Source organism: Eretmochelys imbricata, chromosome 2 (genome assembly GCF_965152235.1).
Source record: "Eretmochelys imbricata isolate rEreImb1 chromosome 2, rEreImb1.hap1, whole genome shotgun sequence".
NCBI lineage: Eukaryota > Metazoa > Chordata > Testudines > Cheloniidae > Eretmochelys > Eretmochelys imbricata.
In genome coordinates, this window is record NC_135573.1 from 48,765,223 (window position 1) to 48,909,401 (window position 144,179).

Here is a 144,179-nt window from a genome sequence, read left to right on the forward strand (position 1 = left end):
TTGGAACATTACATGGTTTGAGAGAGGCCAAAGTTTCCAAACGTTGCTACAGATTTTCGATGTCTCCATTTTTCCGTGCCCCCTTTGAGGCACCTTAAGCTGGCCTGTTTTTATCTAGGAGTGAGGCACCCATAGCTCCCACTGAATACGCTGGGAGGAAGGGGGTCAAGCCCAAAGTGTCTCAGAGTGAACAATCTGAACATGAAGATACCCTGACTCAGTGGCCTATTTTGAAAAATTTGGCCTAGATAAATGTACTGTTCTGTGTCTAAAACTTGAGTCTTCCAGCTGGTAATACAGTAGGTGAATCATTGTTTTTTAATTAGTGGTCTTACCCAGGGAGATCACTGTGCCTTACTAAGTATTCTCTCAGTGATAGAGAAAAACTTCCCGGGAGGATGATAAGCATTGCCCTCGTGGCATTAAATAATCAGGCAAAATATTCCAGCGCTATCAACAAATCATTGTCTGGGAATTCTCACCTAGGCTGGGGAGAAGACACTTTAATCTAGAAAAGTTCATTTTAATGCAGTTGTGCATTTAGCTCTTGGCACTTGCACAGAGAAGAGTCATTCAATAAATCCTCCCATTTATCAACTGCTTCCTGAAAGAGATCTACACTGGAGCTCAAGTCCACTTGGCTTTACCTTAGTTTACTGCTTGATTCCCTAGATTTTATTCTGAGAAAAACATAGAGTTAAAAACTACTTTATAACACAATGAATCTAACTAAAAGCCAAACTTTAAATATCCAAGGGCAGCTGAATAATAAAGTGCCACAAATGTTTTAAAAATGCCTCTGGAGATGTACAAAGTGGGAACAAATACATCTTTTGTGGATCACAATATAGAAAAATTACATGAAGATGTTGTCATGCTGGCTGGAGTAGCTCAGAACTGTGAGTGCCAACCACAGGGCAGACTGTCAAGAAACAGGGCATGAACCCCAAACTGATTGTGTGATCTATACTTAGATTTCACCAACCCAGTAACAAGTGTGAGCTCCTAAAACACTATAACAGCCTTAATAGGGAGTCATAGACAGGCATTCCAGTCTACCTCACCACCCAGCAAGCTGGACTTTTTGATAGATGGTTGCTTTACACCAAAAATCCCTACAATATTCAGGTTACTCCCAGTCCCAAAGAACCAGTCACTTACCCCAGGTCAGTTGTACTTGGATCTCAAACCAAAGACACTGCTTGTAGCCAATCCTGTAACTAAAGGCTTATTAACTAGGAAAAATAAATGAGCTATTTACATGCTTAAAGCAGATGATCATAGGCACACAAATGAGGTACAATGTTAGCTTCAAAAGGTAATAGAAGTTCTATCATAAGCAAGCTTTTATGTGCTTTAGGGCTAACCCAAGACAAGCAGCTTGGGGATCTCTTGCTTATGTTTATCTTTGCCCCTCAGAGTCCAGACAGCACAGAGATACTAATTTGTCCTTAACAGGCATTTTTATTCCCTCCTTGTAGCATTCAAGCTATGATAGGACACAGGCTTGTGCATGTACCCTCTTCAGAGGCATGGGGGGAAGCAATCAACAAAGTCTTTAATCTACAATGGCTTGTCTGATATCTGTAGACCTTTTCTTGTTGGGGAAAAGATAACAACACCTCTTGTGGTAAACTAGCATTTCACACTTGGTAATGTTTCTCCCCTGATTGTAGGGAATTTACGAGACTTAACAAATATTTTTATAGTTGCAAGGCAAACATTACCTTATAATATGAGATACAGACATTAGGATTAATACATGCAGCATCCTACCAGCATTCCAGAAAGTCTAAACACAATCTTATGACTCTGATATCTAGTTTAATAGTACTAACACACAGGAAAGCCAGACAGATTTCCAGCTATGCATTTGTTAGTGTTCAGTGAGGTCTAGGGGCTTTGGCATGAGCTGGCATCTGGTCTGCCAGCGTCACAGATGATTGCAATGCAGTGTTATTCCCATGAGAAAATCATGGTTACTAATCCTATTTCAGGGAGTAATTTTATTTTATTTCTGATTTATTTAATTTTATTTCTAATCCTGGAGGGGGCTACTGTCCAATGATAGGGGCTTTGGCTGGCATGGCTGCACAAAGGAATAAGAAGGTATAAAGCACCCTCTTATTCCTTTGTGCTGACTATTCAGGTCACAGGTAGTACCTCGTGTAAGAAATCAGCCTCTGCAGGATTGCTATATCCCCTACCTGACCAGGAGGGTGGGGCAAGTTAGGAAGTGGAGCTCCAAAAATAGCCCCTCCAACACAGTTGTGAGCATAGTTTCTACACTTGGTCAGGTACTGACTTCCTCCTTGGAGCAGGGAAGGCTGAGGTAACATGGTTGGTGAAGCATGGGATACTGTAACCTCGGACCCAGTCTAAAAGTAGGGTGACCCCCCAGGTTCTGCCCTGAAAGGAGTGCAGCTCTAGATCTGTCACTGGGGAAAGGTGCCGATGGGAGAGACCGAGAGAGTGGCCAAAGGTGTGGTGCAGCCCTGAACCATAATGATCTAGATGGATGAATAAATCAATGTTTTTTAAAAAAACAGTAACTGAACTTTTCACTTGGAAAATGAATGCTAGCTTTGGTCTTAGAAATCTATAGTTACCACTTCTCTGCCCCTCCCCTCCTCCCCCCAACTGCTCTGTTGGGGTGCTTAGTGATTTCCAGGAACTGAAATTAGAAGGGGGGGGTGTTCGAATTTGGGGGGGAGAGGGGAAGAGGGATTGACAACACTGCATGTAACTAGTTGACCAGTGGATGGGGGAGGGGGATGTTCGGGGGGGGGTAGGGAGTTATTTCCTTCTCTCATAGCACTCTCTGAGCTTTCTTCAACAGTGCTCCTCCCTCCCCCAGCCATAACTGCTTTCTCTGAGATGACCCATAAAGTCACTACCCTCTCTTCCTTCACACTGCCTCCTCCATGCCCACTTCTTCCGTGACACCTGTATGAAACGTGCCAACTACTATGGGACAATTTGTGCTTATTCAGATGTGCTTATTTTGATGATACTAAAGACAAGACCTGCAATGTATATAAAAACAATACAGGTTTGGGCTATATCCACTCCCTCACCTGGCCTATGCTGCTTGCCCTCCTGGGCTTAGACTGTGACTAGCTCAAATGTAGCCATATGAGGGCGTGGCAAAAGAAGTAAGACTTTTCCCCATGTGTGGCTCTGTTAAAGCTATGCACAGTCTAGGTCTGAGTGCTGAGGGGAGTGCAGGGGCTGTGCCAGATGCTTCTCCTGGGGGGCAAGTGGACAGGGAGTGGCAGGGCCTAAAGATCCACGGGCCCATCCTCTCACCCATCACATGCACGCTGCAAATTAGGCCCCCAGTACAATACAGGAGCTCTGAGAGGAACTATACTTCTGTCAGGTGTCCCTGAGGCACAATAGCTCCCCTAGAGCAGTGTTCCAATCCATTGCCCGTTACTCAGGGCTGTGTGTAAGGGTACAGCCTAGCTCCTAGACCAGGGATCAGCAACCTTTGGCACGCGGCCCATCAGGGAATCCGCTGGCAGGCCGGGACAGTTTGTTTACCTGCAGCATCCACAGGTCTGGCCGATCACAGCTCCCACTGGCCACAGTTCGCCACTCCAGGCCAATGGGGGCTGCGGGAAGCAGCGGCCAGCACATCCCTGGGCCCACACCGCTTCCTGCAGCCCCCATTGGCCTGGAACAGCGAACCGCGGCCAGTGGCAGCTGTGATTGGCTGAATCTGTGGACGCTGAAGGTAAACAAACCAATCCGGCTGACCAGTGGATTTCCCTGATGGGTCACGTGCCAAAGGTTGCCGATCCCTGCTCTAAGCTCTTTGGTGGAGGGACCGTGCCAAAATGGAACCCTATTGTAGTATAAATAATATAATGTGCCCTCTTCATTTCCTTGTTCCTAGTATAGTCTGTTATATCTCAGTGAAATCGTTGTAAAACATCCCCAGATCAGAATGGTTGAGTTTTCTGTGTACGTTACAGTCACTCTGCAAAATCCAGCCCAGTACGCTTATTTTGGCCAATGCTGAAATTCATGTCAATAGTTGCAATCAGAGTGTATTATCTTAATGTATGTGGGTTCTAGTCTAGGTTACATTCCAGAGCAGACTTTCACTATCAAAAGAATTCTAATGGAATGTAGGTCAGCAAATACTATTAGGCCCTCCGTTAGTGTTCAGTGTATGGTGCCACCAGCCTTTTATCAGTGTGTTTCCCACATCCGGCTTTTCCTTTTTCCCAGAGCTTAATTTGCAGAAAGCAAGAGATTTGATCTTTGTGCAGTGCCTGCTTGCGTTTGTTCTGCCAGCCCTGCTTCTACAGCAGTGTCATCATTACACATCTCATTAGGTAGTCAAGGTCAGCCCTATACTAAGATCTGCAATATGTGTCACCCTGTGGGTGGCATAATGAAAAGATCTAAATAATGAAGATTTCTATTAATCTTTTATGTCCTCAAAGAGATGGGAAGAAGCTTTCTTTGTCTCTTATATAAGGTATTAGGCAATCACAGATTTTTAAGAAGACAGCACACAAACTAGATGAGTTGACATGCTACTGGCTTGAATTCTAATGCTGCTTGAGCATAATATCAATACTGTCTAGCATAATATCAATTTGCTCATTCATACAGTTCATGGCTTCTGATTCATAATGAAATTTTACTTTGGCAAGAGCTTTTGAATTCTATGGTAGAGGCTTCAGTCAAGATTTGGTCTCTGGATTTCCTGTTGGTTGGCTGTTCATCAGATCCCATTAAAGTTCATGACATAGTAGATGATAAACTTGCAAAGGGCTAAATTCTGCATTCCTTTCTCAGGTAAACCTCCCAGTAAAGTTAATGAGCCAAATCCTCAGTCCTATGCATTCCCTTTGTGTTGCTATGGTGGTCCAAAGGGACCAAAAAGCCACCCTAACCAGGCAGATGAGAGTTCCTTTGGCATGGGTAATCCCTGACTGGCGTTGAGCCAGCATATATCTATATGTCATCAGCATCTATATGCCATCCAATCCCAGCCTACTTCCACACACATTGGGTCATGCCCAGGGGAGGGAGCAAGGATGAAGCAGTGCTGTGCTCTCCTGGTCTTTGGCATAATGGTTCCTGAGGGAGAAATCAGCTGGTGGACATTAGAGCAGCTCTGAAGCTGCTCTAACTTATGCTGTGGATGAAACATGGAGTTAGGGGATACAAAGGTGGTAGGCAGCCAACCCGAACACTCCTAGCCCTTTTGGATCTGTGTCAAATATAGTTTGGACCATGGATAAGAACCAACGTCAGTGAGTTTTGCCTGCATAAGAATTTAGTAGTGAATGGAAAATTAGTCCAAGGTCAGGACTAGAAATTACTTTGGGTCATATTGTGTTATCAGTGTTGAAGCAGAACCACACTATGTATCCCCGATAATGTCACGGCAAACCTGGTGGCTGAACTTTGACTTTGTCCTCACCCATAACTATTTCACATTTGGGGACAATGTATACCTTCAAATCAGCGGCACTGCTATGGGTACCCGCATGGCACCACAGTATACCAACATTTTTATGGCTGACTTAGAACAACGCTTCCTCAGCTCTCATCCCCTAATGCCCCTACTCTACTTGCGCGACATTGATGACATCTTCATCATCTGGACCCATGGAAAAGAAGCCCTTGAGGAATTCCACCATGATTTCAACAATTTCCATCCCACCATCAACCTCAGCCTGGACAAGTCCGCACAAGAGATCCACTTCCTGGACACTACAGTGCTAATAAGCGATGGTCACATAAACACCACCAAGTACCGGAAACCTACTGACTGCTATACTTACCTACATGCCTCCAGCTTTCATCCAGACCACACCACACGATCCATTGTCTATAGCCAAGCTCTACGGTACGACCGCATTTACTCCAACCCCTCAGACAGAGACAAACACCTACAAGATCTCTATCAAGCATTCTTACAACTACAATACCCACCTGCTGAAGTGAAGAAACAGATTGACAGAGCCAGAAGAGTACCCAGAAGTCACCAATACAAGACAGGCCCAACAAAGAAAATAACAGAATGCCACTAGCCATCACCTTCAGCCCCCAACTAAAACCTGTCCAATGCATCATCAAGGATCTACAAACTATCCTGAAGGACGACCCATCACTCTCACAGATCTTGGGAGACAAGCCAGTCCTTGCTTACAGACAGCCCCCCAACCTGAAGCAAATACTCACCAGCAACCACACAACAGAACCACTAACCCAGGAACCTATCCTTGCAACAAAGCCTGTTGCCAACTGTGTTCATTCACCTGCACATCTACCAGTGTGATATATGCTATCATGTGCCAGCAATGCCCCTCTGCCATGTACGTTGGTCAAACTGGACAGTCTCTACGTAAAAGAATAAATGGATACAAATCAGACGTCAAGAATGATAACATTCAAAAACCAGGTTTCAGAGTAGCAGCTGTGTTAGTCTGTATTCACAAAAAGAAAAGGAGTACTTGCGGCACCTTAGAGACTAACAAATAAGTGAGCTGTAGCTCACGAAAGCTTATGCTCAAATAAATTGGTTAGTCTCTAAGGTGCCACAAGTCCTCCTTTTCTTTTTGCGAATACAGACTAACACGGCTGCTACTCTGAAACCTATGTCATTGTTTTGTGTATAGATTCATAGATTCATAGATATTTAGGTCAGAAGGGACCATTATGATCATCTCGTCTGACCTCCTGCACAACGCAGGCCACAGAATTTCACCCACCACTCCTACCAAAAAAACCTCACACCTATATCTGTGCTATTGAAGTCCTCAAATTGTAGTTTAAAGACCTCAAGGAGCAGAGAATCCTCCAGCAAGTGACCCGTGCCCCATGCTACAGAGGAAGGCGAAAAACCTCCAGGGCCTCTTCCAATCTGCCCTGGAGGAAAATTCCTTCCCGACCCCAAATATGGCGATCAGCTAAACCCTGAGCATATGGGCAAGATTCATCAGCCAGATACTACAGAAAATTCTTTCCCAGGTAACTTGGATCTTACCCCATCTAAAACCCATCACAGGCCATTGGGCCTATTTACCATGAATATTTAATTACCAAAACCATGTTATCCCATCATACCATCTCCTCCATAAACTTATCGAGTTTAATCTTAAAGCAAGATAGATCTTTTGCCCCCACTACTTCCCTCGGAAGGCTATTCCAAAACTTCACTCCTCTGATGGTTAGAAACCTTCGTCTAATTTCTAATCTAAATTTCCTAGTGGCCAGTTTATATCCATTTGTTCTTGTGTCCACATTGGTACTGAGTTTAAATAATTCCTCTCCCTCTCTGGTATTTATCCCTCTGATATATTTATAGAGAGCAATCATATCTCCCCTCAGCCTTCTTTTAGTTAGGCTAAACAAGCCAAGCTCCCTGAGTCTCCTTTCATAAGACAAGTTTTCCATTCCTCGGATCATCCTAGTAGCCCTTCTCTGTACCTGTTCCAGTTTGAATTCATCCTTCTTAAACATGGGAGACCAGAACTGCACACAGTACTCCAGGTGAGGTCTCACCAGTGCCTTATATAACGGTACTAAAACCTCCTTATCCCTACTGGAAATACCTCTCCTGATGCATCCCAAGACGACATTAGCTTTTTTCACAGCCATATCACATTGGCAGCTCATAGTCATCCTATGATCAACCAATACTCCAAGGTCCTTTTCCTCCTCCGTTACTTCTAGTTGATGCGTCCCTAGCTTATAACTAAAATTCTTGTTATTAATCCCTAAATGCATGACCTTACACTTCTCACTATTAAATTTCATCCTATTCCTATTACTCCAGTTTACAAGGTCATCCAGATCCTCCTGTAGGGTATCCCTGTCCTTCTCTAAATTAGCAATACCTCCCAGCTTTGTATCATCTGCAAACTTTATTAGCACACTCCCACTTTTTGTGCCCAGGTCAGTAATAAAAAGATTAAATAAGATTGGTCCCAAAACCGATCCCTGAGGAACTCCACTGGTAACCTCCCTCCAACTTGACAGTTCACCTTTCAGTAGGACCCGTTGTAGTCTCCCCTTTAACCAATTCCCTATCCACCTTTCAATATTCCTATTGATGCCCATCTTATCCAATTTAACTAATAATTCCCCATGTGGCACCGTATCAAACGCCTTACTAAAATCTAAGTAAATTAGATCCACTGCGTTTCCTTTATCTAAAAAATCTGTTACTTTCTCAAAGAAGGAGATCAGGTTGGTTTGGCACGATCTACCTTTTGTAAAACCATGTTGTATTTTGTCCCATTTACCATTGACTTCAATGTCCTTAACTACCTTCTCCTTCAAAATTTTTTCCAAGACCTTGCATACTACAGATGTCAAACTAACAGGCCTATAATTACTTGGATCACTTTTTTTCCCTTTCTTAAAAATAGGAACTATGTTAGCAATCCTCCAATCATACGGTACAACCCCTGAGTTTACAGATTCATTAAAAATTCTTGCTAATGGGCTTGCAATTTCTTGTGCCAATTCTTTTAATATTCTTGGATGAAGATTATCTGGGCCCCCCGATTTAGTCCCATTAAGCTGTTTGAGTTTCGCTTCTACCTCAGATATGGTGATGTCTACCTCCATATCCTCATTCCCATTTATCATGCTACCATTATCCCTAAGATCCTCTTTAGTCTTATTAAAGACTGAGGCAAAGTATTTGTTTAGATATTGGGCCATGCCTAGATTATCCTTGACCTCCACTCCATCCTCAGTTTTTAGCGGTCCCACTTCTTCTTTCTTTGTTTTCTTCCTATTTATATGACTATAGAACCTTTTACTATTGGTTTTAATTCCCTTTGCAAGGTCCAACTCTACTTGACTTTTAGCCTGTCTCACTTTATCCCTACATATTCTGACCTCAATAAGGTAGCTTGCCTTACTGATCCCTCCCTTCTTCCACTCCCTATATGCTTTCTGCTTTTTCTTAATTACCTCTCTAAGATGCTTGCTCATCCAGCTTGGTCTACAACTCCTGCCTATGAATTTTTTCCCCTTTCTTGGGATGCAGGCTTCCGATAGCTTCTGCAGCTTTAATTTAAAATAATCCCAGGCCTCCTCTACCTTTAAACCCATAAATTCTTCAGTCCAATCCACTTCCCTAACTAATTTCCTTAATTTTTGAAAGTCAGCCCTTTTGAAATCAAAAACCTTAGTTGCAGATTTATTTTTGTTAATCCTTCCATTCAGTTTGTATGTGGGGCATTCTGCTTTAAAATCCATGGCAGGATATGCCATGCCATAGTATGGACGTGGAAAGCTCAGGACAAGTCAGCTAAGAAGAACTCCTCCAGAATAAAAGGGTTTCTCTCCACCCTGACACTCCCACCTTCCAAAGAAAATGGATTTACAGCGTTTACAGTCTTCCAGGTGACATCATGTTAGAGTGATATAACTCTGTCTCTTGTGCATGATTGATCTAGATTTCAATATGTGAAAGATGTTAATTTGATTTAATGTGAAGATGACCTTTGTAAAGAAGTTGCTTAATTTTGAAAACACACTTCATAAACTGTGACAATCAACAAGTGTATTGAAGCTCCAGGGGTCTGAAAGTACAAGTCAAACTGTAAAGGGGACAGAAGACTATGTTTTAAAACATCTTGGGCCTATTTATGGGAATGCCAACATACTAGAAATTCCAGGGCAAAATAAAATGAACTACATTCTGCCACGGATTAGCCACTTGGCGAGCGGGATCTGTGCCCAGGGGTCCCGGACAATTGGGGAACCCTGTAAAAATGGGCATCCCCACACCCCGATCCACTCCGCCCACCCGGCACTCCTGCCGGGGAGCGGGGTCAGGGCATGGGGCTTGTCCCACTCCGCCTGCTCGGTGCTCCTGCCAGGAAGCAGGGCAAGCCCCCAGGCCCTGACCCCATTTCCCCAGCAGCAGCGTGGGGGAGGAAGAGGGGGAGACTGCAGGTGGAAGGGGTGGGGAGGGGCCCCCACTTGCACTGGCCCAGAGCCCCACAAAGCGGTAATCTGCCTCTGACTACATTATAAAGACTCGCAATCATTTCACCCACCCGTCATTTTTCAAAGCTGAAAGCTGCAGTGTACTTGCTTTCATTCCATGGTTATTCCATTTCTAGGAGTACATATTGCATGCTGATTTACTTAGTGTTGTAATTATATGTTAAGGTTCTAGGCAGCATGTGCATGAATAACTTTCTATTGTGTGCCAACTCACAGAAGAAGAATTGCATTGACAATATATATGAAGTAGACTTAAATAGTGGGGAAATGTAGCTGTCTAATAATTGTCAGTTTCGAAACTGATACGATTCTGTAGGCATGATTCTTCTTGAAATTACAAAAGCATCCCTATTTCATTTTAAACTCAGGTAAGAACGGTATCACTAAAAACAGGGCTCTTTTTTCTCTCTCTCCCTCTCTCTCTTCTAGCTGGCAGAAATTTGTTTGTTCTGATGCAGTTTTGAACAAATAATTCAGTGCCTAATCTCCAGACCCAACTCAGGCCTAGTGACTTCAGTGACAGTTTTGCCTGAGAACATGCTGCAGGCCCCGGCTCTTTCATGGGCAAGAAGAACAAAACATTAGCATTATCTGACCAGTAATCACTGCAAGAATAGTCTCATGCTTTACAAAATTCTCTCCATAGGCAAAATGCAGCTGTGGTATAAGAAGGTTAAACTCTCATTGAAATCACTGAGGGGCAAATTTGTTTATGCCACAAATTGGCTCCATATGTCCCAAATCACTTGTTTCTAGCTCTGTCGTAAGCATCTATATTGTACCCATGTCTAGGTGTCCTAATACATCTAACGGATATCTCACATTAAAGCAAAAGAGGCACAATGGGCAAATCTGGGGATGAAGCCCAGTCAAAACAGTGGGACTATTATTGTTCTTGTGACTGAGAAGAAATGCATCCACCTGTGCTAACCCCCAAGTTTATTTCTTTTGAAATCTGCTGGCTATAGATCAGTCAATATAGCAAGTAATCTAAAATAATTGCACTCACACCTGTGCTAGTGGTGGTGTGAGCTTAGCCTAATGGTAGAGTATTTTGTAAAAGGTAGGAGAACTGGTTCTCAGCATAATTACCTCATTAATGGCAAGTACAGAACTTAGGTCAAGTATACAACATTAACATAGAATCATAGAATATCAGGGTTGGAAGGGACCTCAGGAGGTCATCTAGTCCAACCCCCTGCTCAAAGCAGGACCAATCCCCAGTTTTTGCCCCAGACCCCTAAATGGTCCCCTCAAGGATTGAACTCACAACCCTGGGTTTAGCAGGCCAATGCTCAAACCACTGAGCTATCCCTGCCTATTTTCGTCCTTTTGCAACAAAGTATTGCAGTTAAACCAGTCTTTTCCTACACAATAGACACTTTTAATAACCTCTGCATCAATGGTGACAGGTTTCAGAGTGGTAGCCGTGTTAGTCTATATCCGCAAAAACAACGAGGAGGACTTGTGGCACCTTAGAGACTAACCAATTTTCTGGGGCATAAGCTTTCGTGGGCTAAAACCCACTTCATCAGATGCATGGAGTGGAAAATACAATAGGAATATATATATACACACACAGCCCATGAAAAAATGGGGGTTGCCTTGTCAATTCTAATGAGACAATTCAATTAAAGTGGGCTATCATCAGCAGGAGGAAAAATCACATTTGTAGTGGTAATCAGGGTGTCCCATTTCAAACAGTTGACAAGAAGGTGTAAGTAACAGTAGGGGGGAAAATTAGCATTGGGAAATTAGTTTTTAGCTTGTGTAATGACCCATCCACCCCCAGTCTTTATTCAGGCCTAAACTGATGGTGTCCAGTTTGCAAATTAATTTCCATTCTGCAGTTTCTCGTTGGAGTCTGTTTTTGAAGATTTTGTTGAAGAATTGCCACTTTTAGGTCTGTAATTGAATGTCCAGGGCAGTTGAAGTGTTCTCCTACTGGTTTTTGAATGTTATAATTCTTGACGTCTGATTTGTGTCCATTTATTCTTTTGCATAGAGACTGTCTGGTTTGGCCAATGTACATAGCAGAGGGGCATTGCAGGCACATGATGGCATATCAGTGTGATATGTCAGCAACGTGATATATGCCCTGCAGAATAGCCCTCTGATTCCCTCCTGTCATTGCGCCTCCCCTTGGGCTGCTGACCCTCTGGGGCTCTGGAAAGGGATCTGGATGTCATGCTGAGTGGGAGAGGTTGGGAGGTGCAGGAGAGGTACGACTCTGCCTCAGTGCCTACTCACCCTGTCAGATTGCGGCAGACCACTTGCTACATTATCTTGGCTGTCCTGTTCTATGAGCAGATGATGGTTCCTTGTAGCACTGGCTGGAGAAGTCAAAGTGACTGCTGTGGGGTTCCCTATGATGTCCATCACTGTGTCATCCAGTTGTTAGTCACGTAGTGCAAGACCATCCCTACAGGTGGGTGATATGGTCAGAGGGGTGCTGTGGTTAAGAGGCAAGAAGCAGAGTGGGTTCTGAGTGTGAGGTCATGGATGGGAGTTTGGGGCAATGGAGGGAAAGGCAGCAGGGGCTGGGATGACAGGGGTGGGGTGTGGAGCCTGAGATGGGTGCCAAAATACAAGTTTGCCCATGGTGTTTTCCCTAAAGCCAGCCCTGCTTGTCCAGTAGGATTAAGCTCACTACTTCATTTCACGTAGGTTCCCAAAGAACCATGAAGTGAAAAGAATTCTGGCCATTGTAGACAATTTGTATATAAATTACATTTTCCACCTGAGATGTATAGTCGGTTTTGCATAGACCTCAGCAAATAATTCAAAGGAAATAATTTATCTGATCAATGTATTCTCTTTTCTGATTTGTGAATTACTGGGGTATCTGCAAACCACTTGTGATTTTCACAAATATTTTCATATGTGTGTAAGCAGGCTCTGAACTAAGGCTTCCCTGACAGCTAGCTGGGAGGGGAAGAGACTATGGGTGTGTTTATGTAAATACAGTTTGCTCCTGCTCTGTTTACATATTCATAATTTACAGCTGTGTCAAAGGATCAGCTTTGGCTGCTGTTGGATACAAATGACCATAGTATTGAATGCAGGGGTAGTGAAATATGGTTACCAGTGTTGTAATTATTGTAGGATAACAGGAAAGCAGGACTGGGCTTAACCTATCCCAAATGTGGGGGCGGGGGGGGGGCACTCTCAGTTGAAAGAACCTCACTAAGCAGGGGCTCGAATGTCAGAGCCCTGTGAAAGTAAGAGGGGGTGAAGATGGATATTCCTAGCCAGGAGACTGCATTCTGTCTCTTTCTCTCGGGTCCTTCCCTAGACTGGTTTAACCTGTTCCTCCCCACTGTTCAAAGAATAGTGCTAAATAGGCTTTATTAGGAGCCTCTTTGTTATTTTAAAAGCCCAATCAGAGCTGAAATCGGTTGTGGTAAGACTGTGTTTCTGTCCTGCCTGATGAGAGCTGAAATCACTTGAGATGAAGTAGTGTTTCTGCACTGCCTGAAAAGAGCTGAAAATTACTAAGAGACTGATGTGCAGAAGTCACAGCAGAGAGGCAGGTAGCAACTGACAGTCAGCTGGTGAACAAGTGGCTGGTGCAGCAGAGAGGCATGATGAGCGCCCAGCAGGGCAGCTAGTGGAGAAGCGTGGTGAGCAGGCAGGCAGTGGCAGAGAGGTATAACGAGTGGCCATCAGGGCAGCTGGTGGAGTGGGGCAGTGAGTGAGTGCCCAAGCAGTGGAATGAGTAAGGTACTGGGGGCGGGGAGGTGAATTCTGCAGTGATCAAGGACAGCAACTGTGAGTGGGGGCATAGAAGGATCAGGCACGTGAAAGGACTTTTGGGTTGCTGGGCTTAATAACCTGAGGGGGAAAGGACACTGCCCAACTTACTTGGGGGGTGGGTCTTTTACTCATGGCTTATGTTTATGAACCTTGTTTGCTGTTTTTTCCCAAATTAACAAGAGTTACTTCCCTCTTTTAATTAAAAGTTTCTTTTCTACACTCAGACTCTGTGCTTGCGAGTGGGAAAGTATTACTTCTCAGAGGTGCCCAGGGGTGCTGTTAAAATTTTTCCTTGTTACTGGGTGGGGGCTCGAGCTGGTCCTGTGTTGTATCAATGGAAAGGAACCCCTAGATATTGAACCTGGCCCTGGTTGCTGCTGGCTCCACCTGGTGGAAGGGTTACATGTGAAATTATCTGCAGCACAATTTCTGTAAGTAATTCTCAAGCTGTGTATTCATCATGTAAAGATTCAGAATCTGCAATTCAAAGGTTGTGGGTTAATTCTGATAGGACACACAGGGCATCAGGTGGGGCCTGAAGAAATTCATCATAGAATTAAGAAACTAGCTGAAGCAAACTTAGAACTGTTTCAGAGTAACAGCCGTGTTAGTCTGTATTCGCAAAAAGAAAAGGAGTACTTGTGGCACCTTAGAGACCAACCAATTTATTTGAGCATGAGCTTTCGTGGGCTATTACCAGCAGGAGAGTGAGATTGTGTGTGTGTGTGGGGGGGGGGGGGCGGAGGGTGAGAAAACCTGGATTTGTGCTGGAAATGGCCCAACTTGATGATCACTTTAGATAAGTTATTACCAGGAGGACAGTGGGGTGGGAGGAGGTATTGTTTCATGGTCTCTGTGTGTATATAATGTCTTCTGCAGTTTCCACGGTATGCATCCGATGAAGTGAGCTGTAGCTCACGAAAGCTCATGCTCAAATAAATTGGTTGGTCTCTAAGGTGCCACAAGTACTCCTTTTCTTTTTGCGAAACTTAGAACTGTTTCCAATTATCTTTGAGAACTCATGGAGAATGAGTGAGGCCCCAGAGAACTGCAGAACGGCAAACATAGTACCTATCTTTAAAAAATGGAACAAAGAGGATCCAGGGACTTACAGATCACTTAGTGTTACTTCAATACCTGGAACAAGTTTTAAACAATCAGTTCGTAAGCAACTAGAGGATAACAGGGTGATACAGAATAGTCTGCATGGATTTGTTAAAAATAAATCCTGCCCAACCAACCTAATTTCCTTCTTCAGTGGGGTTACTGGCCTAGTGAATAGGGGGGAAACAGTAGATATGATGTGTATTGATTTTAGTAAGATTTTTGAGCTGGGGAATGTGATCTAGATGAAATTACTATAAGGTGGGTACACAACTGGTTGAAAGACTGTACTCAGAGTAGTTATCAATGGTTTGCTGTCAGACTGGAAAGGTGTATCTTGTGAGATCTGGCAGGTGTCAGTCCCAGGTCTAGCACTAATCAATAGTTTTATTAAAGATTTGAATAATGGTGTGGAGAGTATGCTTATAAAATTTTCAGATGACACCAAGCTAGGAGGGATTGCATGCACTTTGGAGGATAGTATTAGAATTCCAAATGACCTTGATCAATTCTCCAGTTTGTCTGAATTCAGCAAGATAAAGTTCAATAAAGATAAGTGCAAAGTACTACACTTAGGAAGGAAAAATCAAATGCACAACTACAAAATGAGGAATAACTGGCTAAGTGTTAGTACTGCTGAAAAGGATCAGTTATAGTAGATCACAAATTGAACATGTGTCAAAGTTTGACTCAGACTCACAATTTATCAGACCCCTCTGTTTTATTAGCAAAGCTGCTCTGCTAATACATTTAGAAGTGAGCCCCCCGCGTGGGGCTTGTGTCTCTTAATTTATACAGTTTTTGGAGAACAAGTTACAGAGAAGTTACAGACAAAAGAAGAAAAAAGATTTTAGTCACCACCCTTCGAGATCCCTGAGACCAGTCACGTATCTTCAATTACCTGCCACCCTTAACAATCTCCTTTAACAGCTTCCAGTTAACTTAACTAATTGCCCTTCACACCTACCATTCTGATGCCTGCTTCTTAGAGGTGCTGGCTCTATCTTAATTGCTTCTCCATTCAAAAGCTAACTGTTCCTACATGTGCTCCCTCAGATACTTTGTAACATGTTTTGGCATGCCCTCTCATATACAATGTATCCAGCATGTCCCCTTATACAACGCTATACTTATACAATGTTATACTTCCACACATGTCAACAATGTGATGCTGTTGCAAAAAAGGTTATCATAATTCTGGGGTGTATTAACAGCAGTGTTGTAAGACACTGGAGCTAGTTGTCCTGCTCTACTCCGCACTGGTGATGCTTCAGCTTGGATACTGTGTCCACTTCTGGGCACAACACTTTAGGAAAGATGTGAACAAACTGGAGAGACTCCAGAGGAGAGCAACAAACATGATAAAAGGTTTAGAAAACCTGACCTATGAGAAAAGGTTAAAAAGAAAACTAGACAGGCTTAGTCTTGAGAAAATAATATTTGGGGGGATCTGATAAGTCTTCAGATATGTCAAGGCCTGTTAAGAGAATGGTGATCAATTTTTCTACATGTCCATTGAAAGTAGGACAAGAAATAATGGGCTTAATGTACAGTAAAGAAGATTTAGGTTAGATATTAGGGTAAATTTTCCAATTGTAACTGCAGTTAATCCCTGGAATAGGCTTTCAGGGGAAGCTGTGGAATTCCCATCACTGGAGTTTTTTAAGAACCATGTGGACAAACACCTGTCAGAGATGGTCTAGGTTTACTTGGTCCTGCCTCAGCACAGGGGGCTGCACTTGATGACTTCTTGAGGTCCCTTCCAGCCTTACATTTCTATGATAGGTCCCATTGTGATGCCTTGTGGTGTGAACCAAAGTCAAACAGCAAGCTATGTGTAAATCCTCTATGACTACCAATGTGATGCTTTGGGGTTTTACCCAGACCAGTAAGGGGCTCTGTCACTGCCTGTTCTGTAACCTTGGGTGGTTAGGTGCTGTGCTGCTTTGGCTCAGACCCATGACACCAGCCACCTGCTCACAGCACAATGGTCTCACCCTGGATTTCACCAGCCTGGTTTACTCCTTGCAAGGCGACAGTCCTCTCCCCAAAACCATTTCACCTGTGATGTCCAGTCCCTCTCACTGAATACTCACAAGTTATTAAGTTCACTGCCTCCAAAGAGACAGAGCACACACCAGCCTCTTAGTTTATCTGAGGACTTCACCCTTCAGTTTAATACAATGAAGATGTTTAATACAATGTTTAATACAAGTTTAATACAATGAGATGGTTCTGTAATAAAACAAAAATAAGTTTATTAACAAAGAAAAGATATTTAAGTGATAAGAAGTAAGCATAAAAGACAGATATGGTGACATGCAAAACAAAACACATTTTCTAGTGACAAACTTAACTTCAGCAAATTACAATCTTTGTCTAAGCAGGTTATCCACCTACAGTCAGTTCCAGTCCCACTTGGTTTTGAGGCCAAGAGAATCCACTTTTCATGATCCCAAAGGGCACTGCTCCCTCTTTGTCCCCTAGGAGATGGATGCCAAAATGGTTTTCTGTTTCTGCTTATATTTCTCAAGGTCTATTGTCTGTTTCAAAAGCCAGGTAGTCTTCCTGGGGATGTACGCTCCATCCCCTGTGATGCTCATTAAACAGTCTTCCCTCATACATTTAGCTTGATAGCTTTGTTTACCTAATATGTAAATGTACTGTTGCTGTCATCACAGGTATTACCTGGCTCAATTTACATTGGAGATACAGGAAAACAGGCAAAATAACATTCCTTTGTTTAGGATAGGCTGACCTTATGCACTGCTTGCAAAACTCCTTTTTAAAAACAGATTTCCAGCACACCTCTCTAATTCTTTATACACCACCCATACATACCTTCCACAATAATCTTAATGACCAGCTAGTTACTGGTTTGCACATGATACCTTACGTGACACAGTTTAGATAGAGTATGACCATGTTGGGACAAGTCAGGCCTGATGTGAATTATGATATAATGTTCCCTCTGCCAGTTGGGACTCCTTGGGTCACACACATGCTATTGTTTTTGTTTAGACTGGAATTCTTAGAATCAGGTTTCTGGTGTAGTTATTGGTTCAACATAACTGAAAATATTCTCTATTTACTTTTTATTGATGAACCTGGCCACAGCCACAAGCAGAGACAAGTTAACGTGGTCTTACATTGCATGGCAAATCCTTTATTATAAGGTGATATTTATAACAGAAAGTGAAGTTTAAAATTAGGATACAAATACTTGACAATCTCCCCTAAAGTTTATAACATATTTTCCACCCTGTTGTCCAAACTGCTTAAAGGAACGTTTACAATATTTTTGCATAAGGCAGAACTAGTAGAACAAAAATTTTAAAAGAATCTCATTTGTTAAAACATATTCCTGCTAAATTCATAAACCAATGTGACAATTCAGTTAGTTAGGAGTTACAGCGTTGCTGAAAAAAATGAACACTTTACTGTAGCAGCCTGTACTTAACGTTCTCAACATACAGGGAACCATCTCTTATGTAACATACCAGTGCATGGCAATGTATAGCAACAATGTATGCACAGTGAAGAAATACTTGCCTGTCTGTGGCATAACATTTTTGTCCAGTCACCAGAGCAATGCGTATCTTTGCAAAAATGTGAATTGTTATCTAAGATAAATAAACCCCAATTTTATTTCAGCAACAAAGTCTACTTTACTTGTAACAAATGACGATAAAGTCTACTTTCTTGTTCCTTGAGCTGAAGGTCTAAGTGCCATACCATGGACCAAATTCTTTTTGCATTTACACCAGTGAGAGTAAATCTGTAGTAACGAGAATAACTAAGAGCAGAAGCCTGGATCATTCCACACACAATCATTCCATGATCTCTGCACAAAGAGGAGACTCTCTGTGAGTGGATTTCCTTGCCTCCCACTTGGGAAGAGAGGTTCAGATGTCTCTGCAGTATCACCCCAGCTCCTCCAGATGAAGAGGACTATGTTGGTCTGTGTGGGTCAGGCATCTACACTGGAAAGGGGTTGTAGACTGGGTGGGCTGAGTAGAGGAATGGAGAGGCAGGTCATATGGGGTGAATGCAGGGGAGGGATAGCTCAGTGGTTTGAGCATTGGCCTGCTAAACCCAGGGTTGTGAGTTCAATCCTTGAGGGGGCCATTTAGGGAACTGGGGCAAAAATTGGGGTTTGATCCTGCTTTGAGCAGGGGGTTGGACTAGATGACCTCCTGAGGTCCCTTCCAACCCTGATATTCTATGAATGGGACTGTGGGAGAAGCACTCACCGTTCCACCTCTGATTCTGTGGAGATGAGGTGGAATACAGAGTAGGGGCAGTCTTGGGACATTCATAGTTAGGAATCAGCCTTGACAGCACAACTTCTACTATGACTTAGAACTGCCACAGGGGCACAGGCCTCTTGTGGATCTCTGGGTATCTGCAAGATCGGGGGTGCCTCTGACAGCCTTTTCAAACCCTGCTCCACTGACAAGACAATATAGGGGGAATTGTTTGTCTATTACTTCCTCAAAGCCTCCTCCTATGGTTTTGTATCCTAAGAGGGCCACAAGAGGTTTTGTGAGATATTTATGATGAGGGCCAGAATTTGGCCCTGCGCAGGGAACCCTAATGGGGTGAGGTGCTGAATGCAGAAACATTGATTGTGTGTGTGCATATCGTTATATATGGTAGAGAGCAGTCTCTGTCCTGGGGTGCAGAGTGGGGTTTGATGGGGCAGGGCATTCAGAGGAGGGATGATGTGGGACTGATGGGTATGTATAGCAGCAAATCCACCTGCCAACTGTTTTCAGCAGATACACAGCAGAAACATCATTAAAAAAGGCATCTTTAAAGTACTGATGTGGGCCCTGATTCTACAAACATCCGTGAGTTACTTTCTGCACAGCAGTTGTCCCATTGTCACATGTGAGTAGGCGTTTGTGCTATGAAGGGCCTTAGGCTTTATTTGTTCTAAGCGCAATACTAGAAATCTCTTCTTTCATTCTTCTTTCTTTTAATATCTTTTTATTAAACTTTGAAATGAAAAAATCTCAAGGCATCGAAATCTTAGATATTTCACATTCTCAAGCTATGTCATATTTTCAGATTTGCTGAAAGGCAAAAGGAAGTAAATAAATAAAGAGAACTGCTAGCAGGCTGGGGTTTTATCTGCTTAGCTTCCCTTGGGACTAAGTATTTATGGAGCCGTTACAAACCCCTGGAATTAAGGATTGATAATGGAAACATTGGCAGACACTTAACCCTAACTCTCTGTGCTACGTCTGCATGCCCTTCTCCTGGCTGGGCTTGCTGTATCAGGTTTCACTTCCATCTTCAGCTACTCCAAGACCTTTTAAGGTGTCGAGGCTGCTGATATTTTCAGCCCCATAAGTCTGTGGAGACATTGACTCATATACTTGATGATGTATACGGTTGCATGCACACATGGTGAAAGACTCTACACTGTAAAACTGACTGCTTAGCCGTGAGGCTGGACAAGATGTGCCTGACTGGCTATAATCCTGACTCTCCTGACACTGTTTAAAAAGGCCAAGAGTCAGTGTTCTATCAGGAGTCTCTATTCCTCTTTCAATCAGTGGCTCATCCCTTTTGTCTGGAACTAAGGTTGGTTTTGTGGCTAACACATAGGACTTGTCCTCCAGAAATCTGGATTTTATTACTGGCTCTGCCACAGCAGTTCCTGTGTGACTTTGGGCAAGTCATTAATACGTCTCTACTTCAGTTTCCCTGTCTGCAAAATGGAGCTAATACTTACCTCCTACAAGAGTGTTGATTAGTTAAATTAATATTTATGAGGGGATCAGATACTACAGTAATACGAACTAGAGAAAAGTCTATGCATGCAATAAACAAGCAGCCGTTGTGTCTCCCCTAGGGACCACAGCTCAGCTGTCCAAAGGTAACTTTCTTTGGCTATTGGTGCTGCTTGTGTGAATTTTGCTTTGTGGGGACAGGCCAGGGTATTGAGAGACCAGGATGAAGTGGGTGGCAACTGTCCATCTCACCAAACCTCCGTTCCTCCACCAAGAATCTAGACATCAGTCAGCACTAACTATGCTGGTTCACTCACCAAATAGCAAGGAAGATACAGGAGGCTTCTTAAAGTTCAGGAATAACCCATGCGTTGGCAGCATTATTGTGGATTATGGGTTGTAGCTGTCAATGCAGCCTCTCAAATACTGGTTCTACTGCCCTGCAAACATTCAGGAGTAAATTTCAGTTGAAAAATCGTATATTAGTAAGCCGGTAGTCGGAATGAGGTTTCCTGCTTTCTACTGATGAGCTGAAGAAAAAGACCTCATGAGTAGACGTTATTTGTATATACTTTGCCAAAGTAATCAATTTTGTCTATTTTGGATTGAATTTTGCTTAAGGCTTGGATGCAGGGGTAATGAAATGTTATCTTTATTGTGGGACTAAAAGGCACTTAATATGTACTTAATATGCCCTCACTGTGGGTCACCATGACTTAAACCTCACTTGCTAAGTGGGAGGTTCTGATGCCAAACCCAAATGAAAATCAGAGGAGAGTAGACAACCTGGTGGTGAGCCCTAGATGCTGTTTGACCCATCCCCCTTGCACTGTTTAAAGCCAGAGCTAAATACTTTCAGTTGAGCGTGCTTGTCTCTTTTCAACAATCACGAGAGCTGAAATCACTGATAAGTTGGTCTAGGGGGGCCTGAGCTTTAGATCTGGTATGGTAACAGCGTTGCCTTGAAGGACAGTGCAGAGAGAGCAGCAACCGTGAGGTTCCCCACTACTCAGTGAAACCACTAGAGCTGAAATAATCTGAGCTAGATGGTGGGACCCAGAACATGGCATCATAGCCAAGGGCAGCATGCTGAGAGCTGCTAAGGTGCTCCATATCCAGCAAATCTTAGAGCTGAGATTACTGCTGGCTGGGTTAGGTGGTTGTGGTGCTGTGGACCAAACTAACACAGCGGAAGAGTGGTGAAAAGCAACTGAGGTGAGATGCCACAATGCGCTGGCAGAGATGGCAGCAGTAAGAGGTGGTGGAGGCATCACTACCCCTATCCACCGGGGCTTGAGGTGAACTCACCTGAACACATCCCTGGATTATGGAATTTCACTGACCTTGAAGTACAAACCACGAGTGGGCTGAAGCAGAGGGAAATAGCCAGTGGCATATGAAAGGGTCATTAGAATTTCACTCTGCAAGGGAAATTGAGGCAAAGGACACTGTCCAAGATATTGTGGGGTGGGTATTTTATTTATTGTTTGCATACCTTTGAGTCATTGTAGTGGAGTTTTCTCAAATTAATGTTACCCCTCCTGTTAATAAAACTTTTCTTTTGGTTATACCAGACTCAGTGTTTGTGAGTGGGGAAGTGTTGCCTGTCAGAGGCACTGGGTGGCTAGAGCTGGATATGTTTTGTAATGCTAAGAGGAACCCCCAGGTATTGAACCCTGCCCTTGTTGCTGCTGACATCACCTGCCAGAAAAGTTATCTATTTGAGCAACATCACACATTAAAAAGAAATTCTTACATTTCCTCATGGATGTTAGTAGTAACACCATGAATGACTAAAACTGAAAGAATTTTAAACATCTAATTAACTTTCCATTATTTGTGCTGGATTTTTATTTCATATTATTGGTGTATTACTTTTTATCCCACTTCATTCAGTTTGGACACTGTAAACAACTTAGGCCCCAATCCTGCAATGTGGTATATGTGGGCAGACCCCAGTGTCTCTCTGGAGACCCTTTGAAGTCAGCTGGACTCCGTGCAGGCCTAAAGGTCTGCCTGTGTACATCACATTGTAGCACTGGAGCCTGGGTGAGTTTCACTTTGTGTCTAATCAGTTCCTAGCTGTCTTCTCTTTTGTGATCTCACGCCTTAGAAAACCTTTGTTTTTATAAAATCCTAAATATATGTGCCATTTTCCACCTATGCACCGCTATCTTAAATTCAGACACAGACAGCCTGCCTCCTTCATAGACTTCAGCTGAGACTTGCTGTCTTACCTAATCAAATTTTCAGTCTGAATTTTCTGAGGGTCTCGTTTCATTAGATCGGCAATCATTGGTAATGCAGTGAGTAGGAGTGATGGCTGTCAACTACAGCACTACCTCTGGCTTATCCCACTGTCTTTCCTGTGCAAACAGCTTCAGTTGAGGCCTCAGAACAAGGTTTTTATACCACGGTAAGAAGCTATGTTTCCTGTAAAGAACCAGAGACAAGTGTATATTTTCTGAAATGCACAATATTTTGCTAGAGCACTCAGAATTGTGACTTACATTCATATTTTGTCTTTGTTATTAGAAATTAAAATTGTGGAGGGCACTTTTGGTCAAAGTGCAAAATGTCTACTACGAAGTTATAATAAGCACAACTACTGCATGATGAAAATATTACATATCTCTCGACTTCATATGGATTGTTTATGGTCTTAGAGGAAAAAGCCAATATACTTACAATATACTATACAATATACGTCTAGGCTAAATAACACAGTTACATGAAAAGAACATAAACACGTTTAACACACAATGATTGTATCGGAAAGCATAGCATGTAGAAGGACAGGGTTAAAAAACAGACAAGCTAATAAATCACATTTGAGTAAGTCAGACAAATAGGAAGTGGCAGAACAGGCCTGCTGGATCAAGGCTGACAGATATTAGTCTAGGCAGACAGGTGTGAGACAAAAATATAGTAAAACATTAATTTATTATATTTTAGTACATTAGGTGCTTTACAGGGCAGGGAGTTATTACATAGAGATGACAATTCTTAGTATAAAAATCACCCTTACATCCCACAGTCTTGGGATTTTTTCTCGCTATACTATTCCTCTTAAATGAAATATAAGGCAAAGAACTTTTCCTATACTACTTTCTTCCTGGATGTAATGTAGATAATTACTTGGTTCTAGGACAATCCCTAGTGAAATAGGAATGAATTTTTCAAGTGGGAATGAGTTGTCCTTCCAAGTTCTCTGGGGATTTTCCATGGACTGGGTAACTGTATGGAAATAAGGGTGAAATACATGGAAATTAAGGGCTGGATCCCTCAGATATTTAACAACCATGATTAACTTTATTCAGATATGTAGCTCCATCAGCTCAGATCATTCCCTCTATGATAAAAAGAAAAAGGAGTACTTGTGGTACCTTAGAGACTAACCAATTTATTTGAGCATAAGCTCACGAAAGCTTTTGCTCAAATAAATTGGTTAGTCTCTAAGGTGCCACGAGTACTCCTTTTTCTTTTTGCGAATACAGACTAACACAGCTGTTACTCTGATCCCTCTGTGATGACACCCGCAGGAGCAGACTCTGGAGAGGAAATTATCTGCAGAGAGCCCTTGATACAGTTTCTCCCTGATTGTTCTATAGGAGTTAGGGCTAACCTTAACCCCTATACCTCTGCATAGGCTGTGGGGCTGGACCCCAAACATGGAGGATCTTTGGGAGGTTGGGATCTTCCCCATGGTGGCTCTGTGCCTCTGCACTGGCTTCATGATAAAGATTGGCTGGGTGGGGCTGTGCTGGTTCAGGGAATCTGTCATAGGCAGGAGATGATCTGTCCTTCCTCTGCTTACTACCCCAGTACATCATTGTTCCTTCCCCCAGCTGAATCCGTAAACCTCTGCAGTTCCCTTAGGGATCTGTGTGTATTTAGGGGTGGTGGGGGCAGTGCTACAATGGTGATTATATCCCCATTCCACCCTGCATGGAAGTGGACAGATCCATGTGTAGATTAGAGGGAAGACCTAGGGGGTGGAAAATCCAGCCCATTTAAATTAATCAATGGGATTACTCATGTGAGGGATTACTCACAGCTATAAATGTTTGCAGGATCAGGCCCCAATTTTATATATTCCTTCCCCCACAACCCTGTCTCCAGAGACAGACATAAGGTTTGGTTAGATTAGGAAATACAGCAAGTAGAACATGATATTTAAGAAGAAGGCACAGCGGGGGCAGTTGTAGTCATTCTGGGATTATAGCATCAGTTAGTTACATCTGTTGGTTTTATAATTTGCTGAATGATTGTCTTATTTTACTGTGTTTTTTGAAAACCATTTGAAGTGCTTTGAATTCAAATATGTAGTTTGCAATGATTTCCATTCCCAGTTGTTCAGCACTTAATGCATTATAGTTCTAGAAAGAGTAGAAGGAAATGATGTGTTTCATGATCCTTAAGGTTGAACCTCAAGATGCTGTGCTTTCAAATCTGTTTCAGGATCACAAAAACCATATTTATATGTCTTCATTCCAGCCTCAATTTTCTGTTGTCTGCATAGTGCTACTCTGGTTTTCTTGTTTTCTTATTCCTCCTGTGGGCGTGGTTCTGACTGGCCATGGTAAAATGAGGCATTTGCATGAGGAAAAATTCAATATCTTCCACTGTTGTGTGCAGTTTTATAGCTGTGTTTGTTCCAGGATACTGGAGACCCAAGGAGGGTGAGGTAATATCTTTTATTGGGCCAACACAGTAGCTCAAACTTGTCTCTTTCACCAACAGAAGTTGGTACAATATTAACTCACTCACCTTGTCTCTCTGATTTTCAGGAGCAGGTACCCAGCTGTTCTAAGAGGAAATCACATGTATTGTTTAAAATGTTATTTTGATTGAATACTATTACCCGGGTGGTGACGAGAAGCGTCATCCAAATAACACTCACCAGAGCATTACCAAATGCAGGCAACATTTGATTATGATCCCATCGCATGCACCAAATCCTTCCCCATGCACCAAACCCATGTGGACTTACCCTCACAGTAGATTTTTACAGTCCCTGGCTACTGGTGATACCATCAGACTCATTAAAGCCCCATCTCAAATAAGCAAAGCATGGAATCAACATGACTTTTGCCAGCCATCTGTTCTGATCACTATGTTTGTGTATTGGAGCCCTTCCTTCCCTATTTAGTTGATAAGATGACTGTCTTACTATGTGTTTGTCGATGCTTAGTACAATGCGGGCGTTACTCTAGTCCCAGTTCAAGTTTCTAGGGTGGGATTCTCAAAAGTGCCTAATTGACTCAGAAACACAAATTTCTCTCAAAGCAAATAGACCTGGTTTTCACCTAAAATTTAGGTCAACATACTACAGCACTCGGTGGGGGAGGGGGTGTGGATTTTACATACCCCGCAGAGCCATAGCTATGCTGACCTAACTGTGATGTAGATGCCGCTTGGTCGATAGAGGAATACTTCCATTGAACTTGCTACTGTCGCTCGGGGAGGGAGTGTTGCTACAGCAATGAAAAAACACACCCTTCTGTTGGTTTAGGCCAGGGGTTGGCAACCTTTCAGAAGTGGTGTGCCAAGTCTTCATTTATTCACTCTAATTTAAAGTTTCGCGTGCCAGTAATACATTTTAACATTTTTAGAAGGTCTCTTTCTGTAAGTCTTTAATCTATAACGAAACTATTGGTGTATGTAAAGTAAGTGAGGTTTTTAAAATGTTTAAGAAGCTTCATTTAAAATTAAATTAAAATGCAGAGCCCCCCGGACCAGTGCCAGGTCCCAGGCAGTGTGAGTGCCACTGAAAATCAGCTTGCGTGCCACCTTTGGCACGTGTGCCATAGGTTACCTACCCCTCGTTGAGGCCGTGTCTGTATTATAGAGTTATGCTGGCATTGTTTTGGCACCATAGCTAAACTGCTCTACCGCAATGTGGAGCTGGCCTTAGTTACTTAGCCCCTCCCCTGGTTTTACTGTAATACAAATAAGTAATAGTGTAATCTGGAAAACCAGGCAAGAATTTATCACCATGGAGCTCCTGACTCCCATTATGCTGCCTTTGCCCCATTTTGGTGGAACAAAGGCGTCATAAAGCTTTGTTAAACTGGTATCTGGGGATTCTCCCAGCATGAGGGAGCCAGTATAACTGCACTCCCAGCCACCCTCCATGTGCTGAGGGAGGAAGGACACATGACTGGAGCATGCTGCCATCCAATTATTAAATTGCAGTACAATGGGCTAAAACTACATCAAACACTTTCCTAATGTTAGTTTTTCATTACAGCTGTTGCCAGGGAATGTTGTCTGGATGTCTGACTGGTTGTATTTTGGGAGAGAAAGTGGTCCATGCAATTGTGAGTAGATGGGACGATAGTCCATGAAAATATCTCTGAAGACGTTGGCCACATTTTTAGTCACCAACTAGTTGCTTCTCTGCCCCTAAATTTAAAACAGCTGCTGCTTGTGAGCTGCTTTTCTTTGAAGTGACAGAAAATCCTACTCCTCTCAATTTCATGAGGGTCAATCCCCTGCTACAAAGTCTCCCATCTCTGACTTCATGTGGGACACTAATACATAATCCAGTCCGATGAGGACTATCTCTGATCACATTCTACCCATTCATAGCATTTCAATACAAATCCTGTGTTTGGAAACTAAGAAGGAATCATGAAATGTTCTAATACCTGGGGCTGAAGGGCCAGTGTGAGACAGGATATCAAGCTGTGCAAAAAGGACAGATCACAGGTGAATATTTTTCTATCATCAACAGCTAATTCATTTCACTAGTACCGAAGTTGCATACTTTGCAGTAATGATGCACACATTTTACTCTGCATGAAATGTTATCTTTTGGTCAGCCAGATATCTTTAGTCTAATACAACAGTTCTTAAACTGTGGGTCGGGACCCCAAAGTGGACTGGTGTTAGACTTGTTGAGTCCTTGGTCCAAAGTCTGAGTCCTCTTGCGTGGGGCCAAAGCCGAAGGCTGAGGGCTTCAGCCCTGGGTAGTGGGGCTCGGGTTACAGACCCCCTGCTTGGGGCTGAATCCCTTAGGTTTTGCCCCCACCCCACCCAGAGTGGTGGGGCTCGGACAGGTTCAGGCTTTGGTCCCCCCTCCTGGGGTTGTGTAGTAATTTTTGTTGTCAGAAGGGTGTCACAGTGCAAAGAAGTTTGAGACTCCCGGTCTAATAGATACCAGAAACCAACTGTCCTGGTCATACTGAGTCATGTTCTGATACATGTAGGCATTGCTTTTCCCGCAGTGGGAGAGACTTGTGAAATATAATTATAACCTCTTCAAATAAATCAACAAGGAAGGAGAACATAGGTCATGAAGCAGAGCCCTACCGTTCCACTCACATTCATCGCCAACAAAATTACCATTGCAGATACAGCCCATGAATACCAGGAAAAACATTTACTGTATGTTTATCTTTTTCAGTTGGCCTCAGCATAAATATCTTCCTTGAAATGGCTGTGGTAGTGCAATAGTTAAGCTATATAGGACACACGTAGGGGAAACTGGCACCTTGGTTTATGCTGGGAATTCTTGTTTCTTTTTTAGTTTGTTCTCAGTTACGGGAAAGCAAGAAAGTCTGAAGAACTATGACTGTAAATAACCAACCAGTGGCAATGCTCCTAGGTGGGCTACAACAGTTCCATACTGAAAACAGTTGCCAGTCTGTTAATACCAACCATCACTGAATTCTCTCTCACTTCCAGGCTGCATAACCAATCCTCTGTATATTTGATGAGGGCACATATGTGGCATTGGCAATGTACATGCCCACACAAACAGAAATGTAAATATATGGGTGATGTTGGATTTAGAATCATAGAATCATAGAATATCAGGGTTGGAAGGGACCTCAGGAGGTCATCTAGTCCAACCCCCTGCTGAAAGCAGGACCGATCCCCAGCTAAATCATCGCAGCCAGGGCTTTGTCAAGCCTGACAATGGGACATGAGATAGGGAACAGAGGAGTAACTAGAAAATAGAAAAGGGGGAAGGGAAAGAGAAGGGGCTTGATTTGAAGCCAGAGATGTGCCAGTACTCATCAGTGCTGGCACAGAGGTCTCATTGAGAATAACAAGGCTTGGTTGGTTAACATCCATTGGGATTTTTAAATACATACTTTCATAGAATCATAGAATATCAGGGTTGGAAGGGACCTCAGGAGGTCATCTAGTCCAACCCCCTGCTCAAAAGCAGGACCCATCCCCAATTAAATCATCCCAGCCAGGGCTTTGTCAAGCCTGGCCTTAAAAACTTCTAAGGAAGGAGATTCCACCACCTCCCTAGGTAACACATTCCAGTGTTTCACCACCCTCCTAGTGAAAAAGTTTTTCCTAATATCCAACCTAAACCTCCCCCACTGCAACTTGAGACCATTACTGCTTGTCCTGTCCTCTTCCACCACTGAGAATAGTCTAGAACCATCCTCTCTGGAACTACCTCTCAGGTAGTTGAAAGCAGCTATCAAATCCCCCCTCATTCTTCTCTTCCGCAGACTAAACAATCCCAGTTCCCTCAGCCTCTCCTCATAAATCATGTGTTCCAGACCCCTAATCATTTTTGTTGCCCTTCGCTGGACTCTCTCCAATTTATCCACATCCTTCTTGTAGTGTGGGGCCCAAAACTGGACACAGTACTCCAGATGAGGCCTCACCAATGTCGAATAGAGGGGGATGATCACATCCCTCGATCTGCTGGCTATGCCCCTACTTATACATCCCAAAATGCCATTGGTCTTCTTGGCAACAAGGGCACACTGCTGACTCATATCCAGCTTCTCGTCCACTGTCACCCCTAGGTCCTTTTCCGCAGAACTGCTGCCTAGCCATTCGGTCCCTAGTCTGTAGCTGTGCATTGGGTTCTTCCGTCCTAAGTGCAGGACCCTGCACTTATCCTTATTGAACCTCATCAGATTTCTTTTGGCCCAATCCTCCAATTTGTCTAGGTCCCTCTGTATCCTATCCCTGCCCTCCAGCGTATCTACCACTCCTCCCAGTTTAGTATCATCCGCAAATTTGCTGAGAGTGCAATCCACACCATCCTCCAGATCATTTATGAAGATATTGAACAAAACCGGCCCCAGGACCAACCCCTGGGGCACTCCACTTGACACTGGCTGCCAACTAGACATGGAGCCATTGATCACTACCCGTTGAGCCCGACAATCTAGCCAACTTTCTACCCACCTTATAGTGCATTCATCCAGCCCATACTTCTTTAACTTGCTGACAAGAATACTGTGGGAGACCGTGTCAAAAGCTTTGCTAAAGTCAAGATACAATACATCCACTGCTTTCCCTTCATCCACAGAACCAGTAATCTCATCATAGAAGGCGATTAGATTAGTCAGGCATGATCTTCCCTTGGTGAATCCATGCTGACTGTTCCTGATCACTTTCCTCTCATGTAAGTGCTTCAGGATTGATTCTTTGAGGACCTGCTCCATGATTTTTCCGGGGACTGAAGTGAGGCTCACTGGCCTGTAGTTCCCAGGATCCTCCTTCTTCCCTTTTTTAAAGATTGGCACTACATTAGCCTTTTTCCAGTCATCTGGGACTTCCCCCGTTCGCCACGAGTTTTCAAAGATAATGGCCAATGGCTCTGCAATCACAGCCGCCAGTTCCTTTAGCACTCTTGGATGCAACTCGTCCGGCCCCATGGACTTGTGCACGTCCAGCTTTTCTAAATAGTCCCTAACCACCTCTTTCTCCACAGAGGGCTGGCCATCTATTCCCCATGTTGTGATGCCCAGCACAGCAGTCTGGGAGCTGATCTTGTTCGTGAAGACAGAGGCAAAAAAAGCATTGAGTACATTAGCTTTTTCCACATCCTCTGTCACTAGGTTGCCTCCCTCATTCATTAAGGGACCCACACTTTCTTTGGCTTTCTTCTTGTTGCCAACATACCTGAAGAAACCCTTCTTGTTACTCTTGACATTTCTCGCTAGCTGCAGCTCCAGGTGCGATTTGGCCCTCCTAATTTCATTCCTACATGCCCGAGCAATATTTTTATACTCTTCCCTGGTCATATGTCCAACCTTCCACTTCTTGTAAGCTTCTTTTTTATGCTTAAGATCCGCTAGGATTTCACCGTTAAGCCAAGCTGGTCGCCTGCCATATTTACTATTCTTTTGACACATCGGGATGGTTTGTCCCTGTAACCTCAACAGGGATTCCTTGAAATACAGCCAGCTCTCCTGGACTCCTTTCCCCTTCATGTTAGTCCCCCAGGGGATCCTACCCATCCTTTCCCTGAGGGAGTCGAAGTCTGCTTTCCTGAAGTCCAGGGTCCGTATCCTGCTGCTTACCTTTCTTCCCTATGTCAGGATCCTGAACTTTCTTTGCTAACTGGGGTTTATTATTTACTGAGCATCCAAAAATGCACTAGGTGTTCTATAGAGTAAATAGAAAGACATAGTCCCTACCCCAAGATGCTTACAATCTAATTTTAGACATGATGCAATGTGTGGGAGTAACAACCAATAGGGAAGGGTTAGGGTGAAGGTTCCAGCACTGAGGCCATGCAGTTAGTCTGTACAAACATGTGTACATCCTGATGGCTCAATGCAAATTTTTAAATGATTATTTATTATTAACATACTCTCAGAGAATGCGTCTCCACCTCAAACCTTAGTGCCTGCATTACAATCCTTAAAGCAGGCTTTGCCTCAGCTATTCCTCATGGCATCAGCCATACCCCATTCAGGCATGTAACCTGGCTACTTTACACCGGTGGCACATTTCAGTAAGTGTCTTGTTTTTCTGGCTGTTACAGCCTCTTATATTCCCCATCACTGCATCAGAGTTTCATATGGTGCACTCCAGCCACACATGTCCTGAATATGATTAATACAGTGTGCGCTTTGCTGGATAGTTTAATCCAGAAATTTAAGCTTCTGTCTATCTTAGGACTTTATACTGCCACCCATCACTGTAGTTTCTGAGCACCCCTTCCCCACATGCACTGTGCCCTTGCTCCTCTCCCCCAGTGCCTCCTGACACCGTGAAACATCAGATCCATGGCATGCGACGGGGAGGCACTGATCGGTGGGGCTTGCCAGAGGTGCTGGGGGGAAGAGGAGGTTCTGGTAGGGGGGGGCTCCTTCTCCCCCTCCCCCGCCCACCTGCCACTTGCCTCCCTGTTCACCTCCTCACCCCACTCACCTGCCCACCTCCCGCCTCATCTCCCCACCCATGGGGACCCCCAAAGCGTGGAATCCCGATTCGCCATACCCAAGGGACGTGTCTGTGTGAAAAACTGGTTGACAGACCATACTCAGAGTAGTTATCAATGGCTTTCTGTCAAACGGTGAGGGCATATCTAGTGAAATTTGGCAGGGGTCAGTCCTGGGTCCAGTACAAGTCAATATTTTCATTAATGACTTGGCTAATGGAGTGGAGAGTATGCTTTATAAAATTTACAGATGCCAACAGTCTAGGAGGGGTTGCAAGCCTTTTGGAGGATTGTTTTGAATTCTAATGCTATCTTGACAAATTAGAGAATTAGTTTGAATGTAACAAGATGAAATTTAATACAGATAACTGCAAAGTACTACACATAGGAAGGAATGATTTGGGAAGAAGAGATTGTGATTCATATGCTGGCAAGGCCTTTTTGAAAAGGAAGGTTTTGCAGGGTTTCCTAAAATGACCATATTCTGAATTCTCCTAATCTCCTCTGAAAGTCCCTTCCATAGCTGGATCCCCTTACCTGAGGGTGTTATCCACAGTTTGCACACACTTCACCCTGCAGTTTCAGCTTTGCATTGACCCATAGGACCACAACTGTCTCAGCGATTCAGTGATCAAAATTTGGTATGTAATATAGCTGGGACTTTAAAAATTAGAACCAGAGATTTAAGCTGGTATCAGAAGCTGACTGGGAGCCGGGAGAAGGACTTGAGCACAAGGCCTGAGAAGGCAGGCAGTCACCTTCTGTACCTGATGGAGCCTGTGTGTTGTCTTCACTTTCAGCTTCAGCCACAGATGCTGGAACTAGGAGTGCTGCTGCAACCCCTGGCTTGAAGTGGTTTCCATCATAGACAGGGTTTACAGTTTGGTTCAGTGACTTTCAGCACCCCCACTATGTACATTGTTACAGCACCCCCAGCTTCAGCATCATTGTCTTTGAATTTGTTCCACATGTTTTAATAAAAACACCAGGGGTCAGCTGATGTAGGCTCGGGGCGGTCAATGGAAGCTGCTGGGTGCTCAGCACTCACAGAATCATAGAATATCAGGGTTGGAAGAGACCTCAGGAGGTCATCTAGTCCAACCCCCTGCTCAAAGCAGGACCAATCCCCAACTAAATCATCCCAGCTAGGGCTTTGTCAAGCCTGATCTTGAAAACCTCCAAGGAAGGAGATTCCACCACCTCCCTAGGTAACCCATTCCAGTGCTTCACCACCCTCCTAGTGAAAAAGTTTTTTCTAACATCCAACCTAAACCTCCCCCACTGCAACTTGAGACCATTACTCCTTGTTCTGTCATCTGCTACCACGGAGAACAGTCTAGATCCATCCTCTTTGGAACCCTGTTTCAGGTAGTTAAAAGCAGCTATCAAATCCCCCCTCATTCTTCTCTTCTGTAGACTAAACAATCCCACTTCCCTCAGCTTCTCCTCGCAAGACATGTGCCCCAGCCCCCTGATCATTTTTGTTGCCCTCTGCTGGACTCTTTCCAATTTTTCCACATCCTTCTTGTAGTGTGGGGTCCCAAACTGGACACAGTACTCCAGATGAGGCCTCACCAGTGTCAAATAGAGGGGAATGATCACATCCCTCCATCTGCTGGCAATGCCCCAACTTCTACAGCCCAAAATGCCATTAGCCTGCTTGGCAACAAGGGCACACTGTTGACTCAAATCCAGCTTCTCGTCCACTGTAACCCCTAGGTTCTTTTCTGCAGAACTGCTGCCTAGCCATTCGGTCCCTAGTCTGTAGCAGTGCGCGGGATTCTTCCGTCCTAAGTGCAGGACTCCTGAAAATCAATCCATTTAAACAGAGGCCTACCTATGGCCTTCAGAACCTAACTTGGTCTTCAGTATGATTTTGTTCTCCTTTTTGTTAAGGAGCAGCTCCATTATGCAAGTAGTTTTGCTGATCCTCAAGGGCGGTTGCTTAAGGCTAATACTCTATGTTAAAGATAGTTGCCTTCCTTTTGCTACCAGGGACTCTGTAAGGCAATCACCCTGTTACCAAAACTGGTTCACATTTCAGCTTCTGTTTCCTTGAACTCTGCGACAAAACCTGTGAGACTGGTCCCTGTGTATTCTATGTTTCTAATTAATATTTATTATAGTACTATGTGTCTAATTATATAATATACACACATGAATGCAGAAAACTCCCTGTCCCATTTTCCTGGATTGAATAATAGTCTGGAAACAGAACTATAATTATAGAGGTTTTTTTATTAGAGAATTTATCTAAAATACATATTCATTTCTTCTTTAAATTATGACATATTATTTTAATGGAAAGTTACTCTGTATTATATCTATGGGAATTAGTTTTATAAATATTTAATTTAAGACATTTTGTAATTTAAAAAAACACACTAACATTAAGACATAATTGAGGTTGATGATACCATGGCTAAAAATGTAAAATTTAAAAAATATTTACACTTCAATTTCTTAAAATCTAAGACATTTAATAATTATTAATTTGCTTTTCACTGCCTATGTTGACACAACTTAATCTCTTAAATCACATTTAAAATGTCCAAATTATTCTGTATTCCTGTGCTTCCAAAAAGCTTCACATTACTGAGTACAGTTAGTTATATGTACCATCACCTGTAGATGAGATTACTTAAAATGGCTTATTTTGCGGTCATTATGCGCTTTGCCAAACAGTCAAAGTGTCAGTCACAGCAATTATCAAACACCACACAGATTTCCCCTCTCCCCACACCTTAAGACCTTTTTTTCTCTTGGTCTAGGGTCTTTCACATTTCATTAGCCAGAACTTCAGATGCTGAATGGAAGAAGCGAGAGATCTAGGAGAAGAAATGTTGCCAGTGCACAGCTAGCAAAGGTTTGATTTGTGCTTAGCAGAAAGGACTCCTCCCTCACAAACACAGCAATTTCTTATGAGCTCAGTGCTTAGCTCATTGGAATGATGCTCTAACTTCTCTGCCCTTCAGAGGCTGGCATGGACGCCAGTTGTCCATCATATGGTATGGGGGCTCATTCTCAGCACTGAAGCAAAGGCCACGGAGTTTGCACAGCTGGAGAAAAAAGAAAGGATCAACATTAACCTTCAGATGCATCCTCATGCCTCCGGCAACCTATTTACGGTATATACTGTGAGCCAGAGACAGTACAACTCTTAGGGTATTGGGAAAGGTGGCTTAAAGATATCTAAGTGATCACCCCCCTCTTTGTTTTGCTGGCCAAGGAACTCAGTGCAAGGTGTTTCACCCAAACCCTTTCCTGCCCCTGACACATTCTTTTTGGCCATCGACATGCCATCTGTGCTGGTAGAGCTGGGAAAGAGTGGTATAGGTTTTATGGAACTTTTGAATCACAGGAACTTCACAAAGGGGCCAGAGCTGGCTCTGTGTTTGTTCCAGGTCTATAGATTAATTGAACACTTGGCTATTTTGAAAGCTGAAACTCTTTTGACAGTTTGATTTTTTAAATAACATTTACTTGATCCCTTTCTCATACTGGTGTAATTCAGCAATTACTTCAACAGAAGTCAGTGAAGCTATCCTGGGGTTAAACTGGTATGAGAAGAGAATAGATCTCAATTTCCATGGGAATGTATAGTAAGAATGTGACGGTCTATCCTAAAGCATGATCTGCAATTTCATAGCCCTCTAAAATAGAACCATCTCTGTGTATAATTGAGCCATAATACTCTTCTGTTCCAAAGGTCCCTTGGGACAGCCAGGCCCTGAAATATCTGAAGTAAATGTGCGGTTTCCCAAGCAGTAGGACATTTACCCTACACAGTGTTTATTCATGTACTTCCATTAAAAACAAGTCTTGCTCTGCTACCTTTGAGGTACCTGCTAGAATAATCAACACACAGGAGACTCTTTAGATGTGGTCCATAGGGAGCTATCTGACTACGTGTGATTTTTACACATACTTCAGCTAATTCAGAACTAACTGCAAAACCCAGCCCTCCAGGACACCATGTGGATTTGTCACAGGTACTCAGCTATTCATGCTGCTTTCTCATGTGTGACAAAGGTCAGACAAATATAATTCAATGCAAGTGACCAGCAGATTAGAAATAGTCCTCATTTTAATTAACTGATTCGGGACACCATATCTGAAAACACACAGCAATAGAAATTGCTGACAGAAGGATGCGAGGGGGCTGCAGCATTTGTACAGAATGGTTCTGTAGACATAAAATCATGCTACGCTCTGATTGGCAAAGAGCTGCCTTACGAGAGGCTTTTAACTTCACTGAGAGACATGGTACATAGCTCAGAATGCTGCAACCCTACGTGTTCCAATAATCAGTAATTCAGTATAGCAATTCTTATGGATTTGCTATCCTAAACCTCCTCCTCCTGACAAATATTCAAAATCTGCCTATCTTTAGAAAAAAACAGTTGCCAATTGTGAATTGAAGTCCAGTGAAAACATTCCCAACAGATGCTAAATTTTAGGATTTCCTTTTTTCCCCAAGCTGTTTTATGGTTTCTTGATTTGTTCAGCATTTAGGAATGACAAAATACATGATATGTGCAGCTTTGGTCTTGAGTAGTTGGTTTTGAAAGGTGCAATGTGATAAATGGATTTGTGGATGGGAAGAGATGGAGGATGGCTTTCATAAGGGAAAAATACTCATTTATGTTGAGTATTTCCCCTCTCCTCTCTCCCATGTTGTAAAGCTACATTCATGTCCCCTTGATCATCAGTAATAGTTCCTGTGGCTTTAAACACAGATGTCAAGCTAAGACTCACTCCAAAGCCTCTTATTAGTAGTAATAGATACTGTAGTTTAATGAACATTTCCAATAGTTCATCCTCTTCCTTTCCCCTGCACTTTTATTAAATTATGCCCAGCACCAGATCACAGCTTCTTTTCATCTCAAGTCAATAAAGAAACACAATTATTTGATTTATTGTTAGAGCAATAGCCATTGGTAAAATTGATGTAAGCCTGTGAGGGTAAACTAAAGCCCTTCAAATATGGCTTATATTTATAGACTCAAGGGTCCTATTTTTATCTTCTTAGCTAAACCACTGCAGCCCTGAGGATGAAACTTGAATCTACACAATTTCATTAAGGAATGGTGCACAGAACTAATGCCCAGAGACACTCAACTTGTCAGTGCTCTACTCTGAGAGCATTTGCCAGTGTCATCAGGCTGCACGATAAAAGAGTTTCTTGAGATAAAATGCAAACTTCTGGAAGCTGCAAATTTTCTGCATTCCAAGCAATGGCATTTCTTCTTGACTCCTGTCCTGAGTAGCAGCAAAGTCCACTTCAACACACATATGAACACAGTTACCAGAGAGGGAGAAAAAAAACATTTCAGATATGCATATTGAACCAATGATTCATGATGCTATCTTCTCTTTCACAAAGCTTTGCAATCGGACTCTATTCTGTTCCAGTAATGTAAACTGCAGCTTCAGCAGAAGATCCCACTGAAGTCTAAACGAAGGCGAATGAGAGTATTTTCATATAGAAAAATGACCTTTAGCTACTGAAGATTTACCTGTTCTGGACTGACACTGATGGGTTCTCTCAGAACATGCCAGATAACGCATTCAAGTAGAGGGGGAGTGGTCAGCGAACCTTGGTAAGTCCAGTAATCCAGGGATGTGGGAAGCAGATTCTTGGGATCATAGTTTGTGAAGGAAGCTTGCTTGCCCTAAGAAGATAGAACGGCCTGTTAAAACTGTGGTGTAAGACTAGTTGGAAAATACACACCTTGCTTGCATTAGTGGAGCTAGTTAAGGGAGGTTTGATATTTCTTGCCAAGTGTGTCCCCTGCTTTAGAAAGAGAGAGAGAGAGAGAGATGGATGCTAATTCTGAACAGTACTGAGATCCTCCTACAATTTGCTGAAAACTGTTGGGGTTAAAGTTGCTTAGCACCTTCCAGGATCAAGCCCTCCATCCTTGTTTCAAATGTCTAAAGTTACTGCCTCTTCCTCTAAAAACATCCACAATCTATATCCCATGCATAGATGGCAAAAGAAACAGAGCAAATATAAAAATTTGTGGGTCTGGTTCATAATGGCCAAACTCATCGACTTCAGTCATTAGTGTAACTCATCTGATTTACACCAGGCATGAACCTAGTCCAGCATAACAACTATGGACTCCACTGCAACTGAAAGCCAGAAGTACACGATCATAATGGTATGAAAACATTATTTACATAAATCCTTTCCGATTGCTGATGACCTACAATGCTGTATATCTTTTATTAGCCTAATTTAAAAAAAAGCATTTGAGCTCTCGTCAGGGTAGGGATTACAAAGGTGTCAGTGCTGATGACATGGAGAGCTGTTCTACTGTAGTACTTGCATATAGCAAGCAGAAGTAAGGAACTTCAATTTTGCACTTTTCAAGAAGAAGACTATAGAAAACAGCTGTGCTTGTTGTCAGTTGGCATAGAGATCATATACTACCTTGGTTTGAATGGAGTCTAGTGCATCGATAACTTTCTGTATCTCAGGCCTGTCACTTCCCGCCTATAATGAAAACCACATGAAAAGAAAGTAAGTAGGTGCATATGTGCTTGCTTAGATTTACCACCATAGTTAACTGAAGACACCATTTTAAATTAGATCACCACAGCACCAATTAGTTTCATAGAGATTTCTCATAATGCTGAATGATGAAAGTGGCTGTGCCCTCACATTGTAAAGCATATGAAGTTTGCCAGTCAGCACAAGCCATTTGTGCTGACTAATCTGCAGAAGTCAAGGATTGTGGGACAGAATAAAATGATTTTCTTTTAAGGTATGTGGATTTATTATTGGACTTTAAATTTGACTTCTGAGAAATGAACAGTTAAACTCCCAACAAAACCAGCATGACCAGAATAGAGGGAGCATAGTAGAGACAAATCATCATCTTTAGCTGGTTGTGTATTTCTCAACCTTTATATTAAGCCAAGGTAATTAATGTGGCACAAAACATCCTGCCATTGAGGAGTGACAAATGAAAGGGAAAATAGAGGTTATTTATGCCTGGTTTACACAGTTTTTATACCGTGTGATTTTTTTTCATGGCATACTTATACCAATACCACCACCCCTAATGTGGACACAATTATATTGGTATAAAGGGCCATAGACCAATATATCTTACTGCTTTTCATACAGTAGGACTTAGTGAGTATAGGCACCTTTATACCAATATAACCCTGGGGGGAAGTACCTCTTTAACGCTACGGTATTTCTAAACCAGTACAACTTCTGGGTGTAGACAAGGCCTTAGACTGTAATCTTGTTGGGATGGGGGCATGTTTTAGTTCTGTGTTTGTATTGCAATAGTGCTAGGTGCTCCATCATGGTAGGTGCTGTACAAACAATACATTACTATAATAATAAGGTGATTGTTCAACTAACCTGCAGAAAAACGCCTACCACAGTCAAGCCATCAGGATGCTTCACAGCTTCATCAAATCTACCATATTTTGTGTTCCAGTGAACCAGGTGAAGCTAGAATCCAGTAGACAAGAGACATTTGTAAACAGCACCTTCCATCTAACAGAGCATCTCAACTAATAGATGACCATTTACCAAAAACATTAACACAGATTGTGTTTTACTGCTGAAACTTGAAGAGTTTTGCATACAGCTCTGAAATTGTTGCATCATTGATTTGCTTTTATGTCTCTTGTAGAAATTTGTGCAATAGATATTTATAATAAGAAGTGCTTCTCATACTTATTTTCAAAAACATTTTCTAAATGCCAAGTGTGGAACATATCTTGCAGTCCTTATTCTGGTAAAACTCCAGTTGACTTCAGTGGGAATTTTGCTGAAGCAAGGACTGCAGGATTTGGCCTAATTTTAAATCAAAGTATTCTGTCCTTTTTTTTTTTTTTAAAAAGGATATAGAGTTAAACATGCTCTAAATAAACTCCATTGACTTAGGGGAGTTATACTTGTTTACACTATGGCTGAGTTTGGCCTGCAAATTTTAAGGTAATGCCTTAAAAATGACAGCTCCTGGAAAACTTTGGAGGACATTCTGTTTGGAAATAAATGTACCTCTGCATCAATCTAGTTGGTTTGCTCTTCTTTTTTGTTTTTGTTTTCTTAGTTGTTTTTAGGGCTATTAAGATGAAGACAGGATTTTGATTCTTCAGAAGCTCATCTCCTCCTGCTGCTTATTCCTCATTTGAAATCATAACAATCTGTGCCATCATAACTATCTGCACAGGAAGTTCAGCAGCTAATTATGGTGCCACAAGCAGAATTTTATAATCTTTGTATAATCCTACAAGGTGCTCAGAGCCTTCAGAAAGTTGAAAGATGCTCGGTACCTCGTGAAAAAGAAGCAGAAGCAGGGCAGGTGAACTCTCAGACCAGATTGTCACTGGCCCTGCATGGGTGCACAAGGGATAGGAAAAGAAAGGGTGCAAGGAGCTACTTCTCTTATACTCCAGTGCAAGAGCCAGTCACAATTCCAATCCTTGTGCTACCTTAGTGCAAGAATTGGGAAATGCCACCTCCGCTGCCACTGCTAGACTTCCAAAGCGGACAGAGAGGGGTGAGATAGTTAATCTAGGGCTTTGTCCTCCTTCCGCTCCAGGAGCAGAGTAGAGGTGAGCCTGGGTCCAGGGGAGTGTAGCAAAGGGTAGTGCAGCAACTGCTCTAGCATGCAGTCCTATAGGGGTCCCTGGCTGGGTCAACCAAAATGTCTGCTTGAGGTCCCACTGCTGTATGTCCCCTCCACAGTTCCTCTTGCTCGGTCACTACCACAGATCATGACTTGAAAACTACAATAAAGCCTTTAAGAAACCAAAAGTCTTGTCGTGTCAGAGCAAACACTTTGGTTTTTAACACTAGAGACAAGAAAATGGGGAACCTATGATATACAGATGCACAGGGAATAGAATTTTTTCCAATGCTTCCCATGAGCCGTCTGTTTGTTTTGTTTCTGTCACATCTGTGAAATGAAGTGGCTGCAATGGAAATCTTTTACAGTGAATACCACATCTCGCTTGATACCATCCAGCACTTTTAGGCTGTATCTACACAAGATTTTGCTTAACATTTCCCACCATTCTATAGTATGGTGCTGCTTCTGTGTCGGGAGCACTAATGTAGACCAGCAGCCGACATCTGAACCACCATGTTGTCTTACCCTGCTAGAACTCACAGCACTGCTGCCACTGGGGGAGTAGCGCTGATGGGAAATTTTAAGGAAAAATGCCTAGTGTGAACAGTCCCCTATAAGAAAAAAATCCAGTCTTACCTCGGCTTCATATTGCACTCCATCCACAGTGTGCTCAGAACCTTGGCCTTCACAGGAGCCCCAGTGAATGTGAAACTGAATCAGTCTGTAGGTTCCCTCAAGCGCTCCGCCCCTCAGCACTGCAAACCAAACAGCCTCCATTAGTATTTGCCTCACCTCCTTTGTTATGGAGCCTTACTCTAAAACAGAACACTGAACTCCGGGCTTCTAAGGGCAGGTCTACACTACAAACTTGTATTGGCACAGCTGCACCTAGTCTACACCAGACATCTAAAAACTTAAATGGCTTTAATATGTGAGATTCATCAGCAATTTACCAGCCATGCTAATAATACAAGGTGACTGGATTTAGGAAAGGTTTGTGAGAAACTTTTCTGTCACAATATAATAAAAAATTCTAAAAAGATGAATAACCAGAATTCTAGGGCCATATAGAAAATGTTCCACCAAAGCACTCTTAAAGGCCTAAAAGTGTTTGCCTTACTCATGCAAATTGCCCTTTCATTTTATGCCATCTATTTAGGCCTTAATCCTGCAAACATCATGGTGCACAGCAGGGAGCCCAATGTTGCTGTGCTCTAGTGTAAGTATGAGTAAAGGCCAGCAACAGGCACGTATGAGGTTAAACACTAGGCATTGCCTTCCTCACTAAAGTGAGGTAAATCTCAAGCCTCTTGTGTTCCCTTCTCCATTAGTCCCTCCCAAAATATTGGTAAAATAAGGACTGGCACATGAGTCAGGTCTGAGGAGAGACGGGTTTGGAAATGAGGCCCCTATTTGGTATTACTCTTGCTACTACAGTAACTAAGTCCTAGTGTAACCAGAGCACTCAGTAGCACTCTCAATTATGCAGGATTGGGTTCCCTGAATTCCCTTTCCTGCTCATTAATTTTCACCTTGTGTTTAGACTCCGAACAGCCCACCCTTGTGAGATGCAGGATCAAGCCCTGAGCCTGGAAAATGCTCAGGGCAGGGAAACTGTCTTCATGTGCAGCACCAAGCCCGAACAGGTAATAAGTAATCCTATTGAAGTTAATGGAGCAAATCGTGTGGGTAAACAGAGAAACGTTTAGGCCAAATTGTTCTTCTGCGGAGCATTTAGGCCTCACAATCTAATTCTTTGTTTAAGCTGGTATTATCTGAAAAGCAAAGGTATTTTAGGAATAAAATTTAAGATGATATAGACCCTAAAACCCAATTTTGTACTTGCAAAGTGACAGAAACGTGCTATATGTTACCATAAAAGTGCCTGGATTATGCATCACAAACAAAATAGGTCAATGGAATAAAAATGCTTTTCTCTGTTTGCAAACAGTCCATACCCAGGACTGTGCCAGTGTGTGCATGTGTGAGAGTATGTAAATTGATTACAGTAGGCCACTATCTGTTCAGTTTTGGCTAACTTTGACTATATGCAAGCACAGACTAAAATAGCCATTGACAACTGGGGCAGGGGTAATTACAATGATGTGAAGGGAATGACTCAAGACTTTAGCCACAAGAAAATGCAATTTAAGATATACACAACAACCTTTGCATCCATTGTCAAGGCTACAGCTTTGTAGGTATAATATTAGATTTGAAAAACTTAGGTACAATGGGCAAAATATACCCTTTGGGCTAGAGTCACAAAAGGAATTAGGTACCCACAGTAGCAGTTAGGTGCCTACATCCCAAATCGGAACCCATTGGCAATCACAAAAGCTCCACTCCACTGCCACTGAACCTGTAGGTGTTTAAACATGGGTGCACAACACAAGCGCAAGTAAATGTGAGCAGGAGAAAATTGCTAGCTGGGTGTGGGGTGAAAAAGGGAACAGCCAATCTTTGTCACATGTTCCTGTCTCAAAGCAGCATGTTCTATACAGCAGTAACTCCTGTTCTGTGGCTAAGGCTCATGTGACTACATGATGATGGGCTACAAATGTGATTTTTTTTCTATTCAATGACAACATGAAAGATGTTAAGGTACAATACATTTTGGGGCACTTCATTTCAATTTAGAAGTGGGCACTGTATTTTTTCTGTATTGAGACAATGTTGAGCAGATTTGAGATTTATTATCAGTAATGATGATGATGATGATGAATAATACCCTGAGCAGTTACATAGATCCCAAAGCACTTTACAAAGGAGGTAAAAGTGCTTTGACTCGTAGGAAAGTTTAATGATCAAATCCTATTCACGTGGGTAAGGCGAGAAGTCCCATTGATGTCACTGGGATTCCTTGCATGAATACATTAAACTGGATTTGGCCCTAACACATTTCCTGGTGAGATCGTAGAGTGTGTAGAACTAAAAGGACATTTTGTTGATTAAGAGAAATCTACACAGTCAAAGGCATCTGGTTACATGGGCCAGGCTATTCTACTGTAAAAGAAGTTTTACTGAGCAGTTACCACTCCCATATTTACTTCAGAGCATTAGCAACTTTGGCCTAAACTGTGTGGGTAGCATTGATGTTATTTAGAGAAGAGTCAGGTCCTTTATGTGAAGCTTTGCAGGAATACTGTGGCTTTACTGCTGGGATTCCAAACACTGATGGGATGTATTCACTATAAAGAGCAAGCCCTAATTTATCTTATTCAGGGAAACGCTTTTCTTGGAAAGAATCCAAATGGCTAAACTGCAAGATTCCTTCAAAAAATAATTCAGACATTGAATGAAATCCTCCACTTACACAAATCAAATTGGTAGGAAATAAACTATTCTAAGGCTTGTTAATCTGAATAAATGCAGAAAAAGGGAATACTCCTCAAATGGAAATGAGTAAAAATGGAACATTTTCCTATAGCTGAAAAAATAGTCATCCAAGCAAGATGGAAGTCCACTGCTCAAAATCTATGGGATTTAGTGCTAATTCAGAGTCCTCTCAAATGAAAACCCTAGCAGTCACAGAACACCAATTTGGCAGAGGAGATATAATAAATGAAATATTACTAAAAACATGCTATGTTTGAACACACTGTACTGTTAATGGATGGGGAATACACTAAAGAGCATGCTCAGGGATTCTGAGTACTTATGTAGGGGGTGGGCTTCCCCAGCTGATATACTGAAGAGTTCAGCCAGGGTGAATCATACTTTCTGTAAGGCTGCAAATACACAGGACAGAATGTCACATTTGGGGAGATGTTCCCTTTTTATTTTATCTCTCCCAAGCATCCCTCCTAGGAGAATATATCACAATAAGCAGAGAGTAAAGCAGGACCAATGGTTCTGAATGGACGGGTTCACCTTGTGATGCAAGGCTGTTGTGGGAAACCTCTGCAATAAATTTCACCAAAAGAAAACCGTGTGACAATTACTGCTGATAAACAACCTCATCTGACTCTCATAGAAGCCATTTGGGAAGCCCCAGAGGGCAGAAGGTGTTTTGAGGAGATAACATAAAAGAAATTAAACACTCCCAATATGTGCCATATTTGCACAAACTGTATATTAGCAGTGTGACAGTGACGGTGACACACCCTAACTGAACTTTTAGATATGGCCTGAGTGTCAGCTAAGGATAGCTTGCCCTGTCCAGGATATAAGGCTACCCCCTGAGCATGCTGACCAGAGTACTCCTCATGCCATTAGTAGTTAATGCAATTAAGAGTGTGTGTGTGTGTGTAGACAGGCATACATACATACACCCATGTTTATACATGTACACACATACCTCCCTACAGATGCACAATGGACTCATGGCATAAGGAAAAATCTGAAGAACATTTTCACCTGATAATCTTGAGTCCTTAAGTAGGGGTGGGCTGTCCCTAGTTGACACACAGGCCATACTGAAAAGTTCAGCCCAGGTGAGTCATAGTCACTGTCAAGCTGCCTATATATATATATATATATAGTATGTGCAAATATGGCACATAATGAGAGGTGTTTCATTTCTTTTATCTTATCTCTCAAAAACACACCTTCTCTATCAGGCTCTCCAAATGGCTTCTAACTATGGTTGCCAACCCTCCAGGATTGCCCTGGAGTTGCCAGGAATTAAAATTTAAAATTTAATTAAAAATTATATCATGTGATGAAACCTCCAGGAATGTGTCCAACCAAAATTGGCAACCCTACTTCTAACAGAGTCAGAAAAGGTTGTTTTCAATGGGTACAGTTAAACAAATTTCCCTATAGTGAAACCATTTGCAGATATAACTTATGCATATTAAACATAATATATGTCAGAAATCCCTATGAATCATTAATAAAAAAGTGAGTAAAGTGCATTGCTGTTAACATCAGAGGGGAACAGATCAGGAACACCAAGCCTCTAAGGGTGAAATTCATCAGGGCACAAGGCTCAGTGCAGCACTTAAGTCCTACATTATCCCTTAGCAAGCGATTTATATGGGTTTTAAATGGTCAGACCCTGTGTGCACCCTCTGCAATGGGGTGAATTTCATCCTGTATGAGCTGTCCTTGAATTGATAATTGCTATATTATAAGCATGAAGATGATTTTCAACAATATTGTGGTAACAATATGTCGTCTTGTCTCCTGGCAGCTGGATGTATGGAACAGTCCTAGCAACTGTTACTAAAAAAGTGTATTGTGTATTGCAAAATATTACAATAGTACCAACAGGTGCTTATTTTCCTTGACATCTGATGGATGATGAACTGAGACATAGGAAGGCAGGGTACCTTGCCCCAAAGAGCTTACAAGTCTTTTACAACTTCCAGTAAATGAATAAATGAAAGAGGTTGAGGAAAGTGATATCAGACAAACAGAACAGACGGAGATGACTGTATGCAGTGTTGTTGTAGCCGCGTTGGTCCCAGGATATTAGAGAGACAAGGTGGGTGAGGTAATATCTTTTACTGGACCAACTTCTGCTGGTGAGAGAGACAAGCTTTCAAGCTTACACGAAGAAGAAGAAGAGCTCTGTGTAAGTTCAAAAGCTTGTCTCTCTCACCAACAGAATATGGGGATGATTGGCACACATCTCGTTAGCTGTATATTTTAAAAACAAGTGCTGCCCAACTTAGCTGTTATTAGTTGACTAACTTCTTCCGTTGACACAGTAGAAGCGACTCTTAAGGAGGGAGTTGAATGAAGTGAGGAGAGTTTCCTCGCACCCTATGTGCCCATTCCAAAACTGATTTCTGGCCAGATTTATAGTTTAAAACAGGGATCGGCAACCTTTGGCACGTGGCCCACCAGGGTAAGCCCCCGGCGGGCTGGGCCAGTTTGTTTACCTGCTGCATCCTCAGGTTCGGCCGATCGCAGCTCCCACTGGCTGCGGTTCGCCGCTCCAAGCCAATGGGGGCTGTGGGAAGCGGCAGCCAGCACATCCCTCGGCCTGCACCGCTTCCCGCAGCCTCCCAGTGGGAGCTGCCATCGGCTGAACCTGCGGATGCGGCAGGTAAGCAAACCGGCCTGGCCCACCAGGGGGCTTACCCTTGCAGGCCGCATGCCAAAAGTTACTGATCCCTGGTTTAAAACATAACTGAAAGAAATAACACAACAGCTGCCTTGGACTATAACAGTGAGAAAGTTCTGACTCGCACAGGTGTGTCCTGAAGCACAGAGGTTAGCCTCTCCATTTCTTTAGCCACAGGAGTTCTTTTCAGTCAGTTCCCCTTATGATTCAAAATATTGGTTTAGACGTACAGTAATGTAAATATTCAGTATTCTGGACATATAATGGTGACATGTAACATTGGGCAATAGCTAATGTTATACCGTCAGTGTTTGTGGGCCTAAAAATAGACCTCCTGTGCCAAAGGCTGTATTCAGAACATCTTATCTTGAAGACTGCAGACCTGCATGTTTCCTCCCTAAACTGATCCTTGCTGCAGTGGGAAATGGAAAAATCCAACAGCGACGCAGTTTGCAGTGTAACTCACTGCAAACCAAGGAGTGCCCACACACTCTCTCTTAGGATAACAAATATTCCTTGGTCTGTTTACACTGAGTCATAACTAAAGAAATGTATCTGAATGGTCCCCCAGGTACCTCCATTCTTTTCCATTATAGAAAGAATCACCTGAAAAAAATATACTTGCGTAAAATTATTGAGGAGAGTCTTCCATGCAGTACTAGTGTCAAAGTTGCCCCTATATGTTGACCTCCCAGGGATGGCAGAGTAACTTTAAGGTTTTAAGTTGATTGTATTTCCATAAAAATGTCAAATGTACATGAATTTGTAGCTTGACTTAGAATATTTTCTCTATCTTAAAAGCAATTATATAAAAAAGAAAAGAAACAACTAACAAAGCGTTAGCCATAAGGAGAAATTACCAGTCTATTTACTATTAGCTGTAGAACTTGAAATCAGATTTTCCAATTATATTGTATCATCTTTATAGCTAAAAAATAGATCAGTTTATATTATGATTATAAAACAAATTCATTACTGACAGGATTCTTTGCTTCATATAAGCTCAATAAGCATGAGAGGTGCTATAGAGCATTGTGCTCACTACTGTGAGCAGTGCCATTGAAATTAAGGCCCTATGCATATTGTGAAAACATTTCTGAGAAACGTTTATATAAATCAGGTTATAACCAGGTTACAGGTTTTCTTGACACTTTTAGCTGTCCTGAGGCAAGTCAGTTGTCAACTTTGGTTAGTCGCTGTTTCTTGCGGTCATTTAGCAATAGTGAAAGTGTAACTATTTCCTCACAACAGGATTTAAAGTGCCTGTAACTTTAACTAGGTGCAAATATCATCTTTGCTACAAATGCAGTAGGGACAAATCCCAAGAATAAGGTGCATTTATTATGATATTTTCGGGCCTGATCCTGCAAACACTAAATACTGCATGTAATGCTTACTACCTTGAGGTGTTCCATTGATGTAGTTGTATTTCTGAGATATCAGAATGGATACACTGTAGTCTTTGATTTAGTCCCTATGGCAGTGATTCCCAAACTTGTTCCGCCGCTTGCAGGGAAAGCCCCTGGCGGGCCGGGCCAGTTTGTTTACTTGCTGCGTTCGCAGGTTCGCCCGATCATGGCTCCCAGTGTCCGGGGTTCGCTGCTCCAGGCCAAGGGGAACTGCTGGAAGCGGTGTGAGCCGAGGGACATACTGGCCGCTGCTTCCAACAGCTCCCATTGGCCTGGAGCAGAGAACCGCGGCTACTGGGAGCCGCGATCGGCCGAACCTGCAGATGAGGCAGGTAAACAAACCGGCCCGGCCTGCTAGGGGCTTTCCCTGTACAAGCAGCGGAACAAGTGTGGGAACCACTGCCCTATGGTATTTGTAGCAAAGAGACTATTTGCCCTTATTTAAAGTGTCAGACATTTTAAATGCCACTGCTAGGAAATACTCACACTTTCACTATTACTAAAAGACCACAGAGTATGTCTATACAGGATTTTGGAGCAAGTGAGAGCAAGCCTCCCAGCCTGGGTCGACGTACTCGGGTTAGCAGGGCTCACATTAGCACTTTCTATATAGCTGTATGGACAGCGCTTTGAAGTTGCAGCCTGGGCTATGAAGCCTGAGGAGGGGTGGGGTGAACTTCAGAGCCTGAGCTCCTACCTCAAGCCGCAACTTCAAACAGTGTCTACAAACCTATTTTTAGAGTGCTAACATGAGCCCCCCTGGCAGAAGTCTGTTGACCCAGGCTGGGAAGCTCACTCCTGCTTCCTCCAAAATGATGTGTAGACATGGAGAAGCCAAATAAAATATTTAGCCACAAGAATTAAAGTGGATGAAGAGAAGATAAAAATAATTGGAGTAGTTTGTATCCTGCTTGGTACAAACGGTCTCAGAAAGCTTTCCGTAAAATTGCAAACAAAACAAAATACATAAAATGTCCATACTAAGGGAAAATCGTGGCCTTTCAAAATAGAAAAACGCTTGAGTAAAATAAATGTCACTATTGATTTGTGGGCATTTCACTACTTACAGCATTTCTAAGGCTGAACTAGTAACCGTAAAATATTAAGGACACACTTTAAAAAGCCCAGGGTCTAATCCTGCCCATCTAATTCTTACCAGTAGTTCCAAGAACTTCAGAAGAACTACACTTGTAAGCAAGAGCTGCAGGATTGGGCCGAGAGCTTTTATAAAACATTTTTTTTAAAAAGATTACTCTCAATACTTAGTGGTTTCTAAAAATTTAAATTTTCTGAAGCTATCACATACCTTTTTCTATCATGATTTAGTTTAGAAATCTTAAACCATTACTATACAAAGGAGTTTTTTAGAATACTGAACATGCTTGGGATACTGGAATAATGAAAATAGAAATTGAATCAAGAATTATGCACATACAAGCTTCTGTTATTACTAAAGAGCAAATTTTCTAAAAGAGCAGACTAAAGACTTTTTTTCCCCTATGACAATAGAGTATTCATAAAAGACACATGGAATTGTTTTTATTTTGAAGAGATTTAAACATTTATTTTGGACTTTTATTACACTGCACAATACCTTGGTGCCTCAGCAAGGGAGAAGGATGATTTTTAAATACATTTTTTTTGCATTAGTGTTTAGGCACTCGACAAGTTATGCAGGAGACACATGCAATGCATTATATAACAAATATATATGGAACCTTTTCTTTTCTAGGGGCTATGTTTTATATCAGGTATCTGGATATTCTGATCTCTAATTTCTGTGTATTTTAATGATTTTATTAATAATGACCACATGAAATATTGTCTGAATCAGAGAAATGCATAATGGTCACAATGATGCTATTCCAAAAGATTTTATCCAAAAACGTTTTTTGCTCTTGCACCTATTTTTACTAAGACATTAGAACCTCTGCCTGTAATTTCAGGGACATGCCCTGATTCTGTAAACAATAAGGCCCTGATCCTGCAAACACTTAAGTATATGCATAACCTTAGTCACAAGAGTAGTGCTGTTGACTTCAATGGGATTAGTCACACAAGCCAAACTATGCACATGTTTAAGTGCTTGTAGGATCTAGGCCAATGGGACTACTTCTTTGCATAAAATTACTTGTGCGTAAAATTAGTCACAAATCAGGACCTTACTTACTACTTCATGGTGTGCTTACTACATTAAGTAGTCCCACAGACATAAATGGGACTTCTCATCGGCGTGAGAACTACACCTTTTAATAAGTATTTGCAGGATTAGGTCCTTAAATTTTAATGTAAAAAGGGACATCACATAAAATAAATTCTTATAATTTCTCCTTGTGCTTGCTACATTATGTTTAACCAGGAACTTGGTAAAGAAATAATCAAGCTCAGCATCAGAATGTTGTATATAGGAAGTGCATGAAATGTAAGCAAGTCATAAGCAGCTTTTGTTGTGTTGTAAAATTAGGCTAACTAGTTAAATGCATACAAATTAATCAATTAAGTGTGCAGCCAGCTAGATTTTATGTACCGTGATTTTCAAAAGACTATCAGAGAGTACAGAATCTACCCTCAGGTGAATTTATACAGATATCTGTATAATGTTTTTTTTTTCCAGTCCAGTGTTTGATGAGTTGTAGAGCTACTGTATTTTCACTCTCATCCCCTCCTCCTCCCACTCTCTGCAAGCTGTAGCTGTGTGTGAATCATTCTCGCAGAACAGAGATATTCAATTTCTGTGCTATTTTTTTTTCTCATTAGGAGCTGTTCTTCCAAAGGATATTTATGAAAACTTTTATATACCCTGGCAGTTTTCTGTTTCTGAGTTACTGAATTTAAATTAAGTTTCACAACATCCTTCACACACACACACACACACACACGGAGAAGGATGCGGCCCTGAAAAGCAAATCTGCTTTTTGCAATTTCATCATGTTTCCCACTTCTCATGACATAGTTAAAATTCACTAAAGGTTTGAACCTGCATGGTGCTGAGCACTGTCAATTCCAACCAACTTCAACAGGACTTAAGAGTTCTCAGCACAGAATTGGGCACTACAAAACTGTGTGAGTCAGAGTACTCCTTTTCTTGAAGCAAAACAGATATTCATGCTACAATGGATGTTCTGACTGAATTGTATATCCTTGTCTATACATTTGTGAAACATTTAGCTATCCATTTAGTCCCATTTACTCTAAAGGCAGGTTGGAAAATATGTTTTTGGGTTTTCATTATAGTTTTGAACAACTACAATACTGCCTAGGTTCATACACACACAAAATATTGTAGGCACTGATAATTTGTTTTCAGCACCATCCCCTAAATGACATTGCCAAGGAACTGCTTAGGAAAAACAGGGCACTTGCTCAAGCAAGTTAAATAAGGCAGTGTCTAGAGAAGGCAGCTACTGTCTCTACAGAGGGATTGTTTTCCCCTTTCTAAATTAAATATAGAGGCACATTCATTGCAGAAGGGTGGTGATTTCTGCAAATCCCGCCAGCTGAGAAATTACAATTAGGGAGCAAGCCTGCAAAACCCTTGCTCATACAAGTAGCCCTGACTCATGCAAATACTCTCATCCACTTCAATGGGACTACTTCTGTGAGTAAGGACAGATCATGTGTATAGAGGTTTTCAGGATCAGGCCCTTGTCAGTACAGTACAATGAACAGGCTCCTGAAATACCGCAGAATAGCTAGCTCTCAGTGAACTGTGTGGGAACATGCTACATGTATTGCTATCTTTATCTAGAAAGCACAGAGTCAGGGAATGCCAGGGCTGATGCGGATTTAAATTAGAGAATATCAAACTCATTTCCTGGCTGTTCCACTACTGACCTGGAGAGATGCCCCCTTTTTCTGCACTGCAATTGTTGGCAGCAAAAATATAAAACTGAAGAGGCTATTTCCAAATCATTTCAAGTTGCTAATTTTAGTTGTTTTGCTATTCTGTTGTCCTTTTCTTCCTGCAGTGCATCCTGCCTTTTTACTGTAACCATTTAGCAGGTATTACTCAAAGCTAGTATTTTTCAGGTGGAGAAATACACTTTGTCATCCCTGATAAATTACCTCACTTCTGTCTATTGTGCATTTGAGGCATGATGCAAATCCTACTGAATTCACTGAAAAGATTCCCTTTGACTTCAGTGGCCTTTGGATCAGGCCAGGTCAAGACAGTACATAAAACATCAACTTTCTTGTAATTAAAGCAAAGGATGCCTAAATGAACTGAATGAATCTTTATGGGTTGAATCCTGACCCGATGAGGTAAAAACTCCCATTGACTTCAGCGGGAGCCGGATTTCACCACATCGTTTTAGTAGAAGATAAGGAGGAAAGTGTTAAAATCCTCTCCCCCCTTCCCAATCTGTCCAATTTCAATCCCTTACAGGAGCACCTGAAAGCGAGGACTCACCTGATTTGTCAGCAGAGTCGTCAAACTCCACATTGAAAGAGTGCCCATTGTTGACGATGTTTTTAGCTGTGGAGGGGTCATAATGGACATGCAAAGGCTTCAGAGAAGCGTCATACTGGGCGGACTGGGTGTTGATATTAATAGGGGACTGATGCTCTCCATTGGCAATGGGGAAATTCTCATGCCAATGAGCAGGTCCTACAAGAGAAAGCACACACAAATCCAACGTGAAAAAGATGCAGGCAAGACACAGAGGTGGAAATAATTTATAACAAATGCAATAGAGGAGTTGATGCTATAAGTGCATTTGCTGCTTTAACTCTTGCATCAATATTTAACGATGCACCCGTCTTCGCCACCTCCGGCCCTTGCCACATAAACCCGGAGATCCTGAGAACTGACCATTCACGTTAGGGAGGCGCTGGTCTCAAGCCCCTTAAATGAGAGAACTCACGAGACGCGGGTGCGGTGTGGACGCAGGAGGGCCCGATCCTGCGCTGATTGCCCGCCCAGCCCCTCACTGCATTTAGCAGGGGTTGGGATGTGCAGGGGACACAGGTCTGACCTCTCCCCCGCTCCCCATCTGATTTGAAGAGCTCCGCTACAATACTGCTGTCAGGAGAAACCAGAAGATGCTCCAGCCTCCCCCACGAGTCCAGATCTATGAGAGAAACTTCATCGCAAAGGACAGAGCCACCCTCGGCTGAACTGTCCAGCGGTTGGGGAAAGAGCTCGTGGGGCTGGAGGAAGGAGGAACGCCCTGGGACCGGGCACCTGCGTGGCAATGCCTCTGCCAGGAACCGCACGTCCAGGGGGGCAGTGACCGCACGTCACCAGACCCCCCCCCCCAACTAGAGCAATCGGGGCTCCTGGGGCCGGCTTCCGATCTCAGCTCAGTAAATCCGGAGGCGCTGCCATGGGCTTCAGTGGGGTAGATCGCGCTGGGGCCGGTCCCTCCACCTCCACAGCGCCCCAAGCCGGCTCCCCCCCCCCGGTGCCAGAGGCAATGCGGTCCCCGTGCCGGCCGCAGCACCGCCCGGCTCCGCGGCAGGGCATGCCCCGCACCGCCCCGCGCTCAGCGGAGCCGGCGCTGCCAAGGGGCAAAGAGCAGCGGCGCAGGCTGAGCCGCGCGGTGGCTGCGGCAGGTGCCGACGGAGCAGCCGGGAGCCGGCCGGGGAAGCCCAGCGGGGACCCCCGGGGGATGGAGCCCGGCGCGCCGGCTCGCTCACCGTTGTGGCTGGCGTAACCCCAGTGATGGGACATGGTCTCGTTCTCCTGGCCTGGCCGGCTCCTGCAGGACGGTGGCCCCGGCTCGCCGTCAGGGGCTTTTATAGGCTCCCGCCAACTCCATGCCCCAGTCTGAGGCCGGCGGGGGGAGGAGGGCGACTCCGGCTCCGGCTCAGCCCGCGCAGGGGGCGGGGAGAGGCAGCGAGCCCTTTATAACCTGCCGTCGCCATCCTCCCTCCGGCCGCCGCCGCCGGAGCGCAGCCCGGGACCGGCAGAGCGGCAGCCGGGCTGGCCCGCAGCCCATCCCCCGGCTGGCCGGGACCCCGGCAGGGCGCCCGGGATGCGCGAGCGAGCGCTGTCCTCCCGCGCCCTGGGGATGCGAACCGGAGCGACTCCCACCGTGCCCGCCCTCCCCGAGAGCGGCGGGCCGGCCCCACACCTGCAGCGCGGGTGCGCACGCGGCCCTGCCGGCGGCCCTCGCCTCAGCGCCGGGCAGCGCGGTGACCTTGGGACGTGAGCGCGGGGCTAGCTCCGCTGCGGCAGGGCGGGCGTGGAGCTGGAGCTGCTGCCTGGGCCGGGGGAGGGGGGGGGGGGATAGTTAAGTTGCTGCTGCTCCCTGTTGGGAACTGAAGGAAAAGGTGCTGCAATCAGGGCATTTATTTCTGGAGAGAAACATTTAATCCTCTCAGGCTCAGAGTTTTCCAGAGGTGCCAACATTTGAAAGCAATTACTGGGGATTTCGAGGGGGGATTTATAATAGTCTCAACCAATTTATTAGAAGGAAACAACTGTAACATTGAAGAAGGGAGGGGGGATGGGCCCTCCTGAGTAGGGACATTATTACTCCCTGTTATTTCATAGTGTGTTTCTATGATCACATCCCGAGAATGGTGGACTGTGTGGCTTCCCCTGAAGTGGGTCTACACTGCTTACATTTACAACGCCTCCTATGTCTAGGTACACGTTTGACAGTTAAAATTCGGTATATACTCGGGGTGAGTAAATTACCAGCCTAAAATAACAGCACAGGACTGGTAAACTAATCCAGTGAGCCTGTGAAAATAAACCTAAAGCAGTAGACAATAATACATGTCTTGGGTTTTTCTACATTGCCCAGCACCACAGTAGTTAATTGCTGGGCACGAAGGACCCAATCCTGCAAACCCTTACAGAAGTGAAGCAGTTTACTTCACATGAGCAGTCCCATTGTACCCGAAGGCGGTGAAACTACTTGTGTGTGTAAAGTAACTATTTTCATATGGGTTTGCAAAACAGGGCCCAAGAGGAACATTTTTAATGTCCTGTTGGTTTGGTCAGTTTTGCATCAGAAGGGCACTGCTATCCTATTTTCATCATCAAACAAGTTATAGACCAACATGCAATGAAGAGTGTTAGTTTTGTTCTTAGGCTGATTTAGCAGTATGGGGCCAAATTCATTAATAACTCTAGTGGTTCTCAGACTTTTGTATTGGTGACCCCTTTCACACAGCAAGCCTCTGAGTGCGACCCCCTTATAAATTAAAACACTTTTTTATATTTAGCCCTATCATAAATGCTGGAGGTGAAGCAGGGTTTGGGGTGGAGGCTGACAGCTTGCAACCTCCCTCCCCCCACGTAATAACCTTGCGACCCCCTGTGGGGTCGCAACACCCAGTTTGAGAACCCCAGAGTTACTCAGTTATAACAATATTACATTATTCCACCGTGGAATAACAACAACACAAGAATGAAATGATTTACAGTATATTGAACCTAATAAAATTTGTCCCATGAAGTCTTTCTGTGTAAAAGGGGATGAGTGTATGCATATTACTGTTACTAACAGCAAAATGAACCAGCTAGGAAATTGCTTGGAAGAAATAAAGACATTTCTTAGGCTTCTTGGAGGATTATCAGAAAATACTTGAAAGATTATTACTGATTAACAAAGTATGCATGTTCTTTCACACTTGTCTGATTCCATTTAAGTAGAAGTAGAGACCCCCAAAGCAGAAATGGGAAAGCAAAGCGGTAATTTGGAAGTGGCTGTAATGTATGTTATGTACACTACAAATGGAAATTTGGAGGGCAGAAATCCACTGGGAAATCCCACACTTCTTCATTATAGCCCTTTTAATTTTTTTAGAAATCACTTTTTGTGATCTAGTATTTTTTCTCTCCATTAATATTGACACTCTCTCAAACAAACATACATATTTAGACGTGGACACCAGATATACAGACACACACAAACAAACGTGCACCAACCATTCAAAAAAACCCAGAAAGGCATTCACTTTATGTTGTGGGCTTGCTGCACAAGCCAGGACTAGGATGTCTAGATATTTCATATGGCTGCTTTCATTACTCAGAGTTGAAAAAGATACTGGCTCCTGATCCTGCCATCTTTTCACATGAAAGCTTCCATTGATTTCAAAGGGAGTTCCACATCCAGAACAAGTACCAGCTCAGGCACTATAATGTTGGGCATGGCAGGCAGGCTTCCTCAAGGATCTGCTTGGCAGTCCTACCAGGGCAAATGAAATGAGTCAGTCAGTAGCAGTACCAGGGGACTAGGATTTATTATTTCCTTTATCATCTGGTTCTGCAATTTATCAGATGGTTATTGCTACCTTATATCATGTATGTGCACACACACACACACAGGATCCACATTCCTTACAAATTTCAGAGTAGCAGCCGTGTTAGTTTGTATCCGCAAAAAGAAAAGGAGTACTTGTGGCACCTTAGAGACTAACAAATTTATTTGAGCATAAGCTTTCGTGAGCTACAGCTCACTTCATCGGATGCATGTAGTGGAAAATACAGTGGGGAGATTTTATATACAGAGAGAACATGAATCAATGGGTGTTACCAAACACACTGTAACAAGAGTGATCAGGTAAGGTGAGCTATTACCAGCAGGAGAGTGGGGAATGGTGGGGGGGAACCTTTTGTAGTGATAATCAAGGTGGGCCATTTCCAGCAGTTGACAAGAAAGCGTGAGGAACAGTGGGGGGTTGGGGGAATAAACATGGGGAAATAGTTTTACTTTGTGTAATGACACATCCACTCCCAGTCTTTATTCAAGCCTAAGTTAATTGTATCCAGTTTGCAAATTAATTCCAATTCAGCAGTCTCTTTGGAGTCTGTTTTTGAAGTTTTTTTGTTGAAGAATTGCCACTTTTAGGTCTGTAATCAAGTGACCAAAGAGATTGAAGTGTTCTCCGACTGGTTTTTGAATGTTATAATTCTTGATGTGTGATTTGTGTCCCTTTATTTTTTTACGTAGAGACTGTCCAGTTTGGCCAATGTACATGGCAGAGGGGCATTGCTGGCACAAGATGGCATATATCACATTGGTAGAGGTGCAGGTGAACGAGCCTCTGATAGTGTGGCTGATGTGATTAGGCCCTATGATGGTGTCCTCTGAATAGATATGTGGACACAGTTGGCAACGGGCTTTGTTGCAAGGATAGGTTCCTGGGTTAGTGTTTTTGCTGTGTGGTGTGTGGTTGCTGGTGAGTATTTGCTTCAGGTTGGGGGGCTGTCTGTAAGCAAGGACTGGCCTGTCTCCCAAGATCTGTGAGAGTGATGGGTCGTCCTTCAGGATAGGTTGTAGATCCTTGATGATGCGTTGGACAGGTTTTAGTTGGGGGCTAAAGGTGATGGCTAGTGGCTTTCTGTTTTTTTCTTTGTTGGGCCTGTCCTGTAGTAGGTAACTTCTGGTTACTCTTCTGGCTTTGTCAATCTGTTTCTTCACTTCAGCAGGTGGGTATTGTAGTTGTAAGAATTCTTGATAGAGATCGTGTAGGTGTTTGTCTCTGTCTGAGGGGTTGGAGCAAATGCGGTTGTATCGTAGAGTTTGGCTGTAGACAATGGATCATGTGGTGTGGTTTGGATGAAAGCTGGAGGCATGTAGGTAAGCATAGCGGTCATTAGGTTTCCGGTATAGGATGGTGTTTATGTGACCATTGCTTATTAGCACTGTAGCGTCCAGGAAGTGGATCTCTAGTGTGGACTGGACCAGGCTAAAGTTGATGTTGGGATGGAAATTGTTGAAATCATGGTGGAATTCCTCAAGGGCTTCTTTTCCATGGGTCCAGATGATGAAGATGTCATCAATGTAGCGCAAGTAGAGTAGGGGCATTAGGGGACGAGAGCTGAGGAAGCATTGTTCTAAATCAGCCATAAAAATGTTGGCATACTGTGGGGCCATGCAAGTACCCATAGCAGTGCCGCTGATTTGAAGGTATACATTGTCCCCAAATGTGAAATAGTTATGGGCGAGGACAAAGTCACAAAGTTCAGCCACCAGGTTTGCAGTGACATTATCTGGGATACTGTTCCTGACGGCTTGTAGTCCATTTTTGTGTGGAATGTTGGTGTAGAGGGCTTCTACATCCATAGTGGCCAGGATGGTGTTTTCAGGAAGGTCACCGATGGATTGTAGTTTCCTCAGGAAGTCATTGGTGTCTCTAAGATAGCGGGGAGTGCTGGTAGCGTAGGGCCTGAGGAGGGAGTCTACATTGCCAGACAATCCTGCTGTCAGAGTGCCAATGGCTGAGATGATGGGGCGTCCAGGATTTTCAGGTTTATGGATCTTGGGTAGCCGATAGAGTACCCCTGGTAGGGATTCTAGGGGTGTGTCTGTCCGGATTTGTTCTTGTGCTTTTTCAGGGAGTTTCTTGAGAGTTTCTTGAGACCTTACAAAGTAAAGCATCAGAGTGCCTCTACATCATCTTGCACGATTGTGACCCCCCTCGTGTAGTGGCTACTCCAATCATGACTAGCCCACTGGCTCTGCTTTGAGGGGTCTGGGTGTGGGTTCTGTATCCCCAATTGACCTGTACTCCAGCTGCATAAAGCTTGAATTCTTAGGCTCTAGGTGGGTCCAGTGAATTTCACTCATCAGTAATTCTATTGACGTCAGTAGAGAGATGCACATGCATAAGGCCTACTTGCATCTGTAGAGTGTGCATTAGGTTCTCAGATACTATGCGGAATGGAGGCAATGTAAGTCAGTAGATTAGACAGGAAAGGAATGTAGCCATGTGATTACTCACAGCTCCTACCTTAATGTTTCCAGTAGAAATTGCAATAGGCTTTGGAATTAAAATAGCATCGGTGTGAGCAGATTTCTCCATTTTTGTCATTGCTGGCAAAAGTGTGCAAAAATTATAACATACATTTGTTCTTTTTAGTAGAACAGCCCCCAGCTATTGTAATGAAGGTTGTAGGTAAGTTATGTAACTAGATGTGTTTGTCTATGCATGTTTTTCCCTCCATTTCTTTGGATTATATTGGGCCTAAGGATTTTGTCAGTAAGTGTTGTTGAGTTTGATTGCATCAATACAAATACAAGCCTCATGAACCTCACATGGCTACAGTAGGAGCAAACTGTTCTCCCACAGCAGGTGAAATTCACTCCTGTGTCAAGAGCCAGCACAAGGCTTCTGCATCCCTTACTTCTCATTTAAGCCCTATTTTGAAGATGTATGGGCTGCATAGGCCTTGCTGCTGGTCCTCTGCACCGGGATGAATTTTACTTTGCATGTCTTTAGTTTCACAAGTGTCCAGTTCTTCAAAGCTTTATTTTTAAACTTCTGGATCCTTCTGTCACATCTGGGCATGAAATCTGAGGAAATACTCAGCTCCCTTTGGAGTTGGAGACAGACAGTGAGAAAATAGCTAGACTTTTTAAAAGGCCTGGGTTGTCAGCTTTCTGTCCAGTGGGGAATTTCCCTGACATAGGCTGTACGCCACTCCACCTTCTCCCCTACACCACATCATAAAGGAGAGGTTTGGGGCATTGCTAATGGCAGGAGTAATTATAGCCAGAATGGATCAATCCTGCTGGTATAATTTAGAGCAGCCATTAGGCAGCTCTAACTTGCTCCAGGGTTGGTCCCAGGATCAGAGGAGCAGTAAGGTGACACAGAGCACAGCTGGCCTGGACTATATTGCAAATCAGGCTTCTGCACTTGGGTCAGATCCACAAGTCTGCCTGGGGATCTGGTCCAGATTCAGAAGCTTGATCTGCACCATTATATTAATTATAGTGTCTTCATTTGTTGTACCTTTGTTCACCTGGGTTTGTGTTTGTCTCCTGTAAGGCACTGTTTGTACTCCCAGTGAAGTCAGTGGAAATTTTGAAATTGACTACAATGGGAGCTGGATGGGGGTCCTAGACTGAAAGTACTTCTGTAAACCACCAGGCATGATTATGGTACTACTGGAGTGTTCAACATTTATAATAAAGCAAAAGCAATTTGGGGAGTTCAGTTAGATATGCTTTCATTTATTGGGTGTATTTATAATGATTGCATCTGAGCCAGGCTGGTTCTGAGTGTATTTCCACCAATCCAATCTGATAACATCCAGTGTTTTTCCCTCTGCATTTAGTGTTTGCTCCTATCCCTATCAAAGTCAAGAGAATTTTTGCCATTGGTTTTAGTGCGAGCAGGCTTGAGACCTGGACTGTAAAAAGAACAACAAAAAACACGCAGTACTAGAGTACTTACAATCATTGACAAACTAAGTGAGGTGGGAAAGGAATAAGTATGGATCATTTCCATCCTGGCTGTGTTTTGGCTGTCTCTTGGATATTTTTAGGACAAAAATGAAGCAAAGTATTATTTAAGTAATCTATTATGTTAAAAATAAATTAATGACATCACCTGGACATTATGTACTGAACGCAATCAATAATAGTAACACTGTCTCTTTTCCTAGCTAAAATTGCAGGGGGAATTTAGGTAGGTAGAATATAATTATCTGAGCTGAAATTTGATTAGGAAAATAGGGTTAATGCCCATACTCTTATAAGAAACATTATAAGATCTTTAATGCCATAAATGATCTGGACCTAGGAGTTACATCCCAGCTGAAAACTGTCCCTTCCTAAGACATTGGTTCAGCCCTGGTTCAGAAGATAGAGAACCATTGTCTTCACCAACCAGTAACATTTCAAGAAGTGTCTAAATGTTCCTTTGAGGTTTGCAATCCAGCTATGAACCCCACCCATCCTTCTTAATTTAAGAGCTCTGAAATGATAACAGCACAGGTAAGAATAACAGCAAGACATACACAAAAATCCAAAGAAGGTTTGAATCTTATCCTTAAAAAATCACATGCTAGAATCAATTCATTCAACCAACATCATGCAAGAAACACAACAGCCAAAAAAGAGACCAATACATTTTTAAAAAGTGTTCAGAATAAAAAAAGTGGGGAAAATGGGGAGAGCTAATCTGAATGCTATGGTACAGAACAGCAGAATGGAAGTCTTAAAAAGACAACTTGACAAGTGAGAGCATATTCCTTATTATTAATCCTAATCAAGCAAATGGTTCTTCCACATGAGTAAATTTATGCAGGTGAATATTTCCATTGAGTTCAAAGAACAATTTATTCATGCCATCTGCTGTGCTTGGAGTAGATTAACTACATCACCTCCAGTTCAGTAAAACAAAGTTTATTCTTTTCCTTAGGGCCATTTACAACTAACAACACTTTGTTTTGCCACTAGCTAGCTATGATTGAGTTTCGCTAAAGAGACTGGAAGTACCAAAGTAGTAAGGTTGTTTATCCTTCCAGTTTATCAAAATGCACCTTGAGGTACATGTCCATGAATTACAAAATTCAATATGATCAGATATTGCTAATAAGAAGAATAGTGACAAACTCTGCTTTGTTTCCTGAATGCTTCAAATACAGGCATTGAGGGTGAAATTAAATATATAGGTTCAACATTATATGAGATATTAAATCCCAGAGGTGAGGCTTTAAGGGGAGGGAGTGCAGATAGAGAGGGTGCACAGGGGGGAGCTACACCCCTTATTTGTCATGTAGAGGCAATCTATAACAGCTTTGAATAGACTGGCATAGAAGAGACCACTGGGGTAGGTCAAGACCAGGAACATGAGTTCTAGAACGCAGAGCAGAGCCTCCAGGTTCAGAGGGGCTTGCAATGAGTACATGCTGACATAGTGCCATGGAGCCATTGCAGCTCCAGGACTTGCCCATAGGTCAGGAGTTGATTTCTATTCCCAACTACTCCTGTGGAGTTCCATGCATAAAACCTCATGCAGTGGAGGGGGTGAATTTCACTCTTAAGGAGCACTAATGATTGGGTGTGCAAACCTTGATGGTGTCACTTCATGAGACTATAAATCTTTAATTCACTGTTTGTTTCCCACCTAAGTTTCACTCTGAGTTGTGAGTTCAAAATCTCAAGGCAAAACTCAGTCCAAATGGCCAAGCTTCATTTGGCTTTGTATCAAGCCCATGGGAAACCAACCACACTTATCACATAATTTTCATTCAGACCACAATGCCTGATCTGAACCATAAACTTTGGGGAACCTTGGAGACAGATATGGGTCCAAGCTTTACAACTCGGTGCCACCAGACTTCAGCAGGCCACAGCCGAGGATGCCAAATTCAAGACAGACTGTGAGAAATAGGGAAGACTCATCCCAAACTGGTGATTATTCTATCATTAGATTATACCAAGCCAGTAACAAAAGTGAACTGTATCACCACACTGGTTAACAAGAAGTTAAGGCATTTCAGCCCTTGGTTCTCCACCCAGACACTGGGCTTTATGATGAGTGGTTACTGAAAACCAGTTTAATCAGTTATAGGGTCCTTCTAATCCCAAGGGACCAGCCACTTAACCAGGTCAATATATAAAACGGATCTTACCCAGTAATCATGCTGATACCAATCCTTTAGTAACCAAAAACTAAAGGTTTAATAATAAAAGAAAAGAAGAAGAGATTTATAAATGGTTAATAGATCATGGACATCCAAGTGATTGTAAAGTCCTTATATTAGGTTTGAAGCAGTGATGGAATAAACTACTAGCTTGCAAAAGTCTCTCTGGAATTACCCAAAGAGATTGGGGGCCATCAGTCCTTGTTCAGAGCTTCCTTGTTAGAAATCCAGCCCAGAGAAATGAAGCAGAAAATGAAGCAAAAACAGAAATGTCTCAAGTGCCTTTTTATATCCTCTGCCATGTGCATGGAATGTTACTGTCTAAGACAAAGCCCACAGCCCAGGTGCATGGAAAATTAGTGGCCCAAGGTGGAGTCTAGGGTCCCATGAGCATATCACATGTCCTTACATGGTTTGCTGACTCACAGAGGCAGTCTATGCCCATATTCTTTCTGAGGTGTCCACAGGAAAGGTTTATTGAGTGTGATGAATTTCTTCAATGCCCCATTGTGAGCTGAATGTCCTCAATAGGCCATCAGTACACAGCTCTCTGCCCCTAATGTAAATTCTATTGTGGGGGCGGGTGTTAGGACTAAAACACGTGTTAACACAATAGAATTTACATACCAGTACATAGCCAATATTCATAACTTCAGATACAAAGATGATACATGCATGTAAACAGACTAATCATACTTAGCAATTCATAACTTTTCTATTGATACCGTACATGATATGCTTTGTACAAGATTTGTTGCAATTATGTAACAGTGGTAATATCAATGATATAAATGGTCATATTCAATCATACAGCAGCACACTCAGGCTTATCTATAAATCAGTCCAGGTTCACATGAAAGGGTTGTGAACTTTTTACTAAACCTGGGCTGGGTTTTGAGTCTGTAAGGAGGCCCAAACTCAGGTGATTTTTAGCAACGTTGTATAAAGCTCTACTCACATCTCTACATAGATTGGCAAAAGAATTGCAGTCTCCACTCATGCAAACTGTTCTTCATTTCATGTCCCCCCAGGCAAGTAATCTAAGCTGCCTTCTCACAGAACCCCTATTGATTAGTCTGTTTAGCCTCCTGCCTAGTAGTATAATTATTATAGGAATTGTGAGGTCTATTTTCTCATATCTGCTGTTAGATTGCTACTGCGTGACAGCTTCCTCATTCCCAACAAATCCTTGAAGAGACTGAATTATTGGACTAGTCACCTCAGCTTTTCAAGAAAAATAATAGAGGCACAGGCCATAACAATAAAGTGATCGTCAGTCACTTTTTAGGGACTAATCTGCCACTGTCACTGTCTCTGTCTCTCTCCTATTTTTGCTGTTTGCTATCTCTCATTCCTAGGCAACATTGTATCTTTATTATTTGCCTAGTGTCAGCATTGTGTTTGGTGCATTATACACAGAACAGAAGACAAGGTGCCTGCCCCAAAGAGAATACAATCCATATAAGGGGATGGAAGGCAACAATAATCAGCGTGCTTGGATGGTGGAGTTAAGCATGTCAGGGTTACTTTCCTGTTTTTGTTTAGATTCCCCACCACCACCTTTGCCTCCTCCCCACCGGTCACTTTTTAATTTGCCAAGTGAATTTAATTTTCCATGTTACACTGTTGGTTTCCCTTTTTGTGCTGCATTCAGCCTGGACAGTGAAAATAGGCTCATCCGTGTCACTTTCTCAGTCTCCTGCTGAGCAGGATGTTTCAGTTTCAGTATTTGCACGGACGTGTTGGTTAAAAAATAAATTGAGTCGACCGACGTTTTTAAAAGGAAGCTTGTCTACTGATGTTTGATTTGGTTAACACTTTATATTTACATAGCCAAAGTTTTAAACCTAAATTTGTGATGCCTCTTTAAAGTAATTGCACAAAAGACTCAGAACACAAACACTTTCAAATAGTTTAGCTCCACAATTGCTATCCAGTCCACAAACTTTTTCCTCACTATCTGGATTCTAAGAAAACTATAGGACCAGATCTTTAGGTCTGGCCAAATACTTAGTGGAGACCCTGACAGATGGAGACAAAGATGATTTATGCCACTTTTGTGATTCCCTAACCTTGGGGGCAGCTGATTTCTTGTTCAACTCCTGACATAAATTAGAGCAGTCTCGGGGTTGCTCTAACCTATGCCATCTGCAATGGCTCCCTAGGGGCCATTCTGTCAGCCCAGGATTTCTGGAGCAAAAGTTGCTCCAGCAACTCCCATTTGTGCCTTAATATATCTCCAGAATGTCCTCTACACTGGGAGGCTGCTGGTGGGGTAGCAGGAGACAAGGTTTAGAGCTATCAGTGTCAGCTTTCTGCCTTGCCTATGCCAGTTTTTCCAATACTTTTGAAAGCTGAGTCCCCTTTGAGGAAAATTAAACCAATTAAATGCTGCCTCCTTTACAGTCTCATCAGGTGATATTAAAGGCCTACTGCTCCACTCCACTCCTCTCTACCCCAGTCCTTCACATCCTCTTCCACTGCAGAAAACTGCTGCAGATCTTCATAATATATGTTCTACTTGCTCAAATGGTTTGATGAACACTGAAACAACTAAACATCAACATTATTAAAATAGCATCATTGGTACCTAAGTCAATATCACACATTTAAATGAATGGGATAGTTCGCTATTGTTTCAGGCTCTCTGCAAACTCAGGCAGACATCACACAGCATTTGTTATACTTTTTCTATGTTTTCAAGGTTTTCTTTACAACAATAACAGATAAAGACTTACTTTTAAAAAATGAAAGCTTGAACTCTGAAGAACAAGTGAGAAATCTATCTGTGACCCTCCCACCATGGGGGTATTCCCCACTGTTTGGAAAACACAATCCTATGCAATATGACCAGAGTGGGGCTGAGGATTTGGCACTTCATAGATAGTGCTAGAGCTGGGTTGATCTGATTTGATCTAATTGAATCTAATCTAAATCTAAGTCTGAATCTAAAGATAACCTGATCTAATCTGTATACTTCTAATACATCCATCACTGTAGTATCTAGATACCAGATTTTGGCATTCCCCCAATATCACCCAGAGCTTTTTTGATCCAGATTTTTGGTTCAGACACATCTATTATTTTCATCTATTATGTGGTGTTCTATGACATTTCTCACATGTGGAGCTCAAAGAATGGCTATTTAGTAAGTATTAATAGCCCTCAATCCTCTTAAGGATTCTGAAAGGATTACTATTATCTCAGGATTTATAAATGTAACTGATCTGAGAACACAGATCATTGCAAGAAGTCCTGCAAAATGGAGAAATAGCTGTACATTATGCACCAAATTGTTTGCAATGCCAGATAACAAACGTAGCTAAATCATGTACAGCTGCCACCCATTCTGGATCAGAGCATTCAGAAAATTACTTTGTTCTTTAAGTTCTTAACTTTCTTCTATAATGGACAGTTCAGGATACAAGCTGCTTCCCACAGCAGATCTTGAGACCTGCACTGCTTATGTGAATGGAACTCATATTGAATTCAGAATGTCAGATAACTGCGGTCCTCTGTGGAGATTGAGTCACTATAATATTAGTACGCGACTTAAACAGGTGGGTTCACTACAGTCTTTTCACCTCAGCTTCCTTCTGTACCTCTCCCTGTTACTTTCTTTCCTCCTGCCCTGTCTCCCTTCTCTTTCCATTTAGCTTACCCCCACCTAAGTAGACCAACCAACCCAACAATAAATAAATAAACTATTACAGCAGTAACATTATGTTTGCCACCAGGACTTTGTTCATGCTGCTTATATGTTCTGCGCTTTCCCCCATCCTCAGTCTGTTTTGTCTATTAAGACTAAACTCTTCTGGGTAGGGACTGTCTGCTACCCTATGTTTTTACCATAACTAGCACACATTGTTAGTTGACCTTTAGGCACTACCATAATAAACATCATTATTGTTAGTAATTATTATTATTAATAATAACAAGAATAGCATCAACAAGGAAATGTAACTGACACTGTTCTTGGAAATAAGTTGTATGTCATCCAGGGCTCACTGTACAATTCCAAGACTTACTTCCGAACTACTTCTTTCTAGGTTACTACTGAAATCCCAAGCTGCTCTAGCTAGAGATTATATTCACTTTGGTTCAACAATGAACACATTACCAGTGTTTAACAAATAAAAATAAATAATAATTAATCTACAACATGTTGAGTTCATAAGTTTAATATTATGCAAGAGAAAAGATGCATTAAGATTGTCGCATTCCAAGACCTGAATAGTGCTGTATACATTTTAAATCAAGATCTAAAACTGTAAAGTTGTAGATCTAAATTTAAAATGAGATTCAAGACTAAAACTTTGAACTTTCTGTTAGATCACCATGTAACTTTAATTATTTCTCTGTGCTTTTTACTAACAAACTCTTTGAGAAATGGTCTTCTCTGCTTACCTTAGCAAAAGCTTCTCTTAAAGTATCATCTGTCTCCACTTTTAGGACAACATCAGGTAGCATCTTCTTTAATCCCCTTTATACCACAGGACTATAGCTGTGTCTTGGCAGGAGCTAAAGCAGTGAGATCAGTTAGCTCAGTAATGAGATATTTTCCCCAACCCCTCTAGGGCACTGGTTAAAAATCTAGCTCAGACGAGTAGAGACTGAAATATGTTATCATTTGATGAGTTGATCTTAGTCCTGTTCTTAGTGATCACATGTTCACCTAAGCACAACTGGCATCTTAGCTAGCAGGAGAGCCAATCACTGAACTGTGCATGGAGCCTAATTTACCACCTCAGCATTGTGCTTGGTCAAGACTGAGACAGCAGACTGCAGGGACACTTGCCTCATCACTGCCTAGGTGCTAGACCTGTTCTAAATACAGCATTTGACTGGTTCTGTGATAGCATTATGGCATCCAGGGTACAATCCAGACCAGTGAGTGGCTGTGTCACCCCTTGCCAAGCAATCTGGGGAGTCTCACAGTGCTTTGCTGCTGTAACGCCCAACCTGGGCTCCTCACAAGCAGCCAAACAGCATGCAGGTCACACCCGGAGTATCTGTGTATACTTACAGCCCTGGTCCTGCAGCTCTGACCCCAGCTGCCTGTCACCAAACACTTGCCACGTTCTGGCTTCCACCAGCCTCGGTTACTGGTGGTTACAGTTACACCAGTTACAGCCTCGCTGACCCCAACACACTCCGAGTCCTGGATTCTCCCCGCCCCCGAGAATGTGTGTTCTTCATTGTCCAGCCCTCTCCTGGGCAGCCCAGATAAATCAAGTCTGTTGCCCCTCTAAGGGGATCAATATACAACAGGCTGCTACTTTAAATGGAATTACCCAAAAAATTTACAACACTGGGTTAGTTTTAATTAAATAATAAAACAAGTTGATTTAACTACAAGGAGATATGTTTTAAGTGAGTACAAATATAAGACACTAAAGTCAGAAATGGTTACAAGAGAGATAAGGATAAAAAGCTTTCTAAATTTAACAAAGTGGACTTGGTTCAAGGTGAAGTCATTTACCACAGGTTCCCAGTATCATTGCTGACCAAGTTTTAGGACAGGATCTGTTCTCAAAGTCAATAGGCTTTCTTTTGTCTTCTTAGGTGGAAAAGAGAGAGATGGATAGGGGGAGATAACTTGGGATGTTTTTGCCCCTCACTTTTATAGTTCAGTTCCCCTTTGAAATGCATTTTACTAGGGTCACTATTAGCGAAAGTTCATTCAAAAAGTAAACAAGGTGACATGGTGTCTGGGGGTGAAAGAGGATGCACGTTTTCTTCTCACCTCTGTTTGCTGAAATGTAGGTTTTCCTTGTCACCTGTCCTCTCCATCTGAGAACTCTGTTTACAATTTATATGTAAATTGAAGTAAACACACATTGCTTTGTTTAGAACCTGTTTGACCAATCCTACCTAATCGGGCTCTTTGGGTTTGAACATGTGCTATCAGCATCATTGAGAAGGAACTCGTAACTTTATATAATGTTGCTACACACATTTCATCATATTACTAATCAGTGAGTTATTAGTTTCAAATGCTACCTCACAAGGCATATTTTCTACAAAGATTATTACAATGGTGTGTAGGGTGTGAATACAGGGGTGCATTATCTCACAAACATCAATCCTACATAAATACTAAATTGTCTTTTATCTAAGCTTCAGCATTATATGAAGAAGAGTTTATATTGCACAAGTAGAACATGATTTCACTAACCTAATTAAGGAGGGATCAACAGTCCTTAATGAAAGCAAACACAAGAAGACAAAGTATCTTTTACTGTTAATCCTTTTATAAATAAACTTTATTGGGTGTGTAGGATTTGGCTCTGTAACAAACGAAACATTGGTTATAATACTTCTAATAGCAGAGACAGATTTAACATCTGAGGTTGGAACATCACGGTGTTGACAGAGTATCTATCTGTCAACACTTTTTTTATATTACTATTTGTATAGAGGTGGTATTATTTCTATTCCGTTGGACTCAACTAGGTCAGTTAGATATAATCATTAACAAAATAGGTACAGATGATTAAGGTAGCAACATTCACACATTAGATTTTACATCTTATTTCTAGCTCCAAACTATAATCCTGTTCATTTCTGAGTGACCAGCACTTTCTAGGATTTATCCTACTAACCATAAACTAGCTTCAAATTCTCTCACAGTTCCTAATCACATGCTCTCCCAAATCATGTCTCTCTCTGTAGGTCTCCTGCTCCTATGCTTTGGATACCCGAAGTCAAGTCTTTCTGAAGCCCAGTTTCCTCAAAGTAACAAAGACTTTCCTGCAGCCTGTTGGTTTCTGTCTAGGTCTCATTGTCATTTCCAGGTCCATCAGTTTATCAGCCCAGGCTTTCTGGATTTCATGCCCTATGTTCTCTCTTCGCACTACAATCTAGCAGACATAGCTCTTCCTGCAAGGAATCAAGTCACTTCTCTGAATTCTCCCTGAAGGCAATTATTGTCTTCCTCCCTTAGGAAATACCCCCACCCCAAGGAGTGGATAATACCTACAGCCCCTTTGTCTCAATATTCAGAGGGGTAGCTGTGTTTATCTGGATCTGTAAAAGTGGCAAAGAGTCCTGTGGCACCTTACAGACTAACAGATGTATTGGAGCATGAGCTTTCGTGGGTGAATACCCACTTCATCAGATGCATCTGACAAAGTGGGTGTTCACCCACGAAAGCTTATGCTCCAATACATCTGTTAGTCTGTAAGGTGCCACAGGACTCTGCCACTTTGTCTCAATATTCTCCCTCTAATCACAAACTTTTTCTATTTAAGATTTCTCAGATGCCCTGTCCTAGGATCTGATAAACCCCTGATTAACATCAGCTTGTGCTTTTTTCTTTTAACACTCTTGGCTTTGCTTCTCATCATAACTTCCCAGCTGTTTTACATCGTCATTAACAGAAGCGTTTTTGAAGCTGGGAAGGGATTTTTAAAATGTAAAGGGAGAAATGAGGCACAAACACCTGCTGGCTTCTAAACTCCCTCCTTTAAAGTGAGATGCTCTTTCAATAAGGCAGGAAAAGCAAATAAATTCACTCTTCCCAAGAGCCAATCATGCTTTCAATTCCATTATGCCCAAGTTTAGACATCCCCAGTCAGGTAAACAAACCCTTTAAAATTATAGTTTTTAAAGACTGCACCTTATTCTTTTCTCCTTTATGTCAGTGTAAATCAGGAGTAACTGACAAAATCAGTGAACTTATACTGGTGTAAAACTAGTGTAAGGAAGATGGACTCAAACCCAATGGAAACACTCTGGTGTAAATCCAGTGTAAGTGAGAGCTGTGGTGGATTAAAACTAAATGGGCCTTGGATCTAATTCAGTCAGTTGTCTCCTCAGCAAACCAAAGAACTCCATCCCCCTTCTTAAAATGCTCCTGGCACTCCTGACTCATTGCTCTGACAATGCTACCGCCTGCTTCCCTCTCTGATGTACACTGACCCCACCATTTATCCTTGGACCTAATCATCATGGTCCATGTGCCTCTTCCCAGGTCAGGGCCTGAATCCACGGCTTAATCCACTACTAGGGAGAGCACAATCAAATCAATTGTGTTGCTCTAAATTAAACTGGGTCACCCTGGATTTACAATGTTCTGATCAGAATCTGGCCCAAAGAAGTGACTGGTATAAATCAGTGGAGGGTTTGGCTCCTGCTTAGACAAGGACAGGAAAAATCAACGTTAGAGGACGATCACCCCATCATAGTGAAGCAGAAAGAATGTATGCATGGTGGGGAGGGTAAAAGAGAGTGGGGCTGCAAAACTGATCAAATAAATCATCATATTATACAAAAATATACATTAAATACAATGAAGGAGAATATGTACACAGCCCCCACCCTGAAGTTTTACAGCCATGCAGCAGTATTTTTCTCATGACATGAAAACAACAGCCACTCAAACAACCTTAGGCTGCAATATAACCTTCTCTCAGATTCTTTCTGCCTGAGAGACACTATTGAGTGAAACAAGCAGTGGAACATTTTCCCACTGGCTGCACTGAGGTAACACGAGGACAAGCTCTCTGATTATTTTGAATATTAGTGAAGCGGTTCCCAGTGAGCAACTGTGGGGTGAATATACTTCTCACCTCGTTAGCAGGGACTTCCTTCAGTTTAGACCAAATTTAGGTTAATCCATTACGTGCAAATTGGGTGTTGATTCACTTTTATTACTGAGAGCTGATAAACTGAGTCAGGACACCAAGGTTATAGTAAATATTGTTTGTCTTAAAGAAGTGATTCCTACACCATTTCAGGCTTCATCTTGATTCCTTATGCCACATTTGGGCCTAAGCAGGTTCAGAGGAATGCAGGTTATTATGACACAGGTGGACCCAATTCCTTTGCATTTTTTAAAGCATCAAAATACAGCAAAATGTACTGTGTACCATATAGCCACCAAGCTGTGGAAGCTCAGCATAGCTCGGTGTGCAAAGCCCTTCTATAGACCACTGAATGGTTATTTTTATTTGGCTTTTCAGCCTTTGCAGCAGAAAATATACTGGCCTCGTACAGTTATGGGTTAACTCTTTCTGTTGACCAGGGTTGAGACATCAAAGTTAAATCTCCAGCTGCCCCACATCCCTCATCTCACAGAATTTCATTGTTCAGTTCTACCAATGCAATTTAGATTTTCGTTTCTCTAAACTATGGAGCTGATTCCAACTTCACTTACAGAAGTTTTATGGCTCCTGGGTGACATCCTGGCCCCACGTAATGAGGTTAGTGACAAAACTCCCATTAACTTCAGTGGGTCCAGGATTTCACCTTCTGATGTCAGTGGAATCATTCCTGATTTACACTGGGGTAACTGATATCAAACTCAGGAGCTATGAGTTTTGTTCAGCATTATGCACATCTGACAGGATGATACTGTTTGGGTAATATAATAAATAATAAAAACACCAAACAAACTGTAGAATATACAATATATTTCTACATGAAACTTCCACATTTCCTATTTGCAAGCATCATTGCTAAGAATAACAGTGTATCTTAAATTTAAATGCATTATAGTAACCAACATGTGCTACTATGCAGATTATGGAAGGAAAATACTATAGTCAATGTCAAATTAACTATTTGATTTTCTAAAGTCAGGTCCTCACCGCCCTTTTGTGGATTCCAATGCAATGTCTATCCTGCCTTTTTAAGATGGAAACCCAATGACAGGCTGAAATAAAATATCACTGCTGTTAAACAAGGAGTTCTGTCTGCCGCCAGGATAATGTAGTGACTGATCCTGCATCACTTACGTCAATGAGAGTTTGCCTATAGAGTTCAGTGAAGGCAGGTTCAGTGCATTAGCTCTTGTTCTTGTACTTTTGCTGCCATCTACAGGCCAATCTGGGAAAACATCACGGGTGGGGACACAGTTTTATAATTTCTCTCTCTCCCCCTGTGCAACCACTTTGGCACCAGCCATCAGACTTTGGGCTCTATCCTATTTGATTCTATTACATACGTGTTTTGCATATATATTAAACTGCACAGCTGAACAACACTGAAAAGGGTGCTCTTTTAAAACTTGTTCTAAGTCAAACAATTCTCACATGTACAGGTATAGAATCGAGTGTTGTTGTAGCTGCGGTGGTCTCAGGATATTAGAGAGACAAGGTTTGTGAGGTAATATCTTTTATTGGACCAACTTCTGCTGGTGAGAGAGACAAGCTTTCGAGCTTACACAGAGCTCGTCTTCAGGTCTGGGAAACGTACTGAGAGTGTCACAGCTAAATACAAGGTGGAACAGATTGTTTAATATCAGTAGTTAACACATATTTCAAGGGAAAGCCAAACAAGATTTGGTGAAAGGGCATTTGTAGATTTGAAGCCACACTTTTTGATGCATGGGGCAAGTTGCCAGTTTTGACTGGAGATAGGAGCCACCTTTTGAGGGAGATGGGGAAATGGGCTAAACTGAGGGGGTGGGGACAGGCTGAACTGAGGGGGGCTTGCTGCAATGGGATGAACTGATGGGGGTTCAGGGACAAGCTGAACTGGGTCGGGTGGGGGGGCTTTGAACTGGAAGGCAGCAAAATGACCTTACCCAAAAAATGTGGGAGTGAGCAACACAAATTGCCGCTGACACTCACCGGGGATGGGCAGGGGGAGTTCAAAAATCAAAAGACAAGCCAACCCTCACCCCCAATATAATCTTTTAAAACAATTCTTGTGATTTTGGGGGGTCTGACTCATAGTTTTTGAGTTGGCAGTACCACAAAACGCACAGAGAGACTTGATTTGTGATGGCAAATGATTCATGTTTGGGACCAGATCCATGACTACAACGGTATTGGAGGTCTCATCTCTGTTCTGCCATCATCTTGCAATTGAGGGGAGGATGGGAGGAACAGACACTGCACTCAACCTCACGGTAAAGAACAAGGAAGATTCCCTCTTTTACTGACTTTAATAAGGAAAGAAGTGATCTGGTCCTGGGACATTAAACTTGGAAACATGCATACTCTGTATGCATAGTACACATTTCATAACCTTCGTAAGCATTACTTCCTGAAAGAAAAGAATGATATGTATCACATTTAATAATACATTTAAAATATACTATTAAGGTGGTCGTACAAGCTACTAGGAAATTCAGAGTTAAAGAACTGGGCTTTTTCCCCCCCAATATCACGAATGAAGTAAGAACAGACTCATGTTATTCTTAAAATACTTTCTTGTGTCCCACCCAACATTGTTAAATGCTTGCTTTTATATTGAATCGTTCACATACACAGATGTATTCTGGGCTAATAATGTGACAAAATATCCTGCATTAATCTATTACCTCTCCAGATGTGTGTGTAAGGACAGAAAAATGAATTTTGCATTAGCACTGAAGAGGGAAGTTCCAGACCCATTGGCTCCTATTGGGGAATTATTTGGAACTGGCCCAGCTGGCTTTTCTCCAGGCTTACAGGAATCAATTATGTGACTTTACTTTTGCCTCCTTATAATTTATTACCTGATATTTTTTAGACCTCAACAGGACTCGTTGTGACTGACTGAATATCTATTCTATGTCTTCAGGGAAAAGAAGCTACTAATGCCATTCTTAAACAGTCAGGCTTGTGGGCTGTGACGTGTGGAGGTGAAGCAGAGGCTAAAAGTTAAATTCAGAGTGACCCAACAGCTCATCTAGTTCGATCATGCGTTTCGTTGTAGGAAACTAGAGTTCATGTGCAATTTAGAGTGAAATGTCATCATTAGACATGAGCCAGATCAGTTCAGAAAATTTCAAGCAGAATACTTCTGAATATATGGGTTTTGGCAGGATCAAGGATGGTATATGATCAAACGAGAAGTAAATGCTATTAGGAATGAGGATTTTCTTGAAGCAGAGACACACAAGTGACATCATAGTGGGGGAAAGTGCCAATTAGCAGTTGCTGTGATGAAATACCATATTTCACAGATGACAGGTTTCAGAGTAACAGCCGTGTTAGTCTGTATTTGCAAAAAGAAAAGGAGTACTTGTGGCACCTTAGAGACTAACCAATTTATTTGAGCATAAGCTTTCGTGAGGTACAGCTCACTTCATCAGATGCATATTGTGGAAAGTACAGAAGACGTTTTTATACACACAAACCATGAAAAAATGGGTGATTATCACTACAGAAGGTTTTCTCTCCCCCCACCCCACTCTCCTGCTGGTAATAGCTTATGTAAAGTGATCACTCTCCTTACAATGTGTATGATAATCAAGGTGGGCCTTACCAGCACAAATCCAGGTTTTCTCCTCCCCCCAACACTCCCCCCACCCCAAAAAAACACTCTCCTGTTGGTAATAATTTATCTAATTGACAGAGCCAGAAGAGTTCCCAGAAGTCACCTACTACAGGACAGGCCTAACAAAGAAAATAACAGAACGCCACTAGCCGTCACCTTCAGACCCCAACTAAAACCCCTTCAACGTATTATCAAGGATCTACAACCTATCCTGAAGGATGACCCAACACTCTCACAAATCTTGGGAGACAGGCCAGTCCTTGCCTACAGACAGCCCCCCAACCTGAAGCAAATACTCACCAACAACCACATACCACACAACAGAACCACTAACCCAGGAACCTATCCTTGAACAAAGCCCATTGCCAACTGTGCCCACATATCTATTCAGGGGACACCATCACAGGGCCTAATCACATCAGCCACACTATCAGAGGCTCATTCACCTGCACATCTACCAATGTGATATATGCCATCATGTGCCAGCAATGCCCCTCTGCCATGTACATTGGTCAAACTGGACAGTCTCTACGTAAAAGAATAAATGGACACAAATCAGATGTCAAGAATTATAACATTCATAAACCAGTCGGAGAACACTTCAATCTCTCTGGTCACGCGATTACAGACATGAAAGTTCCGATATTACAACAGAAAAACTTCAAATCCAGACTCCAGCGAGAGACTGCTGAATTGGAATTCATTTGCAAATTGGATAGAATTAACTTAGGCTTGAATAGAGACTGGGAGTGGCTAAGTCATTATGCAAGGTAACCTATTTCCCCTTGTTTTTTCCTACCCCTCCCCCTTCCTCAGACGTTCTTGTTAAACCCTGGATTTGTGCTGGAAATGGCCCACCTTGATTATCATACACATTGTAAGGAGAGTCATCACTTTAGATAAGCTATTACGAACAGGAGAGTGGGTTTGTGTGTGTGTTGGGGGGGTGGGGTGGGGTGGGGAGAAAACCTGCATTTGTGCTGGAAATGGCCCACCTTGATTATCATACACATTGTAAGGAGAGTGATCACTTTAGATAAGCTATTACCAACAGGAGAGTGTTTTTTTTGGGGAAAGGGTGTTGGGGGAGGGGGAGAAAACCTGGATTTGTGCTGGTCATGGCCCAGCTTGATTATCATACACATTGTAAGGAGAGTGATCACTTTACATAAGCCATTACCAGCAGGAGAGTGGGGTGAGGGGAGAGAAAACCTTTTGTAGTGATAATCACCCATTTTTTCATGGTTTGTGTGTATAAAAACGTCTTCTGTACTTTCCACAGTATGCATCCGATGAAGCGAGCTGTAGCTCACGAAAGCTTAGGTTCAAATAAATTGGTTAGTCTCTAAGGTGCCATAAGTACTCCTTTTCATTTTAGAGATGCTATTTCCTTGGAGTCACACACACACACAAAACATGCCAGTACCTTGCAGTACAAACAGCCAGGGTTAGGTACTACAATCTTATCCATCCCTAATGTATACAGAGATGTATTAGGAGGACATTGACAAGTATTTTTGTCTGTTGCGTTTTCCTGTCACCCAAAATTAGAAATAAAACCCCAAACACCATTTCTTACAAAAGAGCTTTCATTCGTGTTGGTTCGCGTAATGCAGAAATGCTATTACTTCAAGTGCAGTCATACAATACTCTTTTATTGCTTTTGCTACCACAAGTCCAACAGAGATACCTGCAAGCAAATCTCACCAACATCAGGCTCAATTGCATAGATATACGAGAGCAGAATTTGGCCTTCAGATATGTAAGGACAATGGTACAGTAGAAAAAATGGGGACTAAGTAACTCTTAGGATGCTAAAGGGTTTTCTACAGAATCTATTCACTTTCATCCACTGATAAGACCTACAAATGCAGGAAATTAAAGAAAATCCTGGGATTTCTTGAAATTCATTTCATTTCAGTTGCTTTAACATTAAAATGAATGTTGACATTCTAACAAGAATAAGTCCGTTGTTACAATAATTAAAGTAGGAACTCTCTCCTCCCCCACATTTAATAACCTGAATTTGACAACTTGATTTCAGTTTTCAACATAAAATTGTACAATATTAATCTCTCAGTTCATTAAAATCTTAACTTGCTTAATTATCAATGGAAATTTAATGAGTCTTTGTACTCTCCGTATTTCTATATGAATACAAAGTAGAAAACTCTGTTCTCAGTTACACCTGGTATTCCCTACTGGATTGCTAGTACAATTGACAGCAGAATTTGACACATGTCGCCCATTTTAAATTCAAATGACTCTGTTTCTGTTAATTGGAAACCTCTTTGGTCTGGAAAAAGGCAAGCGCTGAAGACCATAAGGTTAATGGAGAAATGCCTTTTCTAGCCATTAGTAACTATTCCATTTTTCTTCCTTAGAAATAGCATATAAATGCTACTATTAAAGTCAACACAGTTGTTATTGAGATCCAAACACAGATTCCACATTTTCATGTTAAGATTCGAATTTGCCTCGAGTAATTTTTGACATCTCAAAATTAGAGTAGGGGACCCATCACATTTCATTATGCAGAGTTTTGGACTGTGAAATGCAGCGCTGCATCCAGAGGAAGAGCAGGAGAGGGCACAAAGCTAACTAGGCTTTGGGATGCAGGCATTGCCTCACGCAAAGACACCCAGTTTCAGCATAGATTTTATTGGAACGAGGCTCTCACCATCCTGAAATGCCGAGGCTGAGGAGGGCGCCAGTTATCCACCAGGGGGCGAGCAGGTTCCGTCTCAGCATTGATGGAAAGGCTACGGAGCTTTGCCATCTGCAAAGAAGCAAAATAACAATGTCAATATGGAATTCACTTGGGGCAAATCCAGGTCTAGACCAACCACTGTGGCTGGGTCAAGCATTGGGGGTTGGAGAGGAATCTTCCTACAAAGTCACAGGAGCCACTGCATGGAGTCTACTGCAGCCTAATAGCTGAAATAGACTCTGGGGATCCTTACATAGTAGACCTGTGTAACAGTGGATTCTCCATCTCTGCCTGGCTTCTTCTCTGGCCTACTCATGACCTGTCCCCACAAACCCTCAACCTAGGGAGCTCTGTCATGTGCAAGTGGTAGCAGCCGTTGCCTGCCTCTTGCACTGTGGAACTTCAATAAAATTTCTTTGCTGTGACATTACTTTCCATGATCAAGGAGGCAAGGGAAAGAGTATATAGGGTGACATGAGCCATGATGATACCTTGTCTTCAGAATAGTTAGCTTATATCTTCAAAGAGCAATGAAAAGTGCATCAACTGTATTATGAATCTGAAACACAATAACAAATCCATCATGAACTTGAAGGCTCGCTGTATATTGCATTCACAGTTTCATAGAGTTTAAGGCCAGAAGAGAGCACTAGATCATCTTGTCTCACCTCCTGTACACACAGGCCATTAAATTTTACCCAGATCCCACTATAAAAACCCAAAGACTCTAGTTAGACTAAAGCATTTCAGTCTTCTAGACACTAAACTGTGTGCCACCAGCAGACAACAGGAGAGATCAAGATGTCACCAGTGCTACTGCAATGGCAAGGAGTTGATTAGGCGAAATAGGCACAGATGATCCCTTCAGGAAAATCATATTCTGTGCTTCAAAAGAAGGCAAACTCTTCCCCCCATTCCCCAAAGTCCCTGCCAATCTGATCTGGGGGGAAATTCTTTCCCAGCCACAAATGTGGTGTTCAGTATGACCCTGGGCATGTGAGCTAGGCACACCAGCCAGACATCTAGAGAAAGGACTCCATGTACCATCTCAGATCACTGGTCCACCATGTTTACAGCTTCAATAAGCTGAATAATTTCAGCTCCTTAAGCCTCACAACATAAGGCTTTTTTTCCAGCCCCAGGATCAATCAGAATGTAAGAACAGCTTATGTGGCTGGAGAGGAAGTAAGAGTGGTTTACCAAGGTTTTATTGCTAGAACTTGTAGTAAAGGAATGTAAAAACCGATTACCTACCTTTCCTAACTGTTGTTCTTCAAGATGTGTTGCTCATGTCCATTCCAAGTAGGTGTGCGCACGCCACATGCACAGCCGTTGGAAGGTTTTTTCCTTTAGTGGTACCCATCGGATCGGCTGTGGAGCTCCCAGAATGGCACTTTCATGGCCATGTATATAGGTCCCTGATGACCTGATGCCTCTTCAGTTCCTTCTTGCTGGATATTCTGACAGAAGGGAAGGCGGGTCGGTCTTGGAATGGACATGAGCAACATGTCTCAAAGAACAACAGATAGGTAACCGTTTTTTCTTCTTCGAGTGATTGCTCATGTTGATTCCAAGTAGGTGACTCCCAAGCAGTCCCCTGGAGGAGGGGTCGGAGTTCAGAGATTTGCAGACTGCAGGACCACTCTGCCAAACATGGCATTGTCTCTAGCCTGAGGTGTAATGGCGTAGTGCAATGTAAAAGTGTGAATAGACAACCACGTCGCCGCCCTGCAGATGTCCTGAATAGGGACCTGCACCAGGAATGCTGCAGATGAAGCTTGTGCTCTTGCGGAGTATGCTGTTAACGCTGGGGCTGGTATCTTTCATAGGTGGTAGCACACCTTGATATAGGTTGTAATCCATGAAGAGATCCTTTGGGAAACTGGAAGACCTTTCATTCACTCAGCAATGGCAACGAAGAGCTGTGTCAACTTTCTAAATGGCTTTGTCCGCTCAACGTAAAAAGCTAAAGCCCGTCTGACATCCAGGGAATGGAGCATGCGTTCCCTGCCATTAGCATACAGCTTAGGGCTGAACACTGGAAGAAAGATGTCCTGATTTGTGTGAAATTGCGAAACCACCTTCTGGAGGAACGCTGGGTGCAGCCACAACTGTACCTTATCCTTATAAAACACAGTGTAAGGGGGCTCGGACGTCAGGGTCTTGCGCTCAGACACCTTCCTGGACGATGTTATAGCCACTAGAAATGCCACCTTCCAAGAAAGGTAAAGTAGAGAGCACACTGCTACGGGCTTGAAGGGCGGGCCCATCAGCCTTGAGAGCACCAGGTTAAGATCCCATGGGGGAATCAGCTGCCGTACCTGATGGTACAGCCTGTCTAGCCCCTTGAGGAAGCGGTCAACCATAGCGTTAGCAAATACTGACCACCCAGCTGAGCCCGGATGGAAAAATGAAATAGTGGCCAGGTGCACCTTGATTGAAGACACTGCCAGACCTTGCTGTTGCAGGTAAAGTCGATAGTCTAGGATGAAGGGAACCAATGAATGTAATGGAGGAGTGCCCTTTTGTAGGGACCAAACAGAGAATCTCTTCCACTTAGCCAGATAAGTGGCATGAGTGCAGGGTTTCCTACTGCCAAGGAGGACCTCCCTAATCGGGACTGAACACATGAGCTCTAACGAGTTCAGCCATGGAGTTTCCATGTTGTGAGGTGGAGAGACTCCAGGTTGGGATGCTGAAGGTGGCCGTGGTCCTGTGTGATCAAGTCCAGAACCATAGTCATGGCTACAGGCATGTCCACCAATAGGTCTAACAGCATGGTGAACCAGTGCTGATGGGGCCACATTGGCACTATGAGGATCAAGGATGCTTTCTCCCATTGAACCTTGAGGAGGACCTTATGTGCCAGCAGAAAAGGCAGAAACGCGTACAGCAGGCTCCCGTTCCATGAGAGGAGCCCATCTGTGAGCAAGCCCAGGCCATGATTCAGGAAAAAGCACAATTGCTGACACTTCCTGTTGCTTTGTGTCACAAACAGGTCTATCTGGGGAGATCCCAACCTTTGGAAGATGTTGATCGCCATGTCCGGGAGGAGAGACCACTCGTGGCTGTGAAAAGACCTGTTGAGGTGATCGGCCAGTTCGTTTTGTGAGCCTGAAAGATACAATGCCTCCAAATATATCAAATGGGCAATGAAGAAGGCTTCTTCCACTACCCTGTTTGTTTATATAGAACATCGCGGTGGTATTGTCTGTCAGTATTGTCTGTGAGTACACCTGCCCCGGAGATGGGTTTGAAATGTCTGGCAAGTGAGGCGCACCGCACGCAGCTCCCTCACGTTGATGTTCAGTGAAATTTCTGCCTGGGACTATAGACCTTGAGTCCTGAGTCCACCTAGGTGCGCTTCCTATCCCATTGCCAATGCATCTGTGACTAGTGATAGCGAGGGCTGAGGGTTGGAAAAAGGTATTCCCACACAGACTGTCCGTGGATTGAGCCACCACCGGAGGGCCTCAAGGACCTGAGGAGTGATTGTGACCAGTCTAAGTGGTCTTGGTTTGGCCTCTATTCTCGGGCTAGCCACGCCTGAAGGGGACGGAGCCATCATGTGCCCTAGCAGTTTTAGGCAATTTCTCGCGGTCGTCATAGGGAACCTTTTGAGATCCTCTATGATGGCGCTCATGGCAAGGAAACGAGATTCTGGAAGAAAGGCCCTGGCCTGAGTGGAGTCAAAGGATAAAATTCATTGGTGCCTTCTTGGAGTGGGAATTATGGTTGACTTCGCCATGTTCAGGATGAGGCCACGCTGGAGAAATGTTGTGTGCAGCAGGCTCACGTGGTCCTCCACTTGGGTCAGAGAGCGGCCCTTGATTAGCCAGCCATCCGGGTATGGGAATACCTGCACCTGCTGCTTCTGTAGGAAGGCTGCCACAACTGCCATGCACTTGGTGAACACCCGAGGGGCTACCGAGAGGCCAAAGGGAAGGACCATGAACTGATAGTGAGTACTGTTGACCAGGAATCGTAGGAACCGTCTGTGGGACAACATTATGGACACGTGGAAGTACACATCCTTCAAGTCAAGGGCAACGTACCAGTCCCCTGGATGCAGAGAGGGAATGATGGAAGCCAGGGAGACCATGTGGAATTTCAACTTCTTCATGAATCTGTTGAGGTTTCGCAGGTCTAAAATAGGCCTTAGCCCACCCTTGGCCTTGGGGATTAGGAAATAACAGGAGTAGAGCCCCCTACCCCTGAACTCTAGAGGAACCTCCTCTACTGCCCTGAGTTGCAGGAGCACTTGCACCTCCTGCACTAGAAGTTGCTCATGAGAAGGGTCCCTGAAGAGGAACAGGTATGGTGGGTCGGAAGACAGGAGCGAACAGAACTAGAGAACATCCCAATTCTACTGTGCTCAAGACCCATCAGTCTGCGATTATTTGAGATCAGGCATGGTAGAAATTGGATAGATGATCTGCAAAAGGAGGGGAAGGATCCGGGGTTTGAACTGGTGCTCCGTCCTCAGGCGTACCTTCAAAAGTTCAGTTTTGAGGCTGAGTGCTATTTTGCTGCCCCCTGGCCCTGACCTGAGGAGTACTGAGATGGGCGCCTCCTGTTACTCCTGCCCCACTTCCTATTATAGTCCTGCCTGGGAGGAGCAGAGTAGAAGCGAGAAATGGGCTGAGGTTTGAACAGCTTCCTTTGCGGGGCCAGCATGTGAATCTCCAGGGATTTAAGGGTTGCCCGCGAGTCTTTAAGGCTATGGAGCCTTGAGTCTGTCTGCTCTGAAAAGAGTCCCGAAGAGTCAAAGGGTAGGTCCTGGATACTATTCTGGACCCCATGCGGGAGCCCCAAGACCTGAAGCCATGAGCTGCGTCTCACAGCTATAGCAGTAGCCATCTTGTGAGTGGCCAGATCTGCTGAGTCCAAGGCAACCTGTAGGGAGGTTCCTGAGACCACCTTGCCCTCCTCCAGGACTGTCCCAAACTCAGAGTGGGAGTCCTCTGGAAGCAATTCCTGGAACTTGGAGAAGGTGTTCCAGGAATTGTAGCAATAATGGCTGAGAACCGCCTGCTGGTTTGATATGCGAAGCTGGAGCCCTCTTGGTGGAGAATACCTTCCGACCAAAGAGATCCAGCTTTTTTGCTTCCTTGGACTTGGGGTGGGCCCTGGCTGTCCCTGCCATTCCTTGTGGTTGGCTGCCTCCACCACCAAACTGTTCAGCTATGGGTGAGTATATAGGTGTTCATACCCTTTAGATGGCACAAAGTATTTGCATTCTACCCCTTTAGCTGTGTGGGGAATAGAGACAGGTGTATGCCACAACACCTTTTGGATGTCTTAATGAGGGGTAGAGCCACCCTCGAAGGCTCTTCAGGAGCCAGAAGATCCATCATAGGATCAATCTCCTCTGAGAACTCCTCTGCCTGCATATTCAGGTTCTGGGTCACCCTCCTGAGCAGGTCCTGATGCGTCCTCGTGTCCATGGCAGGCAGTGTGGTGGAGGTACCCACCCACAGCCTCATTCAGGAAGGATGAGGATGATGACCACGGGGACACTGGGTCTTCTTGACCCTCTGGCTTGCAGGAATCCCCCTGCATGGTGACCCCTTGGGTGGTGCTGGGGACAGTGCTGGTTCCTGGTACCACACCAGTCTTGGTACCAGTGTTGGTGCTGGGCCCTGCACTGGTGTTGGCGCCGACCTGGGCGTCTGTTTCTTGTTCATGAGGAGGCTCCCGGGACACTGAGGTGGCAGAGGGAGGGATCTGCACCTCTGAAGCCACTGACAGGGATCTGAAGCCCATGTCCTGGACTTGGCGGTAGGCCCACGGTGTCCAAAAGGGTCACTGGGTCAGCCCCTGCCACTGTGGAGGCCAGGACATCATGAGCAATGGTTGCCCTTAATTGTGCCTCGAGCAGTGCTGGGAACAGTACTGGCTTCACCTAGAGGCATAGGAGTCCACCTCTGATTCCAAAGAGTAGTCTTATCCCAGTGACCAGGGCAGAGTGGACTGAGACGGTGCCAGGAAACGGTGCCATGGTGATGGTGAATGGCACTGCATCATCATAAGCTTGCCCCAGGAGGCCACAGTGCCTCTTTGTAGAACTGTCACCGGTGTGTGAGCTGGTGCTGGATGGGGGGGACTGCGCTGTCATCACGATCAGGTCCCTGGCTGCTTCAAACGTGTGCAGCGTGGATGGGAGGTCTATATCATCCTCCTGCACTGGGGAGTCCACCAGGACCGGACTTGATGGACTTCCCAGAGAGGCCGGAGTCAACAGTGCTGGTATAGGTGGGGCCAAGGCCAGGTGTCCCGACGTGGAATGCACCCCATTGGTGCCTGCCCACTCCACTACTTTAGTGGGGGAGCACCTCCTATCTGCTCTCTTTTTCTTGTGAGGCACTGGCGAATGGGAGGTGTTTGGTGCTTGCACTAGGGGCGATCTTCAGCACCGGGAAATGGCAGTGCTGAGAGTCCTTAGCCAAGTCTTTTCTCAGCACTGAAGCTTCCTGCACCAAGGCTGGCGTGCTGCGCACCGAAGCATTGGGCTTAGGGTCGGACTCCACCTGGGTCGGCAGGGGGTGAAGGACTGACTCTATTGGGAGGAGTTTTAGCCAAAAGTTCCATTCCTTTTTTGTTCTGGGCTTGAAGCTGCTGCAGATTTTACACTTGTCTGACTGCTGTGCCTCTTCAGGGCACTTCAGGCAGGAGTCGTGTGGGTCTCCCTTAAGCACAGGCTTCAGGCAGGACCTGCACAGCTTGAAACCCTGAGACCAATGCATGCCCCACTCCTCAGGGGGGAAACAAGATGGGGGGGACCCCCAACTGATACTTAACTAACTACTAATACTAATTACAAATCATTTTTTGAACTATTTACAGAAAACAATGGAGAACAGTCCACCAGGGGATTACATGCTAAACATAAGAGAGAGAGAGAAGCTGCTCCAATGACCTGCGGTAAGAAGGAACCGAAGAGGCAGCAGGTCGGCAGGGACCTATATACACCACCATTAAGGCACCATTCCAGGGTACCGCTAGGGGGAAAACCTTCCAACAATCGTGCACATGGCACGCACACACCTACTTGGAATTGACATGAGCAATCACTCGAAGAAGAATTCTATTTTGGAGAACAGAGGCATGTGTTTTCCGTTCCATGAGAAATCTGGCCAGTGCAGTATAAAAGGAAAATACACAGTGAGTAATTGCACCAAAATGAAAAGCTCAGTTTGAAATCAGACTTGAGAATTCTGACCTTTGAGCCCAGTGCTTTAACCAGAACATCATCAGAGTGACTGGGCTATATACTGGAGCTGCCAGTTTGAAGAAATTTTCCCCCGAAGGCCAAAGAGTTGCATTGGCTGCAGTAACCCTCATGGCCAGCATGCTACCCTCGGAGGATTAGAATAGCCAGGGGACCCATTACCTAGATACTACAGTGGCATTACATAAATATTTACAGTAGATAGATCCACATAGTCAGAGATCCACTGGTTCCACCCCTGCTTTCTCCAGCTGAGTCTTGCCCCCAGGCTCAATGTGATGGGGTGCAGGGAGCACTGGTTTGCAGGGTTCTGTGACAAGCAAGGGGTGTGCACCACCTATGCAGGGGCCCCAAATCCTATCCCCTCCCTTTCAGCACAAGAACTGCACCATTTGGTCATAGGAATAGAGTCCTCCAGGGTTGCGGGGGAGGAGTCAGGATTTGGTCCTTTGTGAGAAGGCCTTAGGGCTGGATTTTCCAACAAATCCTTTGCTTCAGTAGTGAGCTGAGGCACAAGACTGTATTCTGCTGTGGAACAGTAGGAAGACTCAATACTAGCGTCAGCAATATTAAGATAGCAAGATGCTGCCCCCTGCAATGCTTTAGATGGATTAGAAGCTGGGCCTTCGGTTTGTTTCTTTTTTGGTGAAAACATTAAAAATCCAGGGTTATCTTCTCTTTGTGTGATGCCACAAGCAACATTTTCCAGGTACTTCTCAAGCCTTGATAATGTTCTTCCCTGTTTTTGCACCCAGCGATACCTATTTCCATGCAACCCACTCCTGCTGGACCCATGCCCCCACACTGGGGTGCACCTAGGAGGGTTAGTATATACATTTGCTGAAAAGTGCCAGGCATGCCAAGGATATTATAGAAATAAAATAGTAATAGTATGTGGATTGGGTAACGATGTACATATCTACCTGTTTGCATGGCTTAACGCATATGGGATGAGCACATCTTTCCAGGTGCACACCGGAAAATTTGCCCTCAGTATCTCAGCCATACAAGAACACTATCTTGGTCTCTGTGGCAAAGGGATTAGCACTTAAAACAATTATCGCCAGCAAGCCTGCAATGTTAGCACACTTCGAGGATTAGAGATCTTTAAGGGCCTCAGCCTGTGAACCTCTCTCAGGTGAAGATTACTTAAACCTGGTCTATATTTAAAATGTAGGTAGACATAGCTACAGAGCTCAGGGGTGCTGACTTAATGCCAGGTGTCAACGCAGTGCATTGACCTAGCTACTGCTGCTTGGGGAGGTGGAGTTCCTACAGTGATAGAAAAAAACCCTCCCATCACTTTAGGCTGTGTTTCCACTTTGGGGTTATTGCCGGCATCAGTACTGGGCCATAGTTGCACTGCTATAGTGCCCGCAGTGTAGACATGGCCTTAGACGGCAACTCTTTGGGGCAGGAACTGTTGATTTGTTCTGTGTTTATACAGTGCCAAGCACAGTGGGGCCCTTGTCCTTGCCTGTGGCTCTTTGGCATTATTGCAATAAAAATATTACTACTAATAATTCTGTCTGTAAAGCAGAATGACAAAGCACCATCTACAGGTACTAATTATCCACTTTGTAGAAATGATCAATGTCTTCTGATGAGCAGATCAAGGTGCTTCCCTGCAGATTACACACAGGACCTGATGGCTGCCTGGAGAACAATTAATTACCCAAACTTGTTACTAGCCGTATTTAGAAAGAAGAGCAGTCTGAATATAGATCAGAAACACATCAGATGAAGTTGGATCAATGATTCGGCACATAGCTGTTGCATTCTAAAAGAATTTCACACTAAGATCAACCCATTAAAGTAGGGGAGGAGAGGAAGCTGACATTTTTATTGTTGATGCAACCCAGAGCTGTTCACTAATAGCTATACCTACACTGGAGTTTCATATAAACCCGTACATGATCCCCTGTGATGTAAACAGCTGAGTCAGTAATAAGGCTCTAACCAGATCTGTTGTTGTGCCAGGAAAACTGACCAGAGCCAATTTGCATTTTGCATACAAGGAGAAGCTTCCAAATATCTAATGCCTTTATATTTTGGTACAAACAAAGAAAAATAAGGAAGTGACCTCCAGACTGGCTCTGTATTTGAATGAGCTATGTAAAACGCAGTCATACAGGTGCTTGTGTTAGCTTTCCTCTTAAGGTTCAAGTCAGATCTGAGTTCTGGTGATTTCACTGTACTCCACTCATTCAGTTTTTTTTTAAACTAAGCAGCCACAAATGTATCAGGACATAATAATTTGGAAATAAAGTGCTGTGTGATACACTGATGCCTGCCAGGATCTGTATGAAGTGTCAGAGATGCCTGCATTGGCTTATGTGTACTGTAGTCATAAAACACCTTGAGATCCTAGGATAAGAACATATGTCTACATGTATCTATTACGTGCATGTGTAACATGTCACTCACTGTCTGACTCAAAGAATTTTCATGTTCCCATTGACTCTTGAACTTTGGGACTCGTTCATTGTGGACTGCTGAGCACAGGAACAATCCTACATTAAAAAGAAAAGGAGGACTTGTGGCACCTTAGAGACTAACAAATTTATTTGAGCATAAGCTTTCGTGAGCTACAGCTCACTTCATCGGATGCATTTAGTGGAAAATACAGTGGGGACATTTATATACATAGAGAACGTTATACACATGTTATACTCATGTTCTCAGTGTATATAAATCTCCCCACTGTATTTTCCACTAAATGCATCCGATGAAGTAAGCTGTAGCTCACGAAAGCTTATGCTCAGATAAATGTGTTAGTCTCTAAGGTGCCACAAGTCCTCCATTTCTTTTTGTGGATACAGACTAACACGGCTGCTACTCTGAATCCTAGATTAGAAAACTGACCTTTACATCTGAGATCACCAAGGAGGTCATTGGTCATTTTCATCCAATTTCAATCATTTAAGCACCTTTATGAGTATACTAGGGTGTGTGGAAATTTACAAAAAATATTTATTTCTGCTATGAGACTGTTATGTTTAACATGAGGCCTTCAGATTGGAGAAATGAAGGTTCTCTGAAGTTGTTGCTTTTGTTTATTCAAATTTGGCCATGAACATTTCCAGAAATGTATTTAAAAGGATTACAAAATTTGCATTAATTTATTTGTTACATGCTGCCACTTAGAATGTGGGGCAAGTTATTTTATAGGTACCATTTGTTAAAAAAATATTATTTCACCTGTTAAAATGTGATTCCTATGGATTTTAGGAAGGAACCTTTTGAAATATTAAATAAGACTATATTGAAAGAACATTGTGCTGCAAAATGAATCCCTCAGAAATTTGGAAATGCCAAAACTGAGGTTGCATTACAACCAGTTTTTAATTAGATGAGCACATGTAATGGGTAATGAATGAGATAGCTGACTATTTATTGTTTGCCTCAATCACTATACTCCATGAAAAAAAGTGTACTGTTTCACTCTCTTTTCATTCAAAAATGTCTGAAGTCGTTTTGCTCAAACTTTCAAAAGGCAAAAAAGAAAAACAAAAAAAATCAACTTGAACAGACACCAGACCTGGGACATTTTTTGCCTGAAAAATGAAAGTTTCAGAAAGTTATAAATTGAAAAACCTCTTTGGAATTGAAATGGTTTAAGCAAATATAACTATAGCTTTTTCTACATGCACTAAATGTTCTGCTGATTTATCACGCCACATAAGTATCTAGGTTAGTGGCTTAAAATTTAATTTGCTTGGTGTTTGGACAGTGCAGGCTTCGGTTTTGCAAGGCTCTATGGCAAATAACATGTGTGAGCCACATCCAGCTCCATCATCTACAATCCGGAGTTTAAGTAAAGGGGAGAGTAGACAAAGAGGAAAGCAGAGGGAAAGCTGCCACTCCTCTTTGGCTGATGTATGAGAAAGACTGTTCTTGTTTCAATCTACAATAGTCCTGATTACAATCAGCCCCCTCCACATTGGTAGCCACAAAACCCACACAAACACTCTCTGATCACCTCCTGCTTCCTTGTGACCCCTCCTATTCTCCCACAGTCTGTTACAATCTCACTGATTTGTGAAGCTCTGTGGCCTCTGACCTGACCCTTCCCAGCAACATGGTCTAGGAATTTAGGAGCTGGAACCAACAATTTTCCAAATGTGGAGAGACAGACAAGGAACTGGGGTGGGTGGATAGGCTCATAGGGTATGTCTGCATTGCAGCTTGGAGTGTGCCTCCCAGCCTGGATAGGTAGACTCATAGCTGTGTGGCACTGGCGGAGGCTTGAGCTAGCCACCCACCCTCACACCCACCCTCACCCCTGGGTCCCTCCTCCAGTGCCACAGCATCTGCACAGCTATTGCTAGCACGCTAGCGTGAGCCCCATTAGCCCAAGTCTATCTATCGGGGCTGGGAGACTCACTCCCCGCTGCAGTGTAGACATACCGTTAGCAGCCTGGAGTCCTGTGCAGCTCTTTTAGGGGTCCCAATGGTGCTTCTACTAAAGTCAGCTGAGGAGGTGACTAACAGAAGGGCCCAATCCTGAAGTTCAGTTTTTACTCTATTTTAACCCAGTCTTTACTCATGCAATTTCCCATTAACTCCAAGGGGAGTTTTTCTTATTGAAAGAGTAGGGCTGGGATCTGGCATATAAATAAATAAGCCGAAACTGTGAGAGAACCACGACAATAGGGAGGTTAATGTCCAGCTGAAGTTTACCTGGTCTGGGCTGACAATAATAGGTTCCCTCAAAAGAATCCAGGTAACACACTCATCACAAGGAGGTTCAGTCAAGGAGCCATGGTATGTCCAATAGTCCCAAGATTTAGGAAAAAGAATTGATGGATCAAAGTTTGAAAAAGGAGCCTCTTTTCCCTTCAAATAAATAAAACAGAAATCTCTTTAATAACACTAATGGAGACACTGAGCTTGCTTAAAAAGAGAGAGTCAAGTTTCCATGGAAGAATTAATGAAATGTCCAATATTATGTAAGAGGCTGACCACCTCCTTTCAAACATTTGCTCTGTAACTTACTTTTCTAGAAATGACCACTAGTCCAAGGCTGAGATTTCCCAAAGAAATAAAATAAGATGCACTTTATCAAAGTGTCCACTGATGTAATTAAGTACAGTAACTTCTTAGAACTTGTCCCCATAATGTACTGTTACCTAACAATTGTGACTGTGCATGAAATATTTATGTCCAGGATATATTTTCACTAACCTGTCCTATAAATACATAAATATGTAGCCTTGTTCAGATTTATACTTTGCCAAGAAAAAAAAGTATAACAAATAAAATTCAAGATGCTGTGCATTGATTTTAATTCCTTAGCTCATGCTCTTATCTTTCTCTGCTTTTCTTGAACTGTTTCTTTTTCAGAATAGCTACAGCCCAGTTTTGGATTTCTGTGATATATATGCATCATGACTGGATTCCACTATCCAAAACTGAACAGCTAGGTTTCCATTGTTACTAAAACATGGTGTAAAATCTGACAGGCAGTCTCAGTTGCCATGTAATGGGGCTGGTATCACTGTTGTCTTTTTAACATAGTATCTGACAGTGTTTGATCTCTTCACTTATTCAGGAACTTTTGATTACAGTGGTGAGGCTGTTCCACATGTAGATGATGGCATGAAAAAAGGCATTAAGAAAAAAGAGAGAAATGGTGGCTCTGGCATTATGGGTAGAGCAAAGAGGGCAAGGGACAGAGTAATAAATGATTCACGGTTGGTTAAGCAGGGAGAGGTGGAGTTATTTAGGGACTGAAGATAAGGCAAAGAAGTTTAAAGCTGAGGTGATGGAGAGTGGGGAGCTGGTGGAGAGGTTCAGGACTTGACCCTGCAAATCAATGGTACTACTTACGTGCTTAAAGTTAAGCACAGGCTTAAGTGATTTGCTGGATTGGATACACAGTACTCAGCACCTTGCAGAAGCAAACTCTTAAAAAGGTGAGTGACATAATCAATGTCAGATGTATTCTGAAGAGTGAATTTTATTTTAGTAGAATTAGAATGAACCCCACCAATGTTGGTCACAGACTAATATTTTTAGGAAACACCCAGTGGTTGCATTTATTTCCGGTGTTAAACGTAGTCCTGATACTATAATTCGTATGCAAACTGAGCTCCCTTCTGTGGGAGTTCTGCCTATATAATGGGACAAGTATGGGACAAGGCCCTTAGATCATTAATTAATTTAAAAAGCAGTTTAGGATAGAGTTTGCAATGATGTACTAATTATCAACGAGAGCTGCCTGGCAACTGATCCAAAGCCCACTGAAGTCAATGCGGGACCTTAGAGAAATGAGAGGAGGAATTACATTTCTCCTTAAAGAAAAAAAGATATTCCGGGCCATAGCCACCAGAATGTGCTGGCTGCTATGTGTTGCTGGAACAGTGCAAAGCAGCCAGAGCAGACTAGTGAATCTGGCTTTCTGATTTTCCCTACTGCAGCTACTCAGTTAACCTAATATAATAAAAACTGTTCTGTTACCTTTGTTTTAATACCATTTATTTCTTCAAGAATTCTCTTCATCTCTGGTTTGGGAGTTTTTCCTACCTGTAATGCAGGAAGCAAGAGTTGAAAAGTAGATATGACAGCTGCTTTTTTCCCCTTCATCATTATAGGTCACGACTACATGAAAAACTGAACTTGACCCATCCCATCTGTCAGTTTAATTAGCAACATTCTCAGAACATCTTGTATGGAACAATAACAAAATGTTACACCTGATAGGGGGGAAAACACCCTGAATAATATAAAAATCATTGCTTGATTTTTCATTATAGTAGTATTTGCTAAAACAACATACCAGGCTCAATCATGCTCCAGTTGAAGTGACTAGTATGACTACCACTGACTTAAGTGAGAGCACGGTGGGCTCCCAGTATTGAATATAAACTTGATGCAAAAGAAGAATTTCTGAGGATTAGTAGCAAATTAGTTTCACAGTTCACACAATTTTGGACTTATAACAAATAGAAAATGTATAGTTTCTTCAGCATGCATATGTACCATTTGATGGTAATTCTCCTACCAAATGCATGCTTTAGCCCTTATGCAGAAGCCTGACTTTATTAAAAATACAACTATATGCCAAGCTGAGGATCCAGGGAAAATATGAGCAGAAAGCTGATATCTCTGCAAAGGATCTGATCTCACGTAAAGAAAAGAAGAGAAGAGCAAAGAAATACTATAATAGGACTCTCTGTATTTCAGAATAGGATTACAGTTTATGGGAAGGCCCTGGGTAGCACAATCTAAAAGTAATGTAACTTCTCATCACTGAAAGAATGGCTTAAAACATGGTTCATGTCACCAGTAACGCAAATTTGTCCTTATTCTCTTGGGCCTCATTGTGAGTCCCATGTAAACCAAACACCCACTGAAGTTTGGCATCAGAGAAAACTTCAGAAATCGGTCTCTTCTCACAAGACCACCACATAATTTGACTGGTAAATATTAAAATTTACCTAATTTACTCTAATATACTAAAAAGGCTCAGGGTATATTTGCAGAGATGTGTGGAGAAGCTCACTCAGCACCGGCTCCTATTACATCTGCTAATAGCCAGTGCTCTCATTCCTCATTCTCATAACAGACACAGAAATCATAATGTGAAAGAAAAATCACTACAGACTTTCAACATCTGAGGGTCTTTCATTAAACAACTACTACTGGACCCACTGAGTTTTGCCTGAATAGAGCTAAAGAACTCAGGAAGGACCTCAGATTTTTGTCTATTGATATTAGAAATGAGCCCAAACCAAAATCTTGGAACAAATTCCACAATTAGGAGGAAGTTTGAATCTGGACCAAATCTAAACTTCCTGGCTGGAACCCATTTCTGCAATGGGCTGAACCAGAACCTTGGATTTGAAGACTGAGAAGATTTTGATCAGGATCCCAATTCAGAGTTTGAACTTGGGTCTATCTCTAATTAACATTGATGAGAAATGAGTGGCTAAAACCCACCATTTGAAACTAAAACCATACACCCACCAGGTAAATCTGGTACAAGCGATACATGCTGTTTTTTGGCATGTTTTTCTCACGGGAAGATTAAAGCGGAATCTTTTGGAGAGATCCCGGATATAGAAATCAGTCAGTGAGTAATACAGTGCACCCCTGATTGCTATTGGACAGCCACCCGCTATTGACACTGCACCCCCCGAGCAGGAGGAGTACACCCTGTGGTTAGGACGTCTTCCTCAGTCCCTCTATTCACATCAGAACATAATCCACCATTCTGAACATGTCCTCTAATGTGATACAATACTGAAAAGCAGAGCAGGAACCTTTCTCCTGCAAAGAACAAATGTATGCAATATTACAAAGAAAGAATGAGCTCTTTCTACTTACTTGCAGAAAAATACCCAAAATAGCCACACCATCATAGTTTCTCAAAGCTTCAGCGTAATTACTGTATTTTGAATACCAGTGTACCAAATGAAGCTGTAACCAAATACAATTAAACATTAATAAATATTATTCTGCAATAACAAGCCACCAAGAGCCCAATCTTGCATTCACTGTGCACCCAAACCTCTTTCAATAGGGTGAACAGGGAATACAGGATTGGGCCTCAAATGTATCACTCCATAAAAAGAAAATATGTATAAATATGCCCTATACCTTCTACAGCTCTTCCATGTGCTTGTGCTTTTGTAGCAATCACTTGTCAGCTATTTTACTTTTAAACAAAGTGTAAAAATTAGAATAGGGAGATTGATTAATTTTAAGCAAGTTTTCCAATATTTTGTGCAGATCATGTAATAGAGGAGATGCTTACCCATGCATGTAATTACATATGTGCAATATATAAGTTATCCATTGATGTGCTGAATCTCAACTGGATTTTCAGGTTAATGAAATTCTAAAAGAAAAATCCTAATTCATGTGTGCTTTATAAATTATTACTCTGTAGTTGTCTGCTCTACTCCAAATCCTGCACTGCTAGGGAATGGACAAGGTGGCCCTTTCCCACTTCTACTTTCTGTAATACTATGTTTTCAGGAAAATTTTCAACATTTATTTATCCTTCCAGAGGACTTATATAGCTTCTAATACCACTTGGTATGTGAACACATATTTTCAGGAGAGCTGAACAAACAACTGATTTTGAAGTTCAGTAGCAGTTCCAAATACTATTTTTAAAAAATTGGTTTGATTTAAATCAAATATGAATTTTAGGTGAAATGGGGAGGTCTGTTTTAGGTCTTTTCCAGAGCAGGTCTTCCCAGGTCTTCCACAACCCAAGAAAGTACCCTAACTGCTGAGCTAAAGGTTATAAAGGGGGAGTAAACTCACAGGAGCACCTCCTTCCTGCACATTTAATTCTTGCCATTCTGTGACTGGCCAAAAGTATTTATGTTAAATTTGTAAATAAATTTTAGGTCAACTGAAACTTCATTTTTAGTCAAATGAAATTATTCGTCCAAAATAAATAAATAAATAAAAATTCACCCAGCTTTAACCTTTTATATAAAACAAATGTGGTATCATTGCAATCCAATAATTTGATTAAACTTAGCAAGGTGTCCCTTATACTAACAAAAAAACACCAACAAAACACCACTCAATTTACCACAGGTCATGGTGGATTCTCTGTCACTGGCAATTTTAAAATTAAGATTGGATTTTTTTTTCCTGAAAGATATGCTCTAGTTCAGTGGTTCTCAAAGCCGGTCCGCCGCTCGTTCAGGGAAAGCCCCTGGCGCACAGACCGGTTTGTTTACCTGCTGTGTCCGCAGGTTCGGCCGATCGTGGCTCCCACTGGCCGCGGTTCGTCACTCCAGGCCAATGGGGGCTGCGGGAAGCAGCGTGGGCCAAGGGACGTGCTGGTCACCCTTCCCGCAGCCCCCATTGGCCTGGAGTGGCAAACCGCGGCCAGTGGGAGCCGCGATCGGCCGAACCTGCGGACACAGAAGGTAAACAAACCGGTCTGGTGCGCCAGGGGCTTTCCCTGAACGAGCGGCGGACCGGCTTTGAGAACCACTGAACTAGAGCATATCTTTCAGGAAAAAAAAATCCAATCTTAATTTTAAAATTGCCAGTGACAGAGAATCCACCATGACCTGTGGTAAATTGAGTGGTGTTTTGTTGGTGTTTTTTTGTTAGTATAAGGGACACCTTGCTAAGTTTAATCAAATTATTGGGTTGCAATGATACCACATTTGTTTTATATAAAAGGTTAAAGCTGGGTGAATTTTTATTTATTTATTTATTTTGGACGAATAATTTCATTTGACTAAATGTCAATCTTACAAATGTAGATTTTTTTTATTACATAACTGCACTCAAAAACAAAACAATGTAAAACTTTAGAGCCTACAATCCGCTTAGTCCTACTTCTTATGCAGCCAAGTGCTAAGAGAAACACATTTGTTTAGATTTACAGGAGATAATGCTGCCCACTTCTTATTTACAACGTCACCTGAAAGTGAGAACAGACGTTCGCATGGCATTTTTGTAGCCGGCATTCCAAGGTATTTACGTGCTAGATATGCTAAACATTTGTATGCTCCTTCATGCTTTGGCCACAATTCCTGAGGACATGCTTCCATGCTGATGACGCTCGTTAAAAAAATAATGTGTTAATTAAATTTGTGACTGAACTCCTTGGGGGAGAATTGTATGTCTCCTGCTCTGTGTTTTACCCACATTCTGCCATATATTTGATGTTATAGTGGTCTCGGATGATGACCCAGCATGTTGTTCCTTTTAAGAACACTTTCATTGCAGATTTGACAAAACGCAAAGAAGGTACCAATGTGAAATTTCTAAAGATAGCTACAGCACTGGGCCCAAGATTTAAGAATCTGAAGTGCCTTCCAAAATCTGATCGGGACAGTGTGTGGAGCATGCTTTCAGAAATCTTAAAAGAGCAACACTCCAATGGATAAACTACAGAACCCAAACCACCAAAAAAAGAAAATCAACCTTCTGCTGGTGACATCTGACTCAGATGATGAAAATGAACATGCATTGGTCTGCACTGCTTTGGATCGTTATCAAGCAGAACCCATCATCAGCATGGATGCATGTCCTCTGGAATGGTGGTTGAAGCATGAAGGGACATATGAATCTTTAGCTCATCTGGCACGTAAATATCTTGCAATGCTGGCTACAACAGTGCCATGAGAACTTTCAGGTGACATTGTAAACAAGAAGCAGGCAGCATCATCTCCTGCAAATGTAAACAAATTTGTTTGTCTGAGAGAATGGCTGAACGAGAAGTAGGACTGAGTGGACTTGTAGGCTCTAAAGTTTTACATTGTTTTGTTTTTGAATGAAGTTATTTTTTGTACATAATTCTACATTTGTAAGTTTAATTTTCATGCTAAACAGATTGCACTACAGTACTTGTATTAAATGAATTGAACATATGATTTCTTTTATTTTTACAGTGCAAATATTTGTAATCAAAAATAATATAAAGTGAGCACTGTACACTTTGTATTCTGTGTTGTAATTAAAATCAGTCTTTGAAAATGTGAAAAACATCCAAAATATTTATATAAATAGTATTCTACTATTGTTTAACAGTGTGATTAATTGCAATTAATGTTTTAATCGCACGATTAATCGCATTTAATTTTAATCACTTGACAGCCCTACTTAATTTATTTCTCTGTTGATGCAACATCTTATTACGAAGGATAAAAGCAGCATAGCCTGAGGCCTCCAATTACACTCTAGTGAAGCCCAAATCACTCCATAAATTCATTCTCCTCTATACACAAACCTAGGTGTCAAATCTTAGTCCTGAAAACTAAAGGCCAAGTAAAAGCCCTTTGTTTGATGGAATGAAGCAGGAGTTTGGAGAGACAGAGTCCTCCTATTCAGCCTGCAACTAGGAACCAGCATAGCCATGCAGTTTGACCATGGCTAACGCTAGTAGCAATAGAGATGATAGAAAAAAATCATCCATGGCCCCTACCACAAGGTTTTGGGCCAGTGGAGCTATGCTATGCATCTGGTCTGCCAACATTTCTCCTTATGGCAAGCTGTTCAGAACCACCATAAAATTCGGCACCATGGCATGTATGTGGGTTTCAGGGTGGGAACACTAAGAGGCTGCAGCATGGCTTCTCATATAGAGAAACCATGGTATTTCCATGGTAGTTTGGGCCTTGAACTCCCATGTGGGAGGGGGATAGAAACTGGAATTTGTTATTAATTAATTGGTCTTTGAGTATTAGGGAGAATTTAGGCCCACAGTGAGTACATACTGGGTCAAATCCACCCATTAACTTCAGTGAATTCAGTACATAGTAGTTTGGTGCTTTTACACCAAAATAGCAGCAAATATTTGTTTAAAACAATTCTTGACAATAGAGTGATGATTTAAAAGCACAGATATTTAGAATGTGGATGATATTCTCCGCCACCCTGCATCGGTTTTAAGGTACATCCAATTTTGGACCTCAGACCATTTAAATATCCCTTTAACAAGCCATTTCCCTCATCTGTGAAAATACCAAGATGCATTAATGCTAATAAACAAGTAAAACTAGCAAAACATGATATTTTCACAAGTTTGAGAAAAACAAAACACTTTGCCACAAAAGCTGTGTTTGCTACAAAAACAGCAAAAGATCTTACTGAAAATGGTGAATATCAGGTTGGGGCATATTTACAAAAATTTACACATTTTGCCAAGGGCGAGGGGTTTGTATTTTAGTTGTGAAAAAGCTGTGTTTGTTGGCAGAAATGATTCACCCTGGTTCACATTTTTGAATATTCACTGAAATAACAGGTTTCATACACAAACAAATAAATACAAATAAATACTTGAAAGTGAAAATTGTTCATGTTGCCCAGCTGCACAATAATTCCAAATTTCAGTTTGCACCATATAAATATATATAAAAAATGGGTCCTACCTCTCCCGCATATTTCACTCCATCCACAATGTGCTCAGAGCCATGGTCATTAGAAGAACCCCAATGAAAGTGAAGTTGACGCAGTCTGTAGATACCTGGGAGTGGCCCATTTCTCAGCACTGCAATTGATAACCTACATCAATATTTGGCTCAGAACTTTTTCAGGAAGCTTTGCTTCACAAGAGAGGTTCATATATTTACCAGAGAGGAGTCCAAACCTTGAAAGTGTTGAGCACCTACTGCAAATTCAAATTATTTCAGTGGGAGTTGAGGAAATTCAGCACCTTGCAGGATTGGGCCTATATCCTCCTATAACTAGGGTACATAGCACTATTTGATTACATAGCTATAGAAACTGCCATGAATCAGGGTCAAACCACGGAATGTGATGCCAGTTACCGAACAGGTCCCCTTCCTCTAACAGCAGCATGTATTGCAGTTTGGGGATGAAGCATGCTAAGGATGGCCCACTATCCTCGAGCAAATGTCCTGCTGTGGAATGAACAAATCTATGCTGAGCATTTGATGGGAATCTCTCTCGTGAAACTTGCCCTAGAGAGATCATGCAGCATTACAGGTATTGTAGAGGTGCCATGAAGTACTAAAGCCCTACCAAAGCTTTTAAAACTAATTTGTTGCAAGCAATGTTTATTTACAGCATAGTCTGTTGCCTCTACGGGAAGTCTATTTCTTGAAGAAAGGGCAGAAGAAAAAGGTAAAAATAGATGAGTTAGAGAAGTGGCGACTGAGCACGCAGACAAACTTTTTTCCCTGCAGAAGTTCCATAGGCGTAATTCCCATTGCAATGTGTTCACCAAAGAGGCCATAATGCATTAAAGAGCCATTATTCCAAACACTGGGAAGGTTTTATTTATAGACCACAAAGAACAAGGTAAGTGCATTTTGACAATATCATCATGGTGTGTGGATTCTTGACTACTCACACTTTCCAGCTAGTAGGTTAGGGTCTGATCCTGTCAAGCTCTGAGCATCCTCAATACCCATTTACTTTCTTGGAAGTTAAAGGTGCTCAACAACTTCTACAAGGAGTCCAGCACCTCACAGGATTCAGTTCATATACATTAGGTAAGGACAATTACATCCCTGGATCTGAAAAGACTGGGAGTAAGTCCATGTTCAGCTCCTTTCTGAAATGTCCTAGAACTAAAGCATCTAAAGGAGGCCTTTCATGTGTTCTCTCAGAAATGTAATACTGTAGGCAGTTTGTCAGCAGGATCAGTAGCAGCTGTCAGGGGCATCAATTGTCCATTAAAACAGACTTGTAAAACCTAGTAATCCTGTTTGAGGGGAAATAATGACATAGTATTTTCACTTGTGGACTATCACCAGTCATTTTAAGTCTGGCACCAGGTGAAGCTGTAAGACATCATGCCAAAAAAAATAAAAAAAATAAAAGAGCTTTTCTCTTCTATAAACAGGGCTTAATTTGTGCATAACTGATTTTGATCCAGACATAATGACAAAAGACTATGGCTTAACTTTAATTCATAGATTCCAAGGCCGAAAGGGACCACTGTGATCATCTAGTGTGACCCTATGGTATAACACAGGCCATAGAACTTCACAAAAAAATTTAATGGAGACTATCTTTTAGAAATATGTCGCAGCAGGTAAACAAACCGGTCCGGCGCGCCAGGGGCTATTTGGGTTGTAGCTCTCCTAGACAAAAGAAATTCACATCCTTTGGGGTATTTTTTCTTCCATTGTTCCTTCATTTTCAGGAAATCCAATTTTAACACTCTGATGGACAAACACAACACTAGGAGATATGCCAGTTTTGAAGGTGAGTTTCTGATATTCCAGGAGTAGATTAGCAGTAGATGCTAAGGGATTGCGTAAAAGATTCACATCCCCAAAATATTTATTTTATGAACTGTATAGATTTGGGTAGGTAGGTTTGCATGTCCAATTCCTCTGTAACCTCGGAAAAAAAGAGAGGTAAGGACACAAGTACATAATTCGACAATGGATGTAGAGTTCTCATCTGACATTTTATAGACAAAGAGTATCTAAAAAGGGTGTTTTTATATTCTGTGTTTGATTTTTCCCACAGAACAAAATTCCTATTGTAGGATGTGTCAGCTGCATTCTTCCAACCTGAAAGCAAAAGTGTACCTGAAATCCTGCGAGATTCCCTGACAACTGCTATCTGTCCATGATAATCCTTAACTGCAGAATTATCTTGCTGCTTTCTTTACAGTAGGCGGAGAAGATGTGGTCCTGTCCAAGGAATGGAGAATGCATCCTTCCTGCAGCTTTGCTTGGGAACCTTCAGAATCTCAATTACTGGTATTTTTGGTTGGCAAAATCCCATCACTAGAGTCTCCCATAGATGAGAAATGTTTCAGGGTCCAGGGATGCTTCCTCCCAAAGGGTGGATTTGCCACCAAATTCTCTGTCCCTGGGATATGTTGAGCAGTTTAAGTTTCCAGATGTTATGGACAGTGGTCATCTATGCTGACCTGGTTTCCACTAGTTCCAAGGAATAGAACAATCATAATATTTCCTGTATTATTTTCCATCCCATTCCTTTTTGCAATCTAACTTTTTGCTTGCTGTTTTTGAATGCTGCTGCATATTGAGCAGAGGTGTTTACGATAAGATGAATAACTTATCCTGTACCCAGGATAAAAACGCATCCCACAGGACAAACACAATTATCTTTCAATGATACACAATTGCCAGGAGAGCCTGAAAATTTCCCCATAGTTTGGATGCATAGGAATGAAGAAAATGGCTGAGTGTAAATCTGTTTTTCATTGAACTTCCCCTTTTTAAACCTTGAGTTTAAAGGTTGACCCTTTAGAAATGAGAAATGGATGGACACTCATAAAAAGCTGCATGAACTTTGCATGTAAGATTGGATTATATCCCATAATGGACGTAGGCATCACGAAAATAGAGTTTATTCAGCCACCAGATAGTTTTCCTTTGGCAGTACTTCTAGGTCCTGAGACTCTGAATTTTCTATGATCTTTTCCTCTAAGTCTAGGGTGAGAAAGCTGTCTATATTAATTTACAAAGTGAGGACCCCTTGTACTGGTTTGGTGCTAAGGTGTAATTTTAGCCTGTCTGATTCCTATCACAGGGCTGATAAGATGATATTGGACCTTTTACAGAGTCTAAAGCATTCCTGCCTTTGCTGATTGGATTGGAAAAGAATCTCTGCATGTGAATATAGAATGCTGCACATAAAAGACTGATCGTCTGAATGTCTTGTCTTGTAAGTCAGTAAGAAAACTCTGCTTCCATATCCCAGAACCTGCATCTCCCAGTTGGTGAGGTGGTCTGCCTTGAGATGCAGCACACAAGTGAAGGTTGAAAATTCTCTTACAGGCTGGATAGTGCAGCCTCTTGATCTCCTTCCTTCTTGGCTTGAGGATAACTATACAAGCCACAGCACTGGAGATGCCCTCCTTCTTCCTTATCTTCATCAATATAACTACGCCTCTGGAGAACTGAACTGTTTGGATTAGGGACCCCAAATGGTTTAAGCAAAACTTTTCCTATCCATGATATCTGCAATACTGCGTCCACCCTGGCATTGGTAACCCAGCATGAGTCTGGTGTGCAGGGTAAGCATTTCTGTAGCCTCTTCAAAGAGAATGTCCCACATTCCCTTCTTCTGCTCTAGCTCTAGGACATACACAGCAAGAACACCTGAGAATTTACAGTGTTCCAATGCACATAATGTTTATCATGTCTTACTCCCTCAGCTATTTCTATCCTATTTGGAAACACGTTTCTGAAAAATTAAAAGTGGAGAAAAGCTTCCTCTACATTGAGAGTGTCTGGACAGCCTACACTGAAATCCCAATCACAGCCTACACTGAAATCCCTCTCAGCTTCTTTTCATGGTGTCCAAGCATGGGATTGCAGAAGAGGGCAGACAAGAGCCTCCTAGTGGAGCTCACAGGCTCTCTCTAATGATGTTTGTGTACGCAGCATTTCTGGCAGGTGGGAGGTGGCCCTGTCAAAATGGTGTTGACCTTCTTTAGGCATTTAGTTGAGTGTTTGGCTTTATGTGTGGGTTTTGGGAACTAGGAATTTCCCACAGTTTATTTCTGAAGGAGAAATATCATGGCCACAGTAGGGAATACAGATGTGACTCCGTTAAGATTGCTGTTGTTGGACTCAAGTAACTTGGCTTAAGCCATTAGGATGCACCTCTCCAGAGGTGGAATAGCCCAGGAGAGTGGTATTAGGAAAGTACTCACAATATTTTGGTTCCCAGAGGGCTCTTGGTCAGTGACTGATTCTTACTATGCGTGTTTGTACACTGGTTTTGAATGGGGCCCTTCTCTCCTATTTATGGAACATTTATTATAGTGACGACAGTCTAAAGTACTTGCTGAAATGTAGAGTTCACAGCAGCTATTTAAAAGAGGCCTCTGTCACAATGTGGGGCCTGTAACTGGGTGTGCAGAGACAGAGGTCTGGTGGAGTGGGGCCTTTCCATTTCCTGCAGCGCCCCATGGTTATCCATCATGGAACTGTTTTATGACCAGCAAGAGACTGCATTTGCATCAAAACAGTACAGTTTTTTAGTGAGGCTGGCATAGCCAGTGAAGGTCAATGCTGTACAGGAGGATGCAGCTGAGGGGAGCAGAGACTCTTCCATGTGGCTCGTCTGAGGTCAAGTGACAAAAATCAGTTTGTCACAGAAGGTCAGCCCTGTTTATAGACATGAGGAGTTCTTGTCCTTGCAAACGAGTCTTAAAACCCTTACCTGTGGCCAGATCTACAAGGCCAGGTGGTAACCCACAAGGGAAAATAATGAGGCATTATTCCCCAAGATAGAAAATGTTGCTTTACAAGGAAACAAAGGAACAATATCATCAAGCAATGTTACAGTTCATTATGTCAACAGTGCATTAGGAAAAAATCCATACATAAATAGACATGTGCTGAGCAGAAACTATCAGTACCCCCATGATCATTATGACTAATAAAGTCAGTTAAGCAGGTTTCCAAAAGGCCTTCAGTAGAGTTACATCATTCATATTTTAAAACGGAATTTTCCACTCTAAGCAACTGTTAAAAAGGGAAGATAAACCCAGTATTTCTTTTGGTGTTATTTGTATGTAAATTTGGTGTTTTTGTAGGATGAGAAGCACTTAATATACCAAGGAAAAAAGTAGAGTTTTCTCACAGTTTTACAATACACATCCATGATGACTTACAACACAATACATCCTGCTCTTTCAGCTCAGGGCCGCTTTTGAGTAAAGACTGCTATAAAATTAGCTCCCAAATTCATTGTCTTTTTTGACCTAATGCAACCTGTATCTCTAGAGGCAGAAAACATGTAACCCACTCCAGTACTGCAGCCTCAGAAGACTTTGTTTGAAGAGCACTCAAGGTTTGATCTCCAACAACAGCATGGAGGATCAAAGTTAACATCAATACAATTCTTAAATCCTGTTGGGCCTAAGCATTGCTGGTCTCAAATTAATGCTAGCTGTCATCATACTGAAATGCTTAGTGTTAAAAGATGTGCTAAGCACAGAGTAAAAGGTTTAGCTTTGTTGTTTGTCTTTAGTTGGCATATGTGCAATCCAATGGGAATACATAAGCAAAGCTTTATGTTAGGTTTTAGCTGTGCAAATTCTTCTAACTCTTACTGACTTTAGTAATACTTAAATAAATCATCATAAATAATTTGCAGTTATATAAAGTCTTTCACCTAAGGATCTCAAAGTGCCATTCAAAAGTAGACATGCATGGTTATCTTCATTTCCCTTTTACATATGTGGAAACTGAGCTACAGAGGCTAAGTAACTTACCCAAAGTCACACAGCAAATCAGTGGCAGAGTTGGAAAGTCTGTTAGCAGAGTTTCCTGGCTAATGACCAGACAATACTTACTCCCTGCAGTGTGAACTGCGGGACTAGAAGAGATAGCAGCACCTTAAAAAGGTTATTCTTTAATAGTTTTTGGAGCTCTCTACATTACAAATGGCTTTCTTTTAACACTCAAAACCTTATGACAAGGCAAGGAGCTGGTACCATGAATAAGGAACTGGAATAAGGAAGCAACTTCAACCTCATAACTTTTTGTAAGATTAGACCAAAACACAAGTCCAAGCTCAGTTAGATTTCTCCCAACTAAAGAGTTATTACTGTTATTTATCCTCAGTATTTCTATGATTGTGGAAGCCAAAAAATGAACATATATTCACTGAAAGTTGATAAATATAATATTTATGAAATGCTAGCATATACAATTCTTCACATTAAAATTCTGTTGGTAAAAGTTTTATGAATGAGCTACGTCCAAAGAGAAACATTTCTATGAAAGGCTGTAATGAGGCAGTGGAAGATCTGGCAGGAAGACAAGAGGGAGACTTGCAGGAAATCATGTCTGAACGCTGCATCTCCAGCCTCTGTCCTGCAGCCATCAGAAAAATCGGTGGGGTGGGGTGGGAGGGGGTACAGATGGCCAGAGAATTTGTGCATGGAGTATCAGGGGAGATGCCAGAGGTATCTGGTGAGTGACAGAGCTGGAAGAAAGAGCCTAACCTGGTCAAGCTCCCCATGCTGGACGCTCATCAAGGTGCTGTGGTTGGATTCCAACACTGGATTTACGTGCCTTTAAACTTCCCTGGGCCTCAGCAGGCCTCTCCGGCTCCAGCCTCCCTCGCACTTTTTCTGAGTACAGTTGCTCAGTCTGTTACCCCCTTCACAGAAGTGGGACCTCATGATCCAGCTGCCCTAGACCCCCAGGACCCGTCCTAACTCCCTTCAACACAATACCTTAGGCACTCCCTTTTGCAGAGCTCCACACTTTGGGGACTCTGGTTTACAGTTTAACACTTCAGGGACACATGATAGTTGAAGCAAACAGACATAGATTTTGCAGATAGATTTCTAAAAAAAAAACAAACAAACCACAACTATCATTCTTGGTCACCTTTTCTCTCAGAATCAAACACCTAATGAGAATACCTAGCCTGAAATAAATTTACACAAGCACAAACTTTTCTGCACTTTGTGACAGCAGTGGAATCAATGTCATATATTGCTTATGTGTAAGCATTTCATAATTTACCTAAGATTATTTATGATTATTATTTATTTGCTTGACAGTAGTCCCTAGGGGCTGCAGTCATGATCAGGGTCCCATTACGTAAGGCTCTGGGTACCTTTAGTACTGTGCTGCCCTAAAGAGTTTACAATCTAAGTATACGATGAGAGACAACGGTGGATGCAACAAACAGATGGGAGCACAAGGAAACAATGAGACAGCCCTAGTGCGCATAATCAGCAGTGATTATGGAGGTCTTTAGTATACTGCAGCTACATTTCGTTAATGATGTAGCTCATCAATGATAGAATTCCAAAGCAAATGCCATGAAAATGAATCTAATAAAAAAAAAAAAACACATTAGGAAGAAATGCTAAGTGATTTCCATTAAGGAGATGTGGTTTTGTCTTTGCTAGAGAACTAATCAAAATCCCATAACTATTCCCAGTTTGTTGTGTGCTTCCGTTTTTCATTTTATTGAATAATTCATCTTGTATTCATTTTGACTATAGATTTGTTTTCATGAACCCATCAAAGTAATAAAAAAAAAGTTGATGTATACACACTTAAATATTTAAGAGCATTGAATCTTTTAGCAAATTCTCTCATACTAATTATTGTCACTACTAGCAATAGTAGTTGAAGCTTACAATGCAGTTTAAAAACAACATCATATTTTGTGCCAAAAGAGGCTGGTCTTTCACTCTACAATATAAAGGGACAGCCATTTGTTTTCCCTTTTTTTAAGATTGGTACTTCATATATTACAAATAAATGGCACAATCCTGCAGACCTTACACTCAAGCATAAGGGCTGCTGCATGGGGTCCAAATTGGAGCTGCCCGAAAATCAGATTTGCAGGAGATATCAACATTTTAAAATGTGTTTTCCTTTTGGAATGTTGTTGTTTTCTTCCCAAATTGAAGGAAATGATTACCTAGGCTACATCTTTATTACGAGTTAGGGGTGTGATTCCCCGCCTCAGGTACACATACTTGTGCTAACTCTCACTGAGCAAGCATGAGTATAAGTAGCAATGAAGCCATGGTAGCGTGGATAGCAGTAGTACAGGCATGACCTAGCCATGACAAATACAAACCCACCTGAAACCACAGGGCCCTTACTTGGCATGGCTAAGCCTTGCCTCTGCAGCTACACTGGTATTTACGCTTGTGCTAGCTCGATCAGAGCTAGTGTGAGTATGTGTACACCAGCAGGGAAATCACACCCCTAGCTCCCAGTGTGGACGTAATCTTAGAAAAAAAAATCAGTTTTGAAAATTTGTCATTTCAGAATATCAACATTGTGTTGGAATTGTGTAGCTTTCTTTCAAATTTTAATTTATGGAGTTTTTCATTTTAATATTATTTTTACATTTATTTCACGATATGTCAGATGCTATTTCATAAAAAAAAAGTTTTTCAACAAAACAGCCTTTTCTGACAACAAACTCATTTGACAACAATTTTCCTATCCGCTCTACTCCAGGTAGTACATGTATTTTCTGAAACTTCTTGAGATGTGTTCACAAGGGCAAGGTACTTTGTGAACAGAAATTATGGCTGTTGTTGCTAATCTGCATTCAGAAATATTCACTGAAAAGCTCTGCAAAGATGAGAGCAAGTTTTGATTTCTAGAGCCATAAGAATTAGAGCTGCAGTATTACTCACTTGATTTCCTTTTTAACTCAATAGTGAAGCAACTTCATAGCTTATTGACAGCAACTTTTCTATGAAGTATAGCCAATGGTATCATTATGAAATTCCATTTGTACAGAGATGCTACATGCTGCTGGCACTTGCTAAAAGGTATTGGCATGTCTCTTCGATATGTATGGCTGCTCTAAGCCTGAAGAGCCACATCTGATATGTGCAGCACTTTGCATGTGGTTGTAAAGAATTGGTGGGTAAACAGGTTAATAAGAATGGTGATACTTTTAGAGCAGTGGTTCCCAAACTTGTTCCGCTGCTTGTGCAGGGAAAGCCCCTGGCGGGCTGGGCCGGTTTGTTTACCTGCCCTGTCCGCAGGTTCGGCCGATCGTGGCTCCCAGTGGCCGCGGTTCTCTGCTCCAGGCCAATGGGAGCTTCTGGAAGCGGCGGCCAGTATGTCCCTCTGCCTGCGCCGCTTCCAGCAGCTCCCATTGGCCTGGAGCAGCGAACTGCGGCCAGTGGGAGCCGCGATCGGCCGAACCTGTGGACACGGCAGGTAAACAAACCGGCCCGGCCCACCAGGGGCTTTCCCTGCACAAGCAGCGGAACAAGTTTGGGAACCACTGTTTTAGAGAGTGTTAATGTTTGCTTTAAGGAGTTCATTTTAAACTGAAGTTTCTAAGCCCTTTCCTTTTGTATCTGGGGACTCATTTAGCAGAAATACTACAGGCTTAATCCTGCAGTCCTTAGGCAAAAAACTCACCGACTTTAATGGGATTCTTGCCAGAGTAAACAAAGCAGGATTTAGGGTTGATTGTTAGCTATTTTTCTTTGTCAAAATAGTATGATCACACTTTTCAAAAATGATATTTTGCATTTACACGGGCATTCCAGCTGGGGACCGCAAAGCGTTTCTGGTGAAATTCACTCCTCTCACAGAAATCCTGAGGATTTGGGCTCCATGTAGGTGGAGTGCAGTGTGGCTGGGGAGGGGAAATCCATGCTACAGCCAAGGGGAACATTCTGTGGATGCTGAGCAGCCCCTCCCTTTCCCCTCATCCCAAACTGAAACTGTACCTAGGAGCTGCTATAGCAATCACAACCTCCCTGCCCCAGCTGTGTTGAGTATTGGGGGCACTGAATCCACAAAAATGCAGATATTGGACCACCCCCAAAGTGGCCATCTGTGTTGGTATGCATAGGGCCAGTACAAAGACCCTTTTGCATATAGCATATTAGCATATAGAGCAGATGTTGTTTTCCAAGAACTTTGCAAACATTCATTTCTATAATTTCTTCAGGTAAAACCCAGACTAACCTGATCTATTGAAAGTGTCATCAAACACAACTTTGCAGGTTCTCCCATTGTTCACTATGGTCCTAGCTCCGACAGGATCATATCCAACACACCAAGGCAGAAGAGAGGACTCATAATGGACCTCTTTGGAATTGATTTCAATAGGTGACTGATTGTCTCCTTTGGCAATAGGGTAATATTTGTGCCAGTGCTCAGGTCCTAGGAAGAAATGCAAAGGAATGACATGAAAATCGCTTCCATTTAGGCATAAAGTTGACATCTGTTTAATACAAATACAATCAATGTTACACTTTATTCATACATCGCCTCACAGCTGTGCCATTCACTGTGGATTTTTCCCCTCCTTTTGGTTTTCAGACAGAGGCATTTGAGCCATTGCGCGTGACTCCTTTTAAGAAACTGTTTTTGCAGGTGAATATGCTGCTGAGCCACAGGCCCGCCCAGCCCCGTCCCACCCGCCCAGCCGGGGAGCTGGAGTCAGCCGCCTGGACCGCCGCGCTCCAGGAGCTGTCCAAGATCCACTTTCCGGGTGAGGGTGGAGATCGGACGGGGAACGTGGGTTGAGCTGGCGGTAAAGTTGTGCCCAGACTTATTATCATGGCAGCAGAAGTTGCAGGAGCCGGGAGCCAGCCCCCAGCCAGCCCGCCCCAGTCTCAGCCCTTACAGCGTCTGCCAGAGCGGCGGTGCCGGACAGATGCGCGGACAGCGGAGCCCGGGCTGGCCGCGAGCGCTGCAGGCTCCCGCCCGGGGAGGCTGCGGGGCTCGCCCTGCCCCTCACTCACCGTTGTCACTGTCATAGCCCCACTGACAGGATTGCTGGGCCATGCTCTCGGCGCGGGGTCTCCGCACTCTGTGCCCGGGCTGCTCCGGCCGGCTCCGCCAGGGGCTTTTATAGGCTCCCGCCAACTCCGAGCCCCCGTTGAGGCCGGTCGGGGGGGAGAGGGACAGAGGGGGCGGGGGCGCCTGGCCGGCGCGCAGGGGGCGGAGAGAGCGATCCCCTGGACTCCCCTGCTGCCCCCCCCCCTCCCCCCGCGCCCTCCGCCGCCTCTGCCCCGCTCCCCTGCCCGTCTGCTTCGCGCCTGGCAGGCTCGCCCCCCGCAGAGCTAGTCCCCTGCCTGCGCCGCTTCCCGCTGCGTCCGCCCCGGCTCGGGGCTGCAGCCCCCCGGGATCGTTAGTGTGTATTTGTAATTGAACGAGGAGTTGCCGTGATCCTGTCCCCACCCGGGTGCGGGGGGAGGGGGTGCTGGCGGTACCGCGCCTCGCACCCCTTGCTAGGTCCCTGCCTGGGACCAAGATTTCTCTTCACGGCGTGTTAAACTTGTGACTTCGGGGCGTGACACAAATCATTGCACAGGGCTGGGTGTGGGAAGAGAGACTAACTTATATTGAACCATGTATCTCTCCCTTGCAGTAGAAGGTGGTCACAAAAATGCCTGTTTGCACCGTAGGATTAAAAACAAATATATGCGAGGTGCATTACAAACAGGAACAATAAATAGCTGACCCTGGGGTTAGGCTGGGGCTTATATTTCAAACTCAAAGAATAACTCTTCTCCTTTGCACTTCAGTGATTCCAATCAATTTAAACACATAGTGCAAATAAAATGAGTAAATGCATCTGTTGGCAATACAGAGCCCACATAATTCTTTAGATGAGTTGTACCACTAAGGTGCTGTCGTAAGTTCCTAGACCTGTTCCAGCTGATGCTCTCTCTCACAGGGCTCTTACTAAACACTATTTATTATTACTGAATATTACATGGGTCATCACTAATTGTTAAAGGATGTAGTAATTTTTTTAAAATCAATTTCCAACAGGAGGCTTTACAAATGCATCAAATGGGAACGGAGAGACAAGGTTAGTGGGGTAATATCTTTTATTGGACCAACTTCCCTTGGTGAGAAGGACAAGCTTTGGCTTGGACACAGAGCTCTTCTTCAATAACACTGCATACACCAAATGGGACTAGTTAGTGGGGATCTAAATTTGTCCCTGCTAGTGACTTTGAGGGAGGAAATGCTGGAGGGAATTTGAGAGAGGAAACAGACATTTTACCAGGCTAGTGCCTCCTTCTGCCCCTGTTTCTGAGTGCATAAAGCCAGGAATTACCAGCAAGAGAGTGCAGACACCTCAAAGCTTTTGCACTAAAATGACGATATGGTTGAAATCTTTCAGTACTAAAGGATTTGTTTTTAATTTCATGTTCTGGGAAGCGTAAGGTGACGGGTTTCCACTCGTAAATAAAATAATAAATTCTTTGGTCAGCCTGAACCAACACACTGCATCTGAATTCATCATATTATGCTGACCCTGTCATCCAACTGCAGCTGGCTGACTCTGTCTGTTGAGCTTATGCTGAAGGTGCAGTTACGCCACAGAAGCTTCTGTATGTTAGTATAACACCAACAGACCCTGCTCAGCAGTGGGCGGGATCAAACCCGGGACCTCTGGAGTTTAGTGCATGAACTAAAAGCCAACTGCCTGTTAGCTGGGTATAGAACAGACTCATTAAGCTCATTCTGTAAGTGATCTCAGTGCTACTAGAGGGGACAGAACATTGCACCTAGAAGGCGTTACCTCAAGGAGACATGGATTCAGCAATACCTTTTCCCACCTTATGTTCAGTATAACTTGGAGTTTGGAGTTCTGTAGGATAAGTTTGGCTCATCGACTTTAGTTATGTAATTGTACATCATAAATTCACATTGTTCCCTATCACATCAAATTCCCATTTGTGCAGCTTAATTTCAGCCTGTGCACTCCCACTGGCTTCACAAAGAGCCTGATTGCACAAAGTCAGCAGAGGGCGGTGAATTTCCAAATTCTTGGATCTTTTTAAAGATGCTACTTACTGTTCAGGACATTCTTATTAAACTGCAAAATCATTATAGAATATAGACGGCTAGTCTCCGACAGCTGCCAGTAAGAAAACCCTTGCTTTCAGCCAGGCTGGATTGATTTAAATCATCAAGTAGAAAGCCTCAGCTGAAACTGTGGATTTTAACCAGCTTTTCCATTTGTACTTCAGTTATTTTCTAAAGAAAGATGCATGCACATTAGTGGATAGAACCATTATAACATGTTGATTTACAACTATAGAGAGCCTTTACAATAGATATGGTACATCTTTTTGCTACCTGGCAGGGCACACTATAAATTATATACATTTATTTGAGCAATTATATAGTTTAATAATTTTAGATTCTTATTACTTGTACATTTTAGTATGTTAGAAAAAGGGGAATGATATATTGTTATTTACTAGATAATTAACTTTTTGCTCGTGATTAGTATCAAGTTTCATTAGGATGGTAAGTGGAATTCAATTAAACACATAAAATAGCCTACAATATTTATTTTTTATTAAACAAAACACCCTTAATCTTTTCAAAAATATTGATTTTTATCCCACACTCAAGTGCAGGTTTTGTTTTGCTAATTCTAAGTTAATAAGTAGGGAGTCATGCACCAAATTGCATGTAAACTCAAGGCATACTTGTTAGCTTGCATCATTCTGCAAGTGACTCAGAGGGGCAGTGGTGCTGGAACAATTTGTATAGTGGGGTGTTGAAAGCCACTGAACAAAACTGCAAACCCTGGATATAATGGAAACCACTTAGTTCAAACCATGTGTGACAAAGCTCTGCCCTTGTCTCCATGGGTCCCACGTTTCCTGGCAGATTTCGCTAGCCTCAGAGGCTCACTGTGACCCTCCACATAACCCTTCTCTCTCTAGAGACAAGGGTCACAGAGTCTACTGAGCCATTTTCACCATAAACCAGCAAGGGAGGTGAGGAGAAGCTATCCTCCCTTGCACAGTCTCTGTTGTCTCACAGTCTCAGTGATTAATCGGGGGAGGAGGGGCAAAAAGGGGAGCCCAGGCCCACCCTTTACTCCAGGCTCCAGCCCAGGGACCTTAATAGTATCAGCTATGGTAGCTGACCTTTTAGAAACATGACACATACAATTCCCTGGGCTACTTCCCCACAGCAGCCCCCACTTCCTCAAGCTCCACTTCACCCTTACCTCAGGGCCTCCTTCCTTGTGCCTGATATGGTGTGTATTGTTCAGTCTCTCCAACAGCACAACTTCCTCCCACAGCTCCTGACCTCCACACCCACCTGACTAACTGGGAGGCTTTTAACTAGTTTCAGCCAGTCCTGATTGGCTTCAGGTGTCCCAATCAATCTAGCATTCTCCCTGCCTTCTGGAAACTTCTTAATTGGCCCCAGGTGTCTTAATTGACCTGGAGCAGCTGCCATTTAACTTTAACAGAAGTTTGAGAGCTGGGGCGTGCCTGCTGGGGCTCGGGACTTCAGCTCCACTCCTGCTGAAGCCCCAAGCCCCAACAGGTGCATCCTGCTTGGCTGAAGCCCCAAGACCTCCCTCCCCACTGGACAGACCAGAGGTAATGCATGGTGGGGCAGTTAGAGTCATGTGCCCCACCCAGATTTTTACCAGGGTTTGCTGGCCATGCTGTTACACAGTACTGCTGGGCCCCGTCCCTGTACAGCAGCTGCTGGAGCCAGCAAGCTGGGAGCTGAAGCCCTGGGGAGAGGCAGCGGCAAACAGCTGGGAGCTACAGGGAGAGCCGTGGCTTTTGTTGCTGCCTCTCCCCATGGAGCTAAAGCAGCGGCCCCTCCCTGCAGCTCCCAGCTGTTTGCTGCTATTTCTCCATGCAGAGCTAATGCCTGGGAGCTTCAGGGAGTGGCCACTGTGGGTAACGGGAAGGGGTGCGGGGAGGGGGGGGTGTGACTCAAGCTGTTGCGGCGGGGGGGAGGTGGACCTTTAAATTGTGCCCACCCACTCTCAGCAGGCACCAGTTGACCACCCTGCTGCAGGGTGGAAGCCCAGAACTACCCCTCCCCGATCTGGTAGAGAATTGGGGAGGGGGGCCGCACTTTAACTGTAAGAGAGCCACAGTTTAGCCACCCCTGACCTAAAGGCTCCAAATAAAACCAGACTCTGTTATGATAGACACAAACACTTACTAAGAGACAGTCCCTTCCTCAAAGACTTCACATTCTAATTAGACAAGATTGACAAAGAATGGGAAGAGAAACAAAGGCACAAGACTAGCCCAAGGTTAGATAGTCATTGACACAGCTGGGAACACAATCCTGGTCTCCTGTTTAACACCCTGGTACCATTGGACCACACTGCCTCTCCAAAGAGCATTACAAAGCAGGTAAGTATTATTATCTCAATTTCCTGATGGGATAGACAGGTTAAGAGACTTGTTCCAGTCTTGTTTGGTGGTTCCTAACCCTTTGCTATAAACACTCCCCTCTACTCTGTCTTTCTACTATAGGCAGTAGCAAAAATTGAGGGGTGGGAGACAAATACAGAACATTGGGTTAGGTATTTGAAGTTTAATTTAAAGTATTTCTCTTAGCAGAATTAAGGTATAAAGTTCAAGCAGTCATAGGAGCAATTAAAAAACATTACAGACCAATTTCTGTCCTTAAAAACAACAACATGGAAATTTAACAGAGAACTCCCTAATCTGACTAACTAGATGACTGTTACAGTTTTGTCATTGGGATTCACTCACGTGGCACGCACTCTGAAATCCAAGTCTCAATTCAAGAATGAAAATCTGAGCTATCTGCTTTTATACGCTTTGGCACAAACTGGTTTAGCATAATCCAAGAATGACAATCTGACCTAAGCTGTTTGCTTTTATAAACTCCGGACATGTCTGCTCTGAAATTCCAACAGATTGGCGCCTCTTCTCTACGAAGGTACAGCTTTAAGTCTCATGCTGACCTTGAATTGTACAGTTTAAGGTGAATATTCAGTCATTTGGGAACAGAAAAGTACAGGGGACCTGAGCAGTTTGGAAAAAACTTTCAGATTATGTAGTAAAAACCAATATTCTTTACTACTCATTAGCGCTAATGGACTTGCAAAAGTAATAAAGCTGAATACCAAAACACACACATGCAAAAGCTGAAACTAATGAAAAAAATCTCGCTTAATAAGGGTCCCAACTCACAATCTATTCTGATCTCTCTTAAAATACTCATGTTTTTTTGTCATGGTAAGTGCGCCTGATCATCCTAGGTATGGCACCTCATTATTAGAATGGATTGTGGGAATAGATGTTCATATGCAAATATATTTTTAATCCATGTACTTTTGGTTCTATGGACCAAATCCTGCTCCCTCCCTATCTTTTTCAGGTGCACAGTGACCAAAAAGTATGAGAACTGCCATAGTTCTGCTGAATAGGGAGCGAAGGGACAAGCTGTGAAGAAGCTAGTCAGAGGGAATCCACATCCAGGAGAGTGGAACTGAAACTATGAGGATCCACTGGCCAGAACTTCTGTGTTGTTGTTATTGGTGATGGTCAGTGGGTCTGGGGACTGCTATAATCCATACAGTCTCTAGTGGGTGTGCTCATGTTTCACAGCCCACAACCAGACAGCGGAGGAGGATTCCATTCCTATCAACCCTTACATAGCTCCTCTGGATAAATCCCTTAACTCAGACTTCATTCTGGGGACCAGGAATTAACATTAAGTCATTGATTGATTAGTAGACTATCATTTCTATATTTTCTCTCTTTTATAATGTAAATATCCTAACATCATTACCATAAACAACACCCTGCTTTACAACACATGAAAGACAAGGTCCATAACCCAAGAGCCAACAGTCTAATTTGGACAAGTACAATAACAGTTACAATGCAAGAGGGCAAGGCATATTGTCAGCTAGGAAATCAACGTTGGAAGGGTGTATTTCCTTCTCACACATACGCTGTTTAGATTCTACAGTTTTGGACAGATCTCTCTCTCATGTAATGCTAATTACTGTTAGTCTGAGGACTATGCTAGAACCAGTGAAGAAAAGAGCCAGGAAGCTCATCCTGAATTTGCCAGCCAGAGCAAGATACAGGGTACACATAAAAATGCCTAATTAGAAACCCATGTATGTTCACAGGTATGGGTTTAACAATGATTGTATTTGGCAGTAGCACAGACATGGAAGCCCTATTCATAGTCAGATCTGTGCACACATCTGCCAAAAACAAACAAAGGACTATATGTAAGTTATGTTGAACTTATAGAGCACAAAGATCCATTTAATAGTCCAAGTTACTCACTCTTCATGGGGATCAGAAATGAGCCCTAGCAGAACAGTTGCTCAAACCCTTTCATCTCTGGCCTGAGAAGCTTCCCACACCAAATGTTTGACTGAGAACATGATTAAGAGGCTATAAAAACAATTGTTCAGCCAGGTTTGAGGGTCAAACTGCAGCCTGTAAAGATTTTTACCATGAGATAGTATGGCTGAATACATTCATCCCAATATCTCACTCAGAATATACACAAGAAAAACATTGGGGTCCTCAGATCATCTTTTATTGAAAAGTAAGGGATAGGTGTCTTTCTAATATAAATGAATTATTACCATGGCTTCGTAATTTCACATTGCTGGGGTTTGGTTGTTTGCTGAGATTTTATATTGCTTTGGTGATTCCTGTTATGAAAATTTCTTATGATTTAGGAACATTAGGAAGCCTCAGCTCCTGGCACCACTGAGCTAGAAAGATCCATTCACTGTCCAAATGTCTTCTAAAGAATCTCAGTTCCTCTGTTTTCCCTCAGCAGAATAAGATTAAGAAAAAATTAGACAATGATTTAGAAAACTCAGCACTAAAACGGAGAAATACACCTTTTCTGTTTCTGTACAAAGAGGAACCACTCGTATCATTTTACTTTATTACACCCCATCATTTTATGTATTCTCACTTTTGTTTTTTAGCCCTTGAATATAAAATTGACCCATTGCCATTTTAATTCATAAATCTTAGCACAGACATTAATCTCTCAGAAATGGTTTCTTCCTCATGTACAGAGAGCCAGCAATGTTTATGAGATCATCAAATTCCATTTGGAGCAGCTCACAGTATTTTAGTCATTACAAACAGACGGCTCTAGCAGTCTTGCTTAGCAGAAGCTCAAAGATACATATAATTTACTTCATACAGAAAAAGAACACTTACTAAAGCCATTTATGGAAAAAAACACTTTTTACTACAAGGAAAAAAAATCTTTTATTGATTTGTTTTCTTTCATTACATTTTTTTAAATGAAGGTTTGAGCAATCTATTCCATTAAGAATTCCTACAAACTGCAGGAAAACCTTTGAAATTTTAGCTTTCCAGTAAACTCTACCTGATCTATTGCACAAACAAAATAGCTTCACAGCTAAGTGACAGATGTTGGATCAGTAAAATTATGTGGAACCAGTCAGAATCAGCAAGTTGTCTTGCACTGTACGGCTCTTCTTATTAGCCTTGTTGCCTTTCCTTTTCATCGGGAAATTACATGGGCAAAGTAAAGGATTCAATACCTTTAACTGGACTGACAAATAGTCAAAGAATGTTTTTGGCTGTGTTCCAAAAATCTCTTCTTCAAATGTCAGTAAAAGACCTTTTCAACCCAGAAAACTTGTTAATGATGATGATTTGTTGATCCAAAACCTAACATGTCTACTTCCACTTTTTCTTGGGGCAAACATTTGCTGCAAGTCATAAAATTAAGTTACTCCAGCCACCTATTACTGATTGTTTAAGAAATGGCCAAACTTGAAAGCTTAAGCAAAAGATAAATACCTAACAATTTACAGCTGTGTTGCAGCAATTTATTTATTGTGTTAAACCTCTCCAATGTTTAATTCAATGCACTATCCAACAAGGCAGTTCCCAGAAAAGAGAAAATTGCAAAAAACAGAACATAACAAGCTCAGTTTGGTTCATTGTCCAGTGACTTAACAGCTTCTAAGTATATGCATATATGAACCTCTCTCCCCACACTATATTGCAATATCTGAGTCCATCCCAACCATCAATATCTATCTCTTCCCATTCACTGTACAGGGAGCCTAAGTGCCTAACTTTGGTTTTGTGAATCCCAGTGATGATGTTATCGGCACTAAAAAGTTAGGCATGACAACACTGAGCATCACCGCACCTGAGGTCTTTGGGAATCTACCCCAGAAAGTTTAAGGGTGGGATTTTAAGAAGTGCATAATGGGATTTATGTGCTTTCAAAAATCCCACTCTCCATGATTTGCCCATGGTTACACAGGAAGTCTGTGTGAGAATGGGAACCAGTCCCTATGGGTGCTGGAACTAGGAGTGTGGGGGGTGCTGCTGCACCCCCTGGCTTGAAGTGGTTTCCATTATATACAGGGTTTACAGTTTGGTTCAATGGCTTTCAGCACCGCCACTATACAAATTGTTCTAGCACCCCAGCCAATCCCAGATCTCCTGAGTCAAGGGCCAGTGCCTGAATCAGAAAGCTATGCTCACTCCCCTTGGAGCATATCTGCATGCATAAGAACATAAGAACAGCCATACTGGGTCAGACCAAAGGTCCATCCAACCCAGTATCCTGTCTGCCAACAGTGGCCAATGCCAGGTGCCCCAGAAGGAGTGAACCTAACAGGTAATGATCAAATGATCTCTCTCCTATCATCCATCTCCACCCTCTGACAAACAGAGGCTAGGGACACCATTTCTTACCCATCCTGGCTAATAGCCATTAATGGACTTAACCTCCATGAATTTATCTAGTTCTCTTTTAAACCCTGTTATAGTCCTAGCCTTCACAGCCTCCTCAGACAAGGTGTTCCACAGGTTGACTATGCACTGTGTGAAGAAGAACTTCCTTTTATTTGTTTTAAACCTGCTACCCATTAATTTCGTTTGGTGGCCCCTAGTTCTTGTGTTATGAGAAGGAGTAAATAACACTTCCTTATTTACTTTCTTCACACCAGTCATGATTTTATATATCTCTATCATATCCCCGCTTAGTCTCTTTTCCAAACTGAAAAGTCCTAGTCTCTTTCATCTCTCCTCATATGGGACCTGTTCCAAACCCCTAATCATTTTAGTTGCCCTTCTCTGAACCTTTTTTAATGCCGGTATATCTTTTTTGCTATGAGGAGACCACATCTGTGCACACAGTATTCAAGATGTGGGCATACCATGGATTTATATAAGGGCAATAAGATATTCTCGGTCTTATTCTCTATCCCTTTTTTAAGGATTCCTAACATCCTGTTTGCTTTTAGACTGCTGCTTCACACTACATGGACGTCTTCAGAGAACTATCCAGGAGGACTCCAAGATCTCTTTGCTGATTAGTTGTAGCTAAATTAGCCCCCATCATATTTTATGTATAGTTGGGGTTATTTTTTCCAATGTGCATTACTTTACATTTATCCACATTAAATTTCATTTGCCATTTTGTTGCCCAATCACTTAGTTTTGTGAGATCTTTTTGAAGTTCTTCACAGTCTACTTTGGTCTTAACTATCTTGAGCAGTTTAGTATCGTCTGCAAACTTTGTCACCTCACTGTTTACCCCTTTCTCCAGATCATTTATAAATAAGTTGAATAGGATTGGTCCTAGGACTGACCCTTGGAACACCACTAGTTACCCCTCTCCAGTCCATTTATTCCTGCCCTTTGTTCCCTGTCTTTTAACCAGTTCTCAGACCATGAAAGGATCTTCCCTCTTATCTCATGACAACTTAATTTACATAAGAGCCTTTGGTGAGGGACCTTGTCAAAGGCTTTCTGGAATCTAAGTACACTATGTCCCCTGGATCCCCTTTGTCCACATGTTTGTTGACCCCTTCAAAGAACTCTAATAGATAAGTAAGACACGATTTCCCTTTACAGAAACCATGTTGACTTTTGCCCAACAATTTATGTAGTAACACTGACTGAGAGCACTGTAAGAGATGGACTTTGATAACAGATACTATTCCTACCTACACGCCTCTAGCTTTCACCCAGACCACACCACATGGTCCATTGTCTACAGCCAAACTCTACAATACAACTGCATTTGCTCCAACCCCTCAGACAGAGACAAACGCCTACAAGATCTCTATCAAGCATTCTTACAACCTACAATACCCACCTGCTGAAGTGAAGAGACAGATTGACAGAGCCAGAAGAGTACCCAGAAGTCACCTACTACAGGACAGCCTAACAAAGAAAATAACAGAACGCCACTAGCCGTCACCTTCAGCCCCCAACTAAAACCTCTCCAACGCATTATCAAGGATCTACAACCTATCCTGAAGGACGACCCATCACTCTCACAAATCTTGGGAGACAGGCCAGTCCTTGCCTACAGACAGCCCCGCAACCTGAAGCAAATACTCACCACCAACTACATACCACACAACAGAACCACTAACCCAGGAACCTATCCTTGCAACAAAGCCCGTTGCCAACTGTGCCCACATATCTATTCAGGGGACACCATCACAGGACCTAATAACATCAGCCACACTATCAGAGGCTCGTTCACCTGCACATCCACCAATGTGATATATGCCATCATGTACAAGCAATGCCCCTCTGCCATGTACATTGGTCAAACTGGACAGTCTCTACGTAAAAGAATAAATGGACACAAATCAGATGTCAAGAATTATAACATTCATAAACCAGTCGGAGAACACTTCAATCTCTCTGGTCACGCGATTACAGACATGAAAGTTGCGATATTACAACAGAAAAACTTCAAAACCAGACTCCAGCGAGAGACTGCTGAATTGGAATTCATTTGCAAATTGGATAGAATTAACTTAGGCTTGAATAGAGACTGGGAGTGGCTAAGTCATTATGCAAGGTAACCTATTTCCCCTTGTTTTTTCCTACCCCTCCCCCCCCGTTCCTCAGACGTTCTTGTTAAACCCTGGATTTGTGCTGGAAATGGCCCACCTTGATTATCATACACATTGTAAGGAGAGTGATCGCTTTAGATAAGCTATTACCAGCAGGAGAGTGGGGTGTGGGGGGAGAGAAAACCTTTTGAAGTGATAAACACCCATTTTTTCCATGATCTCTGTGTATAAAAACATCCTCACTGCATTTTCCACTTTTATGCATCCGATGAAGTGAGCTGTAGCTCACGAAAGCTTATGCTCAAATAAACTGGTTAGTCTCTAAGGGTGCCACAAGTACTCCTTTTCTTTTTAAACATCGGTTTCATCAGAAAGATCAAATTTGCTAAGATGACAAAATTGGACACGAAGCAGGAAAGTGGAACTAGAAGAGGAAATGCTCGAAGTAATCAAATAGAGCAACGAACAAATTTCAGAAGCATTGTTACTGATTATGTCTAAAGAATGTCTAAAGAAACAAACAAAAACAGTGTCAGCTGATCACAGCCAGATAAAGTGTATGCTGAATAAATGGAATATTTAGTTTCTTATAACCCATCTCTGCATAATTACAGCAGAATAGTCAGTATATTGATGATAAAATGAAAACATGAGTTAACAAGTCAATACATTTGCACCCCATTTTCTAGTTAAAAGTCTTAATTCAATAAAATATTCCAAATCAGGTGACATGACATAGGGAAAAAGCAGCTGCTTACCTTATAGTAACTGTTCAAGAAGTTCTCTGCATGTGGATCCCACTCATGGTGCGCTCACCGCCCCCATACAGGAATTTGAAAGTTTTATCAGTAGAGTCCAGTAGAGGTTACACATGGGCCTTTCAGGCCCTCTCACTTCCTTCCAAAGGTATGAACAGCAGAGTGACTCTACCCACTGCTCAGTTCCTTCATCGCCCAGAGTCCCATGAAGAGTTTCTGAGCTGTGGGGATAGAGGGTGGGTCGTGGAATCTGTCACCATCTTGGGGTTCATTAAACAACAAACCAGTTAATGAGAAAGGAATAAAACTTTAATACAACAAACTGGAGAGCTTCTGTAGTGAGTTGCTGCACACAATGTTCCCAAACCCTGCCTGGAGAGCACATTCCTATGTTCATAATACTGTCCCTTATGAGGGAGTGATTCTAAATTATAATCTTCTACAAATATAGCTCTACATCGTCCCTCTTAAAGAAAAACAAATTAACTCTTACATACATACATAAACAGCTAACAAACAACAACAACACACATTAAATTCTCAACCCATGTAGTACATTTCAATAAACCCAATGTGTCAGCTACCTTGAGAGGAGAATTTATCAGCACATCACTCTCGAATGAGTCTTTACCACTCACTTTCCTATAATACCCCTTCTCCAGGAAGGTTAGCAAGTCTCTAAGAGTCTTTCAGGACATTTAATTTCCCTTTCTGATCTTCTTGGTATCAAGTCTTTCATTAGAGTCTGAGTTGTTCTCTTGTTCCTTGACAGTTACTGTACCTTTAAGGACAGTATTGGGAAGGAGTTGGGAGAAGGGGAACAGCCTAAAAGCTGCATCCTCCCTCACAGTCAAACAGGCCTGGTCTGCTGAACCCTCCAGACTGGAAGGTAACTGGGAACAGTGTTCAGCTGAAGGGAGATGGCAAAAGTCTTGCAGCTGACTAACCTAAAACAGGCCTGAGACAAAAATCCCAATACCAGAAAGAGGGCTGAAGGGGAGCCCCTGTTCCAAGGAGAGAGAACTGATTGTCTTAAGGCAAGGGGCTGAGACAACTGCTAGCAATACAATCCAGCTGCTGCACAGAAGAGCTGAAACTGGCTTTTAGGAAATGCATCTGTTTCTGGCCCCAGAAGAAGCTTTGAGGAACCATGAAGTCTAGTGAGAACTTCAGGGGCTGATTTTGGAAGAAGCACCATAAACCTGCACTTATATGAAAAGATCGTCAAGAGACTCATAGTGCTGGAGATCAGTCAGATACTGTGCAGTGCGTCCCACCTCCAGTCTGCCTACTGCAAGGCAAAGGTTGGGACTGGCTAGTCTGGCAACTCCCCACTATATGGCTGTACTATGAAGAATTCAGGGGGGCACTCACCACTACCCCCAAAACAAAGTCCGCAGTTCTCCATAACCATCTCTTGAGCGGGGTCAGTATATTTTTCAGACAGGAGGCTGAGGGGATGGGGGCAGTGACAGTGGACAGCCTGGAGGCAGAGGGGACAGAGTTGGAAGACTAGAAGCTGGAATAGAGCATGGTGCTGGAATTGGCCTCACACCAAGCCATGTGGCTGGATCAGCTAGGGGATCCAAATATCTGTTTAGGGATGGGCACTTGGGGCACCCAGAAAAGGAAGCAGTATCACAGTGGAACTTAGAGCCTGGTAAATGGCATCTGCCATCTTTATTATTATGTTGGAAATTGCAGCATAAGTAGGAGGGATTTCCAGGCTATGACCAATACAATTATTGTTATGAAGGATATTATATGCAGGGGGTTGGATTTAGCTTCTGTTGAGGACAGAAGCCCTGCCATTGCCTCACCACCATCACATGGGATCCAACATGGGTGTGGTTGTAGGTGTGGGGTGCGTGCATAGAGGGGGATTTAAAGAAACTAGTGATTTTTACTAATTGTACTCTTACTGGTAGAAAAAATGAACCAGAATTATAAGATTAGCAAGAATGAGTGCATCTTTCATCTTATTCTCCTCCCAGTGTGCTGGTATAGAGTTAGGTCACTGTTAGCATTGCAGCAGTGTCCAAGACAGTCTGGATTATAAGTGCCAATGGCTGTAACAGAATGGAAAAGCTTCTTAGGGACAGCAGTGTCCTGGCCCCCTACCTATTCACATGCTATCCAGTCTGGAGGGGAGGAAGGTGATGATGGGGGAGGGTCTCAGTTCCATTTCTAGCAAGCCTCTGCATCCTAGTTCAGCGTCCTGTTAATGTTCCCTCAAATTTTCCCCTCCTGGGTGGTGATGCTTTAAAACTTTTCATGAAAGAGAAACTCTAAACCGTTGGTCAGATTCCTGGGCAGGGCAAACTTACAATACTGCCTCTGTAGCTCACTAATCATCTCCACTCATTGATATACTGTTCAGTTTGCAAATGCTGAAAAATCTCCTTTGCACAGATAGAGGGAATTCCTCCACTGGCCTGGAGAAGAAACTGCTCTTTCCACTCTGAATACCCCCAAAGGCTAACATCCTCCAAGGCTTCCCCAGTCTTAAATAATGTTAAAACCAGTACTTGTAACAGGAACCTTATGAGGTGCCACCCCCCACTCTTGGTCGGGGCCAAAATGTTGTTTATTCATTACTTTTTTTAATTCATTCAATATATAATTCTTAACATAGTGTGTCTGTGGGCTGGCAATGTTAGCAGGAGCTTCTGAACAGGATGGCGAAGAAAGATGTAATAAAGCATACCAAGAGGATAAAAGTATCAACCGGTAGCTTGCCATGATGTAGAATATAAAAGGGGGAATTTTCTTCTTTTTTTCTATGTTGTAAAATAGTATGCTTTTTTTTTTTGCTTGTTTAAGCAGGGTCTGAATGAACTCTCCCCTGACAGCTAGCCGGGAGATGGAGAGACTTCAGGAGCAAACTGTATTTACATGAACACATCTACTCTGCTTAGATATCCAGCAGATAGAGCCGTGTTGCTCAAAGTGATCAACTTTGGCTGGTGTTGGGTTACAAGTCACTTTAGTATTGAATGCAGAGGTAGTCAAATGCTGTTATCAATGTTGTCATCTTTATTGTATGAATAAAGGGGAGCAGAACTGTGCTTAACCTGTCCCAAATGGTGATGGAGGGGTGTCACCCTCAGCTGAATGGACCTTGTTAAGCCAGGGGATCGAATGCCAGACCTCTGTGAAAGTAAGAGGGGTGGGACTGGTATCCCAGCCAGGAGATGTGGACTCTCCCTAAGGGTTCCCACTCTGGTTTAACCTGTTCCTCCCCACTGTTAAAAGATAGAGCTAAATAGGCTTTATTAGAAGCCTTTTGTTTTGTTAAGTACTCAATGAAAGCTGAAATCACTTGTGATGAGGCAGTGTTTCTGCCCAGCCTGCTGAGAGCTAAAAAAAAAAAAAAAATCACTAAGAGACTGACCTACAGGGGTCACAACAGAGAGGCAGGTGGCAGCCGGAGCTGACTGATGGGTGGCTGGTGGGAGCGGTCAGCAAAAGTGGCTAGTAGTCGGCTGGCAGGAGGCAGCAAGGAACAGCGGCTGGCAAGGCAACCAGGAACAGCAGCTTGCAGGGCGGCCAGGCAGCGAGGAGCAAATAATATGCTGTGTATACCACAGGAATATACAGCATTACACCACTCTTCAAAACTAGGCTGTGAGCACACAAGGCATCTCTGATTTTCCTTGTCTGCCTGGACTGAGCCCCAGCGATAACAGATGGACTTTCTGGTTGCCTATACCAGCCTGCAAACCAGCAGTGTCTTGAGACCACTCCATGCAAAATTACTTGTCTTTAGCCTCACAGACATTGTACAGGGCACACAATAATATGGACAGCATATGGCTTCACTGGCATACAATGGTTCTGTAGGCTTCATCATCTTGCCTTAAGCATGCCAAATGCATTCCACTGCCATCCTGTAACTGCTAAGCATGTAATAAAACCTTCTTTTGCTAGACCCTCTGAGGTCATGGTATGGTTTCATGAGCCAGAGCAGGAGAGGATAAGGAGGGTTCTTTAAAATAGCAGTGGGCTCTGATATCCTATGGATAACCATGTCATTTGGAGGGAAAGTGTTTGTCCAAAAAGGTAAGTGCCAGATCTCCTCAGAACCCTGGTATTGTGCACCTTTCCTCTGTATCCCATGTTAGTATTTATGACCTGGCTTCAGCAGTTGACCTAGGCCTGCATAATGATATAGTAGTACCCTCTGTGGTTGATATACCCACGTGCTCTTCATGGTGGGCAGACTATTTACAGGAATGCCATCAGTGGCCCTAGTGTAGTTTAGGAAGCCCATCCTCCCAAAGCCAGCTATTATTTCAGATAGCCACCACCCAGGGTAACCCATGCTTCAAATCTTTACTACCACAACTCTGACAGTTGACTTGCTAACACCAAACTGGTTAGCCACAGACCTGTAGCAGTCTGCAGTAGCCATCTTCCACATGGCAACAGCAACCTGCTTCTGGACCTGTTTGGCATCTCTTATGTGCGTGTCCTGGGACTGGAGGGTTGGGGCAAGCTCCTCACACAGCTCCACCTCACAGATCCTGTTTACACAGATCAATGCAGCTGCAAGCTAGAAAAGCTCTTCCCCTGGTGCTAAATACATGGCTTGGATCTAGCTGGAACAGACTCCGGTAGGTGTGTTTGTGGGCTAAGAATGCTGCTGCACAAGGACTTGGGAATTAAACACATTCTCCCACAATGCACCACGAACCCAGCCCTAAAGCAGGTTCAGTAAGTGAGGTGCTATGAACCTTGGGATATGCCCCCAGAAATCCTAACATTAAATGTGTCAACATAGTGCCACTGTGGATGCAGCTACACAGGTGTGGGACATATGTAGCCCTATTGTATGGACATTCTCAGGTAGGATAACAAACACAGATTCACATGCATGGAAGCTGAACATGGGTACATTCTGCAGTGTAGACATACCCTAAGAGGCAAAATAAAACAATTTTCCCTGTGGAAACCTGACAACATAATAAAAAAATCTGTATCAATGCATACATTGAATCAATTAATACATGAGACATCGACAGTAAAAACTCTCTCTCCATTTAAAGCACAGCTTCCAGATTTGATGCATTGAACTGCATAATCATTAGTATGTTACTGTAGTTTTTGCATAGGAATTTGTGTGAACGATATGCACGCTGAAATCCAAATCTCGATTCAAGAATGAAAATCCAAGATGAGCTATCTACTTATGCACTCTGGCACAGCCTGATTCCAAATAATCCAAGAATGAAAATCTGACTTAAGCTGTTTGCTTTAATAAACTCCTAATGTGTCTGTTCTGAAATTTCAGCACATTGGCATCTCTTTTCTACTAAAGAAAAACTTTGTCATGTAATGACCTTGAATATTACAATGTGACATGAATATACTAATATCTGAGAACAGTTCAAACCAAACAATAGAAACATTAGGTAAGGCCCGAAAGACTAATAAGATATGGAACCAGAGCTTCTATCAACACACACCAGGGATGACATTATCCATGTGGAAATATGGAAAAAGTCTCACTTTGCAGCATATCTACTGATATGGGAGTTTGGAAAAGGTAAAAGTTTCTAAACACTTTAGTAAATGGAAGGTAAATGAACTCCAAGTAGGTCAGACAGTATCACAACAAAAATCAAACAAGATACATGTAAAGTGATGCAAACCACCAGGTTCTGCTCTACCTAAGATATTTAGGGGGAGGCTGCTCGTGGTTGGCTCTTCCCACTCTCTCTAGAGACAAGTCAGTGATGATCCCCTAAACTCTCCTTCTAGGAGACACACTCCCTGTACATTCTCCCTCTGAGGCGAGTGCCCCTCAGTGAGCACCCTATAAGAGTCCCTCATGCCATACATTCCTCTAGTTCATAAGACACCCTTCCCCCACGCAACATCTGACACCTCAGGCATGCACATGAGATATTTGCCCTTAACTGATCTCCAGAAATCCTCCTCCTTTGAGTTATCCAGACAGCTCTTAACTCTCGCTTTGAGAAAGCCATCCCCTATAAACATGCCACCTTTGAGACATGCCATCATGAGTTAATGATGTGAAAAATTAAGCCCCTTTCCAAGAACATAACATTTTGGGACATCTAGCCCTTCCATGTGCTCCCACTGTGAATCACCTGCCTTCATCTCTCAATTCTCTACTGTTTATTTCATAGGGAACCAGAGACCTCCCCTAGGTTTCCTCCACTGTAAAATGGGCATTTGTTCCCTCAAAAGGAAGGTAAAACTGAACTGAAATAATGTAAATACAAGGAGGGGGACCCTAAATTAGGTGGGAATAGTAAGAACATGCTAGTTCTGCTTCCTTTTTCAACATTCAGGATAGAGAGTGTGACCAGACACTTCTTTTTTTAAAAGGCAGACTACTTGAGAATGGCTGGAAGATCACCCAGAGAGTACTAAGAGTCAGAGGGTAAAATCTTGGCTCCATTGAAGTCTCTGGAAGTTTTGCCATTGACTTTAATGAGGCTAGGATAACAGCCAGTATGAAACTGTAGCTGAGAAAATAATTGTCTCTGGTACCAAAAAGATAACCTGAAGTTTGGTAGCAAATGTCAGCAGTATAAGGAAATTGGCTGCACAGCCCATGCCTTCTCAAAAGCACAACCATCAGCAGTGCATAATATACCAAGAATTAGTATGAGGAGAGAAGAAATTAAATGAATTAAATGAAAAAAAAAATCTTTAAATCCTCATGTCACAGAACCTAGCAAGCACCCTGTCCTGGCCTCCCACTATGACTGCTGGGAGGGGAAGCCAGGCCTCTGGATGCCTGGGCTGTGCCACATTTCTGCATCCTCAGCAGTTGCAGCACACGTTCCCCTTGGTCTTTCTAGCACATTTCTTGGGCATTGGTTCTCAATCTGTTACCCCTTGTCATAAATATAAAGGGAAGGGTAAACACCTTTAAAATCCCTCCTGGCCAGAGGAAAAACCCTTTCACCTGTAAAGGGTTAAGAAGCTAGGATAACCTCGCTGGCACCTGACCAAAATGACCAATGAGAAGACAAGATACTTTCAAAGCTGAGGGGGGGACAAAGGTTCCCTTGGTCTGTGTGTTGTTTTTGCCAGGAACAGAAAAGGAATGACAGGTTTCAGAGTAGAAGCTGTGTTAGTCTGTATTCACAAAAAGAAAAGGAGTACTTATTTGTTAGTCTCTAAGGTGCCACAAGTACTCCTTTTCTTTTTGAGAAAAGGAATGGAGTCTTAGAACTTAGTAAGTAATCTAGCTAGATATGCGTTAGATTCTGTTTTGTTTAAATGGCTGATAAAATAAGCTGTGCTGAATGGAATGGATATTCCTGTTTTTGTGTCTTTTTGTAACTTAAGGTTTTGCCTAGAGGGATTCTCTATGTTTTGAATCTGATTACCCTGTAAGGTATTTACCATCCGGATTTTACAGAGGTTATTCTTTTACTTTTTCTTCAGTTAAAATTCTTCTTTTAAGAACCTGATTGCTTTTTCATTGTTCTTAAGATCCAAGGGTTTGGGTCTGTGTTCGCCTATGCAAATTGATGAGGATATTTATCAAGCCTTCCCCAGGAAACGGGGTGTAGGGTTTGGGAGGATTTTGTGGGGATGTTTCCAAAAGGTTTCCAAGCAGGCTGTTTCCCTATTATATATTTGTTAGATGCTTGGTGGTGACAGCAATAAAGTTCAAGGGCAAAAGGTAAAATAGTCTTTACCTTGGGGAAGTTTTAACCTAAGCTGGTAAAAATAAGCTTAGGGGGTTTTCATGCAGGTCCCCACATCTGGACCCTAGAGTTCAGTGTGGGGAAGGAACCTTGATACCTCTTCTTGGAAATGGGGCTCTTGAGCCTACTACCCTCGGTCCCAGGACCAGTGCTGACCCCAGAGATTATCCCAGTTGTTTAACTCCAGCCCCCTTTCCCAGAACATCACCCAAAAGGTCTGAAGCTTCTGGTTTACAGTTTAACCCTCTCAGGGGCACACACTAGTTGTAAAGCAGTCAACACAAACACTTTGGACAATCTAATACCTTTATGATCTTTTCAATTTAGTCATGGAAAGCACAGGAGATTACAGATCATATAAAACAATAAACACTACATGCATATTTCTGTCTCAGTTTCCTCACCACTCCAGGGCATTCAATGGGATGGGGTTTGATTCCCTTGGGTTGTCCACAATCCTTGAGGTCACCTGCGCTTAGGAAAGGGGGCTATATGCTGGGTGACCAATCCCTTCTGGAGCCTATGATGGGGTGTTCATCCCACACTAACCTAATGAGGTTGAGAAGGGGACAATTAACCTGATAGGTCACAGCTGAGGGGAATTAGGTGGCCTAAATAACCCCCAAGTGATGATGGAGCCCTGCTGAGAAGGAACAGATGGGGCTAGTATAAACCCAGGAAGCTAGCAGCAGAAGGGGTCTGGAATGAGGGACCTTGAAGCCACTTTCTGGATGTTAGAAAGGAAACCCAGAGGGAGAGTAGAAACCTCAGGAAATCCAGGCTCTGAAGGAAGGGTTTATCCAGAAGGGAGGGGTGGAGTGAAAGCCTGAGAAAGGCACAATAGGAAAAGGCGCAGGGAAATTGCAGCAAGGTGGGACATTACAGACCTTGGCTGCTGATCAGAGGGTCCCAGAACTAGAACCTGGAGTAGAGGGCCGGCCTGGAGTCCCCTACCAGCCACTGGGGAAGTGGCACAATCTGGGCAGTGAATGGAAAGACTTGCAGAGAGAGAGAGAGAGAGATGGGAGGGTGCAAGAATGATCAACAGAAGGGCATGGGACCTGTGAGGAGCTAATCCCCAGAGCAACCAGGAGGAGGTGCCCTAGTGGTGAGTGTACCCCATGGCAGAGCCCTTTTCCCAGCTTCTGTGACCTTACTGTCTCTTCTCATGCTGGTTCTTCCTATGGGTTTCCTTATTTAAGCTCTTCCTGGTTACCTGGCCTCCTTTGTTCTCCTGGTAACTTTGCACTGTTCCTACCTTCCCCCCTCTCTTCAGAGGAAAAAGCTAAACTGTTTTTTCTAAGGATGTAGCTGGTTGTTTTGCATAACTTTGTGAGGTTTAAGTGTCATCGCTAACCTTAAGTATTTCCCACTGTCCCAGTTTTGTGTGCATCTCCTACAGGACTGGTCAGCAATGGTGGATCCACATACATATAGGCACTAATGATACAGCAAGTGTTCATAATCCAACTTCACAATATCAGTCAGAATTCATAAATCGTACTGATATAACCCCAATTCATTATACCTCACTATATATGAGCTTAGTAGAGAGAGCCTAGAACACTGTGCCTCGTGCAAGACCTGACGCCTGAACCAATAGCTATGAACCAGAGTAAGCCTGGCCTTGGCAAAATAATAGCACACTAGATATTTACTTAAATACATTCCAGAAGGCTGGAACAGGTACACCCCTATCTAGTCCAAGATAAAATGGTTTGACAGAAGCATGAATAGGAATGTTGTGTCTGAGGTATCAGGAACAAGGGGAAGTAACAAACAGATATGATGAAATACATAAGGGGATATATAAGTTGTGTGTTTCAGTCTATAAATGTCAGAATACCTCCCCTTATTCCTTTGTGTGGCCAACGGACATCAGAAACTCCCATTGCTGATGGAGCCATTCCTTGCCACTGGGAACTCATGTGTTAGTATACCTGTAGCTCCTATGGGATTCTAGTACTGTGCCTTGAGGACAATAAACCTGGCCGAGTGCCTTTGTCACTGAACCATGCGTGTGGTCTCTCTTTATGAGAAACATCAAGGTCTGCTGAATTAGCAGACTGCATTATCTGCTAGTACTGGAGCTCCAAGGACAGAAGCACAGAGCAGCCTGACCAGTGTTACCAAGGCAATGACATTCCAGCCTTCAGCACTTCACACTGAGTAACTGTATAACCTCATCAAGCAGCGTGGAACACTGCATGAAAATAAAGCTAAATGGCAAAAGTGCTATTATCCTGGAGAACGTGGATGCTGTAATAATAATCACTTTTCCTTCTATACTATTCAGTAGAAAACTTTGCATTGCCTAAGTAGAAATGAGGCATATGTAGTTCAAAAGCCTGTACAACAGATATTACTGAGGGTTTCCTATGCTCATATTAAGCATATTCTCTCACTATGTCTAGCTTGCAAACAGGCATCATTTGGATGTGTCATTAATGAAGCACTGTTAGATATTGTAAAATGTCGGGCTATTAGACCTTCAAGCTAAAACTACTAAGTGTTCTTCTCAGAGTGTGATTTAGGAAAATAACCATAAACCAAAATGTATTTCTTTGCAAACCCCAAAAACAAACAAATAAAAAGTATATTGCACAAGTGACCCCTAAGATATAGCTTGTAAGTGTCTATTTCCAGATTCATCAGGAGACCAATGCATCTCTAATTGCTCTTTCAGCATGTCCTTTAGACCAGTGGTTCTCAAAGTCAATCCGCCGCTTGTTCAGGGAAAGCTCCTGGTGCACCCGACCGGTTTGTTTACCTGCCACATACGCAGGTTTGGCCGATCGCGGCTCCCACTGGCCACGGTTTGCTGCTCCAGGCCCATGGGGGCTGCGGGAAGTGGCACAGGCCAAGGAACATGCTGGCCGCCCTTCCCGCAGCCCCCATTAGCCTGAAGTGGCGAACCGCAGCCAGTGGGAGCCGCGATCGGCCAATCCTGAGGATGTGGCAGGTAAACAAACTAGTCCGGCGCGCCAGGGGCTTTCCCTGAACAAGCGGCGGACCAGCTTTGAGAACCACTGCATTCGACCAGTGTTTCACAACCTTTTTGATACCAGAGACCGGCTTGCCGCCTTCCTAAACTGTGTAAGGGAGATCTCAGAGATCAGCACCAGTCCACGGACCAATTGTTGAAAAACACTGCTTTAGAGGCTCCTCATCCCCGCTCCAACTTTCTATGAGGGTTCCACAGGGCTCTGTCCTTGTTCCCCTTCTCGTTTCCTTCTATACTTTATCTCTGGGTAATCTTAGCTGCAAATACAAATTCAACTACTATCTCTGTGCTGATGACTTGAATATGCATCTTTCTACTCCAGACCTGTCTCCTGCTGTCCAAACTAAAATCTCAGCCTGTCTTGCTGACATTTCATGGATGTCAACTTAAGCTTAACACAACTAAAACAGAGCTCTTAATCTTCCCCCACAAACCCTCCAGCCACATCTTTTCTTGCTGACTGTGGACAACACCACCATCCTGCCAGTCACTCAGGACCCTAGGCATCCTCTTTGACTCAGACTGCTCTTTAGGTCCTCACAGCCAGGATGTGTCTAAACTTGTTGATTCTTTTGTATACTATCTCTGCCATATGGCATTTCCTATCCATCCACACAGCTAAAACTCTTGTTCAAGCTCTTTTAATCTCCTGTCTCAATTTCTGCAAAGTCCTCTCCATCTTTTGCCCCACTGATATCCATTCAGAATGCTGTTGCAAAAAAACATTCTCTTAATCTGTTGCATGGGCTTTTGTTCCCCCTCTTCAAATCCCTCCACTGGCTTCTCCTTGTCTATCATATTAAACATAAGCTGCACGTCTTCACCTTCAAGGCCCTTCATGGCCTATTCCCACCCTACCTACCACCTTTCATTCATTACTGAGCTTTCAGCTCCCACCTCCAATCAGCCAAAAATGCCAGCCTCCATTGCACCCTTGTTAAATTTTCAAAACAGCACCATTTTGCTTTTTCCTATGTTGCTCCTCATCGTTGGGAGGAGCTCACTGTAAACCCGCAAAGCTCCTTAAAACTCTTCTTTGCTGTGATGTCTCCAAAAAAAACTTGACAACGTTTACTGGTATGTTGATACCACTGGCTATATCATACTGACCAATATTATCTTGTTTCCCTGTACTCCCCCATCTATCTGTATCCATCTGTTGTCTCTTGTCTTATACTTAGATTGTGAGCTTTTGGGGAGGTACCATCTTTTTGCTCTGTGTTTGTTCAGCACCCAGTAGGATGGGATCTGGATCCAGGACTGGGGATCCTAGGCACTATAGTAATACAAATAAATACTAAGTAATAATTGTACATATGGAAAATTAACTCTACAGTCATAAGGGGTAAATATTTAGTGCCAATTCCCCTCTCATTTACACTGACTTTTTACTGATGTACATGTACTGATGTCAGTGGAGTTACTGTAGGCTTCCCAAAAATGTAACCAAGAGCAGGATTAGGGGAATTTTAGGACATATCTGCACTAGAGATGAAAATGGAAAAAGTTACTTATCTTTAGTAACTGGAGTTCTTCAAGATGTGTGGTCCCTGTGAGTATTCATTGTCCATGTGCATGTGCACCTCAGACTTCAAAGCCAGAAGGGACCATCATAATCTAGCCTGACCTCCTGCACCTTGCAAGTCACAGAACTTCACCCACTCCTTTCTGTAATAAACCCCTAACCTTTGGCTGATGTCCTCAAGTCATGATTTAAAGACTTCAAGTTTCAGAGAATCCACCATTTACTCTAGTTTAAACCCATGTTCCATGCTGCCGAGAAAGGTGAAACCCCCCAGGGTTTCTGCTAATATGGCCTGGGGGGAAATTCCTTCTGGACCCAAAAGACGGTGATCAGTTAGACCCTGAGCATGTGGGCAAGACCCACCAGCCAGACATCTGGGAAAGAATTCTCTGTAGTAACTCAGTCTTCCCTGTCTAGTGTCCCATCACCGGCCATGGGAGATATATGCTGCTAGCAGTCGGAGATTGGCTGAAAGCCATTGTTGGCAGTCTCATCATGCTATCCCCTCCATAAACTCATCAAGCTCAGTCTGGAAGCAAGTTATGTTTATTGGCCTCACTGCGCCCCTGGGATGACTTCTCAGTACCTGTGTCCATTGGTCTGTGCCTGAGCTATGCCTTCTTGTGCTCTGAATGAAGGGTATATGTGACAATGTGAATAACTGCCTCTCCAGTTCCCTCTCAACCATGAATCAAATGAGGATTTGAGCAGAGGGGAAGGAGGATGGGGTCGTGGGTTACCCATAGGGATGACACATCTGGAAGAACTCCAGTTACTAAAGGTAAGTAATCTCCATTTCTTCTTTGAGCACTGGTCCCTATGGGTATTCGCTTTGGGTGAAGCAAACACATTAAGGAGAAGGATGCAAGGAAGCATGCTACACCACAGATCTCTTTCACAGATGAAGGAGGCATTAGCAGATGAAGCTTCAACAAGGGCATAATGCCTAGTGAAGGTATGAATGGAGCCCTAAGTCACCACTCTACAGGCTTCTGAGATGACAATTCCCTGCAGGGAAGCCACTGAGGCAGCTTGTGCTCTAGTTGAGTTTGCCCTGACAGCCTGAGGGGAAGGATTTCCATATGCTCATAGCAGAAGAGAATGCCCCCTGAAATCCATTTCAGGAGACTTTGCAAAAAGATTGCTTCTCTTGGTGATAAGACTATTTGTTTCAGACTTCCTAAAGGGATTTCTTTGTCTTTTGCAAGTAGAAGGCTAGAGCTTTGTAGACATCCAAAGATTGTCATCCCTTTTATTGAGAGGTTTCAGGTAGAAGATGGGCAAGTGAAGAGTCTGATTCAGGTGAAATTCAGAGGTGACCTTAAGGATGAAACTGGGATACAATATCAAGGACACTGTGTCCCTGTGGAACACCCAGTAGGTAGGGTCTGCCATGAGGGCCCAGAGCTCACCCACTCTTCTAGCAGAAGTGCTTGCTGTTAGGAAGGCCACTTTCACAGAGAGGTGAAAGAGGGTAGGAGGCCAAAGGCTTTAATAGTGGGTTCATGCCAAAAGTATCAAGTTCAGGTTCCAGGCAGATGCAGGCTATATTACTATTGGAAAGGTTCTGATGATACCTTTTAGGAACTCCATGTTTGTGGGATCGGTGAAAGTCAAGCAGTTCTCCACTGGAGATGGAAGGCTTCATAGCTGCCAGATGCACACATAGTGAACTGACAGGTAACAGTTGAAGGTAAGAGGAATCTCAGACTCCACTGGAGGTAAGTTACACTGTTGACACCATATGGAGAACTACTTCTATTTGGTGGCATAGCACTTCCTTGTAGAAAGCTTTCTGCTGTTTCTAAGAATGGATTAGACCTGTTTGGAACATGATCTTTCTAAGCTTGTTGTCCATCGAAAATTGAGGCCGCTAGATGGAGCGATGCTGGGTTGGGATGGTTAATCTTGTCCTCAGTCTGAGACAGTAGGTTCAGGGACAGTTGTAGGTGCATGAATGGGCAAGAGGCCTTTTGCAGAATGGTAAGGAACTAGAATTTCCTCAGACACCAACTTTCCACCAGGATCACTGTTGCCTTGATATTCCTGGGGATATGAGGTAATAGAGGAACATAGTAGATCTGACCACTGCACCAGAAAGGCCTCTAACCTGTGGAGTTGTGTCCTGGGTGGCTCAGTAGCAGTAGGCTGGGCACTTGTTTGTTTGGGTCACAAAAAGGTACCAGGATAGAAAGCCCCACTGCCAGAATACATTCTGCACTATTAAGTGTGGAGTTCCCACTTGTGATCCTGGTGGAAATGCCTGCTTAGGCTGTCTATTAATGTGTTTATTATTCCTGGTAGGTGCACTTCTGAAACTTTGATCTGATATCAGAGACACGAGTTTCAGAGCTTGGTTGCTTCCATACAGGGCGGTGAGACTTTGCTCCTCTGTTTGTTTATATAAAATACTGCGGCCATGTTGTCTAACATAACTTGGGTATGTGTTGAGTGGATGAAGAGCAGGAACCTCTTGCAAGCTTTGTGCACTGGCCAAAGCTCAAGAAGGTTGATATGCAGAGCTATATGGTCATCCAGGTGCACTCCCCAACCTAGTAGGGAGGCATCAATAATGAGTGTATTTGTGGGTGATGGGAGAATGAAGGGAACCACTACATAGTCTCTTTGGTTTCCCACCGAGTGAGGGATGTGATGTCTCTCTGAAGGATCGAGACTCACTTGCTTAACGTGTGTCTTCTTGGAGCACAGTCAGTCCACAATTATGCCTGAAGACACCAGTGGTGGAGTCTCTTAAAGGGTGTGACCATGGGGGGGGGGTCACATGCCCCCCCAGATTTCTGCCAGGGTTTGCCAGGCACATTCAGTCACATGGTGTGGCTGGGTCCCCTCCCTGCCCTGCAGCTGCCAGAGCCGGCAAACTGCATCCCATAGGGAGAGGCAGAACGAACAGCTGGGAGGTGCCGGGAAGGGAGACTAAGGAGTGGGAGGGCTGCCAGGGGGTGGGGGTCATGACTTGAGCTGTTCCCTGTGCGGCTGAACCTTTAAATTGTGCTCCCCACTATCAGCAGATAAGGGTCATCTCTTGGAGCATGGGGGCCATATGGCCTAGCAGGAACAGAAAGGACTGGACTGTCATCAGGAGGCTGAGTTCGAATTGGGTGATGAGGTTTTTCATTGTGAGGAATCTGTCTAGTTGTAAGAATGTGATGGCTGGGATCAAGTTCAGGTTTGCTCTGATAAATTCTGTAACTTGTGGGGGTCAAATTGGATTTGTCTAGATTTACCTGAAGTCCTAGATCATGAAAGAGGTCTAGAAAGGACTGTTACCCATGCCTCCTGTCATAAATATAAAGGGAAGTGTAACCACCTTTCTGTATACAGTGCTATAAAATCCCTCCTGGCCAGAGGCAAAATCCTTTCACCTGTAAAAGGTTAAGAAGCTAAGGTAACCTCGCTGGCACCTGACCCAAAATTACCAATGAGGGGACAAGATACTTTCAAATCTGGAGGTGGGGAAGGGAGAAAAGTTTTGGCTGTGTGTGTGATACCTTTGTCAAGAACAGATCAAGGATGAAAGCCTCCAACGCCTGTAAAGTTAGTAAGTAATCTAGCTAGAAAATGCATTAGGTTTTCTTTGTTTTGGCTTGTAAATTCGCTGTGCTGGAGGAAATGTGTATCCCTGTTTGTGTCTTTTTGTAACTTTAAGGTTTTGCCTAGAGGGATTCTCTGTTTTGAATCTGACTGCCTGTAAGATTATCTTCCATTCTGATCTTACAGAGTTGATCTTTTTTTTCCTGTTCTTCTAATAAAGCTGATTTTTAAGAATCTGATTGGGTTTTTTGGGTCTTAAAAATCCAAGTAGTTTCTGCTCATCTTGTTTATTCTCAAGCCTCCCCAGGAAAGGGGGTGTAAGAGTTTGGGGAGGATATTTTGGGGAAATAGGAACTCAAGTGGTCCTTTCCCTGTTCTTTGTCTAAAACACTCGGTGGTGGCAACATTTTACCTAACCCAAGGGCAAAGACTTTGTGACTTGGGGAAGTTTTTAACCTAAGCTGGTAGAAATAAACTTAGGGGGTCTTTCATGAGGGTCCCCACATCTGTACCCTAGAGTTCAGAGTGGGAAAGGAACCTTGATACCTCCTGATACAATCATCCCATAAGCAGCCAATCCTTGAGATAAGGAAATACCAGGCTACCTTGGCGATTCTGATAGGCTGCTACAGTGGAGAGTACCTTTGTAAAAACCTCTCGGTGCCATGGAGAGGCTGAAGGAGAGAACTCAGTATTGAAAGTACTCAGGCCTACTGAGAAGCACAGGAATCTCCTTTGTGCTGGATGAATGTCTGTCTGAAAGTATTTTGAAGGCTGCAAACCTGTTGCCTTTGTTCAAGGAGGGGATTATAGAGCCTAGAGTGGTCATCCTGAATCTGGAATGGAGTAGGAAGACATTCATTTGTCTGAGGTCCAGGATGAGTCTCCAGCCCCCCTTCTCTTTGGGGATGAGGAAATATCTAGAGTAAAACCCCTTCCTCAAGCTGAGGGGCACAAGCTCTATTGCCCCTAGCTGGATTAGGGAGTCCACCTCCTGTTTGAGAGTCCTCTCAAGAGAGGGGTCCCTGAAGAGAGACTGTAAGGGAGGTTATGGGGAAGAGATGGAAATTAATTCTACAGCATAACTGGTTGAGATGGTCTCTAGGACCCATTTGTCCGATGTGATATGCTGCCACATTGGGAGGAAATAGGCCAGGTGGCCACCGAAAGGTGTGGAGATTGGTTGATGGTTCTTGGGCATCCCATCAAGAAGCCTTTTTGGGGGAGCCTGGGACTAAAAAGATGATGGTGGCAGGGTGTTCTGCCTGCTTCATTGTGCCCTCTGGTACTTCCTAGGGGGCTTATAGGCCCCTTGATGGTAGAAGGGCTTAGAGGCAGGATGTATTACACTGGATGTATGGAGAGGATATTTCCTCCAAGGTGCCAGGGTATATATCCCAAGGAGTCTTTAAGGAAAGTCCTTAAGGAAATGAAGTGACTGTTTTCTCACTAAATAGACTGTTACCTGAAAAAGAGATCTTCTACTATTGCCTGGACCTCCTTGGGGTTCCCAAGAATTACAGTGATGCCTGTCTCCTGATGACAGAGCTTCCCACTTCATGGTGACTTCTATCTGCTACATCAAGTAATGCTTGAAGGGATGATCTGGTAACCAATTTCCCTTCGAGGATGGTGTGGAACTGGGCCTAAGCTCCTGCAGCAGTTCATTAGTGAATTCCAATAGTTCGTTGTAATGAATAAAGTCATACGTGGATATTAATACATGGTAATTCAATATTTGAAAAGAGCATAACTGATGAAAAAAATCTGACAAAGATCTAGTCTCTTGGCATCTTTGTCTGAAGGATAGGCCTAAGCTGGTGCAGCCTGTTATGTTCTGTGACAATCTGGTCCACTAGAGAATTCAGATTAAGATGAAAGAACAAGTGTTCTGCCCCCTAGTATGGAGCAAAGTACTTTTTCTCCACCCTTTTTGGGTGGGAAGTGCAGGTAGCTGGGGTGTGCCAAGCCATTTTAGTAGTCTCCAATATGGTTTCTTTAATAGGCAGCATTATCTTGTTAGGGCCTATAGTCTGGAGGATATCCAGAAGTTTATGGGCAGGATCTTGGACATCTTCCAGGGGAATCTGGAGAGAGTTTCCACAATTTTCCTCAAAAGGTTCTGATGTTGTCTATAAGCAACTAGTGGCAGGGCAAGGCTCGTGTCTCATCCCTAGTCCCTTTAGCAATAGAAGGAAATTAATAATACTTTATTTTACAGGATCATTGTCAAAACTAAATTAGATAACATCTGTAGACTGCTTTACACATAACTGAAGTAACATAAGTATTTATCGGAACACCATATTTCAGGATATTAAGTTAATCTAATAAAAATAGCTCTCTAATAGCTCATTGTTTTCTTGTGGTGCAATGTTCTACAGGTAGTGTTTGGGGTGGTTCGTAAAGGCAGATTTTACGTTACAGCAACCTGAAATATATGCTGGTACCTCTTTCTGAGCCAGTCTCTGCCCTTGATTTTGCATAGCTGTCTTCATTACTAATTTTTAATCTGGGCACTTCTAACTGGGCATTTTCTATATCCTCTGTTTGATATAGAATAGGTTTTAAGTGCATGTCTTTTTTATAGCTACTCAGCAGAAATTATAGCAAAGTACTCTGAGACATTTGGTATGGAAAGTATTCTTTCTGAATTTGCACCTCTGTACCTTTTCCTACAGTTGCCATGAAGTCAGTTTCAATTATAGATCTTACACACACATTATTGGGCAACAAGTCAACAACTGTACTTCATTTAGTCCAGAGCTAGAAGCATTTGTTTAGCTATAAACTCAGATGCTGTGCTTACTGATGGCTATACATAGCTCCATTGTGACTTAGGAAAAAAGTGTGCTTTTGTTGATGATGACTTGTTAAACGTATTAGCTAAATAATTTTGGGTAAGAGGAATCTATACTTACGTTAAAGTGAACTATTTTCCCCTGTCATCCTCTACACTGACTATATTAAAAATGGTGTGTAAGCTTTTCTTGTTGGCACACACACAGATGGTCATAATCATTCAAGAAACTATTTTTATTGAAATCTGACTGGAAACTACATGGATGAGTATCTTATGGAATTTGATAATAGAAAAGTTTGACAAGATTAGTGTGAAGCTTCAAAAACCGGATCTGGATCATGTCATTGCTGTTAATTTCATGACTTCCTTGCAAGAGTTTGTCACAAGTTTACAGTCTCAGTTTGATGATTTTGAGGTGCAAGCAAAAAAATTGGTAATTGATGTTGGTAAGTCCTATTGTGAACATTACAAACATACTGCAAAGCAAAGCTTTCCAAGTGGCAAAAGTGACACTATGCTTCAGGGAAGAAAGAAATTCTAGGTTGAGCGCTTTTATGTTATCCTTAACAAGTGAAGTTTGAAACTATAAAGAAGTGACTGATATGTTTAACTACTCACAAAGTTTGGCTTCCTTAGGTCTCTTCATCAAGTATGAAGTGAACAGGAGATGAAAATATGCATTGAGGCATTACTCAAGGTTTACCCAAATGATCTAGAACCTGAGTTGTTTGCTGAAATTTATCAATCTTCATTATTTATAAGGTTTTGGGACATGCAGGTCAAGAGTGGTACTGGGATCATCAAGTTTTTGCATGACAAAGATTGGAGTAATGTCTTCTTGAATATATTCAATGTGTTGAGACTGTATTTGAGTGTACCTATTGCCAACTGTGAAGCAGAGCAATCTTTCTCTAAGCTTGCCTTAAATAGTCTTTAATCTACTACGATGGAAACTAAGCTTAATGCCTCTTGCTACCATGTCAGTTGAATGGAATTTACAGTAGACACAGTCATTTGAGGAAACTATAATTGAATTTGTGGCATTTAAAGCTGGCAAGATGTCAGTTTAAACATGCAGCATTTCATTTGACTCAATGTTTTAGGTCTCTTCAAGCAGTACATAAATTGTTCATTGGCTTCAATTTTCTTTTCATGTTTTTTCCAGTACTATAAATGATTTGTTGATTGACATAAGCTGGGTACTCTTTTGCTTTCACTAATACCACATTCTTAAAAAGGGGCCTCCAAAAACCATTAGCCCTAGATCACCAATCTCATTAAACTAGACCTGTGAGGGTGCATGGGAGACTCTGGAAGAGGTGTTGTGCATGCAGGCATGGAGGAGAGCACCTGCGGGAGGGGCTCAGACAGCCTCTTATCTGTCCGTCTCCCAATAGCTTCCCAAATTTCTCCCTTGCTCCCCCGTCGCTGCCCCCACATTCTGTTCCTCCCTGTCCCCAACCCCCCCTCCCAGTTCCCTCATTTCTCCCTTCACCTTCTCAACAGCTTCTCAACAACCTCTCATACTGCTCCTTCCTCCCCCCTGCCATGTACTTGAGCCAGCAAAGGAACCAGAGGCCACCTGGCTGCCTGACATTTGGGACCACAATAGCCTCTGGTGACCATGAGGAGCTGGGGCAGCTACCTTCCCACAACTGCTGAATGCAAGTGCTTGCAGTTGAGATGTGAATAGTTCTGACAGAACTGCTAAATGTATAAGTCTCACACCAGATGCTTGACACTTGCCTGGCCTCCAGACAATTTTGCCCCTGCTGGTAAACATTCTTCTCTGCATCATTTGCCATCTAAACAACATTTGTGGCTCTCTGCCTCAACACTGCAACTTTCAAATCTAATCGAACATGCTGTTATTATGGTTACTTATTATTTGTATTACAGTAGCACCTAGAAACCCTGATCATGGACCAGGCCCCCGAAGTTGTTCACCCCACCTCTGTTCTCTCAAGCTGTGCTATGCTTTTTTAACTCTGAAACTATTGCATTTCAAGGGACACTGCCAACTAAATTTGGGCCCAAATTTGCAGTTTAGACTTCTTTAAAAGCAAGTATATACAAAATCTATGACCATAACACTTTTTCCATGATTCCAACGGAAAAAGTTGTTTTCTTAACAAATACACATTCCCCTTCCATGTTTGTTCCCCAAACATTGCAGCACTAAGAACCTTAAAGTGAAACTAACCATAAACATACTAAATAATAATATCTAATTTTTATATAACACTTTCATCTGTAGATCTAAAAACATTTTAAAAAGCACATTTTACAGATGGGGAAACTGTGCTAAAGGAGTTGGTGGATGTGACTGCAGAGCCATTGGCCATTATCTTTGAAAACTCATGGCGATCGGGGGAAGTCCTGGACAAATGGAAAAAGGCTAATGTACTGCCCATCTTTAAAAAAGGGAAGAAGGAGGATCCTCGGAACTACAGGCCAGTCAGCCTCACCTCAGTCCCTGGAAAAATCATGGAGCAGGTCCTCAAGGAATCAATTCTGAAACACTTAGAGGAGAGGAAAGTGATCAGGAACAGTCAGCATGGATTCACCAAGGGCAAGTCATGCTTGACTAATCTAATTGCCTTCTATGATGATATAACTGGCTCTGTTGATGAGGGGAAAGCAGTGGACGTGTTGTTCCTTGACTTTAGCAAAGCTTTTGACATGGTTTCCACAGTATTCTTGCCACCAAGATAAAGAAGTATGGGCTGGATGAATGGACTATAAGGTGGATAGAAAGCTAGCTAGATTGTCGGGCTCAACGGGTAGTGATCAATTTCTCCATGTCTAGTTGGCAGCCATATCAAGTGGAGTGCCCCAAGAGTTGGTCCTCGGGCCAGTTTTGTTCAATATCTTCATAAATGATCTGGAAGATGGTGTGGATTGCACCCTCAGCAAGTTTACAGATGACACTAAACTGGGAGGAGAGGTAGATACGCCGGAGGGTAGGGATAGGATACAGAGGGACCTAGACAAATTAGAGGATTGGGCCAAAAGAAATCTGATGAGGTTGAACAAGGACAAGTGCAGAGTCCTGCACTTAGGACGGAAGAATCCCATGCACTGCTACAGACTAGGGACCGAATGGCTCGGCAGCAGTTCTGCAGAAAAGGACTTAGGGGTTACAGTGGACGAGAAGCTGGATATGAGTCAACAGTGTGCCCTTGTTGCCAAGAAGGCCAATGGCATTTTGGGATGTATAAGTAGGGGCATTGCCAGCAGATTGAGGGATGTGATCGTTCCCCTCTATTTGACATTGGTGAGGCCTCATCTGGAGTACTGTGTCCAGTTTGGGGCTCTACACTACAAGAAGGATGTGGAAAAATTGGAAAGAGTCCAGCGGAAGGCAATAAAAATTATTAGGGGACTGGAATACATGACTTATGAGGAGAGGCTGAGGGAACTGGGGATGTTTAGTCTGCAGAAGAGAAGAATGAGGGGGGATTTGATAGCTGCTTTCAACTACCTGAAAGGTGGATCCAAAGAGGATGGGTCTAGACTGCTCTCAGTGGTAGCAGATGACAGAACAAGGAGTAATGGTCTCAAGTTGCAGTGGGGGAGGTTTAGGTTGGATATTAGGCAAAACTTTCACTAGGAGGGTGGTGAAACACTGGAATGCATTACCTAGGGAGGTGGTGGAATCTCCTTCCTTAGAAGTTTTTAAGGTCAGGCTTGACAAAGCCCTGGCTGGGATGATTTAGTTGGGTATCAGTCCTGCTTTGAGCAGGGGGTTGGACTAGATGACCTCCTGAGGTCCCTTCCAACCCTGATATTCTATGAAGCATGGAGAGATGAAGAAACTTGCCCAAGGTCACCTACCGGATCGTCAGATCCAGGAATATAAACCAGGTTTCCTGAGTCCCAGTTCAGTGCACTATCCACTAGGCTATATTACAGAAACAAAAGTAAAAAGAAAAAAAGCATAGTGAACAGTAAATCAGATACTTGAAATTCTTTTATTTTTAACATACAACTGTTATTGATAATGGAAAGACACTTGTTAATTTATAATGTTCATTTTAAAAACTTACAATCTCTATCATGCTGGGATACAGTTTGTATGAAAGACAGTATACAAAATAAAATTAAGTTGCAATACATACCTGAGACTACTATAGTTTGGCACCATACAGTCACACACAAGGATAATTTTGTGGCCTCTGAAATTCTTCTTGTTCACATTTAAAAAAACGTCAGAATGTGATGTTTTCGCCTCTGATTTTGAATGCAAGATCCGTGTTGAATTGGATTTAAAAGCCTAATCCAAAATTTTCAAATTGGGGTGCCTAATTTAGGCGGCTCCTATCTTATGTTACTGAATAAGTGATCCAATTTTCAAAGCTTCTAAGTGCATATAACTCGGTATCTAGAAGCTGCTCATAGGAGATTAAGATGCTCAGCACCTCTGAATATTAGGTCACTTATTTATCGGTCTGGCAGAATTTGAATTTTTTTTACAATTTCAACAAGTATCAATGTTTAGTTTTAAGCATTATTTTAGATTTTAGCTATTTAAATTTTCACAGTTATGGGAAGTTACGTGGAGGAGGGTGGACAATTACTTAATGACAGTAGATATTGAGATTCAAAAAGTTAAACCTTTATAAACTGTCAAAACACAAATTGTCAACATCACATGTCAAAATATTTACAAAGTAAATATCCTTAAATCAACAAACGACATACCTGTTTTTACTATTCATTCACTAGCCCATTTGTAACCAGCCTAATTTAAGAGTGTAAATCCAAGGATTTACACTAATATTTTCAAGCAGCATTTTTCTTACTTTGCCTATCTGTAAATTTAGATTATTGATGGAAATATTTTTGTTGGTGTGTACAGTAAAATTGAAGTTTACTAATAAAAATCTAATCCTTCCAAGCCTATTTTAGGTACCCCAAGTTTGAAAATCTATTATCCCTATGTTATGCCAACTAGCTCTATCTGATTAAGTTCAAATACAAATTAAAGGCTGTCAGTCATCTCTGATGTAGGTACTTAGAAAGTTAACATGAAATTGATTCACAAAAATGTTGAATGCCAGTAAAATAGATGTTTCATTAGTTATATGCAACTCAGAATGACCACAAGCTTCTTTATAACTCCCGCATTGAATACAAACAACAATCCTTTGGGGACAGTGGGAAAGATAATATTCACCAATATTAAAATGAAACACCTCCCAGTGTATCACTGGCAATGGAGTTGAATCCTATCATTGCAACAGATATACAAATATTTGTCTATTGTATGTGTTATTTCAAGAATACATGCAAATAATATACAAATATTTTCACACATTGCTGTAGTGTCACTGTCTTCCTGTCTGAATATGATTCTGTATGGCTGACAGATCATTCACGGAGATTGCTTAAAACTAGTATGAACTAGCATAATACTTGAACAAACAAAACAAAAAAGACATTTTATTGACTTTCTACAGGAGTGTAAAACTCTGGAAAGCCTCATACTGATTTAGTACTTTTATTAAATTTTCAAGTAATATCTTGACTAGTAAAAATGATTGCAGATCTCTTTGGTGCTACTATTTAGTGGCACTCAGGGTGGACAGATTTAAGTTCTTCTATGCTTGTTTTGAGACAGAAAACCCAGTAAACTTTGAGATTCCAAATGGGATTATCACCCTAAACACAAAAAGTCAGGGAATATCTGATAACCCGAAGAATCCATAGACTGAGTATGTAACAAATACTCTCCCCATAGTGACAGCAAAATTCTGGAATAAGGGATTTCAGATATGCAAAGACTTACCCACGCACTAGCTCTCAGTGTCTTAGACAATAATGTAGCAGCATGCGACTAGTGCACAGAGGTAGTTCTGTATTATTGTCTTGTTTCTTATAATAGGCAATGTTTCACAGCTGTCTGTTTAGGAGACTAACATCCTCTTCTAACCCTTTGACTGGGAAATTCTGTGAGTAACAGGCAACACTTTGTGGTAGCACAGATGGCAGTTTATTTTGGAAATCGAAGTTCAAACTCATGGAAC

General features: G+C 42.8%; 2 protein-coding genes across 6 annotated transcripts; both read right to left on the reverse strand.

The window, feature by feature from the left end:
• Positions 1-33,976: 33,976 nt before the first annotated feature.
• LOC144261009 (carbonic anhydrase 2-like) lies at positions 33,977-53,601 on the reverse strand. Of its 3 annotated transcripts, XM_077810059.1 has the most exons (8): positions 53,430-53,601; positions 52,201-52,398; positions 41,001-41,119; positions 39,143-39,235; positions 38,198-38,260; positions 37,278-37,433; positions 36,881-37,040; positions 33,977-34,817 (listed from the first exon to the last, which is right to left on the reverse strand). In XM_077810059.1, exons 1-8 carry the CDS (start codon positions 53,461-53,463, stop codon positions 34,783-34,785), a joined length of 858 nt encoding a protein of 285 aa, XP_077666185.1. In that variant the 5' UTR covers positions 53,464-53,601; the 3' UTR covers positions 33,977-34,782. The 3 variants fall into 3 exon arrangements, with proteins under 3 accessions (XP_077666185.1, XP_077666188.1, XP_077666187.1); XM_077810062.1 differs by lacking the exon at positions 36,881-37,040 and having other exon boundaries at positions 53,430-53,590; XM_077810061.1 differs by lacking the exon at positions 33,977-34,817 and having other exon boundaries at positions 36,876-37,040; positions 53,430-53,600.
• Positions 53,602-73,005: 19,404 nt separating this feature from the next.
• On the reverse strand, positions 73,006-108,388 carry LOC144261010 (carbonic anhydrase 3-like). Of its 3 annotated transcripts, XM_077810063.1 has the most exons (8): positions 107,935-108,388; positions 107,153-107,350; positions 97,139-97,257; positions 92,613-92,705; positions 90,744-90,809; positions 88,965-89,120; positions 77,021-77,119; positions 73,006-73,122 (listed from the first exon to the last, which is right to left on the reverse strand). In XM_077810063.1, the coding sequence occupies exons 1-8, from the start codon at positions 107,975-107,977 to the stop codon at positions 73,021-73,023; spliced, it is 876 nt and encodes a 291-aa protein (XP_077666189.1). In that variant the 5' UTR covers positions 107,978-108,388; the 3' UTR covers positions 73,006-73,020. The 3 variants fall into 3 exon arrangements, with proteins under 3 accessions (XP_077666189.1, XP_077666191.1, XP_077666190.1); XM_077810065.1 differs by lacking the exons at positions 73,006-73,122; positions 77,021-77,119 and adding an exon at positions 77,542-77,609; XM_077810064.1 differs by lacking the exons at positions 73,006-73,122; positions 77,021-77,119 and adding an exon at positions 87,719-87,838.
• Positions 108,389-144,179: the final 35,791 nt, after the last annotated feature.

Bases quoted from the DNA above. Each gene is read 5' to 3' on its own strand.
- LOC144261009 (XM_077810059.1), bottom strand. From the start codon at position 53,463: ATGTCCCATCACTGGGGTTACGCCAGCCACAACG. The intron at 52,399-53,429 runs GTGAGCGAGCCG...TTTCTCTTGTAG, and splicing joins GGGTTACGCCAGCCACAACG to GACCTGCTCATTGGCATGAG. The intron at 39,236-41,000 runs GTAAGACTGGAT...ACTGGATTCTAG, and splicing joins GAGTGCAATATGAAGCCGAG to CTTCACCTGGTTCACTGGAA.
- LOC144261010 (XM_077810063.1), bottom strand. From the start codon at position 107,977: ATGGCCCAGCAATCCTGTCAGTGGGGCTATGACAGTGACAACG. The intron at 89,121-90,743 runs GTAACAGAACAG...ATTTATTTGAAG, and splicing joins TAAATGGTATTAAAACAAAG to GGAAAAGAGGCTCCTTTTTC. The intron at 73,123-77,020 runs GTGAGAGCCTCG...CTTTTCTTTCAG, and splicing joins AGCCTCGGCATTTCAGGATG to GAAGTAATGCTTACGAAGGT.